The sequence below is a fragment of the Mastigoproctus giganteus genome, chromosome 4 (assembly GCF_048544385.1).
Source record: "Mastigoproctus giganteus isolate SK-2022 chromosome 4, ASM4854438v1, whole genome shotgun sequence".
Taxonomy (NCBI): domain Eukaryota; kingdom Metazoa; phylum Arthropoda; class Arachnida; order Uropygi; family Thelyphonidae; genus Mastigoproctus; species Mastigoproctus giganteus.
Window position 1 is genome coordinate 18831387 of NC_143578.1, and position 144179 is coordinate 18975565.

Here is a 144179-nt window from a genome sequence, read left to right on the forward strand (position 1 = left end):
ACTAAGAAATAGTAATTGATCTTTTTACAGTAGCATAAAATAATTACTGTCATTAACAACCCTACCAACCTTTGTATCATCTGCGAACTTAGACATTAACCCTCACATACCTTCATAAATAACATTAATGCAGAACCAAAAGTGGCACAGCAAAAAACCTTGGCGGACTCGATTGATAATATTAGCATATGAAGAGTAGTGTCCAATGGTAACAACTCGCTGTCTTCTCCCACTCAACTGACCCTTTATTCAGAAGAGGTACTTACCCTTAATGACATAGTGCTGCAATTTGTACAGCAGTCTAATAGGTGCAACTGTATCAAAAGCTTTTCTGAAATCGAACTATATAAGATCCAAATTATTTTTTTTTGTATCCAGTTTTTTGTTACTGCGTCAGAGTATTCAATCAAATTAGTCAGACAAAATTTCCCCATGATTAGCCCACGCTGTGGCTAAAGTACAGTTGCCGGAGTGCAACTGTACTTTATGTCATCTTGTCTTAACCAGTGTCTTAATTATTTTCCGTGGAATATGAGTTAAGGACACTTCCAGGGAAAGAGGTCTCTGTAGTACTCATGTCACTCTTTTGATGCCTACCTCTTTGTGATTTGGGAATATATTGGCACATCTCCGGTCCAATGGGGCTTTCCCTAATTCCAATGTTTATTTCATAATTATGGATAACGGCTTGCCTTCTTTGCTGCCTTCCTTAATATAATTGGTACGCAATACTCAAAATTCCGTGCGCAATTATGTCCGGAATTTTGGGCCACGAGGGATTGTAAATAAATTCACAGGTTTTCCATGTTCTATAATATCGAATCAAATTACTATTTGCTAACTATTACATAAACCAAAAACAGTCATTTTTGATGGATCTGTATAAGCCATTTTATTATCTGTTAAAACACATAATTGGTTAAAATCCTCAGTTTATATAGACCCCTTTATTCTTTCTTCTGATTAATACCAACTTGAAAGCGTATCTCATTTTCATGAAATTTAAATTAAAACGTTACAATTTGAATTACATTATACTGTGGTAATTAAAAATTTCAATACTTCAACTGAAAATTTTAAGTACTATGTTTTACTTTTCAGTTGAGATATTATTTTAAAGCATATGATTTCAAGCAGAAGAGAAATTAATGAAATTATATATCCTGATATTAATAAACCCATTGCTACTTGAAGATGACTTAAATTTAAAGCTTGGAATTTTTCATTTTCCGTCTGAATATTGGTGTTTTTTCTTCTTCCTTTCAGCTGAACTTTAAACTGATTGATCCTTACTATCTGTTGTATCACTCCAGAACCTTGTAGCCTCATTATCCTGGAAATTCAGAAAATATTGGTTTCACAACATGAGAATTTTAAAGCCTATATTATCTTTGTGGCAGTAAACTATCGTGCTTCAAAATTTTTGCTCAATATTGAATAAAATTCACCATTTCTTGGAGAAATAAAATAATAGTGAAAAATTTATTTTGTTCATATTAATTAAGTTATCAATTTCAAAACTAGTGTATACTAAGAAAAGTATTATTCTTACGTAATTGAAAATGTCTCCAAACAAGGATGGGCTTTTGGAATGTAGAAACCCATAGGAATAGTATAAAAGCTGTCTTTCGATAGATAAAAGTCTTCCGGGCCATATTCTTGAACAGAATATTCGAAAAAACGTCTTACCGCAATGTAACAATAATTCTCATTCAAAATTTTTGGAATACAGTCCTTTGGTCTTGGACAATTTAATGACGGATCACGTTCAATTTTACTTCGGATTAATTTGAAAACACTACTTGTAGAACGCTGAAAAAAAAAATAAATTAAACAAATTCAAAGATTCTACCAATATTTCTTGGAGAATAATGGTTACTATTTATTCCAGGCATGCACTACATTTTCAAAATTAATTTGACCATAATAGTGTTTTAATATAGTGACGTATGTGAATATCTCTTATTGTAAAAATATTCGACAGGTGTATTTAGCCAATACAATCTTGCATATTTGCAACCGAAGCTGCAAATATGCAGAATTTGCTTTGTACTAGTTTGATGAGATAAATCATTTTCTTTCTACCAATGTAGTAGATCCAATTTCAGTGATGCCATATACTTTAAGACCTTATTTCTCAAAAAGATGTGTCACAGTAGAGTGCCACAACTTGTTCAAACACTTGTGGAGTCCATGACTAGAATTATACGGTTATATTAAGGATAAATTTTGCTCATGAGGTATTACGTAGGTGTTTCTGGTGCAAATCCAAATCAATGGTATCCTTGATATATTTCAATATATAATAAAACGATTGGATTTATTTATATGATTTTTTTTCTTATTTATTCTTAGGTTTTTTATTCTTTTTATTTTTTTTATTAATTCTACTTGTATGTTACAAAATAATGAGCTCAGAGCAGACTTGACTTACCATGACGGTGTTAAATGAAAAACCATATTGAAAGGTGCCACAGCTCATGTCGTTTTTGCTCAGCGCTCTCTCTAGTTGAGGTATTGTTTCTATGGGTTTCTCCTCGTGCAAAATCGTTAAGAATGACAAAAGACAACCGCTGTATGATGCTGTCATTATAAAAGCAAAAATCAACCAGAATAAGGCAAAAATCTGAAATGCTAGAGAGCCAAAGAATGTCTTCATCCCTGAAAGAGAAAATGACTGTGAAGCAAAAGAACTTAAAATGGAGGATTTGCATTTTGAACGGTTATAAAAGTTCTCGTTTTAGACAAGGCTAATATGAGTCAGCTTATTAACTGAACTGAATATATTTAAGTAATTTTTAATGCAAATAACTTGCATTTCAAATAATTGAACAAGCGTGCAATTTATAATTAAAATAGTATTTCGATTATTTCGTAAGTATTATTAACATTATACAAAATTATTTTGTGTGGATTGGTGTATCCATAAGAAATTTAGGAAAAGTACATGTTTTAGAATCTAGGTTGTTAATTTACCAGATTTGTAGTGTCTTTCCGCATTGTACTTTGATCTACCTTGGCCACAGGTTGGTGTGTTTCACGTGTCCATTAAAATTTCTCCACCCTGTTACGAACCGGAACATTTAACGTCTCTGATTGCTGTCTGTCGTCATGTGCACAGGCCTACATAGCCAAAGTGTTTTGCTAGAGAAACTGGATTTTTTTTTTCGTTCAGCAAAACAGGCAATTCAACCAGAGAACACACACAATTTACAACATAATACATATATGGGTATATGTAAGAAATTGCTGGTGGCCCTAATATAATAGATTGAGATTGAGTTTGTCTTTATGGACAGCAGCGATTATCGACCTGGAGTGGCCTATGTGAGAAATTCAATTTGGGAATGGGCAAGATGAAAAACTTAAATGATTTCAGATGCGGTAGGACAGTCCTCCCCAGAAATGCTATAACGAATATTTCAGACACTGCCACCCTGCTGTGGTTGAAACTTACCACTGTGTCTCGGATGTACCGAGACTGGTCCAATTACCGAATAGGATTTAGCCAATGTGAATGGACATAACTGAATGGGAAAGGGCTTGTAAGGACCCGTCCTTACATTAATTAATATAAATGGTTAAATATTATGAGAATTTAACTGTAATACGAATAGTGGTTTTCTGGTAAAAACAACATCAGTTAAGTAGCACTGGAATTCAAAAATACCTTCCAGTCACTCCTTGTGTAGTTGTAGCTTGTTTGTATGGAAGTTCTTTGACGAGTCAGTGAAAGTAATATACCATGACAAATCCCCCATTAAGACAGAGGCAGATGCACCATAGTAAGGGCCAAGAGTGCTTAAGCTGACCCTCTTAAAAATTTCACGGTGAGACGCTATTAGAGGTGGGCGACGTCACCAGGTGTGCGCGCGTGAGGTCACGGGAGGAGCTGTGACGCTTCTCAGTTGACCTGAACTTCCGCTTCTCTTTCTGGATTGTTCTGGTATGTTCGAGGTCCACGGAAGTTGGGGCACAAAGAATAAAGAAGACCCGCCCACGGAAGAGGAGAGGAGACAAATGAGAACACAGGAAAAAGGATGTGCAGATCTCCTATTGGCCAGGAAGAAAATAGAGGGAATTTTGAGAGGGAGATTCTGAAGAAGTTCGTGGCATTCTGGAAAAGTTTTCGGGAGATTCGGAAGAAGTTTTCGGAGGAGTCGGAAGAAGTTTTCGGAGCGGTCTGGAGGATGATTTGAATGAGTTGGAGAACGATACAAAGCAGAGCGGTAGTCTAATTTGGGTGATAGCTGCAGCCCTGAGGTAGATGGAAGCAGTGATAGAAATTCTGCGTATCCCGACAGCCCGTAGGAATGTTCACCTGTAAACATGGAAGCCGTAGTGAGGAAGAAGGAAGAATCACACCCTGAGAATTATATAGGCAAAGCCAGTCGAATGAGTGGTCGAACCATTGACCTACTCGAAAACCCCTCTATCCACGGAAGAAGAAATGCTGACCGATAAAGAGTATGCGACACTGATTGATTCCAGCCGTACAGTATCTGGTAGGGAAACACCGTAATCACCGAGATCCCCAAATGAGCGCCCCCGCATTCCAGTACCTGAATGACCGATATGAAAGGAAGCCGAGCAGAGAGGGAAGTTCCAGGCCAAACACGTAAGTGCTAGAGAGTTTACCGAAATAGGTGTACTTAATTTATTAAGGAGAGGACTTTAGGAGAAAAATGTGTATATTTAAGTAATGAATATATGAATAAAGGGTAATGTATTTAAGACGGACGCAGCCTATAATTTGAAGTGAAGCTCCTCATATAAATGCTTGCTGGAAGGAGAGGGTATGATAGATAACTGAGAATTGTTTAAAGTTGAGAAGGGTTTTTATAATATATATGAAATTAAAGGTTGAAATTTCAATTTATTATGAGTTGATTTGTGGAGAGTATTTCTAATTTAAGTAGGGGCTAATTAATAAGTGATATATAAAGGTATAGAGGATTAACTGTTCTGAAAGGTAATGTTAAATTGGATTGATTGATATTTCCTGTTGACCTGATTACAGAAAGGGTGTCTAATTGAATAAATGAAATTTTCTTACAAATTGAGACAAACTCTGAATGTTTTTGTGAGCCAGTTCATTGGCAGGTGGTAGTTGGTTTATTATACAGACTGTTCAGAAGAAGAGTGGGAAGAATCTATGTAAAATGTATGACACGAACTATTGAAGTCCCTGTAAAGAACATGAAGAGACACCATGTCATAATGAATAATAATGTGTATTAGAATAGGATATCAGATGATGAAACAATTGAGTTTGAACAAGATATTTACACATATAAAGGTTAATGAATTAACAAGTCACCAGCCAAATATAGTTTGACCAAATACTATTGCTAATTTCTGTATGATATGTTAATAAACATTGTTTTATTTTACATTCATGTGTTGGAGTCTGTCATTCCGAAACTCAGCCAATCCTGTGGAGAAATACTTAAAATAATTAAGGTCCCCTACGAGTCAGGTAATCTTCTGAGAACAAACAAGTCAGATGCTAAGTGGGAGGATTGGACTACGGGGATATACATATAAAAAAGGGGATAAATTATAATAATTAAAATATAAAGAAAATTAGGGCAACCAAGAAAAACAATAATACCCACAACACCCCCACAATAAACAAGAAGTCCGACCCCCACAGGCTGATCTGTGATCGTCTGTTTCCGGTCACAATTCAGTTAATTGTTCTAGATTGAAACTAATTTCAACGTTATTCCCTAAAAACTAGTAATTATTAAAACTTATAGGCGTTAACATACTTAGTCAACGCAATAATCTCGGAAGCTTGTATCAATTGCTAGAATGATTCCACAAAGTTTCTTTATCAATGGGACTGGTAAAATCGCATTGATAAAAATGAACCTTATCGCCATTTTGGCAATAAGATTCATTATGTTTGCTGCCTATTTCATACCTTTTTTTTTAGAAAATACCAAGACTTTCTGTTATACGCCCAAGTATAAGAGGAAGTCACTCAAACTTTAACACTTATATTACCTTTTACGCGAAATCAAATTACTGCAACAAAAACCAATATATCATGTACGGAAATAAGGAGGAAAAATATCTTTATAATTGTCTTTAAAAATTGTCAGATATTTCATAATAACCGCCATGATTACCAAAGAGAGACCACTTACCTTTTAATGTTAGAGTGGAAAGTAGCAGCCAAAATATTTCAAGTAAAGTCTTCTTTTCACCTCTACGAAGGTGAAGTGAAATTGTCAGAATGAAATAGCCCAATAAACTGCTAACTACCAAAGCGGTTAGGAGGAAAGCCCATACCTGGAAACCATTAAACGGTATAATTAGGTCATATTAAAGAATCTTAGTTTTATTCCTATTTTGGCTTTTATTATTTAAGCGGAACAAAGACATTAAGTAATAAAGAAGTCACTGAATTTGTCACCTCCAGTTTTTATCCAGGATGATGGAAACAATTCACACGTTCTGGATTTAAACTGAATTATCACCATTGATGAATAAAGAAGTTTTCATTTAGCGTTAGTCACGATACAAAAGTATAGGAGAGAAGACCATCTTGCAGACAATTCCAGCTCATGTTGCAACATTTTCATTGGAAATTCGCTTTTGTTTTAATTACATTTTAATTAATAAAATTATATTTACGCGTGTCGGGACGTTCCACCATAATTTAAAATTATTCCTGTCCAATGCAATATTGATTGAAAATAAAATAAATCGCAATCTGACAACTACTATTACGATTCTTAAAATTCTATTATTGTCTTAAAATCATAATGTTCATTTCCAATTAAAAATTATTATTATGGGTACAATTATAACTATTATTTCGTATTAAAGACTAACTTAGGACTCACTGTCAAGGAAAAAGGTTGAAAAATTGCATTTGATGAGAGTTTTTTTTTGGAACTTCTGGTCACGAATGCAAGAGAAGTAATGTGAATTGGAAAAACGATCTCAGCTGCCAAACTTCTATCATAGGTTAAAGCCATTGCGAGGATCGAAATATCAGCTTCCTAAAAAATATAGGTAAATTATATTCTTTAATTATAAGATGTAGCTATCAATATTTAGTTAATCAATTATGAAATGTAAAACTATAGCATTTGGTGGGACATTATTTCTGAAATATATTGTAAATATATGATCAGAAGTGTTTATATTTAAATATTAAATATTATTAAGTATATATTTATATCTATTAAGAAATCATGCGTCTGACTACGAAATACCTGCGTCTTACATTTTGTCAAATTGCGGTTTAGCATACATTTTTAATAGGAATAAAACACATGTGTATGGAGGGTTATCAGTAATGAGAATCAAAATTTGTTTATTCATACAGCTGAATCTTCGCTGTTTGTTCGTGTAAGGTAATAATAATACGTACCTGATTATACAACATATTACTGATTCCCACAAAACTGTTATTTTTTATGCCTGCTATAGTTCCCACTGTAGGTTTCAGTATTTTATATCTGTAAAATAAATAATTTTAATAAAAAATAAAAATAATTAAACGTTAAATTATAGAACTAAAAATTATTAAAACTGACTTTCATTAATTGCTTCGAACTGTACTCTCTGAGTATAAATTTATCTTCACTGAACTAAAGAAGCTGTAGTCAGACAGTTTTCTATAATTATTTTATTTTAAGTAAACCGCAAATACCTTCTTTTGCATTGGTACGTTATATTTATTCTCGTTACCTATTAAGTGGACATTATCAAATGATGGTGAAAGACACAAAGTCTTACAAGTTAAATTTAAATATAATTTAAGAAAGAACGCTAGATAGTGATATGGTAAACCACAAAAGAAAACACTTAAAGTCACTAATATTGTTTAAGATAATGGGTCTCGCGCTAATGGAATTAATTTAAGAGAAGGTTAAATTTAATGTACAAGCAAATATACCGTGGAAAGAAAAACATTAGAAACAGATATACGATCAGTGCCCACACCGGAAACAGCAAGCGAAGATAGCAAGACGGAACAGTGGGGGGTCAACTGATAGTATGGCAAGGGACGGTTTGGTCCAGAGATGACAATAGGGGTACCAGCGGGGGCACTCTTGTTTACTGCAAACAGAGCAGGTGTGGTCATTTTATAATAAAGCGAGACGAATCAAGAAAATGGACGCAGATGTTTTCCAGATGGGTACCGAGCTCCAGAAAATCTGGTCATTTCCAGAACATTCGAGAATTCTCTAGAAACGGAAGTTATTTCTACACCGGAAGGAACTCGGCCTTCCTGTCATGTGTCATAGGCAAATGAGAATGGAGGTGATGAAGGTCAGATAGAAATGATTGGTCGAGGAAAGGAGGGGCGTTACTAGGTTATGGGAAATAAAAGGGGAAGAGCGCACGCAAAAAGAGATGTGATAAGATGTTTTAGATATGTGATGAAGTTTTTCGGAGATGAATTTTTGAGATGTGATAAAGTTTTTTTGGAGATAATAAAGTTTTTCGGAAGATGATAAAGTTTTCTTCGAGAGTGATTTTTTGGAAAGATAGGCCCAGGAAACAGTCCCCGGAAGCGATCCACCAGTAGAACCAGTTATGGTGAGTTCACTAAATTCTGATAGTTTTAATGAAGTATAGATGAGTTACAGAAAGGGGAACTTTCTCGAGATGAAAACACAGAAGTCCGAAAGCGTCCACCGAGAGATATATTTGAAAGGAGGGCAGCGAGAAGAACACCGTACCGTCCTGTGGAAATAAAGCGATGGGAAGCGACCCCTACTGAATGATCCGGCACAGCAAAGAAGGATACGAGACCAGGATGATCAGCAAAGCGAAAAGTGTCCCTGGCAGAGTTTAGCATTCCAGATGAACGTTCCCAATCCAATGGAGGACCCGATGCAGAGCAGAAAGTCACAGGCCACACGTGGACGGGTTAGCCTATAGAGCAGGTACAGTTGTATGTTATTTATATAATGTTACTGAAGTAGAGAAATTAGTCGCTATATGCTGAAGTTTACCTGAGGGAATGAAGAAATAAATAATCCCATGTATATTTCATTAACATGTAACTTTAAAGTGCTGGGGAGAGAATAGAATAGAATAGAATAGAATAGAATAGAATAGTTTGTAGAGTGGACTAAATTCCAGAAGAAGAATTGTTTCAACCATGAAGAAGAATGTAGGATTGTGCTAGATAGGTATGAAAAAGGAAGATATAAATAAATAAATAATAAATGTCAATTGTAATTAAGAAAGAGTTAAATTAAACTGATTGTACGAGATGTTAGTGGGCCTATAGTAAGAAGAAGATGATGGATGGGAGAGCCTAATGACCAGGAATGTGATCCATGCCATGTACCTATATATGAAGTGAATAATGTGTAATGATTTGTCTTATCTTTTATTTGTAAGTATGTATAATAAACTGATTGTGTTTTACTTAATGCAAATAGGGTTTGGTCATTTCTGAACACACAGCAAAGCCCAAAGGAGGAGTGATCTAATATAGGAACTCCCGCAGAACCGGAATTCTTCTGTGAGATAACAAGTCAGATGCAAAGTGGGGAATATAAATAACAAATAAATATAAGATAATAAATAAACAAATAAAAAAATATAAATATATATAAGAAAGAAACCCCACCCCCACAATTGGCGACCCAGCCAGGGATAAATAGAGATAGATTGTTTCATTAGACAAACCCCACCCCCACAATTGGCGATACGCCAGCCAGGAAAACTCCTCAACGGGAGGCTGTGTTTAGAAATGACAAAACAAAGATTCATTATAATCAGTTGCTGAAACTGTAAAATTCAGCTGGCGAGCCAGAAAGTGTAAGTTAGAATTATTTATGTATTATTTAGTTGATTATTGTTGAATGGATTATAGATTGAACAGGTAAATAACTGTGGATTTGAATAGGCAAGTATTGATTTAGCATTGAATTGGAAATTATTATTTATGTACCCTTGAATTAATTATTGAGATTTATCAGGTAAACTTCAAGGATAGATAGTTGTGGATGTAAAGAGATAATTATTGATTTTTTTAATTATTAAAATTAAAAATTTTAATTTTTATAATTATTGGTTGTTGAATTTTAGCAAATTGATTATTGACAAGCAGGTAAATGTTAATGGTAGTTCGAATTGGATTATCTAATATAGGTAAGGAATTGTATAACGATTAAGTGGCAGACTTATTGATTAGTTAAAGTTGATAGCTAGAGAGTAATAAATATAAAAATGCCAAAAAAGGGTAGGAGACGCGGTGAGGATTGCGAAAATTTTGGGGGCCACAGTAATGAATATGAAGGCCAAGAAAATCCAGAGGTGAGAATGGTAAGCATGGTAGCCAAGGGGTCAGGGCAAATCAAATATAGTGATTATTTGAAACCATTTAAGGGGGAATCGGGCGAAAGAGTGGAAAAATTCATTAATAAATTAAATCTAATTAAGGATAAAGAAGGGTTAAGCGATCTAGATATCATAACTATAGGGGAATTTAAATTAGAAGGACAGGCATTAGAAAAATACAGGCAGGCCACAGTGGCAGAAGAAGTAGAAACGCTACACAGATTCACTGAAACATTAAGAAAATTATTTGGGAGAAAGAATGACTTGTTAAACAGCGTAGGAAAATTGGGAGGATACACACAGACCACTCGGGAAACAGTAAGCGAATTCCATCAGCGCCTTCTAAATTTAAAACTAAATACAGAAACATCAGAATCGGAGAAACAGGCGTTCGAGAAGATACTAACAGGGCAATTCATCACAGGGCTCCGGCATAATTATAAAAAGGAAGTACTAAGGAGAAAACCCGAAACATTAACAGACGCGTACACCCTCTCCTTAGAAGAAGAAAGACTCGAAAACTTTAGTAGAAATACGGGGGCAAAGGAAATAAACGCAATGACCGACAGAAAACAGCCAGAAACAAGGAAGAAATCAAGGGAGTGGGGAAGTGAAATCGAAGGGCTATCTAAACATTTAAATAGCATCGAAAGGAAGATGGAATGGATGATGGAAAGGCTCTGGTTAAGCAATGATGCTAGGGAAGATCAGCAACAAGCTGAAGTGAAACAAAGATTGGGTAGAGAATTAAATTCACGAACAAACGAGGGGAGAGACAAGGATGGGGGTCGTAAATGGTGTTATAGGTGCCAGAACACCGACCATTGGACCCGCGACTGCAAAGTGAGACGGGATGCTAAAGATAACTGGGAAAGGGGAGAGTATTGGGAACGAGACAGGTACCCACACTTTAAAAACCCCAGAAACATGGACCAGCACAGGGAGGAAAGACATTGCGCTAAACATGGTGAGTACAGGAATGAACGAGAGCGCATTAACAATGCCGTAGTTAAAAGACATAGATCTTTTAGACATGCCTGCTGGGAGAGGCAAGCATTACACTTAAACACAGCCAAAGGAAAAAAGATATCTTTAGGTGCTGTAAATGATAATGGCAGGAGAAACGACCTGTTATATGTAAAGGGCAGCTTAGGTGGGATACCAGGTAAATTTCTTGTGGACACAGGAGCCTCAAGGTCTATTTTAATGTGGGATTACCTCATCAGATATTGCAAAGGGTGTCAAATAAGGGAGATGTAAGATGTTGCCGCGAATTTCTTGTAGAGGGGGTAGGTGCTGAAGAAATTCACACCGATTATATAGTTAGAGACAAGATAAAACTACAGGGATGTGAAAACATGGTGCCCCATTCATATTTAGTGGCAAACAGGGTAAACAGTCGTCGACATGACGCGATACTAGGAACGGACTTACTAAAGAAATTAGGCGCCCAGATAGATCCGGGAAGGTGCAGCATTACCTTCGGTAGTGATACCGCTGTGAGTCCTAAAGCAGATAGAAGGCAAAATGCAGGCGGCAGAGCCAAGTATGAGACAAAAAGAGGGAAATCTTCAAAGGGAAGGAGTGTGAAGGAATCAAAAAGGCGTAAGGCAAACGATATTGATAGCTCAAGAAGAATTAAGGGAATTAAAGAAGAGGAACAAAACTAATAGGACTAATGAGAGAAAGTGCCAAGAAAGTGGAAGGATGTTACACGTGGGAGTCTTGGAAATGAGAGAAAGGGTTAATGTAAATTCTGGAAAGAAAACGTCTCGAAGGGAAAAGAGACATGAAGATAGCAAACCTTCAAATAAAGTGGAAGAAAGTGGCAATGAAGAGAATCGCAATCAATTAAAGGAAACAACAGAGCTCAAAGGAATCGAAGGATTGTGGAAACACAGAACAGAAAATTCCACTAGGGAAAGGGTCCACAAGTTGGAGGAAATAAACAGGATGCAGCAGATGTATTTAGGAGGTTTATTCGATGAAAATATGGGATGGGAGTAGATTTAGTGAGGCCTAATATATTTAGAATGTGTATATGTATATATTTGTATATAGAACACTAAGAGGGTCACATACAGCTATTGGGAGATAAACAGGTAGACATTGGATTAGTATAGTTCTGAAATTTAGCAGTGTGTTAAGTAATTTAAATTTCCAATGAATATAGATACTCTTTAAAAATATTCATTATGGCAGGCTTCATCCGGGTGATTTTGGCATCAGAGGATATTGTAGCATAAGTAGTAGTGTATAAAGGGGATCTGTAAATAGATGTACAGTGGACCAAAATTACGGGAAAGGGTGTATTAGAATAGAAAAATTTACACATGCATAAATTTTTCTGGCAAGGGTTGACGATTGAAAGACACAGTCTTACAAGTTAAATTTAAATATAATTTAAGAAAGAACGCTAGATAGTGATATGGTAAACCACAAAAGAAAACACTTAAAGTCACTAATATTGTTTAAGATAATGGGTCTCGCGCTAATGGAATTAATTTAAGAGGAGGTTAAATTTAATGTACAAGCAAATATACCGTGGAAAGAAAAACATTAGAAACAGATATACGATCAGTGCCCACACCAGAAACAGCAAGCGAAGATAGCAAGACGGAACAGTGGGGGGTCAACTGATAGTATGGCAAGGGACGGTTTGGTCCAGAGATGACAATAGGGGTACCAGCGGGGGCGCTCTTGTTTACTGCAAACAGAGCAGGTGTGGTCATTTTATAATAAAGCGAGACGAATCAAGAAAATGGACGCAGATGTTTTCCAGATGGGTACCGAGCTCCAGAAAATCTGGTCATTTCCAGAACATTCGAGAATTCTCTAGAAACGGAAGTTATTTCTACACCGGAAGGAACTCGGCCTTCCTGTCATGTGTCATAGGCAAATGAGAATGGAGGTGATGAAGGTCAGATAGAAATGATTGGTCGAGGAAAGGAGGGGCGTTACTAAATTTTGGGAAATAAAAGGGGAAGAGCGCGCGCAAAAAGGAAGGGGATAAAAATGTGATAAGATGTTTTAGATATGTGATGAAGTTTTTCGGAGATGAATTTTTGAGATGTGATAAAGTTTTTTTGGAGATAATAAAGTTTTTCGGAAGATGATAAAGTTTTCTTCGAGAGTGATTTTTTGGAAAGATAGGCCCAGGAAACAGTCCCCGGAAGCGATCCACCAGTAGAACCAGTTATGGTGAGTTCACTAAATTCTGATAGTTTTAATGAAGTATAGATGAGTTACAGAAAGGGGAACTTTCTCGAGATGAAAACACAGAAGTCCGAAAGCGTCCACCGAGAGATATATTTGAAAGGAGGGCAGCGAGAAGAACACCGTACCGTCCTGTGGAAATAAAGCGATGGGAAGCGACCCCTACTGAATGATCCGGCACAGCAAAGAAGGATACGAGACCAGGATGATCGGCAAAGCGAAAAGTGTCCCTGGCAGAGTTTAGCATTCCAGATGAACGTTCCCAATCCAATGGAGGACCCGATGCAGAGCAGAAAGTCACAGGCCACACATGGACGGGTTAGCCTATAGAGCAGGTACAGTTGTATGTTATTTATATAATGTTACTGAAGTAGAGAAATTAGTCGCTATATGCTGAAGTTTACCTGAGGGAATGAAGAAATAAATAATCCCATGTATATTTCATTAACATGTAACTTTAAAGTGCTGGGGAGAGAATAGAATAGAATAGAATAGAATAGAATAGAATAGTTTGTAGAGTGGACTAAATTCCAGAAGAAGAATTGTTTCAACCATGAAGAAGAATGTAGGATTGTGCTAGATAGGTATGAAAAAGGAAGATATAAATAAATAAATAATAAATGTCAATTGTAATTAAGAAAGAGTTAAATTAAACTGATTGTACGAGATGTTAGTGGGCCTATAGTAAGAAGAAGATGATGGATGGGAGAGCCTAATGACCAGGAATGTGATCCATGCCATGTACCTATATATGAAGTGAATAATGTGTAATGATTTGTCTTATCTTTTATTTGTAAGTATGTATAATAAACTGATTGTGTTTTACTTAATGCAAATAGGGTTTGGTCATTTCTGAACACACAGCAAAGCCCAAAGGAGGAGTGATCTAATATAGGAACTCCCGCAGAACCGGAATTCTTCTGTGAGATAACAAGTCAGATGCAAAGTGGGGAATATAAATAACAAATAAATATAAGATAATAAATAAACAAATAAAAAAATATAAATATATATAAGAAAGAAACCCCACCCCCACAATTGGCGACCCAGCCAGGGATAAATAGAGATAGATTGTTTCATTAGACAAACCCCACCCCCACAATTGGCGATACGCCAGCCAGGAAAACTCCTCAACGGGAGGCTGTGTTTAGAAATGACAAAACAAAGATTCATTATAATCAGTTGCTGAAACTGTAAAATTCAGCTGGCGAGCCAGAAAGTGTAAGTTAGAATTATTTATGTATTATTTAGTTGATTATTGTTGAATGGATTATAGATTGAACAGGTAAATAACTGTGGATTTGAATAGGCAAGTATTGATTTAGCATTGAATTGGAAATTATTATTTATGTACCCTTGAATTAATTATTGAGATTTATCAGGTAAACTTCAAGGATAGATAGTTGTGGATGTAAAGAGATAATTATTGATTTTTTTAATTATTAAAATTAAAAATTTTAATTTTTATAATTATTGGTTGTTGAATTTTAGCAAATTGATTATTGACAAGCAGGTAAATGTTAATGGTAGTTCGAATTGGATTATCTAATATAGGTAAGGAATTGTATAACGATTAAGTGGCAGACTTATTGATTAGTTAAAGTTGATAGCTAGAGAGTAATAAATATAAAAATGCCAAAAAAGGGTAGGAGACGCGGTGAGGATTGCGAAAATTTTGGGGGCCACAGTAATGAATATGAAGGCCAAGAAAATCCAGAGGTGAGAATGGTAAGCATGGTAGCCAAGGGGTCAGGGCAAATCAAATATAGTGATTATTTGAAACCATTTAAGGGGGAATCGGGCGAAAGAGTGGAAAAATTCATTAATAAATTAAATCTAATTAAGGATAAAGAAGGGTTAAGCGATCTAGATATCATAACTATAGGGGAATTTAAATTAGAAGGACAGGCATTAGAAAAATACAGGCAGGCCACAGTGGCAGAAGAAGTAGAAACGCTACACAGATTCACTGAAACATTAAGAAAATTATTTGGGAGAAAGAATGACTTGTTAAACAGCGTAGGAAAATTGGGAGGATACACACAGACCACTCGGGAAACAGTAAGCGAATTCCATCAGCGCCTTCTAAATTTAAAACTAAATACAGAAACATCAGAATCGGAGAAACAGGCGTTCGAGAAGATACTAACAGGGCAATTCATCACAGGGCTCCGGCATAATTATAAAAAGGAAGTACTAAGGAGAAAACCCGAAACATTAACAGACGCGTACACCCTCTCCTTAGAAGAAGAAAGACTCGAAAACTTTAGTAGAAATACGGGGGCAAAGGAAATAAACGCAATGACCGACAGAAAACAGCCAGAAACAAGGAAGAAATCAAGGGAGTGGGGAAGTGAAATCGAAGGGCTATCTAAACATTTAAATAGCATCGAAAGGAAGATGGAATGGATGATGGAAAGGCTCTGGTTAAGCAATGATGCTAGGGAAGATCAGCAACAAGCTGAAGTGAAACAAAGATTGGGTAGAGAATTAAATTCACGAACAAACGAGGGGAGAGACAAGGATGGGGGTCGTAAATGGTGTTATAGGTGCCAGAACACCGACCATTGGACCCGCGACTGCAAAGTGAGACGGGATGCTAAAGATAACTGGGAAAGGGGAGAGTATTGGGAACGAGACAGGTACCCACACTTTAAAAACCCCAGAAACATGGACCAGCACAGGGAGGAAAGACATTGCGCTAAACATGGTGAGTACAGGAATGAACGAGAGCGCATTAACAATGCCGTAGTTAAAAGACATAGATCTTTTAGACATGCCTGCTGGGAGAGGCAAGCATTACACTTAAACACAGCCAAAGGAAAAAAGATATCTTTAGGTGCTGTAAATGATAATGGCAGGAGAAACGACCTGTTATATGTAAAGGGCAGCTTAGGTGGGATACCAGGTAAATTTCTTGTGGACACAGGAGCCTCAAGGTCTATTTTAATGTGGGATTACCTCATCAGATATTGCAAAGGGTGTCAAATAAGGGAGATGTAAGATGTTGCCGCGAATTTCTTGTAGAGGGGGTAGGTGCTGAAGAAATTCACACCGATTATATAGTTAGAGACAAGATAAAACTACAGGGATGTGAAAACATGGTGCCCCATTCATATTTAGTGGCAAACAGGGTAAACAGTCGTCGACATGACGCGATACTAGGAACGGACTTACTAAAGAAATTAGGCGCCCAGATAGATCCGGGAAGGTGCAGCATTACCTTCGGTAGTGATACCGCTGTGAGTCCTAAAGCAGATAGAAGGCAAAATGCAGGCGGCAGAGCCAAGTATGAGACAAAAAGAGGGAAATCTTCAAAGGGAAGGAGTGTGAAGGAATCAAAAAGGCGTAAGGCAAACGATATTGATAGCTCAAGAAGAATTAAGGGAATTAAAGAAGAGGAACAAAACTAATAGGACTAATGAGAGAAAGTGCCAAGAAAGTGGAAGGATGTTACACGTGGGAGTCTTGGAAATGAGAGAAAGGGTTAATGTAAATTCTGGAAAGAAAACGTCTCGAAGGGAAAAGAGACATGAAGATAGCAAACCTTCAAATAAAGTGGAAGAAAGTGGCAATGAAGAGAATCGCAATCAATTAAAGGAAACAACAGAGCTCAAAGGAATCGAAGGATTGTGGAAACACAGAACAGAAAATTCCACTAGGGAAAGGGTCCACAAGTTGGAGGAAATAAACAGGATGCAGCAGATGTATTTAGGAGGTTTATTCGATGAAAATATGGGATGGGAGTAGATTTAGTGAGGCCTAATATATTTAGAATGTGTATATGTATATATTTGTATATAGAACACTAAGAGGGTCACATACAGCTATTGGGAGATAAACAGGTAGACATTGGATTAGTATAGTTCTGAAATTTAGCAGTGTGTTAAGTAATTTAAATTTCCAATGAATATAGATACTCTTTAAAAATATTCATTATGGCAGGCTTCATCCGGGTGATTTTGGCATCAGAGGATATTGTAGCATAAGTAGTAGTGTATAAAGGGGATCTGTAAATAGATGTACAGTGGACCAAAATTACGGGAAAGGGTGTATTAGAATAGAAAAATTTACACATGCATAAATTTTTCTGGCAAGGGTTGACGATTGAAAGACACAGTCTTACAAGTTAAATTTAAATATAATTTAAGAAAGAACGCTAGATAGTGATATGGTAAACCACAAAAGAAAACACTTAAAGTCACTAATATTGTTTAAGATAATGGGTCTCGCGCTAATGGAATTAATTTAAGAGGAGGTTAAATTTAATGTACAAGCAAATATACCGTGGAAAGAAAAACATTAGAAACAGATATACGATCAGTGCCCACACCGGAAACAGCAAGCGAAGATAGCAAGACGGAACAGTGGGGGGTCAACTGATAGTATGGCAAGGGACGGTTTGGTCCAGAGATGACAATAGGGGTACCAGCGGGGGCGCTCTTGTTTACTGCAAACAGAGCAGGTGTGGTCATTTTATAATAAAGCGAGACGAATCAAGAAAATGGACGCAGATGTTTTCCAGATGGGTACCGAGCTCCAGAAAATCTGGTCATTTCCAGAACATTCGAGAATTCTCTAGAAACGGAAGTTATTTCTACACCGGAAGGAACTCGGCCTTCCTGTCATGTGTCATAGGCAAATGAGAATGGAGGTGATGAAGGTCAGATAGAAATGATTGGTCGAGGAAAGGAGGGGCGTTACTAAATTTTGGGAAATAAAAGGGGAAGAGCGCGCGCAAAAAGGAAGGGGATAAAAATGTGATAAGATGTTTTAGATATGTGATGAAGTTTTTCGGAGATGAATTTTTGAGATGTGATAAAGTTTTTTTGGAGATAATAAAGTTTTTCGGAAGATGATAAAGTTTTCTTCGAGAGTGATTTTTTGGAAAGATAGGCCCAGGAAACAGTCCCCGGAAGCGATCCACCAGTAGAACCAGTTATGGTGAGTTCACTAAATTCTGATAGTTTTAATGAAGTATAGATGAGTTACAGAAAGGGGAACTTTCTCGAGATGAAAACACAGAAGTCCGAAAGCGTCCACCGAGAGATATATTTGAAAGGAGGGCAGCGAGAAGAACACCGTACCGTCCTGTGGAAATAAAGCGATGGGAAGCGACCCCTACTGAATGATCCGGCACAGCAAAGAAGGATACGAGACCAGGATGATCGGCAAAGCGAAAAGTGTCCCTGGCAGAGTTTAGCATTCCAGATGAACGTTCCCAATCCAATGGAGGACCCGATGCAGAGCAGAAAGTCACAGGCCACACGTGGACGGGTTAGCCTATAGAGCAGGTACAGTTGTATGTTATTTATATAATGTTACTGAAGTAGAGAAATTAGTCGCTATATGCTGAAGTTTACCTGAGGGAATGAAGAAATAAATAATCCCATGTATATTTCATTAACATGTAACTTTAAAGTGCTGGGGAGAGAATAGAATAGAATAGAATAGAATAGTTTGTAGAGTGGACTAAATTCCAGAAGAAGAATTGTTTCAACCATGAAGAAGAATGTAGGATTGTGCTAGATAGGTATGAAAAAGGAAGATATAAATAAATAAATAATAAATGTCAATTGTAATTAAGAAAGAGTTAAATTAAACTGATTGTACGAGATGTTAGTGGGCCTATAGTAAGAAGAAGATGATGGATGGGAGAGCCTAATGACCAGGAATGTGATCCATGCCATGTACCTATATATGAAGTGAATAATGTGTAATGATTTGTCTTATCTTTTATTTGTAAGTATGTATAATAAACTGATTGTGTTTTACTTAATGCAAATAGGGTTTGGTCATTTCTGAACACACAGCAAAGCCCAAAGGAGGAGTGATCTAATATAGCAACTCCCGCAGAACCGGAATTCTTCTGTGAGATAACAAGTCAGATGCAAAGTGGGGAATATAAATAACAAATAAATATAAGATAATAAATAAACAAATAAAAAAATATAAATATATATAAGAAAGAAACCCCACCCCCACAATGGAAAATATGCGGTGTCAACCTAAAGTGCTATTTATTCGCAACGTACTTTATTCTGTTTGTTGTACTTTTGGTAGTGACATTTAACGAACTCGTGTTTTTGCAAGCCGGTGTATAAAGAGGTTCTGGTACATAAAAAGCCATCGATATGATTTATTGAGTAATGCCTTTGATTTAGCCATTAGAAAGAGACTTAGAGAGGACATAAGAAATACAAGAAAAGTGGAACAAGGATTAAGAGAAGACAAAGGACTTAATCAGCAGCCATGCGCAATAACACAGAAAGACCAATGATACTGAAACTGAAGAATAGCGATGGTGTACTTATAAACAGCAGAGAAGGCGTAATTCAAATAGCAGAATACTGTTCTCTACTACCATACAGAATTATACAAGGAGGGAAGAAATGATGCCAGCAGTGGGGAAGATGGATCGCAAATTAGTAACACATGCAACAACCCCGATATCCTTCCTAATGAGGAATATGCGTTGAAGAAAATGAAGAATTCAGAAAACCCCGTGGGAAGATGAAGTTACCGTATAGTTTTTAAAATTGGGAGGAAGGGACATGACACAAAACCTGGCAAGGCTCTTCACAAAATGCATTAGAAAAGATGTGACGCCTATGGGGTGGGAATAATACAATCATAGCTTTGCTACATAAGAAAGTAGATAAATCAAAAATTGGAAATTATGGACCAACTAGCTTGTTATCCCGCATCTACAGGTTGTTCACAAGGGTCATTACTAACAGATTAGAAAGAATACTTGATGAGAATCAACCGAAAGAGTAAGCCGGCTTTAGGACAGGATTCTCAACTATGGACCACCTTCACGTAATATCCCAGCTAATTGAGAAAGCGAATGAATAAAAAACAGCATTATGCCTGGACTTTGTGGATTATGAAAAGACATTTGACTCCATACAGCATGAGGCAATGTTTCGGGCACTGGAAGGACAAGGCATAGATACCCCACATATTATGATTTTGAAGAAAATTTATAAATTTACATCCTTTATTAGACTAGACAAAGACAGTAGTAAATTTAAAATCGAGAAAGGAGTTCGACAAGGAGACACAATATCCCCGAAGTTGTTTACTGCTGCCCTGGAAGAAACTTTCCGAAGATTAGACTGATCACAGAAAGAAGTCAATGTGAAACGAGAGTACGTAAACCATTTACAATTTGCAGTTGACATTTTGGTCATAAGCCACGATCCCAAAGAATTAGACGAAAATCTTTGTCTGTTATGCACAGTTAGTAAGGATTTTGGACTAAAGACGAACATGGCTAAAACAGAAATAATGATGAATACGGCTAAAACAGAAGTAATGACGAACAAGTATGCCACAGAAAGGATATAATCATTGAAGGAGAAGTAATTGAAAAGGAGGAGTCATATATTTATCTGCGACAAGTTATCAGCTATAATAATGATAAATGAATGGAAGTCAAGAGAAGAATAAATTTTGGATGGATACATTCAGAAAATATAGTCACATACTGAGCAGCAATATCCCAATTTGTCTGAAACGTAAAATAATGAACAAATTTATACTCCCCATAATGATTTATGGAAGTGAAACTTGAGCACTCGCCAAAAAATAGCAGAGAATGTGAGAACGACACAGTGAAGTATGGAACGAATTATATTGGGAATCAGACTGCTAGATAAGAAGAGAAACACATGGATTAGGCAGCAAACTCAAGTCAACGAAATTCTTGTCAAAACTAAAGAACTAAAATGGTCTTGCGCAGACACATATCTCGAAGATATGATGACAGATTGGCTAAGAAAATAACTGAATGGTACCCGAGAGGAGCGAGAAGAAAACCAGGAAGACGACGACGGAGATGGACAGATGCAATTCATGAATTTGTGGGTAGTAAATGGATGGCCATTGCTCAAAACAGAAGGAACTGGAAAGTTGCTGGAGAGGGCTTCATCCTGCAGTGGATTGAAAATGGCTGATGATGACGATGTCTCTGATTTTGTCTCCTCGACTTTTGAAATATAAAAATATGTTCTTAGAGCTAGGAAATGCTAAAGATGTATTTTGAAGATTGTTAAAACAACTCTTTATACTACTCTTTGATTCCTTTGAATTGAAGACCAGAAGTTTATATTTAGGAAAACCTAAAGCTGTTTGTATTAACAATTTTGGGTAATCTTGTTTTTCACACTTTTCTGCAAGATTTGTTCTTGCTTTATTATTATTATTATTATTATTACTATCGATTTATTTCCTAAGAAATGTCCCTTTTCAGTTATGCAGTTAGAGTACATGAGTTACATACAGAGATAAAACATAAAATACAGACATATGCATTGTATACAGAGCCAGATACAATATACGGCCTTAAACAGCCACTGGTGAAGATACAAAAACATAAAGTTACAACAAATAAAAGTGCATACGGATACATCGGAGCGTGGATAGTGCGGCATCACAGAGAGTCCACCTAGTGCATGACTAAGGCATACATGTCTGCAAGAATGGAAGCTCCGTAGGTTCTGTCCTTGCAAAGTTTCTCAACGTCTATGGCTAATCTATTAAATATTTGGAAGGAGTTATGTGGAAACATGTTGTCCAGGGAGGACATGCTACGCAGCTTCGCTCTGTATGGGGAGGTGTTGGACTGGCATCTTCTCCTGTCGGACGGTCTGAGGATGATATTACTTATATCAGGTGAGCTCAGTTTTCCGGATAGAAGCTGAGAGAGGGTAAGAAGGTTTCTAGAGATGATGTGATACCTCCAAAGAAGCGTATTAAGATTGGTGACCAGAACAGATTTTGAGATTGTAGGTGTTAGCCCGGCAACCCTATTTAGCCATTTCAAGATCCAGAATTGCAGGGAGAGGAACTTGGCTTGGTATGATGAGGGTGCTGAGGACCATATCGTCGAGGCATATAATGGAATTGGGAAAATGCAACGAAGAATGTATTTGATGATAAGGTCCGGGTTATGGAATTTGGAGATCTCTTGTTTTACTGCCCATAAAGCCGAATATGTTTTCGTTCGAGTGGCATTAAAGTGAGGCAAGAAGGTGAAGTCTTTGTCCCAGATGATACCCAGATCCTTATGTTGGCTGACTTTTTTAACTGGAGAGTTGGCTATAATGATATTCAGATCGTTGGTATTTTTCTTCTTGGAGATAGAGAGTTTTGCAGTTTTCTCTTTATTAATGGACAGCCAAATCGCACGAAGGTGGTTTTCCAGTTCATGTAGCTGTCGCTAACAGTAATAGACTGGAGAGACTGGGGGCATTTTGTGATGATGAAGAACTTAATATGATCTGCGTAGGTGGTTAAATTAGTACGGTTTGATAGGAAGGTTTCTAAAGATGCGGTGAAGAGGACGGCAGAGAGAATGCCCCCTTGGGGGAGCCCTCTGGAGCAGAGAATGTTGTGATTATGGTTTTGATTTCTGATCCATAGAGTCCTGGACTGAAGGAGTTTCCTAAGGAGAACTAGGATGTTGCCAGTGATTTTGAAGTAGTTGCACAGTATGGTACATAATGCATGGGTGGTCAGATTATCAAAGGCCGCCTTAATGTCGAGGAACACAATATCCAGTTGCTCTTTGTTGCTTAAGGTACTTTCAATTCTGAACAGTGTGTCCAAGAGGTTGGTGATTGTGGATCGTCCAGGTAGTACACTATGGAGGTATGGAGATTTGCCAGCAAACATGTGATGGGTGAGAGCAGGAAGTATGGCTTTTTCCAAAATTTTGAGGAAAGTGCATCATACGGAAATTGGTCTGTAGTCATTAGGTGATTTTGGGGTAGACTTTTTTGGAACGGGAGAAATATAATATGTGTTCCAGATAGCAGGGTAAACTCCTCATACGAGGACGGAAATTGAATGCATCAAGCAAGAGGTCAATGATATATATAAACTGCATAGTTTAATCATGAAAATAGGGAATCCATCAGGGCCAGTGGTAGACTTGTTGGGAAGACTGTTGATGACCTCGGTAAGGCGTACCTTTGTGATGGCTATTTTATCCAGTGATGTCTGGTTTGCTGGTGGATTAACCCGAATAAAGGGGTTTGGGGCAGATAGGGGCTTACTTTAGGTAAGCATTCAAAGAAGAATTTTAAACGCATTGGAAATGTGGTCTATTTTAATTGATTTCTATTGTGATATTGAGCCATAACTCTGAAAGTGAATATCTTGCTTAGTTAGCTTATAATAGAACTCCGCTAAAATAATATATTCCTTGTCGTTAGTGTTACACTTTGATTATCTCCATTTTCAACATATATTAGTTATGCAATATTTTCTGTATCGTATCGGCTTTTCGAATAAGCAAACAATCTTCGAAACCTCATATTTACCTTCAAAGACTGCGTACTGTGTTATTGTTTTTATTTTTATGAATCGTTAAAGACAAAAATATTTAACATAATCGCTCGAAAATGTTTCGAGCGATTATGATAATTGATGCAATACGTAATTCCTTCTGGTTGTAGGTGCTGCTTACCTGAAGTTTAAGACGTTTGCTAAAGTCATCATCACAATCGCATCTTCTCCTCCAGTTATAATCAACTTCCCATTTTTTTTCCGAAATGTTTCAAACATGTAGGAAATCTTAAACGATATGAAATATGTTGCAATTGATTTTATGATAAAATAATGATATTTAACCAATATTTATAATTCTAACTTAAAAATAGCTATTTTCAAACACGTTTCGGTTTTTGGGTTAATTTCTTACAGCCTAAGAAATTCAAAATAATTATCTTGAATGGAATATTCGTTATACTCACAAGTACCAAAGCAGCATTCAGCTCAACACCGTTTAAATTTTTACAATTGTAGAAGAGCGATGATTTTAATGAACGAAAATCCATTGCAGTGTGAAGTTCTTTGCCAACCTCCATTGTGTTCGATGGGAAACAAGGTCTTCTGAATATCTCGATGGAGTAACTCTTTCTAAATCTGATTGCACTTTTAGGTTGTGATGCCTGAAACATTAAAAGTATAGTCAATTTATCTATATATATGAGCTTTATAATGTACTGTATAATGTAGAATTACACTATATTATTTCAACTCATACAAATTTTGTACTTGAAACAGGAAATCCAAAATGGCGGTATGAAGGAATACAATCGTATTCGATTTTACTCTTTCCTATTTTCTAATTAAAAGAATTATTAAAATTATAGATTGTTTTATTTTCCGTTACGGTGTGCTTTGAATTACTTACATTCCCACCTTCGATCATGCGAGAATTAAACGAAACGAATACAACGTAGTAGATCCCAGGCATACTCTCTGTAAAGCACGTCGGTAACCTGTCAACAAGATCCCTGACGTTCACGAAAACAAACCATCTCACGAAATATTTAATATAAACAGGAACCTAAAAATAAACTATAATGTATAAGAAAGAAACGTATATAAGAAATATTCTATACAACTTATGGGCAAACAAATGCATTACATTTTGTGGCTCTAATTGATTTTTCTCCCGGAAACCTGGATTTTTATTCAAGAAAATAAGACAAAAGAATTCACACAATTACAGACACAATAAACTGCACATAATAGCATATTAACATGAAACCTTACCTTATTTAAAACTTCCACAGCAGTGCTTTCACAATCAGCGAGAAATATTATGAACAATTTATGAATATTGTAAGAATAACGCTTTACAGGATTATAAAAATCATAAATTTCTAAAATCATCTTTAGTCCTCTCTCAATACTAAACAGTGTGTGGGAATATCCTCGCATGGATAACGCTGCAGCTGTACACGACACCATGGCAGGATCTGCAGAAAATGAAATGGCGATTTTTATTACTAGGAACAACAAATAGATTCGAACAGAACAAAACTCCAATATGACTAAATATCGATAACAAATTAACTTTATATTCGAGAACACTGCCATCTAAATCACTTAATCATGCAAAGAGATTAACTCTGAATAGGAAAAACAAGTAAAAATAATTAAACTTTATCATTATTATTATTATATTTCGTCCAGTTGGAAGGGAATTTCCACCCTGAGAAGGGTACTTTGTAACAAGTGCAAAGGGTGGTTATTATATCCGGTTTTACTATTGTTCAAGAAACTCTAATTATCCCCTAGGTGTCCAGAATCACGGCTTTCTAGAATTCAATGTAGGCGTTCTACTGCTATTTTATAGAGGCTATTGAGCATCATGCTGATGGTGGACATGGTGGTCCAGATGATCACGGCTTCAACCACTGCTTTGCTTTTAGCAAGCGGGTGGTTAGTTGCTGGAAAAAGCTTCCATTTGTCGTTGGGGAAGTTGACAACTTAAATAAATTCACGGCAGAACAAGACAAAAGTTTGGAGCGAAATGATGGGTGGAATGGAAAACTTTTTTTTTTGGTTGAGTCTGTATAAGCTTGCTTTCTTGAATCATATGCCTTTACTAATATTAGTTACTTGTTCTACTTGCCACATTCTCTGAATTCTTGTCTTAAGTCTGTGCAGTTCCTGATCTTTACCTCTGTTTCTGTTTTCTGGAGGTTGCTGGTGTTGGGCAATTGTGTCTATCAGGTGTTTAGCTCTTTCCTTCTTGTCGATGTGGGTTATGTCTGTTCTGTTGTGAGGAATTGTCTTGTTCATTATTATGGCTGGTTTCCAGGACAGTTTTTGTGAGGGGTCTTCGGTAAGGCCTGGGTTCACAATTGTAATACGGTACACATTCTTCGATTTATTATTATTGTTCTTAACTGTTGATGTTTTATTGATGCTGACTAATAATTGCTCATTCTTTATATGTGGTAAAGAAATATTTTTAAAAATCGATTTTATTCGTAAATGATTCTTAACATGTTCGTTGGTAAAATTTAACAATGAGTTATGAATTGATAATGATATTTTATGTTCCAATTCATTTCATGATATTTTATTATATATTCAGTTTTCTTTGCTTATAGTTGTATGAATTTACGACATCATGTATAAAATTCTGACTTTCTATTTTTAGGAATATGTTTTGTTGTAAATAATCATACAGATATTTCAAACAGAAAAGTATTATTTATGAATTTTAAGGAACAGTACTTGCCTGATTCTTCAGCGTAGACAATAACTATATAACTTCCAACAGATAAATCTCTATGATAGAGATCTTCTAGAAGCTTTGGTACAGCTGAACACTTCCACATTTCCAGCGATTCCTTCCCACGTGGATCTGTATAAAATAACATTATTTAACGCAAACTGATCTAAATCAAGTATAATTTTATCTGAAAACAAAAGAGGAAATAGATATGTAAAAAAAAAACTATTAGACTGCTCATTGATCTATTTTTAATTGTTATGTAAAATAATATTTTAAATAGATAAAACATTCTGAAAACGTATCAGGAGAGCGATTAGTCCTTTGAATGCTACTGTCATTGTGATACACTCTATTTCTCTTGGGTTGAAAACTAGTTTCAGTTTCGTTTTGGTGACAGAAAATATCTCATCATTTTTGCCTATTGGTCCCGTGTGGTATTTCTTAAAAAGTCTAGAAACTGAAATTTATCTAACAAGAAACCCTATAATGTGAAACCGGCTTATACCAACAAACCAGCTTTCGGACTTACTGAGTTTCGCTGTAGGTAACAATTCACTTGAACTGAATCTGAGGCCCAGCAGCGTAAAAATATTAAAATCTATAAAGCTTTTTACTTTACAATAATTTTGTTGAACCGAGGAATAGCAACTGACCAATGTGACTTGATAAATCCCACCTTGCCCATGAGCTGCTAAAACTCCCTTAATATCATTAGCACAATCGCCATCTCATGGTTACTCAGCCCCAGTAATTTTAATAATAAATTTAAAACATTTTAAAAGCTTTCTACAGTGACAGTTTTTGTGCTGAACATAAATCATTATTTTACATCTAAAGCCAAGAACATTGGGATGTCAGTGATCAAATATACAAAGTTAACGAAAAATAATATTACCTCTATCAGATAGCATCATTCTAAACTCTTGATGAGTGGAGGAGACAGTGTAACTCTCTCCTCAGATACAAAGGAACTTGGCCACATTGCGATCATTGTAGAAGGTTGATTCACCAAGAACGAGACCTCAGGAATTTAAAGCGAATTTTGCATCAGGATAGAGAGCAAAAAGAATGAAAAAAAAAATCAATTCAGATAATGAAAAACACATTTCTAACCGAACTATGCTGTGGAAGTTGGACATTCTAGGATTTGAAAACACTCTTATTTCTTCTATCTACAAAAAACTGAAAGATGCGATTGTGGACTGGAGCCTTCAACATCAGCTTGTGCTGATGTTGTGCTGATGTCTTTCTGTTTTTTTTGCACTTCATGAAGTCATTTTTCCCAGTCACTCTCATCCACCACTCAAGCAGCTGGACATGACATATGTGACATTTTCTGATGGTAAGGACTGGGTCTGCTTATACCATTAGAACATCGTGTTTCCTCCAAAAAAATATATTTCTATTTCATTGCACCAACTTCACCCTTCATTTCTACCTGGATTGCAAAGGTTTCTTTCAACGCGACAACCCCACTATCCACCGTGCAAAAATTGTGAGGCGCAATCCCAAGATTTTCCAACATCTACCCTGTCCGCCTCATTCCCCAGATCTGAATCTATTGGGAATATCGCAAATATGAAGGAAAGAGATGTTCGCATTCTTAATTCTATAACGACCATAGTACAGCACCTGACGAACATCCTGATGGAAGTATGATGAAATTCGAAGCTAGATCTCTTAGTTTTATAATGGAATTATGTGTGGAGTACCGACAATGTTTCGGCAAAAGGTGGCCCTACTAAAGGACCTTTATTGAAAAAAGGTTTCTAATTTTTTGACCATTAAATATTTATTGTAATGTTATTCTTATTATAAAGAAATTCAAGGTCTGGCAACTTTAGTCTCTTTACCATATTCTTTCTATAACTGTTTTTCAATTAAATACATCAGCACGTATTGATGATAATGACGCTTGTGAATTGCAACGCTTAAGGCATTTTAAAAATAATTTAAGAATATTTACGTGTACCAGACTATAACTAGGGACATCTGAAATATATTTTAATGACAGTAAAAAGAAAGAGTTTTCGTGTCGTGCTAGTAAATTAAAATATGTACTTACCGAGACACTGGTCATCACTCTTTGAACTATGTGTGAGAGAAATGAGGAGTAAACATACAGTTATCACTCTTACTGACATTTCTTAATACCACAGTCTTTCTCTAAAACTATGCGATCGCTGGGCATTTTTTCATATATTCAACTTATATGACCTACAGCTTCGTTCTATGAGATCAGTGTGTGCCCTTTTGCGTACAAGGTCCGCTCCCAAAACGCACAAAATCAGTAGGACACTTTATTTCTAATTATTTCATGACTGCATTGCTCCAGTTTGTTTTTGGTGTGCGTTGCACATTTCGGTTGTTTGTACGTTGCGTTTGGCTGCAATTTTGTTCAGTAGTCTAGTGAATAACAGTCATTAACTGACCAGAATTGTTTGCTCAATTTTATTTACTGACAAAACACACATAACATTATAAAAGAAGTGTACCTGTAACATTTTCGATTGTTTCATTTTATGTTTTCCCTAACAACCAGAACCGCTTCTGAATTCACGGAACAGTTCATATTCACGTGTTTATTTATTGATTTGTTTTGTGCTAGTATTTTTATCACTTTGATAAATATTTCAGAATATTTATTTCTCCATTCGAAAAACAAAAACCAAGGGTCAATCGGAGCAACATTGGCCTCTACAGTCATTTTCTCACATAAGGGAAGAAGTAACTCCAACCAGTATGTCAGATGATACAGGAGATGATACAGGAGACGTATTAAAATTATACAGAATGAATATGTTGTATTCCTGGAATAATGCAGAGAAGAAAATTGTTTCTTATGTACAAGTGATGAAATTGGAGAGAAATAAGGTCTTTTCAGCCTACGACAGAGAGAAAAAAGTAGTGTTATTGTTCAAAGCAGAAATAGGAAGGCAATTATTCCATGACCATGAAATGGAACACTGTTGAATGGTAGGATCGGCGTATCTGATGGATGTATTTAGTGAAAAGGACAGCCAGTTCTGACCAGATAAGAAATGTTATTGCGCCCAATGCAATGGGTTGCTGGAAGATGGTTGCAAATTCTATTCCCACTGAACCTGTTCACATCACTTCTGCTCATTGTCGTCGAGTCGTTTGAAGGCCGAATGGCGTTCTAGACTGAGTAGTGATGGGTGCTCTTTCAGGTGGAAGCCATCGAGTGTGACATTAGTATTAGAGTTAGTTCTGGCAAAAGGTGCCAAAAAGCATGCTAATAAAGCATCAGCCAAAAGAATCTAACAACAAAAAAAAAATCTTTCCCATATCATGATTCATCCAGTCCAATAATTTGACTATTTCTTCCTTTATTTTATTTAAACTACCCAGTTCCACAACAATATATGAAAGTTTGTTCCAAGACTCAACCACCTGTTGACTGATGGTAAATTTCTGCTCATCTATCCTGCAACCGTTCTGCCTCAATTTGAATTTATGTCCCCTAATATGTGTAATCTAAGCAAGAGGAAGAATGGTATTAATACGCTAGGAATAATGCGGTCCAAGCTTTACTTTATTGACAGAATCCAGTATAAATATTCTGGTCCGCTGAAGGGAGATATAAATTTCTTCAATAGGTTTCCTTTTGTTGGTGATTTGTATATAACAGAATGTATGCAGGAAATGATCTATATTTTGTAAATCCTTGTAGTGTTACAAAAGATAGTATTAGATCATTTCCTACAGTGCACCCTGTTGATCTACAAAATTTATCACTAATTGCATTTTATAGAGTATTTTTTAATAGCGTGTCTTCGGCAGGACAACAGTCGTTATTTCTCCTGCTACCACTGAAGAAAATTTGCCCCAGAAATAAACAACAAAAATTACACACTTCACAAGAAAGCTTAACATGCATATTTAGATATTAAAATTAATGAGAAAAGGCAACTCATCAGTTCCACATTTTCCCCATTTATTTTTCCGCAACCCTTCTGAATATAGTGAAATTAGACCGGTATTCCTGGAAAGCTGTAATGCATAATGGTGTAATAGTGCAAAATAGTGTAACAGAAATAACAGTGTAATGCATGTTTTTTTTTTTTTTTTTTTTTTATGTGAACCCCAAACACGAGAGGTGTTAGAACCACAGTACTTAGTACCGTGCTTGGGTTGGAGGTTAAGAAGACGAAAGACGATAATTGTTGATATTGGACTTGAACTTCTGAAGATTGTGATATCCAGGAAATACTTATGAAAGATTGTTCCAGAAAACGGCAGTTGAATGAATAAATGAGGAAGATTAAAAGTTGGTTCTATGGGTTTGAAGTTGGACAGTAAATGGATGTTGGCTGGTGGCGGCACGTGTTTGGACTGTTTTGAAAGGGAGAGCCGGAATTATAGAACCCAGTTCAGAAGAACAGTGTCCATGGAAGTATCTGTAGAAGAGGCATGCATCAGAAACAGTGCGTCTATGAGAAATAGAGAGTGGAGAGACTCTGTTAGAGATGAATCATTAATTAACCTAACTGCCCTCTTCTGAATGGAATCGAGAAGCCTGAGAGACGTTTTGGGGAAACAATCCCAGTTGTGGGAATAATATTCCATTGCAGGGCGGATTTGCGATTTATACAGAGTGAGCAGCTGTTTGGAAGAAACGTAACGCCGAGAGCGAAAGAGAAAACCAAGATTTTTAGATGGGGAGGAGCAATATTTATAATGTGCTTGTACCAAGAGAGATTAGAAGTCAGGGTAATCCCCAAAAGAGATATATCATTTTGCCTAGAAATCGGAGTGTCACTAAAGATAATCATAGGAGCAGAAGAATCTTTTTTCCAAGACTGAGTTTTAGAAGGGTTGAAATCAACTAAGTTGTCTTTGCCCCACTGGAGAATTACCTGAATATCGGCATTTAAGGAATTGGTAGCAGATTTTCGAGAAGTTGAAGCTGATTGAGCAGGACAAGGTTTCTCAAAATGGAAAGTTGAATGCAATGTGCTATCATCGGCAAAACTATGGATAGTATTTCCAGTCAATGGAAGAAGGTCATTGATATCCAAAAGGAAAAGAGTGGGCGAAAGAACTGAACCTTGGGGGACACTGGCATTAGTGGAGAAGTTAGAAGACAGAGAGCCATCTGCCATCACCCTCAGTGAGCAACCAGAGAGAAAACTGATAACCAATTACCAAAAAGAGTTGGCAAACCATAAGATGGAAGCTTGTTTAGAAGACCTTTATGCCAAACACGAACAAAAGCCTTTGAGATGTCAAGAGCAACTACTTGTGCTTCACCGAACCTTTCCATTGAATTAGTCCATAAATGGGTAACATAAGCCAGAATATCACCAGTGGATCGACACTGACGGAATCCATACTGGCGATCGTTGATCAGACGGAAGGTTTCTAGGTAGTTTAAGAGTTGGCGGTTAATTGAATTCTCCATTACTTTAGAAAGAGTAGAAGTAATTGCAATGGGACGATAATTGGATGGGAGGGATTTGTCACCCATTTTAGGAACTGGCTGGATATGAGCAAATTTCCAAGCAGAAGGAAAAGCACCTTTGGAATAAGAAAGTGAAAAAAGGCGACAAAGAATAGGACTAAGTTCAGGAGCACAGGTTTTGAGAACAAGTGGAGAAATACCATCAGGACCTGGAGCTTTCTTAGCATCGAGATTCATCAGAATCCTTCTGATATCCTTTTGACGGAAGACCACAGAGGGCATTGAATGGACAGTGTTGGGAATTGTGGGAGGTGTTTTACCAAGATCATTAATACATGAGCTGGAAGAAAAATGGGATGCTAGCAAGTCAGCTTTATCCTTGGCTGAAGTGACAACAGAACCATCTGGTTTGGACAGAGGTGGGAGCAGAGATGGGCAAAAGTTGCGGCCAATAGCTTTGGCAAGAGACTAGAATGCTCGGCGACCATTAGGGCAAGAAGCAAGTTTTTTACTCTTAGCCTGTTGAAACTCTAGTTTGGACTGATTAATAACTGCTTGCAATTGTTGCGAGCTTTGATGTAGGCAAAAAATGAAACTGAAGAATTAGAAACAAGCCAATATTGATATGCAACATTCTTCTCTTGAACAGCCTTAGAACATTTATTGGAAAACCAAGGTTTAGATAAGGGACGAGATTTTAAAGTGGAGTGTGGGATAAAGGATTCCATTCCTGCAAGAATAATTTCACTGACATGATCTGAGCAAACGTTGACATCAGAACTTTTAAAACAGTAATCCGACCAAGGAAAAGAAGAAAAGAAATTTCGCAGGTCATCCCAATTTGCATTCTTGTAATGCCAAACAACACGAGGTTGGGAATAGCCATGAGATAAAGGTTCCATTGTAGAAGAGACAATCACCAAGTTGTGATCTGAAGTGCCTAAAGGAGCTCTCACTTCGACCGTGTACTTAGAAGGGTTGTTTGTGAGAAAAAGATCAAGCGTATTGTATGATTAGGATTGTCCGGTATTTTAGTAGGTAAATGAACAATCTGTGCAAGGTCATTATTAATTGCAAAAGCCTCAGCATCTCGACCAGCTGGGTCGGTGTGACTAGAAAACGGAAGCCACCTGGAGTTGTGAACATTAAAATCACCAAGGAAAATTACCTCACTGTTAGGAAAGTTGGACTGGGGAAAGTCAAGTTGCGAAGAGAGGAAGTCAAAGAGCTCCAATTGATTAGTGCATTTGGGAGAACGGTAGAGACAACAGATCAATGTGACACAATGAGGTAGAGAGATTTTAAGCCAGAGAAGATCAAAGAGAGGAGATTCCAAATTGCCAAGTCTCTGACAGGGAATATCATAACGGACATATGCACAAGTACCACCTTTGAGGCGGAAGGAATCATACAGCGAATAATTTGGGCATCTGAGATGAACAGTAGTTGAATCAACCGATAACTCAAATTCTGTCAGAAAAAGTACATGGGGTTGTCAGACTGCAAGTGGAAATCGACATCGTTGAGATTAGAATTGAGACCACGTATATTTGTGAAATGAATTAGGAAGTCCTTAGGAGGTTTAGATCTTTTCGCAGATAAGTTTGCTCTATTATTTATGCTCTGTGTAATGCATTACACTGTTATTTCTGTGTGTGTGTGTGTGCAACATTCCAAAGTACAGTATAAAATCGACTGTTCGTTATGACATTCACAATGAATAGGTACCAATTCCAAGAAAATCACAAAACGGAACAGCTCGATGCTGGAAGATTTGAAACCTTCTGTATCTCAGAATATGTTCAAAATATTGACGATAGGAAAAAATCAATTGCAAATTTGGAATCAGTATCTCAAGATACAAGTTATTTATTTTGCTTTAAAATGCAAAAAAAAAACTTTTTTAAAAAGAAGTATGCGGAGTGCCACAAAAATTCAGACAATTAACTAGATTTCGTAAAGTTTGTACATTTTTTTCTAAAATTATGAAATATGACGATTTTATAAAATAATTTAAAGTGATTTCCAGTTCCTTATAATTCTTATATCAAATTCCGAAGTCGATCTATTAAAATCATCTTTTATATGTCTAAGATTGGGGACTTCTTTATTAGGCAGTCGGTTGGATTTAGTGAAAATCCTCTGAACCACTTCACCCATATGAGAGGTATGTTTGCACTTTGGTTGTCTAGGAAAAGCTTTCAGTGTCCTCCAAAAAATCTGATGGTAAAATCCAAGAAGACAAAGAGAGAGAAAAGAGACTGGATTCTTTGAGGAAAATGAACTGTCCTCACAGTTCCTGTGTCTGGACATCTTTGTTTTTCTCTCTCTCTCTTATTTTGCAAGTCCTATAGCAAACATTTCATCTTGTTTTCTGGAAAAATAGAAGAAACCACACCGTTAGAATCTCATGTATGCAAAATATACAAGAATTCTTTTGTGGGAGATCGAATTTTAGCAGTCTGTGAAAATTTAATGATGCAACACATACCTAATATATATTTTACAATTATACTTACTTTTCTGGCGTCCCTTTATCTGATTTATTTTTATTCTGAATTTCTATACTTATTCTCTTTTTTTCTGCTACTGTTATTAGCGTGAAGTAGTGTTTCTCTTGAGAAAAAGAAACATATTAAATTCAATCTTTAAGAAAAATGTTTAAATTACATTTCAGACAAACTTGAAAGAACGTAAATATCATGATTCATAATTAAAATTTAATTGAATAAAAACCTTCTATTCAGAGTGACTTTGAAATTGTTTTAGAAAGTACTTCATTCCTTCAATTCAACCCCTTTTCATTTTGTCCGTTTCCATGAAAGAAAGTGCTTCATTTTCCATTCTAACAACTGACATTATTTTTATATTATTGACGATTCATAGAATATCAATTAATTTTGTAAATGTTAAGTTTCTATTATTTTATTCTTTTTATTCTATTATTTTCTATTAAGTTAAGTTTCTATTATTATAATTCTTTTCTATTTGAATTGTAAGAATTTTATTTTAAATTTTCGTTTTTTAGAATACTAAGTGATTTCAGAATAACTTTCATTTAATCTGAATTCAAAACCTATTAATTTAAAATATTGAAAAAGACATTTTTAATTTCATTTTCAAGTTCATTAATTGATATTTTCTTTACAGTTAGCAGTGACGTTGTACCGGCTGTGCTTTATCTAAAAGGACTTGTTCAATATACCAAGGACGGCGAAGTAAATACATCCTTCAAGAATGCTTATTTGAAAATTCCACTTGATAAATGTCTTCCCAAGTGTATGGGCTTCGTAACTATTGACATTGGAATTCCTCTGAAATAAGCAACAAGTACCATTCCTTTAAGACCTCTGGACAAGAAAGAGAAAAAGAAATTGACCTTTTTAGAAAAAGAAATGGATTTTATTTTAATCGTGTTCAATAAAATTATCTTTTAGGAATCCAGTCTTTTTACTCTCTGTACTACCAGGAATATTATGAAAAATGCGCTGGTGGGTGCGGAGAGGTTTCTAATGGTTAATCAAAGAGAATATCCCTCTGATATGGTTGGTACCTTGCCGTGGTTCAGAGGCTTTTCACTAAAACCAACCGCCATCTATATTCAAATATATCACCAATTATTGTGATATTTGTCATTATTATTTTTTTTTTTTCAAAAATCCTCTCCTCAGTACGTATTTTTCGAATAAAATTCAAATGATATTTATTCTCTGAGAATCAGATAGTGTATGATCCATGTTCTGTCCTTTTTTAATAGAAATATAAGTAGTGATTTTTGTCAATCAAATAAAAGATTTATTTCGGTTCATTATCGAAAATGCCGAAGCTATTCATCGACAACGATATATAAGAATTATCTAAGTAATATTCTCAATGGTTGAGTTTTGGAGTTAATTAATAGCATTTACATTTTTTGAGTTATTCAGTGTCTTAATGCACAAAGCATGGGATAGGCAGTACAAGGTTCAATTTAGTGGTTGCCTTTAAACATACCTATGATGTCGGATACCAAGACAGTTGTGATGGTGTTAAAATGCAGGCTGGATTATAGGAAGGCTACCTAAATTAAAAACTAGTGGGAAACAAATTCTTTTCAAATGATAACTCATAAGTGAAATACATTGGTATTTTACTTGATGATAATTTATCATTTTTTCGGTTAACTTATTTAACCTATGGCAACTGAGATGGGACACTGGAGCTAGGGGAAGGGTGACAAAGTTATTTTTTTCCTGAGGTGACGTTTCTGAGGCACGTTCCAGTGGTTCCCATCTACCGCAACTGGCCCACCTTCCCGTGGTGTGGACGAATATCTGGAAGCAGCCTTTCCAGTGATCGCTGCTTCGAGGTAGCCAAGGGGCCAGCACATTACAACAACACAACATACATGAAATACACAAACATGACACTACTCCAGGTCTGGCCTAGTTTGCAAAGTCTGTTAAAACCTATATTGATACGACCCCAATTTGAACTGACGTTCCAAGAGCCGGCTTAACAATAAGGCATGATCAATCTTTTAATAGACATGAACTGGGCACGGTTTAAGGAAGTTTAAAATGTTTAACGTGTTTTAATGAAGTTTGTCATGTTTAATGTGTTTTAATGAAGTTTATAATAACGGTCACATTTTTTTATTACATTTGAATAGGAATTCGTTTTCAACTATATGGTTTCATTCTCCGGAGGATCAATTTCCGGGTGTTCTCTGCTTGCATTATGATTCGATTTTATCTCACGATATTAGTTATATTTACCACTTCAGAAACGCAAAATGAAAATAATATATCTGTTCAAAGAAAGTAGCTTTTAGTAACTTTCAAAAATATATAATTCAAAAAAAGTTTTTACAATGGATACAAGGGGCAACATACATACACATAGTTTAGTATATTTAGAAACAAACAAGTTATGGCATGAAGATAAACTGTATTATCAATTACAGGGAAAATCCTTACATAATTGGCTTATTAAATCATTAATGTTTACAAGTAAAATAACAGTCAGCAAATGTTTCACAAATCTCCTTAAAAACTTTATCAGGTTCAAAACTACCCCCTTACAGTTGGTACTTGTCTTTATTTTAGCGAAAGGTTGTTCACAAGTGTTGATTTATTTAACACCATTACGCCTTATTTGTTATTTTCAATGATGAAAGATGCTCCTTTCTTACAATAAATATAAAGTATCCTGGACGTTTGGTAATGTTGGGGTAAAAAAACCACTGTAAATACAGTAATCAAAACCAGTTCATAATAACTGGGTATGGCCTGTTTTGCTGAACTTTATCTTAAGCAAATGAAACTGTACAGATCATTTCACTGAACAGTTCCTATTGAAATATCTTGGCTTTACTGCCAAGTGTGGAATATAATGTTTCTCTTAAAACTATTGGACGTACCTTTTAAAGTAACCATTTCTTATAAGAAAAAAATAAATTAACACATCTTCTAACAAAGGAATGGTATTCATTTTCAGATTTTTAATATTTATGCAGAAAAAGACTGTTTCAAACACCACACTGGTATTTAAATTTTAAGATTATGCATATTTTTGTGAAATTCATCATCAGCCATTTACAGTCTACTGCAGGATGAAGGCCTCTCCAGCAACTTTCCAGTTCATTCTGTTTTGAGCACTTGCCATCGATTTACTACCCACAAACTCATGAATTTCGTCTATCCATCTCCGACTTTGTCTTCCAGGTTTTCTTCTAACTCCTCCTGCGTACCATTCTGTTATTTTCTTATCCATCTGTCATCATGTCTTTGAGCTATGTGCCCTGCCCAAGACCATTTTAGTTCTTTGGTTTTGATAAGAATGTCCTTTACTTGAGTTTGCTGGCTAATCCATGTGAGTGCGGAAGTTTCACTTGCATAAGTCATGGTGGGGAGTATAATTTGTGAAATTGCAGTACATTAAAAAGGATGTGTCTTCAATTACATTGTATGCACATAGTCAAGCAAAAAGAAACCAACACAAAACAAACCTCTCAACCAGCTGGTACACAGGCACATTGGACACATAAGACAATTAAAAATCTGATTTACACGGGAACATTATTTGAAGATCACCTTTCAGATGACCTGCCACTCCAGCCTGGTTAAAAGCTTTTATATATAAAGCATTCATTTAAAAAAAAAACTTAACGAAATTCATTCCACAGAGATCACTGCTATCAAAACTGACTACACACAGCTGATGTGCTAGGGTTGCCAGCCAGCCTGATTAATGATTTTTAAATATATTTTCCTTTACTGTTCCAACCTTGAATAAATGACCGTCTGAGAGTGGGCAGTGCCTTAACATTTCTACAATATGTTACGTTGCTGAGACATTGAAAGATATTGGGTCATTGGTTTTCTGAAACTGTATGGTTAATATCAATACAGAAAATCACCGTTCGTGTAGTTTGGGATACTTTTCTCCAAAACTGAGTTCAGAAAATGACGTTCTTAATGCACTCGTTGCTCTGGGGATGGAAAGTAGGGTTTTTTGTCCAGAAAAACATATTTTATGCAGGTATAGCAAACATGGGTATAAATGCAGTTTATACGTGACACTTAAGTGAAAGTATCTGCAGTGTTTAAGGGGTAGACAGGTTTGGAGATAAGAATGATACCGTATTATATTTTTTGAAGAAATACTTTTCTGGGAGAGTTTTCTTGCTTGATGACGTGACTGTCGGGAGAGACTCCATACATAAATATAATTTGGCTTGACTCAGGTAGCTGCAATTCTGGCTAATACCAAGAATCATGATATGTGGAGTCATTAATTGCAATAACTGTTCACGGCTCGTCGTTAATTATCGCGCTTTGGCAGAACACAATTTGATATGGTTCTACGGCCACTGCGTCGGCCCTTTCTGCACTTCATCCCAAACACTGTTTTCAGCACGATAAAGGCCAACCACCCATGTGGCTGTCTTATGTGACTTCAGCGGAAGCGCAGCTGATAATAATCACCGTCTTCCCAACACTGCAACAACTCAGTTCCACTTTATTTACACCACACCGGATCATTTTCGATGTTTCTAAAATAATAGCTGCTTTTAACTCAGCTATTATTTATGCTGCTTTCAGAAATGTTATTTGTTTGTTTTTTTACAAATTTCTTATATTGATGTCATGAGTTGTATTATTCTTTTTGAATGTATCAATTTAGGCGTAATCATCATATGTTGGCAACACTGCCTTCAGTAATTTGTTTCTGGACCTTAAGGGTTATATGCGGCATTTTTCATCAGCCTGAGCACAGTTACTTTTTGAGGTTATGGTGCCAACCATTAGCTGAAAAGTGAGTAAAATGCCTTTTCCGGATTTTTCAAATGCAAGTGTGTGAAAAATCCGAACTGATATTATTTAATTTTTAGAAATTATGTAATCTGCAGCAATGAAAAGGTATTACAGAATTTGCAAAAACAAATTTGTATTTTGCTAATTTTGGACTGAATCTCGGTGACCAAGATAAACAACGAACCTGTTTTGAAGTGCTGAGATTAAGGAAAATTGGTAAAATTATCTTATGGATATAATATAATATAATTTCCCAATCATTACTGATAGTAGTGTAAGTGTAAGTGTAAGTGTTTTTAGGGTCAAGCGGCACCTGGGGTTCCCCCCATTTCCGCGTAGTTTACGTTGTGGTGTATTACAGTACACTGTAAATGCCAGAGATTTAAAAGTGTATGGATCTTGGATCGTGTAATGTCGTGTACCGTTGTTCTTCTGGCCATTTAGCCGCTGGACCCCTGTTGGGATCCAACGTTGCCCCACTTACGCCCCGTGGAGGCAGGCCAGGAACTCCGTAGACTTAGTTTACTCTGGCAGGTCCTGCCGCTTAGTTTCCTGAGATTTCGGCGGCTAGGACCAAAAAAAAAAAAAACTTTGGGTGGCATATTCCAATGGTCATCAAGAAAATAAAATAAAGTGATTTTTATTATTTGCGTTGACGTGGGGATATTATCGCTTTAATTTTTTAGGCCGAATGCTGGGCGTATGGCGGTTTTGATGTATTAATTTTGATGTGTGGGACTTCGCTAGCGTGAAGACAGAGGGGAAGGAGGCAGAAGACTGGGGGGAAAAGGCAGAAGTATGGAGCCAATAGAGAAGGCGGCCCCAGTTTCAGTGGGGCATGCCCATGCCCCACCAGAGAGGAAACAGGGGATGGCGAGAAGGGGGGACCGTGTGGCCGTCCCCTCCTCCCGGGGAGTTAGGAATTATAGGTGAAGAGGGCTAGAGTGCCCTCTTCAGGTCTCCAATATGGCCTTTGTCTCACGTCTGTTTCTCTGCATTGTCACTCATGGGGCAAGCCGCATCCTTGTGTTCCTCTTTCATTGGTTCAGCATCCTTCTCTGATGCATATTCCAATGGTCATCGATCATTGGTTGATATCCCCGTCCTTAGTTTCCCGTATTCCTTGGTGTCCATATTTGGTTTCATTACTCCTGTTGGCCTTGGTGGATGGCTATTTGTAGTTTTCTTCTGGAGAAGACGTCCTGGGCAAAGCGACTAAAGGCCGCAAATTCTTCTGGTGTGTCCAGGAGATGGTGTTCCTGGGTGTTAGGGATGTATTTAATTTTCGTGATCATTTGACATCTGATGTCTTCGTATATTTCACACTGATGCATAACGTGATGCCATGTTTCTAGTTCGCCGCAGAGACAGTATGATTCCTCGATTATGCCCATGGCATTTAATTTGGCCTTGAAAGGCCCGTGGCCGGTGAGTAGAAAAGTAGTGTTAAGGCCTGGGTACAGCCATGCGGGAGCCTTGGGATACAGCTTGGTTACTTGGGGAATAAATTTTTTTGTTACCGCTCCTTTTTCTCCGTCTGTCCATCTTCTCTGCCAAATTTGTACAAGGTGGTCCACTATTTTTTGTTTCTCGTTTTTCCTGTTATTGGTGATATCAATGGTAAGACTGTTGTAGGTGGTTTGGGTTCCTTTGGCTAGTAGATACATAAGTCCGCAGCGGGTTACCTCTAAATCCAAGGGTAGGGTCCCCGCAAGGACCTGTAGGGCACTCGTACTAACCGTGTTACATGCTCTTGTTATTGTTAATAATATGTTGCGTTGGATCGTGCCCAGTATCCTTTTATTCACTGTTTCTGCTTTCTGCTTTCTTGTACCATATGGGAGATCCATATGTTATTATTGGGATGAAGATGGCTTTATAATACAGGGACAGGGTTCTCCTGTTTAGCCCCCAGTCCCTGCGTGTAACTCTGGCAACGAGCGCTGTGTATTTCCGCAGTTTCTCTTTTAGATAGATTAGGTGCGGTTTAAATGATAAGTTCTGATCGATGGTCAGTCCCAGATATTTAATTTGCGTTGACAGTTTGATTGTTTGTCCTGCCAGCTTGATTTGTGGTGGTCTTCTAAGGTTTAACCTCCCTCTCAATAGTACTGAGTTCGTCTTCGTTGGCGAGATTGTTAAGGTGTGTAGTTTTGCCCAGTTCTGCAAGGTTTCAAGGGCTTGGTTTCCAAGCGTTTCAAGGTTCTGTCTGGAATCCGCCGCGACCGTCAGTACGAGGTCGTCTGCGAAGGCCTGGGCCTCCACCTCCCCCAGGTCCATGGTGAGGAACTCGTCAAACACTATATTCCACAGGAGCGGCCCCAGGACAGATCCCTGAGGGCAGCCCCTGCGGACCGGCCAGGTCAACTTCTTGTAGGGCGTTATTACTTGGACGTTTCTGTCCGAGAGATAAGTTTTGATGCTCCTGTACAAATTGCTTGGTGTTCTCGCTGCCCTGAGCCTGCAAAGGACGCTCGGCCACCAGAGGGTGTCGAACGCCCCAGCAAAGTCGACGGCTATGACAAGGAAATATTTCTTGGTACACTGCATCGCTTTGGTGATTAGGCCTTGGACGGCATCTATGGTCGAAGATCCCGATTTGAAGCCGTATTGCTTGGGTGAATTCAGGTTTGCCTCATTATAGTGGTTGTGGATCCTTTTATGTAATAATCTTTCGTAAAGCTTGCTTAGTGTCGACAATAAGGCTATGGGTCTATATGAATTGGGATTTTCCTGGTGTCTGTTTCGATTTTTGAGGATCAGTTTTAGATTGGCCGTCCTCCAGCTGGTGGGGAACTGGCCCTCTTTGATACAGGTGTTGTACAGTCGGAGCAGGAGGTCCGGCATAACCTCCGCTGCTTTCTTGACCATTTCCGGCTCGATGAGATCGGGGCCAGGGCACTTTTTGTTCCTGGTTTATGATACCGCTTCTTGTAGTTCGTTGGCTGTGAAAGGGGGTTCTAGTTGTTGGGTCTCATATTCTTCGTTTGCTTGGCAGATGGCTTTCTGGTCCTCTGTTAGTATGCCTGGTGGGTCTTGGATTAGATTGCTGAGTATATTCTTTATTGAGTCCTGCCATGTTGCAGTGAGTGTTCCTTGCGCCGTCTTTGTTGCGGTCATCACTTCGCCTCTGGGGAGTTTGTTTGTGGTGATTTTATACACCACTCCCCAGGGTTCAGTATTTCCTGTTACTTGGACAAGTCGTTCCCAGGATGTTTTCTTGTTTTTCTTAATAGTTTCTGTATAAAAGTTTCGGATCTGTCTATATTGTTGTCTCAGTTCTGCAACTTCCGCCTGAGGCCATGTTCTTCGTGCCCTTTGATACTGCTTTCTTTTATCCTGTACTTGTCTTCTCATTCTTTTCAGCTCCGGGGTCCACCATGGCATTGCTCCTGTCATCGGAGTTTTCCTTGTCATGGACGCTTCCGCTGCATTGATGATTATGCAGGTTATATCTTGTGCGAACTGGCTGGGGTCCATCCTTTCACCTTCGGTCTCCCGTCTGTCCAAGTCCTCCATGTACTGTCTCCCTTGGGTGGATAGGAAATTGCAGTAGGCGTCCCAATTTGCTTTCCCGATTGCGAATCTGTTTGACAGGTATTTAGTGGCGACTGTTCGAGCCTGATTCCTTTGTATGCTGTAAGTGATGGTTCGGTGGTCAGACGTAGTCCACGCGTTTTGTACAGTCCAGTGGGTTACGTATCATTATATTTTGTACAGTCCAGTGGGTTACGTATCAACTTTCCTATCATTACTGATAGGAAAGTTGGACACTTTCCTTCTTTGTTTTTTCTCAAAACTTTGATAAAAATCCATTTTTTTATTTGAAAATCAAGTTCGATATCGCCGCTTAAAAGCAAAAAAAATGAGAGATTTTCTTTACTTCAATCGCGATTTTTTTGTTGCCTATTGGTTTTTTCGAATTATTTTGGACCAGCTTTCACATTTTGCCACTGAAATGATATATATATAAGCAGTTATTGCTATTTTTAGAAATAAAATCAATGATTACACCTAAAAACAAAATTATTCAAAATATATTTATTAAATTGCTCCATTAAGTATTTTATGTTTAACCAAATTTAATTTAGATATTTATTTTCCACCCACAATGGAAACCTTTTGAAGAAAGCTAGAAAGCCATCAGTTTGCTGGACAAACACAGTAATGAAAAAAAAGTAAAAGTCGTTATTCAGACAACTCTTAATGAGGAATATATCAAATATGAATTTGGTTACTCCTTTAATTCTTCTCTTCCTCGACCGATATCCTTGCCTAGAAGAGTTATCAAACGAAGAAATGATACCAACAAAACTATATCCATCCATCATTTTAGAACAAAACTATATCCATCCATCATCTAAAACATCCATCATTTTAGAAAAACTGCAGAATTTTATATATATATATATATATAATCTTTATTGTGTACAAAATGATGTATACAATGCACTCTTAACAGCAGAAATGCCAAGGACTTCACATTGGCTGGTGGACAAAGGCCTTGAAGACGGTGCCCAATTCGAAATTTGGGTTCATCCCCAGGGCTAACAATATAATAAGTTTCAGTTAAATTATTCACAATATACTCATAAAGAAATTATACCGTATTTTTGACATTATATACAATATTATACATACATCTTTTTAAAATTGATTATATTGCCATAGCACTGTGCAGTTTTCCTGGTTAAGTTTCGGCCATCAAAGCTCTCTCTCTCTCTGCTATTTGCAAAAGGTATTTCCCTTTTGAGGCAGACCAGGTACTCCCTAGTTCTATATTTAATCTGGCAGGCCCTGCCACCTGCTACCAAAACGATTGATTAATGTCCATAATCTGCAAAATTGCATTAACCAAATAAAGAAAAAGAACACTCACAACTCAATTTCTTTGAATTGTGAAGTGGAAATTCTAGTCTTGCTAAACTTTTCCTGCAAAGATGTTTCAAATGTTTTCCAAATAACCTAAAATGTATGAATAATTCTACATTGCTTTTCAGTTGCTTGCAAACACCGAATCAAATTGATTATTGAATAGAATGCTGTATACATCTCATTTCAGCCTTATTATTATCTTCACATTTATTTCCATTAACTGTACCTATTCTTGTATCAATGTAATTTAGGATGATAGCATCCTTTTTCTTTTTTTCCAGGTAAATGATTATGAGAAATACATGGAAACTTGTTAAGCATTTAATTTGGAAAATTACTAAGAAGATAATTTGGAAATTTATTGAGAAGTTAATTTTTAAAATATATAGAATGTCACTCTTGTTTGTGTAATCTTGTATTGCGTGACGATATTACTCCTGAAAATTTACCATTGTAATAAGTTTAGAAATTAAATCAATATATTTAGTTGATTGGATATTAATTATGCATTAAAGAGTAGTTCATAACAAAAATTAATTTACGTGCCGGTAAACCTTCACTTATGGTAACTAAATATTTTGGATTATTCGTACATATACCATGCTAAAAAGAAAATTCGGCAAGTCATGAGATCCAAGTCTGTCCCCAAATAAAGAAATTTAAGTACAGATTTGCAGCTTTTTTGCAATTATCGTAGACCGTTTTGAGCTAAGACGTGAATACAATCATTATACTATTAGTTGTCTGATTGGTGTGAAAAATGACAAGGGGTGAGCATAATAAGGAATTCGAACAAAGGTATTAAGATTAAGACACCGAGTAGTAATGGGATTAAGATATTAAGCACTTTAAGTGCTTAATATCTTAATCTCATTAGTACTGAATTAGTATATTAAATCCCTTTAGTATATTATAGAGTCATGGGATTAGAAGATTATGGACTAATGAGATTAAGAGTAATTGATTGCTCTAAAGGTTACTACAGCTTTTAAATATTATAAGACTTATTTGATAAGTTTTATTATTATGAGTTCATTAATTAAAACATAAAAAAATATATTGAAAAAAAATAACAAATTAATGAAACACATAGATAAAATGAATATAAACAAAATATATAAATCACTAAAATAAATTACTGGAAATACGTATATAATATATAGAATAAAATTATTTTGAAGTGGTTAATTCAATATCCACATATTTTTTCATAATTTTATTTCTCTCTAATTAGAACTTTGTTTTAGTTTTGAAATAGTTTCCAATATTACCGTTGTGGTAGAGTTATAGGTGCATTAGTGATTTATAGTGTATTGTGCATATTGTGTAGGGTTATTATATCTGTATAATAAACATACAGCCATTATGAAACACACAAAATAATAAAAAGACAGAGAGAGAAAATCTTTATTACAAATAATGAATACAATGCACATAAATGTTAGTGAAGTTGCAATTGTACCGTCATGGCAAAAGGCCAAGACCTCACATCAGAATAGATAATTATTTATGTGCTCACTATAAAATTAACAATGAAAACATGTTATTACACTTCCTCACATTATGCACTATTAAATATATTTACAAGCTAAATTTATATTTACAATAAATATAAATTTATTTATTATATATTTACAATAAAAATATACACTGGTGTTCAAAGAACGGGCATCACCCCTTAAAATTGTAATATTGCAATTGTAGAATTGTAACTGATGACGTAATATTGCATCAGCTGATACTTTCAGCTGTATAAGCATGCTCTGCAAGAGCTGCAGTCATTTCTTGCTTGTGTCAGGATGGCGAGTAACGTGCAGTTGTTGCTTCACGTGAGAAAGGACGTTCTTCCCGCCATATTGCTTTTAGAGTGTCTTGTAATCAGTCGACAGTGAGCAGGTTTCTTTCAAACTCAAGAATGCAGGTTCTTCTGATAGGAAAAAAAGGAACCGAACGCAAACGAGTCTCGAGGCCAGAACAGGACTTCACTTTGAAGTGCTTATGTAAATAACTTTGAAGTGCTTATGTAAATAACTTTGAAGTGCTTATGTAAATAAGCACTTCAAAAACATAATGATATTTTATGGTTTTTGAACTGCTTAAAAACCAATAAAGATTCTTCGTCTGAGCTGAAAGGAAAATGGGAATGGTAATCATCACATGAGAGTTAAGAAGTACGGGGAATTTTTCGTATAATGAAAAAAACAAACAAACCATAACTGAAAATCAAGTACATACCTCAATTTTAAAATCCCAGTATAACCTGGAAAATTAGTGCAACTGATAGTCGACGATATTTTGTCACAACCAAACAGAAATCGTTTGCTTGAGACAAAATCGGATTTTATTGACACTCTATACATTCTCCTCACCATTGACACTCTCCTCACCATACAAATTAGTCGTTGTCAGGTTAATCTAGGAAAGGAAATATCTTTGAAAGGTTTTTAATTAATATTTATCACTTATCTGGAAACACATGTAAGTGCTACCACATGATATTACAAATAAGTGGAATGAGCATAAGGTTAGAATAAACGTAAATTAAGCCAGGACCTCGAGATGATGTATATAATATTCAGCAAGCATTTTCATTCAATATTTGTCGCTCTATACATAAATAATTTTTAATTGTATTCACTTACCTGTTGTATAATTAAACAAAAAATTACGCTGAACCCAGTTGTATATTATTCCAGAATATTCCACAAACATCTTTGTCAGAACACGTTAGCCCAGAAGTGAACATATTTTGCTTTTGACTATTAAATAGATTATCAGTTCATGGAAGATAAAGTTAAAAATATACTTTAAAGTTAAATGGATAGTGTTTACATTTTTATGAATTAGTCAGTGTTTTAATGATTTCGCTGTATCGCATTAGCAGGTAATTTCAGCGGCATCGACATTGCCCCCCCCCGTGTGGTTGCTAGATTACACCAAGAGTACATAGGAAAATTATTACAGAAGAGCAATAACAATTCGTAAGAGGGAAACGTGGAAATTATTCGTCCACGAGTCGGCGAATTTGAATCCATGATGATTGTTGTAGAAAATTACAAGCTACACAATTCAGGTGTATTTAATACAGTGCGTACAAGTTCCACAGAAACAATAGGATGGATGCATTCCATTAATTGAAAAACTATTCCCACAAGATGATTCCTTGGAAAATACGTCAAATCAGAATTCGATAAGAACAGAAAATCCTTTACATGTAACTCAGTTAACAGCAGAGCCATTTATACTTAAGAAGTTGTGTTGTAAACTAAATTTTAAAAATGTCCAGGATTTGATAGAGAATGATAGCACAATTTTATAAATTGTTTCCGCAGTTGTTACTATTACTACTAATCAAAGCTAATCAAAAAGCCTGGTAAGCCCATTTCAAATCCTGGATCCTGCCGGCCAATAGCCCTTCTAGCTAACCTTGGAAAAGTTGATGGTTCTGCGCATTATGCAGTTAAGTAGGTATGTGAAACTTCGTAAATTGATTAAAATGGCCGGTTGCACCAATGTAACTTAAATTTGTTCCTTAAGTTGATAATACCGTATCGAAACGGCAAATAGGTTATTGAGTGTTGAGTCAATTTTGATGTGCAGTTTTTTTGTTTAAGTCTAGCTTAAAATTCAAGTTTCATTGGTGCAATTGAGCATAAAAATAATAACTCACCCTGGTAAGCGTGAGGTGTTTCGAAAACAGCTTCAAAAGGGTGAATAATAATAATTGAAATCATATAAGATAAGATTCAATAGCGTCACTAAAGCCTATTTGTTTAAAGTGTAACATGTTTGGATGCTTGAATTTCATTCTGAGCTGCAAATGTAATTTCACTTCTTGCGCTGACAGAGTAGCTGTTTGCCGAATGAAGGAAAACAGGGTTCAATTTCCTGAAATTTCCAGTTCCTTTCATTCGCTTGGGGAAAAAGAACTCCTTAGGGGAGAGCGTTCACCCTTTCTAGTCCGACCCTAGGGGAGAGGTAGAGAGAGAGAGAGGGAAAATAAAATTACCCTTTTGGTGGTGAGATGGCCAGGACGTTGTCAGAGCTCTAACTTCATCAGAGATTCTGAAGTTCTAATAAGTCAGCTTCATCTTAGCATTAGGCTATTAGGCTGCGGCTACCCAGACCAGGCCAGCTCCTCTCTCATCCTATATGTTTTATTTATTTGTTTTTTCCTTTATTTTATTTATTATTATTATTAATTTTTTTTTTTTTGCTTGTGTTGTTGTTCTAGCAATCAATCCTGGATTGGGGCTTCTCTGGGCCGGGATAGTCCTTCTCCTCTTTTCTCCTTCCCTCTCTTCATCTTATACAAGTTTTTCTTTCCTCCTGGGAAACTAGTTCCCCAGGGAGGAGGGCACTGATCACTGCTTCCAGGTAGCCAAAAGGCCAAAACACAGCATCACACTACAGAACAATTGTGGCTCACCTACCCGTTGGTGTAGATGGGCATCGAGCAAGCGTTCGATGTCCATCTACAAGGTAGCCAGAATTGAACTCCGCCTTATTACCGAGTGTAATAAGATAGACTCACAACTGACGTTCAAGTTCCCCACATTAGATACTATCATATGTACATATCTCTATCAATGGGTAGCATTAATCCCTGATTAATGCACTAACTGTGTGTTACTCCACTCAGGGTAGTGGAAAATAAAAAAGACCTGAGGGTAATTATGCAGTGATATAAAGTTCTCAGCAGTGCAATCAGTTTGCGAAGACAGCACATGGGGTCTTGTAAATGATATACAGGAACTTTGCTAGCAGAAAGAAGTAGGTCATTTTATAAGAGCTACTGGAAGAGAACTGAGAAGGGCAACGAGACTGGTGAGGGGAACGATGGGTATGCTTTTACCAAAAAGAGGATTCTGTTCTGAAAATTGCAGCGTCTGGAGGCTAGGCACCTGCGAGTCTATCTGTTTAAATTGTTTAAGCTTTGAATGAATTGCTCAAGTTCAATGCTGATGGAATTCCTCCTCTTGCTGCCCACATAAGGAGACAAATTCAAATTGAGAAGGATGGTTGCGAAAAAGATGCACAGAAATTTGCCTTTAGCCAAAGGTAAGATTGATTGCTGGAACAAACCTGTCAGATGTTGTGGAAGTGGATCGATTGTATAAATTCAAGGAAGAACTAGACAAATTGTTGGATTGGATGGATGGATGAAATGAGAAGTTTTCGGGGTTTCGTTTGGCTGATGCTGCATAACTTTGCTTTCTTGCATCATTTCACTTTACTAATGGACGCAAGCAATATGACATGTAGCATTCTCCTGCTTATACAGGCATTGGCCTTCTCCGAAGTGCTACCACAACCTAGGTAACGCATATTTGTTCATGGTAGACCTCAGCATTCATCGTTTGTCAAAAATAACCCATGGTCCCTTGAATAAACAATAGAAAATGGCAGCAGACCAGTCCAGTAAGTAACTTTCCCCTGACATCCGCATTCCAATTTATGACTTTCAAACTAGTAGACCATGTGCTATGAATCGGCACTCCAAAGCCCATCTTTCCTTTGGTCTGCGGTTCAAGAATGGAAGGCCAGACACCAACCTACCATTCGTCTAATATTATCAAAGGTGATTAGTGCCTTATGGACGGAAAACGCCAGTGTCAATCCCTATCAGACAGCGTCCTGCACACTGTACTGGTGATGGCATGAGTGTTCCAATAGTCTCACTGAAGGTTTCTGTGTTTCATGTGTTTGCTTCGAAAATTCCACCTGCTTTCCGATAGGCTCAATTGCGTGACTCTTCTGTCACATTCCTCCAATTCCGGAAGATTGCCAGATTGTTTCGTGACGGTTTTAATTGCAGTCCGCTTCAGTTTGTCGATCGAATCACGAATAGTCGACTTAAGAATATTTCGTGCTGTGTTAATGTTACACATTAACACAGCACGAATTAATGCTACACATTAACACAGCACGAAATATTCTTATTCCCGATTGCTTATTCGGATCCCCAAAATCACTCCAAACTGGAAGTATGTTAACTTCGTCGATAGCGGCATCATGCATTCACAGTTTTACTACTTTCTCCTCGAATGTCTACTACACTGCTCGAGGAAATTAACAGAACGTTAAGAAAACATGGTGTAACTCGTGCAGCTTGCGATGAAGCGAGACAAAATTTGTTAGATTGGTGTACCATAGAATAACGATGAGATGAAGAGACAGAGAGAAATTTCGGACAGGTATAAGGGACATTTATAGGGGTTGTATAAGAATAATCAAAAAGTTCACATTACAGAAGTCGATACAAGATGCTGTAAAATATGCCACATGACATCAGTATGGCTTATAATCCTCTCCAACGTATATACGTCTATACAGGCCTGACAGCGGTGAACCGTGCGTGATATAAGGGTGTCTATAACGTTCTGTGGCAAGAAATCCCATTCTTCAACAAGCGCAGACCTTAGCTTACAAATTCACCAAAGAGTTACCTGTCTACGTGCAATGTGACGCCCAAGGGCGTTGCACACATGTTCGATTGGATTTAAGTCTAGTTACAGTGGCCCGTCGCCCCTGTAACGATATTATTACGGTGACGACAGCTGGCCACGCCAGTCGTTGGATATCTTCACTTTCGAGATATTCATCCACCACTTGAGACCCTCATGAGTAGCACAGTTGGCAGGATTTCCGGCATCCTCACACCGTATGAAAAAGACCTGAGTTCGAATCCTGTCGATGACGCTAGGAACTTCTATGGGCTCCCACTGAGAAAACCATAAAACTGGAATGAAAGGATACGGTAGCAATCCATGTATTTATAGGAATGAATAATTTGCATAATGTGCGGCTCTGTAAAGTGGTCGACCGATTCCTATTGAATACAGGATGCCTATTATATCAAATATTCGCTTCAGCCGACCCTGTTCACAATAAAATATTCCTGAAAAAACCTTTGTTCTGTTAATTTTGTCGAGCAGTGTTTGGATTTATTATATCATAATCTGATAAACATCAAAAATGTCACCCCTCAAACTAAATTCCAGTCAGATCACAACCCAATATGTTGTGAAATTCCCCTATCGAATAGTGCAGGTGAGCAACGCATCGATGAGCAAACTCGTCAAACTAAGAAGATATACTCTCTTACGTTCATTAGACCTGAGATTATTTTAAAACATCTCAAGACCTACAACTGGAATGCTCTATACAATAAACCGGTGGAAGAAGCTGCCAACTTGATAGAGAAAGAGCTCCTATTTATTGCTGACCTGGGTGCCTCAAAAGAGGTAAGCGTCACGGACAAAACTAAACCGTGGTTCAACGAAAATTTAAAACAGGCGTTTGTGGCCAAGAAAAAGGCTTATAGGAGATGGAAAAAATCAGGATTGAATGAAGACTTCACCGACTACAAGAAAAAAAGAGCCATTTTCTTGAAAAAGAAACGACATTCACGCTATGAAGAGGCTATTAGAAAGCTTCGATATTCGAAAAGAATCGTGAGCAAAAAAGGCCGCTAAATTTGAAATGGAAGAACCCACATTCGGACACTGGGCTAAGGAGTGCTTTGAAAGGATGCCAGTTGAAGTTAAAGCAAAAAATGTCAAAGGATATCAGCTGGAGAATATGGCACAACATATTTTAGTGAGAGGGGGCGTTTGTGAGAATGCTTTATCCACAGTCACGATTTCTAGAGAAGATTTCATCAACGCCATCAATTCCTTGCCTACCAAATCTACGATTGGCCCCGACAGGTTTCCTATCTTTATTTTAAAAATATGCAGTGCCTATATTGTTGATGTGCTGTTGCACATTTTCCAAAACATCCTGAAAGATGGGGTTCTCCCCCAGAGATGGAATCACTACTTTGTGCGGCCGGTGCCAAAAAAGAAGAATCCTAAGGCTTCTTCAGACTTTCGGCCTATATCCATCAGTTGTTCTCTTTTAAAGCTTTTTGAGAAAGCCATCCTCCCTGCTTTAACCCAACAGTGTTTCGCGCACAGGCCATCCCACCTCCATACCGTAGTACCGAGACGATCCACTACTACTAATCTGTTGGAGACTCTCTTCAGAATGCAGCACGCATTAAATGAAAAAGCCGAAATTGACATCATATTCCTTGACATAAAGGCAGCTTTCGATAATGTGTCACTACCTGCACTTGAAAACATATTGAAAGTATATTTCCGCTTTGAGGGCAAACTATTGCAGATCATCAAGACCATTTTGAAGCCAAGGCACCTCATTGTACAACACCAAGAATTCCGTGCAGAATACACCTTCACTTGGGGCATCCCTCAGGGAGGAGTTTTATCAGCTTTGCTGTTTGCTGCCGCCCTAGAGCCTTTCTGGCGCGAAATCGGAATTTTATTTCCTACGCCAATTATATTAAGTATTTTGTTGTCTCTAACGAAGGATCTCAGGTGTCCGACGTCAATTTCCATGCCGACGCTAAGCTGTATGAACTGGAGACATAACTACGCAAAATCGGTTTGTGGCTAAACTCAGACAAGTCAGCACAATTAACAATAACTAATAAGAAGATAAAAAATGAAATCAAATTATCTATTAATGGAGCACAGATTAAGAAAGTCAACTCATACACCGACCTAGGAGTGACGTGGGACGAGGGCCTTACCTTCCAAAGGCACTTTCAGAACACGAGAACAAAAACTCTCGCTGCCATATGGGCTGTAAGACAGGAAATAACTGGGATTCGAAACCAGCAGCTACTGACCCAATATATCCAAAGATGTATCGTTCCTGTATCCTTATATGCTTGGACAATTTGGTCCTCTGCTCCAAATACTTATATCAGGAAATTTCTCAGCCTGGAATACTGGTTGCTCCGGTGGTTAAATAGGATCGCCGGGAAGCCCTTCACAATTTCGAAATCCATACTGTACGCAAACTTGAACACAGCTTCGTGGATTCAGATGATCACAATACGTAACATCTGCACTCTAGCACAACTTCTCACTGGGAGTTTAGATGCCCCTCAAATTGAAAATCTTGTAGTTAGGCCCCGCCCTGGAGCCCGCCTCCACAACCCTCATAGTCTCCGAAGCGCTCTCCACCAAACGGACGGATTAAAGCGGATGTTTCCTGCCAATACTCTGGAGCTGTTTAGAGACCTCAAAATTGACCCGGACAGGTACTGCCACGAGAAAACGTACAGGAAGCTCATTGCAGCGGATCTGTATACGAAACTACCGATATGATGAAGAATGTAATGAAGAAAGACTTCAAGTGCCCTCGAACTCATAAAAAAAAAAAAAAATCTTAAATGAACCATATATTATATTTCCAAAAGATTCTTATAGGACTGAGGGTATTCCTTTTGTTCAGAGAATAAAAATGAGGACCAATTCATAGTGTAAATGACGATGTCATTTTTCTATGTATGTACATTGTTTTGTAATTTTTCTATGTACATATATTGTTTTGTAATTTTTCTGTGAATGCATGATGTCTGTATGTAATTCTTCCTCTATGTGTATATAACTTATGTATTTGCTGATATTTAATCCGATGTTACACTCTAATAAGTGATGTATGTATGCGCCACCCGCCTAGGAAATTTCTGTACAGGGGTGTTTGTTAAATAAACTAATAATAATAATAATAATAATAATAATAATAATAATAATAATAACAATAATAATATTTATTGTTGTGTGTGATACGTGCTGCGTGGATACACAGCGATCAACTGTCAATTGATACGTCTTCGGATTGGAATGGAAGGGCATTGTAATTCGCCATTTCAGCCGTGGTGTTTATATAGAGTACCATGGCAATTCGTGACAAATTGCTTCCTCAATATGAGAAAAGTAGCAAACCCCGTTTGTACACAGAAAGAAGTTTTGCGCGAAATGTACAATCAGTTTTGACATTCTATTTTTAAACGCAGGAGTAGTTCTGCTTGTTTAAAAAAAATAATAATAATAAATAAAGAAAGCAAGACAATCTTGGATGATCACTCAATTTATAATGTGATATATAGTTTAAAGTACGGTAATCAAAATTGGAAAACTGTGACAGACAGCTGACGAAGGTCGATTGCTGAATTACTGGACACGAGTTGTGTAAGAGAGAGAGAGAGAGAGAGAGAGAGAGAGAGAGAGAGAGAGAGAGAGAGAGAGAGAGAGATACAAAGACGTATGCAACGACCATGAGAGGCGAATTGGCGCAATGCAGAGAAGAAATAAATAGAGACAGGCGATTCGGTCATCTAGTGCCTAGCGACAACAAATATACAAAAGAAATTGCATATGAATCTGATAGAAGAAGGCAGGTTGGTATCGAACAACCTTCAGAGAAGAGACCGCAGCCTTAAGAAATGTCAACAATACTATCCACCATTTTCTTATTCCTTATTTCTATTAAATTCGCTAAACGTTCAAAGAGTGGTGACCAGTTTTTCGGTACGTATACTGTTTCTAATTTATGTCTATATCGAAATTTCAATTTAAAATTGAAACAAATGCCTTTCTAATGTCCCTAATCCAAGAAAGAAGAGATAAAAAGTGGTGGCCACACGCAGTTTTCTCTATTGTCTAAAAGAAACTGATTCAACCCTTAAAAACACACATTTGGCTTGAGAGATTATGATTTAATTAACTGTTTGTGCAATATGTGTTCATGATCGATTACTTACTAACAGCACCATGAAATGGCACCTTACCAACTGATCGACAATCATTCGGGTTGGATCTTCTTTCAGTTTACAAGTAGTCTTGCCCTCGTGGGTACCACAGTTGGCAGAATCGCCGTCCTCCCCATAGACATACTTTAATGATGGCAACAATTAGTATGGATCTTTTCCACAATGTGGCTGAGTTAGTCGGTCTCAGACGAGGATAGCATAGTTTTTTTTTTTTTTTCTCCCAGAAACTCGGGTTTTTCATCCAACAAACAGAAACTCTACCTCAGAACATGCAATTTACAGACAATCACATGTAGCAACATGGCCTTAGTTGCTCCTAAAACCCAACAAGAACAGCAATTAGCGTTCATCAAACTAACATCTTGGTCCCTGGACCTACAGTTGGCGTTAGAGAGGTTTTTGTAATATGAGATTTTATTCTACCGCTGTTTTAAAATGAATATCAATAGCATTTTAAGTATTTATATAATTATGAGTGTATTCTTGATTAAAGAAATATATGAAATATTTGTATATGCAACTACTTTGCCAATTTTGTCCGCATAATTTAGAAAGATTGTCCCAGCGTAAATATTTTGTAATGTAACAAATCCAACGCCCTACTAGTTCGCAGGTAGTTATAATCACAAACCTTCAACGCAGTCTGAAACAAACATTTTTTGAAATTTGTCTAGATGTCAGCAACATTTAACGAGTTCCACAAAGTGGCCTATTTAATCGGTCTCAGCTAAGGCGACTGCAGTGTTTTGTTTATTTTATGCTTAAGGTACTTCCCTGATCTCATTATGTACCGCCATGCTTCCACTCACGTAAACCAAACACCATGATCAACCCCTAAGAAATAGGATAGATCGTGGCATTAAAGTTCCCGAACTGGTGCTGTTGAATTCATATTCAATGAGTTTGAAAATAAACAAAAGTGGCCCGTTTTAGCTGAAAATTCGTCCTCACTCACACCGGATGAAAAAGGCCTCAGTTCGAGTCCCGTCTATGTGAGGAATAATCTGGGCATTTTTCACAATGTGACTGACAGAGTTAATCTCAGGCGAAGGTAGTGGTTTTTTTATGTCTGTAAATTTTGCGTGTTCTTTGGTCGATCTGCCTGTTTTTTCTGGACGAAAAATCTAGTTTCTGGGGGGGGGGGGAGAAACCTTGTTATTTACGCCAGAGACCGACTAACTCAGCCATGGAGTGAAAAAGCCCATTAAGGTTCGTCGCGTTATCGACTGGATTCGAACCCGGGCCATTTACAGCTCGGTGGGGGTAGTACGGTGACGATACCACTGCGCTATTGCGCAGACTCTGAGCTAGCATCATTCTATTTATTTACACAGATAATTTTATGTACATTCTAATTATATACAGTATATATGCATTGATTTATATACATGATTATATACAGTTTAATACACATTATCCATTTAATCTCCATTCTATATAATAGTAATCAAGGTACTGTGTGTGCTCTTATATCAGGGTGACTCCTAGGCGTTAGCCCATCTCACCTTTGTGCTCTGTTATGGTGCAGAAACTCTGCATAATGGGCCTGAAAAAGTTTAAGTGCATGTGTCTAAATATCAATGGGTGTTGTATTGTTTGTATCAGGCCACTTTGCCACCAGGGTGCAGCCATCACATGGGCAACCACTGTCTGGTGCCCATCCCCAGCACCGGGCTTATGTCAACTGTCATCCTGCACGGTTGTAATTACCACCGAAAATATCGCACCCACCAGATGTAGTGCAGTCCCGCTCCCAATTCACCATGATCAACCACACCAAAGCTAGGAGGATGTTCTGGCAAAACAATTCTAACAATTATATTAACATGTATACATGATTTCCTGTGGTCTTAGTGTATTGCACCACAGTCCGAATGTTCTCAGTACATTTTCCTATTGTCAAATGAAGTCCCAAGATCAACTGTTCAGTTTAATTTCATTCAAGAAAGAAGTCGGTCCCAGTAGTCGTCTCCGATCTGTGCCAGCATAGTCTTAAAAAATTTTCTTCCGGTGGTTCTTTACTAGTTGTTGAATACTTCTAATTAACATTTTTATCCCGAGAATCCTAAACTAGACTTGTATATCATTTGGAATTCCAATGACAGTCCATTGGTAAGCAACTGTTGTATACTCACTTTCAAAAGTTCATGTTGTGAAAACACCTTCCGTTAAGTTCTTGAAGTTTTCACAAATCTAGATGTCATTTAAGACCACACAAGGTCACTAAGTATAACTGTATACGTTTCAGAAGTTATGCTTGTAAACTACGTTTTCATCCAGTAACTTAACTTTTAATTCCAGGTATCACGACCAATCATCATTCTTTAGAGGATCTTTTTGACACCTGAGGTTCCCCGTATATCCTTCAATTTAAGTTCTATCCAAGCATCCGATCTTCAATTTCTAACCAGCTGAGACTCTAATCAAATATTCTTAGTATATGTTTGATTAATAATTTATCCGATCTGGCACCAAACTATTATATTTAGGCCACGCGAATAATTAAATTCATCTGCCGTGCTATGTTTCTTATGTCTGTAAATTGCGTATGTTCTGTGGTCGATTTGTCTGTTTTCCTGGACGAAAAACCCCAATTTCTGGAGGAAAAACCTTGCTATCTACGCCTGAGACCGACTGACTCAGCTACGGGGTGAAAAAACCCATTAAAGTTCATTGCGTCATCGACGAGATTCGAACCCGGGCCTTTTCCACCGGTGTGGGGAGGATGGTGACGATACCACTGTGCTACCCACGCAGACCGATCTAGCACCAGCAGAATTTCGCTTTCCCAAAATGAAAACTGCTCTCCAAGGAAAGAGATTTCAGGTTGTTAAAGATATAAAGAAAAAATTTAATCGCTAAACAGAATATCATCCATTTGGACGCCTTCACTGACTATTTTCAGAAATGTTTAGAACGATGTAATAATAAAAATATTAGTGTATTCAGCCAGTTGGCAGCTGCTTTGCATGAAAATAAAATTGTTGTTGGGTTCCTTAACTTTATGTTATCTGTATTGCACCACCTCAGTAACATTATTTTCACACCTTGAAGGACTGTCGAAGGTCTTCAAGAGGTGATACTTCTCCAAATGGCTTTAAAATCTATCTCCAAATTTAACGATTTGATTTTAATAATAATTTTTGAAAACCTTTCTCACAAAACTATATACACGAGGTATTTGTTCTGAAAAAGGCCTTGCCTTTTGAATCAATATCACAACTTTCTCCTATTGGAAATGCTTCTGACATCGTTATTAGGGTCAGGTTGTGATGTTGTTCCTATTATAAACATGAATCAGTTATTTATTGATAATATTTCCATATACATTTCAGTGTTTTCGCAACCAACCAAACCAGCCCAACACCTATTGTAGTACAACACGTCAATCAAATTGGACCACTGTCGCGGACTAGACGTTGAATGACTACAGGGTCCTTCTTTTCTACGTGAATAACGCGCACTCAGCATCCCCCACCTCAAGTAGATTACCCGACATAGTGAGGTTTCCCCCAACAAGGTCGAGTGGGCTGCCTTTGACGACTCCGTCAGGCAGGACTTCCCAACCTCCAGTCTGGATCGGTTCGACCAACTCTCGGCACGGTGGATATCATTCAAAAGTCGTTAATTAAAGCATCCTATAAGTCTGCCAAAAAAGGTTTTTCCCACCAAGGATCTGCACCTGGTGGTCTGTGGAACTTAATAAACTGCGGAAAGAAATTCACCAACCCCATAAAATCTACCAACGACATCGGGACTGGCCACCCCCCAGAAGTAGCTTGTCTTCACAGTGCATACATAAATAAAAAGAACGAGTATACAAAAGCCATCTCGAATATAAAAAAGAAACCTGGCCCAACTTTGTTAATGAGTATGGAAACTCGAACCCCTGGGGGAACTGCTATAAAATAGCACCTAACAAAAGATTCACCTCTGATGTCTTCGGGACTCTCCTAAGTAATTCACAGGAAACCTCTTCCTGGCAAGAATCCATTAACACTATATGGATAAACTCTTTCCCAGTGATAACCGCTAGAGGACCTCCCACAACGTGCTACCATCCGAAGAGAAAATGCTCAATATGAACCCCCAGCTTCCACTGAGCCCTTCACACTCCAAGAAGTTAAGCAGTTTTGAAGAAACTAAATGTGAAGAAATGTCCCAGCGTGTACCTCATAGAATACACCTTTATCCTTAGATTATACAAGCTAATGCCAACACAACTCCTACTGCTGTTCAACAAATGTCTGCTTAATAGAGAATTCCCGAAGTACTGGAAGGTGGCATTGCTTCGCCTCATCTAAAGTCGAATAAATCCAGTACAGATCCATTGCATTATTAGCGAATCTGGGTAAAATTCTTGAGCGACTTATGGCATTCAGAATCACTAACCTGATTCTCTCTCAGGACGTAATCTCACCATCACAGTACAGCTTCACCCCACGTTGCCCCACCCCCTATGAGAAGCGATCTGGGGTGAAGTAGAGTGGCCAGAACACACACAAACTTACACTACACACATATCTGACCCTTTACAGTGGTATTCTTCGTCACAGAGATACGAGGCGGAGTTGAACTGACGTTTTAGGAGCCGCCCCTTACAGAAACACAGACACACACACACACATATACATTTCAGTTTCGAAATATGGATGTTACAATTATTCTAAGAAATAAAGTTCATATAAACATGTTTCGAATTCTCAACGGATATGGAAATACAGCTGTTTGAAACCAGCGTCCACAGTTCCCTGAATCAGGTGTGACCAAGAAGCAGTTATAACCTGGCGCTGTTTGATGTTAAAAGTATTGATAAGAACATCGACACACGTGCTCAACATGCCGATATGGTGTTTGTCTACAGTTTTTGTGGGGGAAGTGCTACTGCTGCTTCTAGAGAATACCGTCGACGGTTTCCTGACCGAAGAATACCGGATTCAAGAATGTTTACACCAAACTCCGTGAGATTTGTACAGTTCCCAGCTCTCATATTTCTTCTGAACATGCAAATGAACAAAATTTGGATGAAATATAACACATTCTTCATTCGGTAAAATCCACATGCCACTATAGAAACAAATTTCCAACATCATGTGGTGCCGTATCATTGATAGTCAGTTGATTGGGTCTGTTGTTCTGTTACAAAATCGTCTTACAGGGCCCATTTACCTAGAATTTCTGCAAAATGAACTTTCAGTACTATTGATGGATGTTTCCTTGGCTGGAAACTAGGTACTTTCAGCATAGCTGAGCTCCTGCACATTATACTGGTCTGGTGATACAGTATCTAAATCGAACTTTCACAGAACTATGGATGGATGGGCCACAGTGGTTCCGTTCATTGGCATCCAGAATTCACTCGGTTAGATTTTTGCTCGCTCGAATTTTGGATACTGCTGCCCTCATAAAGGAACGCCAAGACAACCTCAGAAGAACAACACGCTATATTACCACAAGACTTACAAAGTTCATTAATGTTGGCGGTGGGATTTTCGAACATTTATTGTGAACTGTAAAACATTGTCAATTATCTGTGTATTCAAAAAGTCAATAAATACAAAATAAGTCATTTGTCGTCCTTTAATACCTCTCATAACAGGACAAACAGCTGTATCTCCGTATTCATTGAGAATTGAACGCACGTTTATATTTTTTTACTCAGAATAACCGATATCGTAAACCCCCAAAATATTTTCTACTCTTTCTGAATCACCCTGTATATTCCTAAGACGATCATATCAATTATTTTTGCTGAAATTGCCATAGTTATAAGGCCAGCCCTTTATAATCTGGCCCCAATTACCACTTTACCCTTCACCTGCTGATCTTGAATTCTTCTCGAAGCAAAATTCTTCCCCTGTGACACAATGCTGACCCAATTCATCCTTTGGACCTGTTTGGTTTCTTTACTGTATATTGGCTAACTGTACAACAGTTTCTTTCTCAATATTGAAAATTGTAGGAAACCTCCTCTGCTTCTAATGTGACCACGAAATGAAAGAGTACAACCTTTTGTACTTTACCTGAGGGATATCCTCATTTAGTCGGTTGTTGAATTAACGTGCCTGGAAGGATACTTTAGGAAAAGAAGCAGACTAAAACATGGCTACCAAAGAGATGAATTCACTAGCGGAAAAGACAAAAGAAAATGTAAAAAATTGAACTCTATCAAGCATTTATTTCATAATATCGTGCGTGTTTGCCTGCCGTATTTTAGTCTGCTCCTTTTCCTAAACCATCCTTCCATGCACTATTCGTTACCCATCGAATACAAGTAATGAATATTCATCGCTTAAACTAATCAATATTTACGGAAAACTACTTGAAATTCATTACGGCGGAGGAAACACGCAGAAACGAAAAGTGAAATGTCTATAATTAAGTTGATACATTGCACTGAAAATATCGTCAACGAAATAATCCCCTAGCGAGTTGACACACAGCGAGAACTCTCTTTGCAGCAAGAAAACCATGTGGGCATCCCCATAGAGAAGGCAAGCGTATTATCTAAGATGAATATACAAAATATTCAAGGAAATTATTCATAGTAGGTTTATAGAGAAAAGATTTAAATGTCGAGAACTGTAATTAATATTTGCTTCTTCGTTATTCTCTCTTTTACTAAAATCACAAAGACAGATGAACAGTTTCTTGGTAAGTAACCTTTCTAATTTACACTGAAAGGACAGAATTCCTGGGATACCTGGTTCCTGAGCAACGCAATGCTGTCCACCCTCTCGCTGGTGGTCGAACACAATGCTTGGCATTTGTAGAGGTACACTGCATCCACGTAGACGGTAATTCGATTTCAGTATGGATAAAAGACGTGAATTAACCGACTTTGAAAGAGGGGTAATAGTGCGTGTCCGACGCAAAGGTCACTCTCTCGCGGAGGTGATACAGAAATCGAACTCTCCCCGTTCGATAGTATCACGAGTGTATCGAGAATACGCCATTTCCGGAATAATATATCATCGTGGACAGCGTTGTGGGCAGAGAAAGGTGGTGGATGAACGTGTCCATCGGCATCTGCCTCGCATTGTTTCAGCCATCTGGAGACGACAGTGGCGCAAATCATCCCCGACTTCAACGAGGAAAGTGAGAGAAAAGTCTCTGCCAAGACCACAAGGCGATCATTAACCGCATTGGTTATGGGAATCGCCGACCCAAAAGAGTCCCATTGGTAACACCACGACACATGACTCTAGCCTCAACTGGGCGAAAGAACATCGGCACTTGACCTTATCTGATTGGAGACGAGTCTCCTGCTCCGACGAGTCCCGTTTCCAGTTATTTCGGGCTGACTGGATGATGAGTATCTGATGAAAACCTCACGAAGCTCAGGACCCGTCATATCAACAAGGAACTATTCACGCAGTTGGACGGTTGGTAATGGGCGGGACATGTTCAACTGCCGTAGACGCATCTCTGAACGCTGCAGGTTACGTGTCCATCCTTGCAGACCATCTGCATCCCTTCATGATCATTGTGCACCCACAGAGCAATTGACTCCTCCAGAAAAACAATGCGCTTCTCCATGGTTCTCCATCTGCGGGATGCCCTTCGAACATGGTTCGAAGAACATCTCACAAATTTTACCACAATGCAATTCCGTCCCCGTTCACCGGACATGAACCCTGTGGAGCATCTTTTGGATGGATGCCGTGGCAAGTTCCCTTCGAGCTTTGGATCCTCCACCCAGTAATGCGACGGAATTACGAACGGCAGTGCAGCAAGCACGGATGGAAATACCTGTGGAACGCTTTCATGAAATAGTGGACTCAGTGCCTCGCCGTATGACTGCCCTTATCCTGGAGAAAGGTGCGCTTACCCGTTACTAGGTAAGTATCCTATGATATCTGTTCACTCTATGTACAAGCCGGTATTCATCTGAAAAAAAAATGTAATACATCATACAGACTGGATAGAATACACGTTCTTCGCATTAATTAAATTAAAACTAAATTAATATTTAATAATGTCTACCTCAATAAGTAATAATTTATACTACCGACATGTTCTTTTATACAGGACCGTCTGTAAAGGAATCAAAAGAACTTTGGAAGTGTTCAGCTGTCTCAAAGCTTTTAAAAGATATTTACCATGGAAAAGAAGCTGTTGGAAATGATATAGCAATTTTCTATTCCCCAAAAGCAGGTGATAAAAAAATGCCATTTAATTAATTATTTTTTTTAAGTTTTATTCTGGGGCATTATGCTTTTAAAACATAATAAAAGCGTTACAAATTTTAATGGGGAATCTTTATTAAAACTGTAAATTGAAATTGTACGGAGCCGTGGTGGACATTATAAAACTGTTCCAATTTTTAATAGTTTTTTTTTTTTAATATTCAATAAAAAAAATCCATCCCATTCATTTGTTTATCTCTTCTGATAATTTGTCTATTTTCCCCCTAAAATTCAAGTATTCTGACTATAGTAGGCATACAGATGTAGTGGACCAACGTAATATGGGCATCACTCATTGTACACAGGTCATCGTCTGATGTACCCTCCAAACTGCCCACTGCTACTATGCCAAATAGGAGTTTGTTCCAATAATCGACCATCCACTGGATGAAAACCGGAATTCCTTTCTATAAAAACAGTCCAGCAGTCTCTTATTACAGGATCCAATCTCATTAATATTAAACCTTTTCTTAAAGTCCGTTATTTGTCGAGAATTTCGTAAAAATGTACTTTTCAATTTTACAGATCCCGCCATGTTGTCATGTACAGCAGCAGAAATATCCAGGCAGGGATATCCACACATGTTCTTCAAAATGGACAAAGGACTCCAAAAACTTATCGATGTTTATAATCCATTCGCCACTCTCAAGAGATACGCTTTAAATTTACACAAACTTTTGATAATTCATCTTTCAGATATTGAAGATGATACCTTGAAATTTCTAATTAAGGTATGTTTAATTAGATTTCCACAAGACATCACCAAAACCATTCTTGAATATACACTGCTGCCTAGAATTTGGAATCACGATGTATGGCAACAGTTTTTTAAATTAAAAAAAACTATATACACTGTATTTGAAATTTTATAGAAAAAAATATTCAAATGATTAATATTAACAATTCTAGTGATTTCTCATAAAAATATTCTCCTATTATAATTTTATAATAGTGTCTTGACTAACATTATTATAAGCGTCTGCAAGGTTTCCAATATAGTTCGTGAAGATGGGCACTTTGTTTTTATAATTCCATAAAAGACTCCATAAAAGATCTATTGGGTTTAAGTCAGAGGCTATAGACGGCCATACCAGAATTTGCAATGCTTCTCCTGTTGTTTAGTTGCTTGGGTGTCCGTGCACAGCCTAGACTTGTGCCTTCTGATCATTGTCTTGCTGTAACATAATATTACCTCCACAAAGTGGATATTTCATGTTAAATAGTATTTTATAGCTTTCTTTTCTTAAAATTCCTTTATATTCTGACGATGCTACCCACTCCAAAAAGACTAAAGCAACCCTAGATCATGATGGAACCATAATCGTGATTTTGACTGTAGATACTAAACAGTGTGGCACCATTTTTTCTTCAGTTGTTCGTCTCACATAAATCTACACTTAGATCCAAAAGTTTCAAATTTGGATACATCCGTTTACAGTAGGTTTTTCCGAGCTCTTCAATTGTTCAATGTTACTGACTCAGTCCAAGCCAACCGTTTCTTTGGAATTTCAGGGTTTAATAAGGGTTTTCGAAACGGCCACCAGCCATGAAGTCCTGCTTGTTTGAGAGTTCAATACGAACAGAGAAACTCTCGTTTCTGTGTTCCTATTGAACTCTGCTGGGATTTCATTTGTAGTAAGTGGTCAATTGCGTTTAGAAATCAGTGTTATGGTTTTAGTTTGTGATTCCGTTGTTACGTGTAGTCCTGGTTTGCGCTTTAAGCTGCCAGTTTCCGTGAATCATCTAATGGTAGTTTTTACTCATTTAAATGAAACATCTAGTTTTTTGTTTATATTTCTCATGGAATAACTTTCTTACAGCCTTATAATAGCAGTTCTTTTTCTGAACACTCGGTTCATTATCTCTTGCCATATTTGCCACGAAACACACAAAACATACACCAAACATTCTTCCTAAATTACGGGTGTTTGATTTTACAAATACTCTTATTTTCTAGAATATTCTAGAATCCTATACAACATTTTATCACATTCAAGAACCTTCTACAAATTTCTAGAATATCCACGAATATTCTTGAAAGGTGTAAAGTATTTATTCTTAAATATTTCTTTAATATTATTAAGCTTTTTGATTTTAGCATAATAGAAAATATTTTGACAACCATTGATAAAGAAGTCGGTTCTATTTTAATAAAAACTTTGAAAATTAAGAAAAATGAAACGTGATTCTAAACTTTTTAGGCAGGAGTGTATGTTTATCCACCAACTTTGCTTAGAGGTTTGCTTCTGCGTTCGTATATATATCTATGAACGTAGTTCGATGATGAATCGGATTTATGATATTAAACATTATTAAATTATAAAATTAAAAATGAAATAATTGGCATTCTTATGTTTGAATTAATTTAGGTTCCTGTTCCTCTGAAGTATTACATCAAATGGTTCGTTTTCCTGAATACAGAACAAGATGCAGAGACATTAGCGAAACTTATTTCACATAAAATGGCTGGAATTCAATATGTTGCCTTCATTTCTTATGATTTTTCAACGAGTGATAGCCAAAATGTAAGTAATCAAAGAAATTGAAATTAGCTTATTTTGGAAATTATTTATTTGGACCTTGAACTTCGGTTTATTGCTGGCGATGTAGTACTGTTTCCTCTTGGCTGATGGGTTCCTTAGTTTGGGTTAATATTAATGCTAGTGGTTAATATCATTAATTTACTTTGCACTGTGGCTTCCATCGCTGCTGTATGTTTATTTTTTATAGGCTGATGCTAACTAACGGATGGGGCAGGATCCCTATCTGGCAGCTCTTTTTTTTGATTTTCCATGTTCGGTCCTAGTGATACATTCTGTATATTCCTTTTGGTTGTTTACCGTAGAGGTCTCTGGTTAAGTTGCCTGAAGTAGGGGCTCCTTCCCCCCCTCATCCCTCGAGCTGGTCTTTCAAAAAGCGTTGCCTCACACACAGTGATCATGTAACGAAATATCGATAAGTCATTGTGTTTAGAATTCTGATGAATTATATTGAGTGAAAGGGGAAAAGAAAGTGCGATTATTGATTTTTAGGGGGGTGAAAAATTGAGACCTGCTGTAACAAGCAAGTAATGTATGTTTATATAATTTCCTTGATGTTACAGATAAAGACATTTCGAAAGAAAATGAAGTTGTCAGAAAAAAAGGCATCTTAAACAAGACAGTTAAATATACGAACAAAAAGTACATTTGGCACTAAAAGCAAGTCTTCAACAGCTGCAAAAAAGAGACATATTTAAAAATAATTTGTTTAATGTTTCCTTGTTATAATAACTGTTTCAATTTCCTTTCTACAACTGATATGCGATGATATCGCTTTTCTTAAATTCGAAACTAAATTTGCTTTATTCTGTTGCAGGTATTCAAATTTCATAACAGCACGCTTGTTGAAAAGAAAACCAGTGTATCGAAATTCAAGAATTACTCGATTAAGAGTTTTAGAAGACTTTGCTTTCCATCAAATACAAAGGACGTTGATGCAGAATTCTTCACCTCAAACAATTTTCGTTCACTAAAGTCACTGATGATTTACCAATGCAATAACCTGAATGGTGCAGAACTGAATATTGCATGCATGGCGGTGAGTATTGCCTTCCTTCAAATACAAGTAAATTCGGTTGAATTTCAGATATAGCACCGTTATTTTAATGGTGATTTTTAGCCTGTAATAATATTTAAATCCTAAATGGAAACAAAAATTTATATTTTCTCAGATATACCATTCGAAATTCAAATCACTTACATGGATGTTATTTTTGCAACGCTCACTGGCCAAAATATTAGAAAGGTTTTGCCGAATTGGTCCCAACAGCATGTCTCAACAGAAAATGTACGTTGTCACGTCCTGTGATCACCAGTTCCTTGTTATCAGATCAATACTGTATACTTGGTAGCGGAATTAACTGTACAGAGATAAGTACTATTCTTTGTTATCAGATAAATACTGTCACCACTAAAGCTGTTGGAGAGAGATCACACCAGAGTATGGGGATCTTCTGTTGGTATTGACTTGATTAGCTCATACCGTTAGAAGGTCGTGTGAATATCCTTCTGTCCTATCAGACCAACTTCACCCTGCAGTACTTCATTCTTACCGGAATAATGATGAATTCTCAAGATGACAGCGCAACAGTCTACCCTGCAAAAACTGTATCTGAATTGTTCGAGAAATAATCCCAATATTTCCAACATCTACCCCAGCTGCCTAATTATCCAGATATGATTCTGGGACATGTTCCAAAGGCAGTTCTCAATCCACCACAATACAGCATCTGACAAATATGCCAATGGAAAAATGCTCAAATCTGCAGCTACATTCCATGGTACTCGTATTGATGTGTATGTCCGGAGATGTTAAGCATTGTAATTCGGTCAAAAGGTTGTCCAATGATACTGAATAGAGTTTTCTAATTTTTGTTTGACCAGTAAGTGCAGTTTATTTTTATTTTGTAAGATTTTAGTGCATTATAGAAAAAACAAGCATGGCTATTTCATAACCATTATAATAATGTTTAATTAATTACATTACAGTTTTGATGAATTTCTCTTCTTCTTCTTCAATCTTACTCTTGTTATATGTATAATTTGGTACAAACCGATAAACATCCATAAATTACGCAAATATTTAAATTTAATGAATATTTTATATCTTTCAAGTTTCCAAATTTCTTTGAAGTATCTCGGAATCAATATGGTAAACTGACTATAAGCGGAGGGGTAGATGGATTCATTATACAGATGTTAGCAAAATTCTTAAATTTCAGGTAAGGTAATTATTATCATCCTATTTTTGTTATAAATCGGCAATATTTCAAATTAGAGTTTTTAAGTGTGGTTATATTTTGTTTAAAAATAGCCATTTCAAATCATAAAAAAACATAATCAAATACAGTACGAAGTGCGATCAAGAAGTGAGGCATGTGACTTTGTATCTCGAAATTGTTGCACTGTAGGGTGTTGTCCTAATATATCTTCTGATTCATTCAGACGTAGGAACACATGATTCGACCGTTTATCTGAAATCGTTCTATCGCATTTAAAAATGATTAATTTTACGGACTGAAGCCAATATCCACCAAATTTTTCTTCAAATTTGGACAACGTTTCACTGAAGATGTGTTAAAACAGCTTTTGCACACTTCTCATTAGTTGTCAGATAAGTTTAAAGAGGGCTTCTTTTCCGTCAAAGATGTACGTTTAACGGTCCGCGTTTAACTATTCGTAGTCTTCTTGAAGGCCCGAAGGAGCAAGACAATTTCGCTCAAAGGTATAAAGATCGTACTTACCATATTTTTGACTCGCAGGAGTCATTATGAGTTTGTTCAAATTGGTCAAACAGTGACCCAGGAATATCATAAAACAATTTTACAGCGATTGCACGAAGCTATTTGGAGGACACCACTAGAACATTGCTTCAGGAAAAGGTTGTTGCATCATGACAAAGTTTCCACACAACGGTCCTTTCCATTGAAGAATTCCACATGCCAATCGCTCAATCACTGTGGTCTGACACCACCATAGTTATCATATTTAGTCCCCTGTGAGTTTTGTATTGATTCCCAATCTTAAACTATTGGTACTTTTGTACGAATATGAGATGAACTTTTGAATCTTATAATCAGAAAGATAGGTTTATCTTTCTGATTTAGGAAGGCAAAGTGAAAGGCGGTATAAAAATTATCTCAAATGTGTCATTATGCTCTACATATGAAGATTTGCGTATGATTAGTTTTAGACCCGGAAAAAATTAAAAATTATTTATATTTGCAGATATCGGTTACTCAGTTTTCAACTTGACAGAAGGGGAGATATAGAGAACAACAGTTTTATAGGCATTGATGCGATGTTGTTCAATCAGGTATTTTTTTATTTTACCGCAAATTAATTATTTTTTCTATGAAATTTTGTTTTTAATCATATATAAAGAAGTATTACTCATTAATGATTCTTGGGCACATTCTGTATTGAATTCTAGAAATTCTAACTTGTGCTTTTACTTTCCAGGCAGTAGATATTGGGGTTCCATTGGAATTTACTTTTGATAGAAGCCTCGCTGCTGACATGCTTTTTCCCACATATATTAATTCTGTCGTTTTCATGATTCGAAGTTCGGAAAAAGTACTCTCTCCAACCGCAATATTCCATCCTTTTTCATTGATGGTAAGTCAAAATGAACTATCCACTCTAAATAAAATTTGCATATAATAAAAGTCAACTTCAAAAAAGAAAGCTCAGGTTACGCATATAACTAAAACAGAAAACAGGGATATTTTCCAGTCTCTTTACTATTGCTGCTTATTATGCTGGACTTTGGTATTTTATTTGACAAAGAATTTGTCTTCTTATCTGTGCTCTTCACTTGGATTTATTTGCTGGTGTTGATCAGATTCTAATTTCCTGGACTTCTTTCTAATCATGTTATTGATCTTATATCCTGGACTTGTACTCTTTATTTCCTTGGATTCTACATTTGTCAAGGTCTTTTGATCATTTATTGGATTTATGGCCTTGGATTCTGTTCTGGACTCTATTTTTTTGGTGACTTAACATGGATTTTGCACTTGAAATATTTCTCCTTACCTTTCTTTTCTTATTTTTTGGGGTCCCTTATTTCTCTGGGGTTGGATCTTGCTGATATTACGTCAATTAGCATGAAAGCGTGGTCTTTTTGTATGCATTTGGATAATTTTGCATTTTTTTTTCGAAATCATTAAGAGAAGTAGCATGCTGTTTCAGCTGTATGCTCTTGCTCTCTGGTTCACAGCGCATACCCTACATGGACTGAACGTGGTCAAAGCTCTCAATGCATTACTCTGTTAACCTGGACTGCTTCTGAATTTTTTATTGAAATACAAAAAGAATTATTTTTAGATTTCAGTTTAAATACCATTTATTCAATTACCCTGATATTCATTTTTCAGAGACTATAAAACTTTTACGTATATTAATTGTAACCATTTGGGATTTGCAGGTATGGATCTTACTCATATCCTCACTAGCCATTTGTACTTCATTTGCATATTTTCTCTTGAAATTCTCACCCATATTTTCGAACAGCAGACAAATACATTTATGCGATGTTGGGTGGAAGCTGTTTGGAACACTCACTTTAAAAGGTATGCAGTATTCCTGATATTTATAATAATCATTTGGGTTTAATACATGATGAAGATATAAATATATTTTGTAGCTTTTCAAAGCGTGTAATCAACAGGTTGTTCCTTTTTCATGGAACAAAAGCTGATTGTTATAAAATATGTTCAATGTGCTCAGCATCATTGATCATATTTGAACATCTTCACATTGAACCCACCCACGTTTTTTATGTTTCTCAGTTTCTACAGTGACTTTTAATAGGGTTCCACAGGTCCAGAGGAGGAAGAAGGTCTGAGGTGTACGTTGCCCATTCCAGTAGTCCTCAACTTCCAATCAAATGTTGAGAGAACTATACATGTATCTATCTGATGAGCCCTCGGCTGTGATGAGCAAATATTTCTCTTTCTGCAATCATCTGAATTAATTGCCTTGCTCCTTTCTTTGAAAATCCTCATTATGGATATATCAAGATAAACGACTCCTGTCACTCTGTTTTAAAAGAATAAAATCCAATTAGGGTAGTTTTGGACAATTAAGATACGTTTCACCGATTAACCTCGGAAGATAAATTGTAATTTCACTACAAATCATGGTTATTTTCAAACCAAAATTTTCTTGTCTAAGAAAAACTAAGAAAATACACTGGAACACAAGAAGTATTTTAATTATTTATCGGTATGAAGTTGGTATGAATGTTTTAAGTATGTATTAATGTATTAAGAATTTAATACTGCTAAAAATTTGGAATGCCGATAAGATCTTTAAAAAATTCAGCGACAGCTCGAGTAAAATTGGGCAAGATTTCCAGCAAAAAAAGTTCCACGTTCCAACTGTTATGACCACTTTATGGAAAAAGTGCCCTTGACACTTTGATGCTTAACACATGTCACTACCATGTGAACAATGAATGAAATCAATGTATTGGATTCGTCCATAAGCGATACAAATTCCGAGACAGTGTGATCCGTCTTTTTTGGTGGGCGTAAATGGAAAAACAATTACAAATATCGCTCTGTTGATTTATTTAATTATCACTGAATTATGGTAAACTGATTAGTAACTCATTCGACAGTTCTTTGCTTTAATATTTTCTTATTTTATGAATTTTTGGTTCTTTCAGGGACAGGCTCATTCTTTCACTCTGGAGCCACTCAAATTTTTGCCTTGTTCTGGTTCATCTTTGCTTTTGTGATGACTACTTCCTATTGCAGTTGCCTTCTCTCTTTCTTGACAATTTTGAGCAGTGAGAAGTCCATACAAACAATACCTCAGCTATCAAGAGCCCTGAGAAATGAAGAAATAAAGTGTGGAACTCTACTTCTCTCTTCACCATTAGGTGTAATTATGGTAAGTTAATAATTCTAATTCTCTGCGGGTAGACGTCTGCCTTGTCTGGCCCCAGGGCTGGAAATTTCAATGCACAATAGCCTCCTGGGATATCCACTCCTGGAACTTTGGTTCTACAGTAGATTCTCTTTAATTTTTATTATTTTTCCCCTCAGGTTGGATGGCCTGAGGAGACTTTGTACGTCCATAGGTATTACACTGTCTCTCCGATGGACGGGTCACCCAGGGTGGCAATGCACTAGGTAGTTGAACCATGTCAGGCTGCACTTACAATGAACATAGGCATACGCAGAAAATTACATATTTAGACCAGTAGACAGTTTTTCTGTTTCTCATCTCAGAATACCTCAAGGTGGAGTTCGGCTTACGTCTAGGGGGGCCACCCAAAGCGAGAAACATATTTATACACACATGCCACGGATGCGTATGAAGAGAATGGATTTATATGAGAATGTATATAAATAAATCTTGAGAACGTATTTAGAATTGTATGTATAAATAAATGAATCAATCAATGAGTAGATTCTCTTTCTGGAGAATTGAACTGTAAGGCCATCCGTAAGTATATCCTGTAATAAAGACAGATAAATCAAATCAGAGTATGTCTGCCGAAAGTTATGCATATGACTAACCAGTTAGTTTTTAAGGGAACTGAAGGAGGCAAAGTGGCTAATCATGACTAAATACAGTAACGAAATGATGTTGTGTGGGGGGTTATTTTAATGTTATTTATATTCTATTTCTCACTTTCTTATTATATTTTATCTCACAGAAGATATTCCTTATTTATATTTGTTTAGATTTTTCTTAGATGCTCTCACATCTACCATGGCCCCACATTTTTTCCACCTGGCTCCTAAACACTGTATATATCACAGAAGATTCTCAAGTTGTTGTTTGGTTTTTAGGAGCATTAGCAACTAAGGCTATATTGCTCTGGGATATGCGGTGGTCATTCCCTGACCTTTCCGCATCCTCCGTATTTGGTGGTGACGGACTCGAACCCCGGTCTAATCAAGAAGCGTGTGCTACACACTGCTGCCCCTTCCCACCTGGCTACGGAGGCGCCAAGATTCTCAAGATCTTCAGGATAATTTCTTTTGATTCCAATTAATCAGTGATCAGGATTCTCTCGCTAAATTGTGGGAGAGCAAACAGTTAACTAGGCAAGCAAGGTGTGTGTTATTTAGAATAACAGGACTCAAAATGAAAATAAAGCATGAAATTTATTACAGACATAATATACAATGGAATAAGAAAGCATACAGTCCTAATATACAAAGTCGACTCAGAGATACCTTGCATATATTATTCTAATTACAAGTTTTCTCATGTGTATCTCTTTTGTAAATATGTTTTGTTAACCCCTGGCACCACCATGCCGTGACGGGACTAATTGTATGTCTATCATTGCTGCAATTAAAGATTCTATTCTATTCTATTCTATTCTATTCTATAAATATGCTGCATTCTTCATTCAGCTCGGTGTTCTCATCACTCTGTCACAATATACTTGTAGACCATCTTCAGTATCCTAAAGTCCCTACTTGTTATTAATCTCTCAGATAAACCAACAAATCTTCATCAATAAAAACACTATATTCAGAGTTGCTCATATAACTCAATTATCTGTCATTAAGACATATTCAGAATCCCTCTTTATAAACTTTACTACCCTTCTAACAGATTATAGCTATTTGTACATCAATTTCATCTATTACTCATTCCTTTATTTCCCTTGCATTATACATTAACCCTTTTTTAACATAATAAACTCTATTAGTATATCTACCTCAGAGATAATTTATCTTTCATTTACTTTCTAGTGCTATCCCCTTTTCATTAATTACCCTACTATTTCACTAACAGTCCTTCTTGTTAACTTAGAATGTACTTAATATATTGGTTTCCTACTTCAATCCTTTTCGCTTCTTCTCCAGGGAGGTTTCAAGCTTCCATCTTAGGCTCTCCAGACAATCTTCTAATTAACTTCATCTGCTTCACTTAATTTTCCGGAACTCTTGGCTGCATGGGTCTGGCGTCCTTTCTCCTGCTTTGAATACACAACTCCTCCTTTACTGCGGATCATTCAGATGTACCTTTCTCCAAGGGGTCGTTACCTTTCCTGTTTCACCTAACTGTCTTTCATAACCTTTTTGCTTATCATCCTTAGCCTCCCCTTACTTTTCTACTCTTAACGATTTTTCCCCTTACTGTCAAGGGCCCTTTTTGCACTCCCTACATTTCTGCACTGCCCGACTTACTTATCTCACTCTGCATCTCCACGATCACCCCTTCAGCCACACTTCCTATTATTCTTGCCACTTCTGTCTGTCTCCTACACTGACGACCCCAACTTTTTGTCCGTGGCTTGACCCTCCTTCCCCAGGAATTCACTTAATCGTTCCCTCTTTTCTATTCGTTTAAAAAAAAATTACCATTCGGAAAATTATTATTTATTTCACCAGTTCGTTAGACAAATTTCATGAGGCTCTAATATCCTCGGCTTCGTTCTTACCAATGATTCAAACTACATCCAATATTTGATGGTGCAAGAACCAATTGTAGATAGTGACCACAATGCCACAAAAATGTGTTGTTCCTAAAGAGAGTTAAGTGTTCAAAGGGGCAGTTTTGATTTAAAAAGAGAAAACAATAATGGATTGAGATTTCTTGGATTTTATTAACTGGAAAAACAACTATACGCTGTTAGATACGAATTCAAGGATTTATATTCAAGGATTTAGCCAGTAAGGCACAAATTTGTTCCGGTGGAGGAGTTCTACAATAGATGATGCCAAAGAGAATGAGAAGAGAGTTAAATGGTTTAATTTAACAAAAGATAGAGAAATCTTTATTGCAACAGCGAGATAGTGATGTACATAGTAGTGAAGTTGCAACTGCCCATCACAGCGCAATGACCAATAGTATAATGTAAAAAACAAAAAAAAATAAAAAATAAAAGAATACAATAATAACGAAATAAAGTATTAGAAAATTAGAGAAATGAATTGGGTATACTAAACATTAAATGAGTTTACAGAATATTAGTCACAAAATACATAACATAAGAATATACTGTACAACGAATAGCATAATTATATACATAGTAAGAGAATACATTGATCGGGACTCAGGTTATAATATTGGCGGCCTTGACCACCCAAATGGAGTATTCTTTTTCTACAATGTCGATTCTGACTAAACTTGTCGAAATCGACGTCTAGATCTTGGAGGCGCGAGAACATCTTTTGAGGAAGGAACCGGTCTGAAGGGTGAAGGAGTGTTTGAAGATGGAATAGCTGTGGATTTCCTCGCAGATGCGCCACTGGTTCCCTCAATGCACTGTTATCTCAGAAGGAGGGAGAGGAGATGAGACCAGTCATGAGTTTCACTGTGATGACGATTCTTCTTTCATCAGTGAGCCATGTCAGCCTTGGGATGGCGAGTGTGTTGGCCCTACCGGTGCTTCGAGCTGGGGAGGTAGGCTGAGCTTGCGGCAAGACCATTCCAAGAGTCAATACTCGGAGGAGAACACTGGTTTGTTGGTGGAGGTAGATGCGGATGCCCAGATCTCTGCAGCATAGAAAAGAGGGAGGGATAAACAATTGTTGAAATGTATCTGACGATGGTTAATTTGTCTGTCACATATTGAAGATACTGCTTGCATAACCATCTTAGTCTAGCGGCTTTTGCGAGAAACATGTCTACATGTTAACTGAACAGAAGCTTTGGGTCGAATCTGATCCCTAGGTTAGTGTGATTTTGAAAAAGCGGGATAGAGGGCTTCGTTGATGGCTGGATAGATTTTCGTTGGATTTGGTTTAGCGAGAAAACCATGGTTTCTGATTTCTTTGGATTGATGCGTAGACCAAATTGCTTTAGGTAGGCAGCTATTTCTGAGAGAGGGTGGATGTTACTTCTTCCGAGATTTGGCTAGGGTCTTGGTTTGCCTTAATTGGCGTGAGTATTTTTAGGACGTCGGCATATATTAGGGTATTCATCTCTCGGATTACCAGTGGAGCAATGAGGGCGGTGACTCATTGCACTTGCGGAACTCCAACCGAGATTAGTTTGCAGTATTACAGGTTACCTGCAGACAGTTTCACTATACGGTTATGCAGCAGAAATGTCAGGAAAGCTAAGATGTCACCACCTATATGAAAGTGGTTCTCTAGCAGCTTTAGGAAAGATGGGATGTGCAAGGCATCGAATGCAGATTCGATGTCTACATAGGTGGCTGCTAGTTCTTCTTTATTCTTTAGGCTGTGATGATTCTGTTGTAGGTTTCTAGAAAATTGGTCACAGTTGATCTGTGTGAAAGTTCATAGTGAATTTGTTTGGGGTTATTTGGTAGGATCTGCCTGGTGAGCATCAGCAGCAGCAGTATTTTTTCTAACAGCTTCAAAAGGCAGAATGAGTTTGAGATTGGCTTGTGGTGTTTCACATGTGATGGAGTTCCAATTTTTGGCCTTGGCTTGACTAGGTATTCTTTTCACTGGTATGGGAAGCAGCGGTTAAAGAGCACCGAATTAAAAATATATATATATGTAATAGAGCTTGTAGTATGTAAGAACTTAGGCTCTTGAGCATGATTATCAACCGCACTGCAGCTGGACCAAAATGCGCATTTACCAGCGCATGCTGTGATTAGAGAGACCGTCTTAAAGAAGTATCCGAATTTGCTGGTGTTTCAGATTGAATATAATGATCTGTTGGAAACAGTTAACAAAGGTCCTCATCAGGCGATTTCTGACAGAACACTACAAAAAATAATTGTTAACATCTGAATTACGGCGATTCATAAATGATCAATGATAACATGTATGTATAATAAAAGCCAAAGTAATATAGGCCAAAAGGCCATAAAAACTGGACTGCTGATGGTTGGAAAGAGGTGATGTGGTGTGAAAAATCTAAATTTTGCTTAAATTCGAATGACGCCGGCACCAATTTTACAGGGAAAGCAATGAGGCATTTCACCACGTGTATTGATGGTGAGTCAATGATGCCCTTTAATTATTATTATTATTATTATTGCTCTTATATTATTTATTCCTGATTAGGATATTCCACTCCGTGACGGGTATTGCTACCAAGTACAAAGGGTAGTTGTAATGTCTGGTGTTATTGTTGGTCGAGGAAATCTCTGACTATCCTACAGGTGTTCAGGATTGCGACTTTCTGGAGTTCCTTGTAGGTGTTCTCTGGGAGACCTATTGCTGCTAGGCTGCTGTGTACAGTCTTTGGCACCATACCGGTGGTTGACACGATGATCAGGATGGTCGATACTTCTTTCATATGCCACATCTCCTTGACCTCATGTCTCAGGTTCGTGTACTTCCTAATTTTTCCTCATGGGTTTTCTGGACATTGCTAGTGTTGGGCACCGCTTTGTCAATTACGTAGGTATCCTTCTGCATCTTGTCCACAAGGGTTATGTGGTTTTATCCGTTATTATGGCGCAGTCTCAGTACAGCTTGTGGGTTCGGGTCTCTAGTACTGCCAGGGGTTCGTACTTGTAGTGTGGTACACTTTCTTTTGTCAACTAGTATTTCCTCTGGTATTATTATTATTAGCTATATGGTGCAAGGAGGCCTGAGGCTTATGGTGCATCAGCCAAAAAAAATTTCAGAATTACCTTCAGAGAGAGAGGGTCGGAAGTAGAAGGGAATCACCATGAAAGAGAAGAATGATGATATCCAGTTAAGGATCCTGGTTGTGCCAAGCCCATACTCACCAGATGTGAGCCCCTGGGGTTCACTATTATGAAGCCGAGCTCCTACTTGAAATAATATTGATGAATCAAACTGAATACAGAAATATTCTGAATAATCCGGTTATGACTTTTCCTGAACGTTTGAAGACCATTCATGATTTTAATACTCCTCTATACCAAAATTACAACTTTCACAGAGACTCTACTGTTTAAAACTGGAATGAAGTACACGAAGGAATTATAAAGCACTTAAATTAGCCAGCCCGTCGCCAGATTTAAATCTTGTTAGAATACGACAGCAAGAAAAACCTGAATGAAATGCAGACTCAGTTGTTTTCAGAATGGCGTAATATTGAAAAATTACTGTTAAGCATCTAATTCGTATAAATGAATTTTTCATTTATATTTGGCTGTGTCAGTGTATTGTTGAAAGTTATAAAATTATTTTTAAAAATATACAGTGTAAGGATTAGTTCTGAATTCGCGTAAAGTGGATTTTTTGCTTTTGCAAGGCATTTCCAACTTATTGCATTGATTGGAAATTTCTTGATTCACGTTCCGTGAATAACTTGAAAGGATTCAGTTATTTTAAACGGTTTTGCTATTTATTTAAAATGCATGATAAAATTCCTCATATTAAATAAGTTATGTACTTTCTTGGGTAGAATAAGATTAACAAAAAGTGTCTATAATCATCTTCAGCCATTGTCGATCCACTGCAGGATGAAGGCCTTCTCAACACGTTTCTAGGAACTGCAGTCTTTTGATTTCTGTTGCCATTATATACCAGCAAATTTCATCGATCCATCTCATCTTTGGTCATTTGGAGTCAAGCGGTATCCTACGTTTGGTCCATCAGTTCATTGTGTATGTTTCGCAACCATATGTTAGAACTTGAAGGATACATTGACCAAACCTTTCGTTTGAGACAGAGTACAACCTTCTTTTGAAGACTATATTCAGCTTTTCTAATGTTTGCCATCCCAATTTAATATAGTGTTCAATTTCCATCATGATAATAAATAAATATTATTTTATTGCAAATACAGCAAGCCCATCACAGCGCATGGCTACGAGCAGATAATAATACAAAGGAAAAGAATTTGCAGAACAGGACATTTGGCTTTCATTTGCAGTTATTGGGTTGGCGGCAGGCTGCTGTTTTTATTTCTCTTCATTTTATCGGATATCTGACTCCTGTAGGCTTCAGAGTTGCGGGGCCTCCATAGCCAGGAGCAGCAGTGTGTAGCACACGCTTCTTGATTAGACCGGGGTTCGAGCCCGTGACCACCAAATACGGAGGATGCGGAAAGGTCAGGGAATGACCACCGCATATCCCCGGAGCAATAGGACCTTAGCTGCTAATGCTCCCTAAAACCAAATAAATAGCTTCTGAGTTGAGTAACCTGTTGTAATCGACGTTGTCATGATTTTTGAGGTGAAGGGATGCATTGTGCATTGGGGAACATTATGTCCATTTCTTTGAGCCTCGAGAGGTTGGATTTGAGTTGCTGGTTTCTTGAATTTTCCCTGTTGGGAGCAGCTATTATACTGGCTACGTTTGGTGAATCGCATGCAGAAAAAACTTTGCAAGAAGCATGACTGCAGACTCGTTGATCATCTGCTGTAGATGCTTTGTTTTTAGGTTTTCAAAAAGCTGTTGCCTGGATATTGTACGGGGAAATCAAAGTTTACTATTGAGCCATCTAAGAATCCAATATTCTAGGGCAAGGAATTTCTTGATGGTTACTTGAGGAGCACCAAACCAAATTTCGGAAGCATAGGACAGAATGGGAAAGATGCATCTCTGAACAAGCTTAATGACTGTTTTTCTGTCTTCAATCGATGCGGTTTCTTATTTGATTAGTCATTTTGCTTTTTGAAATTTTTTTGAGCAACATATAAATAGTGGACTGTTTCCCCCTGTTCAAATTTCTTGTCAAATACCTTTCCACTTTTTTTAGGTCTTGTCCATCGGCAATGATATTTTTTGATTTTGTATATTTGTTAAACTGAACCAGCGCTTTCTTGATATTCATCTTCAAACCGAACGTTTTTCTCTCCTGCTACAGTTCTTCTATGTTGCTACAATTCTTCCGGATCAGTGGCATAGAGAATGATATCATTTTCAAATTCTAAAGATTCAAGTAATCTACATTTATCTTGAGTCCTTTATTATCACAATTTATTTAGCTTGCAAAAATTTCTTCTAAACAGAAAATTGTTTTAGGGAAATTGTGCCTCCTTGGCTGATGCCTTTTTCTATTTTGATTTCTGAAATTTATCATTGTTGACCAGAACTGATGCTGTCTCCTTTTTGGGACCAAGTCGAGTGCTTTTTCATAGTCGCTGAAAGTTATATCTAATGGTAAGTTTTATGCATTCTGCCGTTCTCTAATTTGCTCACGGTTTTTGTGTGATTCATTGAATAAAACCTGTTTGGTTGTGCCGCATCAAGTATTGTGCGGGACAGCCACATCTCCAATAAACAGAATGGCAAGTCATTGTCGTTTAAATGATTCAATGAGACGGTGGATCATTGGACGACGTTTAACCGAAAGGTCGCAATGACAGGTAGAACGTTGGATTAATGTGTCACGCGGTGTCGTCTCGGTACATTATGGAAGCAGGTTAAAGAGGAAAGAACCATTACAAAATGAACTGGCCAGGGAAGCACGAGGGCTACGCCAACCAGAATGCCGAGAAGAACTTTTAGCAGCCATTCTTCCCTCCCTCCCTCCACAAACAACAAGAATATTGAGTTTCTCAATCTCTGATGTGGGTTGCATGATTAGATCGCAGAACATCTAAGGTATTTCTTCCAACAAAAGGCAAATGGAACATAGAATACACGACATTTACAGACATGGTGTACTGTTCCATCATATTCTTCGTTGCTTTGACCCTTAACATATGCTAACGTTCTCTAAATAAGTAGATGAATCCCAGTTATCAAAAATCGGTTCGGATACTTTGAAATATATAAATAAATGAGTTAACCTTTTTGCTACATTTACACTACCACTAAATTACGATTTTCATAAAAATATATTGTGATTTTTTTGTGTTTGTATTAATTCCATTCTTGTTTTTACTTTATAATAGGGTTCCACAAGTGGCGTGCTTTACGAAGTTCGGAAACAAATCGAGCGTGATCCTTCTCTCGCTTTGTTACCCGAGGAGATTTTACCAAACATTCTGGAAAAAAATAACTGCGTAATTTACCACGATTTGTTGTTAAAAGTATTTTCTTGTACTTATGGCGTTGATAAGTTTATCATATCAAAAGATGGTTTCTATACAAATAATGGAGGATATTTTCTCCCTAAAGTTCATCCATGTCTCGAGAAATTCTCAGTCATGTAAGAAAATTATTTTTCATTAATACAATTAAGTTAATCTCTCTAATTTTGTAGAAACTTTAATAAAAGATGTTACCCGAAATTTGAGAACTGTTCGTGCCACTGGGTGTAAGGTATGAGTTGCTAATTCTAAACCAACTCAGTGTAAGTTTCCAGAACAGTAAACTTATCAGTAAAAGTACTAGAGTTAGATAAAGTGCACAATGGTGTTTTAAGAGTACACATTTTGTTTGATTATGTCGTAATGCCAAAATTCATGATAATTTTATTTTTTCGATTTTTTTTCTTTAATTTCAGGTTAATGAGATTTAATGAACTCGGAATAACAAAGGAATTAAAAGAAATTATGTTATTCAACGTGGAGTTAAAAGCAGAAATTGCCAATAACCAGTCTGAAAGTCAAACGCTTCAACCCTTAAATCTTGGTCACTTGAAAATGTTAAAGGCATTACTGTTAACTGGATACGCCATTTCCTTCCTTACACTTGTCTTGGAAATTATACACTTCAAAGGAAAACGTTTTATACCAGTACGATGGCAGACACCTACACGAAACCATGACCGTCTCCAAAGAATGGAACGCATTGGTAATATTCAGGCATAAAAGGATTCTTAATTTGTATTCCATTAATCAAATTCTGATAAAAGATTTTATCAATGTGACTACATCATTTCATGGTATTTGAATTAGATTCTTATTTGATAAGCAATTCACTTCTGCTAACCTTTGTAATTTCTTGCTGATAATAAAAGAATATCTGTTTTTCATTCTGTTTCTTTTGAAAACGAATATACTTGAAGCGATGGACATCAGTTTATAAGCGGATCGTAATAATATTCTGTTAAATGGGACTAGAACAATTACATAATTATCGAATATTATCATGTACATATTGGGAGGTAATAGTCTAACTGTATAAAGCAAAGTGTGTTAGTTGTCTGAAGGCACCACGGGTTCCCTCCATCTCCACGTTGTGTACTCTGTGAAGGCCAGAGATTTAAAACAGATTTGCAGAGTGGATTCAGTGTCGTTCCATTTAAACTCGCGAAGGGAGAATGGATTTTACTGCAAATGTGTGAAACGAGCCCATCAGGGTTTGCTTACATCCTTTAAAATTTCTCCTCCACTTTCCTCTTAGTTATAACCAAATCATTTAGTTCCCTCTTAGTGTTTGATACACCTCTGGCCTCCACTTTCCTAAAGAATTCCTCATTTGTGAATGTAGATGCAAAATACTCAATCATTTGACTAACCTGATTCATCCCCTTTCTTCTGGAATTTATATAAGCAAAGGTGCGCTTTTCCATCTTTTTTAAAGTAAAAACATTGTCAACATAAGAGGTGTGTACAGTAGATGATTGAATAATCGATTAAAGTAGATCACAGACCACTTTCCTCCTGAAACAGAGCCTATTCTAATTAAGCATCTGCATCACCATATTTTCAAAATTGCTCTTTCTGAATTGTAGACAGATGTAATGCTCAAACTAATTCATCTTGTGAGAGTTAACTCAGCCTGACATCTTAGGCTGAGTTAACTCCCAAATACCTTGTACTGCCCTTCTAGAAATGATTCCATTGCTCGAAACTCCAAAAAGCTGACACGATTTTCTCTCCTAACACATTCAACAGTTTTGCCATGCCTGCGCATATATGTATCAAAGTTCAAGCCGAATAACATACAGAATCGTAATCTTGATGATGGTTTACCATTCCATTTGAAATACTAGAATTAGTCCGTTATGAAAGGACACACGTGAAATGACATAAATTGTAGTTTAGGTCTTTATATAACCTTCAGAATTTACTTGTTGCTTAGACCAAATTTATATCTAACGACATCCCTGGAGTGATATATATGGCAACGATGGAAAGAGATTCGCTATTGAATTTGCACAAAGATCCACAAATGTCTCCAATTTCATCTGATATCGCTGCTATCATGTTGTGCAAAGATTGGGGTTTACTGACGATAGTTGAACCTTCACTTGATATATCGCAACAACCCCACTACGAAATCCGACCTTTTAAATAAAGTCACGCATTGGAATGGTTTAAGTAATACATGTTCATCATTATTCAACCACGTTTCACTTAATATTGTAGGCGTACAGTTTTTTCTGTACTATATATATATAATTATTTAATTAATTTATATATATATATTTTATACTACCTACTGTTAATTTATTTAGGTAACAATATGTTGCCCTCGAGTCTCTGACTGCGTATACAAGTCCAGGGAATTTGTGTTAGCTAGAATAGAGTGAGACAAACACACATAGCTAATTGCAACATGTTTATTATAAGGGTTCAAACTTATGTACATACATTATTGTAATTAAACATAAGGATTAATTTCACAACTAATTGTCGAGTACAAATACACTCCTCAGGGATGCATGCACAGTTACCAAAGTATATTAAATCTCATTTACTCAAGAAGTAATTACAGTTCTCAATAGTTTTAAAGAAATCAGTTGGCTGTTCTACTTCCATCTTACAGGTTATCAAATCATTCTCAGACAGAAATACACAGTGCCTTATTTTGACATTGTCTTTAGTTACAACGTTATATAATTTCTCTCCCGAACCGTATCTTGAACTAGGTATAATAATGATAAAGTATTCACAGTTAATTATCCTCTTCTTCAGGTTGGGTCAGCTCCTTAGTTTTAGGACGACTTTCAATTATGGCTTTGATTTTCGGGATTCCTTTGTTCTGTACTTCCTCACAACAACTCAGCTCCTAATTTCTCCCGCCATTATTTTATAATAATCCCCGATTAATTCCTTCGTCCTTGACCTTTACGGTTTCTCTGTATACTCTTCCTGGCCTGGTCCTTTTCGAAGAATTCTGACCTGACCTTCTTTCTGTAGGATGAAGTTCACCCTCCTTCTGAGAAATTTGCCTTTGACTTAAGCACTTTCCTAACGATTAATACCTGATCCTATTTTAATCATTCGTTGGCATGTTTAGTTAAATGTTTACTGAATCAATCTAATTTGTCAGAATATATTCCAATGTTAAATGTATATATATATATATATATTTTTTTTTTGTTACTAGTAAGCCAAAGCTTACAATATCAATATTTTGGATTGCTGAAGATTGTGTCCGTTTCGATACCTCGAACATGGGCCCTTAAACTTTGTACGTTCATTGACGATATATATATACACTTTGTATGAAATCTTGCAGTTCATCCGGTAGAGACGGTAGCTTCTTATATTTAAAGCGATCTAGTTCAGCACGAAGTTCAATATTACTAGTAGCTTTGCTGGGGTGAAATGTGAAATCGTCGAGGGGATTTGTAATATATAAACCTTGCAATGGGGTCACTCGAGATAACGCAACGTATACAAGTTGCTGTCGATGATTTTTCTCATATTCCTTGAGATTTATGTATAAGCAAAGCACAAAATAAAGCAAATTGTGCACGTCTACATGTTAATTTCCCTTGTTCATCAATGGAATCGTAGTTGATCGTTTTATAATAGGTACGGTTTGACTAGGTAAAAGTTCATCTTTCCGATATTGTTTATAACGAGATTGAAGGTTATGTCCTATTTTTTACTCAGGGAATTTCATCTATACTCTTTTAACTGTTTCGTCGTCTTCAAATTCGAAATATACTAAAGTACCAATTGCTCTCCGTTGTTTATTACGGTCAGCCAGAAGGTTATTTCATTTGCCAAGTAATCGGCGGAATTAGAAGGGGAAATGGCGTTTCTTTTAATAAACAAATTTCTATAATTTTCAGCACTAATTACACTCCACGAATGATATAAGTTTTCAAGATTTTTCACAATAAAGCAAAAATCGTAGTCAATAGAAGAATTTAACAATCGGTGGTTTCTTCATTCTCTATTGAATCGTGTCATTAGGCCAGTCAAAAAAATAGGGTTGAAACAAAGTGAAGGAAATATTTATTTAATAAATATTTAAAAATTTCCTTAGTTCCTAAGACTATTAAAAACTAATTAAAGGTAGCGCAGACTTGTTTCGCATTCTCTCTGATGAAATATATTGTTTTCAAACTGCGTTTCTGAAATTGTAAAAATATTTACGCAAAAATAGTAATAATAAATAACCAATAACGTAATATAAAACCAACTTAAGCAGAGACTATTTAGAAATTGGTACCCTCTGGTAGTTGAAATCATGTAGCTGAAAATGAGACCATAAGTAAATCTAATAGCAATAAAGGTTGACACTTTTGATCTTCATCTCACTAGCTCATCTAAAATGTAAATGATGCTTAGTTAACTTCAAAACACAGTCGTGGAGAATATCGCATAAAAAGATCTTTAAAGTTTGCCAATAAGAATAGCCTACAAATCTCTGATAATGAACCGACAAAAACCCTTTTATTTGATTGATCAAATAAACCGGAATGACTGAATCACTACTTCTTATATTTCTATAACAACATAGAAAAAACATTTGAATTTTATCAGAAAATGTTATCTCGTGAAAGAATTTTGGAAAAAATTATAACAAGTAATACAGCAACTGCTAATATATTTGAATGTAGATGGCGGTTGGTTTTAGTGAAAAGCCTCTGAACCACGACAAGGTACCAACCATATCAGAGGAGTATTCTCTTTGATTATCCAGGAGAAACCTCTCTGCATCCACGAGCATATTTTCATAGTACTCCTGGAAGCAGATAGTAAAGCGACTGGATTCCTAAAGGAAAATTAATATTTCTGTGACGATGATCACACATTCAGGGGAAATCTTCAATTACTGATTATCACAAGGACAAGAATTTAAGTAAAACTTGTGGAGGTATTGGTATATACAAGTGAACTGCATTCATACTTTTTTCATTGTCATTTTGTTTGCTGTCTGCATCCATTTCATCAGCATGTGGAGGTATTGGTATATACAAGGGAACTGCATTCACACTGATTTCATTGTCATTTTGTTTGCTGTCTGCATCCATTTCATTATCAGGAGTTGCGCTAAAGTCTACACAGAGGAGTTCCAAAGTAGACATCGATAATTATAGCACAGATCCCTTTCTTTTGATTTCAAATCTTCCTTTCTTCTTCTTCTTGTCCGAAGGGCTTAAGGATTGTTGCTGCTTTCAGTGGAAGTTTCTTTTCCTGAATGGTTATCACGAATTTGAATAAATTGCCTCTTGAATTCCGGCCATTGCCCTGTAAAACGTTATTTTTTTTTAAATTAATTAAATTTTTCAGAAATGAATTTAACTCTTAAATGTAGTAATCGATTTAAGTATTCAATAATTTATTTTGGAAAAAAATTGCACAAATAATTAATATAATTTATATTTATTATTTGTGCAAATAATGAATCACACTATCCAGTGTGAGAATTTGATCTGTATAGTAGATATTTTATTATAATGTTCAAAAATGCCCTTTATTTTAAAGTGGCTTTTCTGAAAATTATTAGACAATAAATGACTTCTGTAATTCAATTTTTGAAAATCACGCGAAATTTACAGTTACATTAATTTAATAGTGTGATTATTAATTTTCTTCGTGATCATACAAACTGTTGATAATACTGAATATTTCGTGGACAATAAAAGGAAAACATTCTACCCAAAGTGAGTTTGATATTAGAATTAAGTAAGCGATTTATAAAATGCAATATCCTTACCTCAAATACTCCAATAAGCGGAAGTGTATTCTCACCTAATTTTAAGAACAACCCCATAAGATTGGGATGACATTTATTAAGTGAAATTTTCAAATAAGCATTCTTGAGGGATGTATTTACTTCGCCGTCCCTGGTATATTGAACAGCTCCTTTTCGATAAAACACAGCCAGTACAACGTTAGCGGTATCTGTAAAGAAAATATAAATTAATGAATGGCCTATTTCCTTCTCTTCTTTCCAAGTTTAATAAATACAAGTGGTTCAGGAAATGCAAAATTTCTTTTCCGGAATTATTAATTTAAATGAAATATAAAAATCCATATAGCTAAAATATCAAAGAATTATTGAAAACCATGCAATATAGACATACTGACTTACCCGTTCTATTCCAAAGATCTGAAAACATCATCGATCTGATTAAAGTTAAAGCAAAGTGATTTCTGAGTTACTGACCAATTTATATACATACCATATGGCATTTAACTAGAAAAGAAGGACCTTCATTGGATGAAATGACAATGAAGTTCATTTGATGTTACACTATCCAATGGTCTTTGATTCCTGGTATCAATGCTATGTGACATCAGATTATTAAAATAGTGTGAGGTTCAGGGTACACTTCCTGTTTCCACTGAGGGATATTATGTATAATCTGAGGTTCAGGGTACACTTTATTCTTTCCCTAGTGACACGACAAATGAAGACTCTATCATAATATCTTTGTTTCCACCCCTTCAGATATAAATTGCCCATCGTATGCATATTAAATTTATCTTCCATGAACTGAAAATCTATTTTCTAACTTTATTATATTAACTGGTATTCTTAGAAAACATATCTATGAATGGTAGATTCATAAAAATATGGTATGGGTGATACATACCATATTTAATGCCCTCTTCAGTATTCCCACGGGCATTATGCAATCACATGCAGCCATTTGAATTATGAGGTGTCTTGCCCCACGCGCTGCTAGATGGGCTACTGCATATATATGCATTTTAAGAAAAATGTGAATAGGGGCAGTGGTAAGCCTTTACCTCAGACACCACAAACTTTAACGCAGGCTTGTATAAAAGGATACTTTTAATATGAATATAACTTGAATGTAATATCAAAATATTATTTTTGGAAAACTGAAAGGGAGAAAATAGCTGAAAACGAAGTGTAGAAAGCGAAAAGATATAAAGAAAAGAAAAGAGTATTTATAATACTGAATTGAAATGTAAATATAATTTTAAATAATTCCCGTATGAAGCAATAAAGAAGATTCTATGAATAGAGTTAAAAGTATTAACAAAGAAACAGTTTCTAAAATAACAAGCAGAAGATGGAATATAAAAATGAAGTTAAGAAATTTATGGAATAAAAAAACGATTTAGATCGTTCAAACAGAAGTCATGTAATGTTTTTTCTCTCAAAGTACTGGAAATACCACCATAAAAATTACAAATGTATCAATAAAAAATTTAAATATATTACACCCAAAGTTTTATATGATATATGATATGTGATATATGGAGATATATTTTGATACTGAAGTTAATACGGATACTATTTTTTTATCAATTTAATACAGAAGTGGTGTGTGGAGTTTTCAATAATTATTCAATTTTTAATAATTACTAAAATAAGTAATTTTGAATAATTACTTCTTAGGTTGGCTCGTTTGACAATCTGCGTACAAATAATATTTTTGTACCCTTTAATGGAAATATTATAATTCCATGTATTAAGATAAATGATATTAAAATTAAATTGGTTTCTTTTATCAAACAATTCCATTCTGTCAAAGTACAAAATTTTTAATTAAATTTAATAACAACAAAAACTTGCTCCTCAACGCTACAAATTAAACTTATAAGAAATTGTTATCAGTTGTACAGATTGCAGTGATCGACATGTTCTTCCTCTAAATTTGCTAGTTGTAATACTGTTGGTCCCTATTCCTCGTTGGGCCATTTTTGAGACGATCATTTATGTTACAAATGTAATCTTGAATGCAGTTAGTGAGTATCGAGAGCCGGACTACGGTGGGTCATTTGGGGCTCATCCCCAGCATTTTAATGGCGCAACTGACCAGTTATAGTTATGTATTTTAGAATTACTTCATTTTGTTATTTAATTACAGTCGGGCTTCTGTTTAACGAATTTGTTTAGAGCGAATGTTTCCGTTGAATGAAGAAAATTCCCATACAAAGAACAGATTACGAGAGACAACTTTGTACGCATTGTTCTTACCTCAGGCCTTCAGGTAATTAGAAAGCGAGAATAGAGGATGAAAGGGATTACTGTTCCACAATGTTAGTGGTGTCTGTAAAACCTATCAGTCGCATACCGAGAATTCCAGCTAGTCAATATGCTTCTCATAGCCATCAGAGGAATAAACACAGCAAACTACATGACATTCTAAGATATTTATGATACTGCAACATTTTCAATTTTATTCCATTTAAAATGGAAAGATAAACTATGTTCAAACGGATTATCTTATGTTGTTGCTGAGATTTGGAAAACACATTAGTTCCCTTAAGTGTAGAGGAATCTTGAAAACTTCAACTTTAAGACTGGATCCAATTCCAACACTTGTGAACATAACCATCCTGCTAGTCTGCACGTGTAGCACAGTGTTATCGTGACTGTCTCCACACACCGTGTGGAAAAGGCCCGAGTGCCAATCCCGTCGGTGACGCAAGGAACTTTAATGGGCCATTTTCACTCCTTAGCTCAATTTGGCGGTCTCCGGAGCAGACAGCAACTCCAGAAACTAGGATTTTTTTCGTCCAGCAAAACAGGCAAATCCACCATACGCAATTTACAGACAAAATACATTCATGTATACTGGTATATATTAGAAATAATGGGTGGCCCTAATATAATAATTTGCTTTTTTGATTTGATAACCATCCTGCTTACCGAAGTAGTGGAAGTCGTGAAATATGTTGCTAATATGAAAGTGAAAGCCTCTAGCTGTGGATGTAAACCAATAGAACTTTAAGTAGAACCGGCACCAGAGCTTCCAAATTCCATAAAAGCTCGTATGCCAGTTGAAGAGATTGCGAAGAGGACAATTCGTAATCAAAGTTCGAAGAGGTTCCCCCACAAACCTCATAGTTTGAACAAATTTGGTTTTTCTTGACGATTGGTGTTCTACTGGTGCTACATTCTTCCGCCGATTTCTCCTTTGTGACAATAGGCTATCACGTTCTAAAGGCACCCACAATATGAGATAAAATTAAAACGATGCCTTTTACACTACATACATGTAGTTCAAATTTATGGGTTAACTATGGTGTATTTACACCGATATTATATAGTTAATTACTTAAACCCATAAGGAATTATGTATATTTCGTTTTCAAATACAGTTTTAATTAATGAATTCACAATAACCAGTTTTTCAAATAGCCCTTCTGGTATATTCTTTATACCAGACGATTAATCTTAATCATTTAGTTCATACTTTTCTAATTCCATGGGTCCTTAATCGCTTATTTCCGCTAGTACTTAATCTTTTAATCGCATTAGTCCTTAATCGCATAATATTAATAGTCTCGGATCAATTTCATTGATTGAACTGTAGTGCCACTGCTCACACAACCAGTAATGTAATGGCTGCATTCACCTCTCAGCACGAAAACAAGAACAATTTTAACAACGTTCCAAATCGGAACCCAAATTTATTTATTTGGGGACAGATAAGAAACTTTGTTACAAATCATACGTATCTAATGTCATGACTTCACTTGTTTTCTTCTATTTGAATCGCGTATGTAAGGAAAATCCAAAATAATTAATGTTACTTTAGAACGTTTAGTGGCACATTAATTTTTGATATTAACAACTAAATGAACAATACAGAATTAATTTATTCACAAAATATTTTGACCTTATCACAAGGACAAAAAAGAGACATTTAAATAAATCAAAACATCAGATTTTACTGGAAATTTGTACAGTGTGTTACTGCTCTTAAAACGACTGGTAAAAGGCGATCCCATTCATCATATTCCTGGCATAACATTTTAGTTTATGTTACCTTACGTAATACATGCGTCGCTTCTTCTATAAAATCAAAAAAGACGAATCAAGATAAGCTAACTTAGCTTCATCTGGTGCCACCTCCAGTCGCATCTTCTGGATAAGGGATCAAATGAGAAACTATAATTTGGAAAAATTCCCACCTTCACATTGGTTGTTAGTTCTTTATTCATCAGCAAGAGTAGAATCGTGAACATTCAGAGCCTTGCAGACAAAAAGAGCAGAAATTTTAGAAACCTGTGGGAAGTATATCATTGCATCCTCCACTAACGCACGTGCAATCAAAATAACCCACTAGATCAACACATGCAGCGGGCATAATCCTTCTTAAAAAATCCATCCCACTGGAAACATCAGAAACGGACAACATGGGAGCAGGAAACATATCCCTTTTCTTCTATAATCAAATGAAACAGTCACCAGGTTTTAACATCGGTATTTTCTTGCTAAGAAAAAAAAATTAAATATATCGCATGTGCAATTATGTAAATTTTTCTATCAAATGCACTAGGAAGGAAAATGGAATTGTTTCACTGAATAATTATAGATTAAATAATCGACCAATTTTATTGCAGTTTCACTCTTGAGTTGAACTCTTCGGAAATCAAATACGAAACAGTTTTTACTAATTTCCTTATACCTTGAATGTCATTATTATTTCAATACTGATTTGCCAGTCTAAATTTCCCATTTTGTTAAACCATGCTTGTCCCACACAAAAGCTGCAACCAATTATTGGTGCCTTTAGCAAGATCTTTATTGAAGCATTGTTAATGGATTCTCATCGTATGCAACCACCATATTTAGAAAAAATTCTAAATGGAGTTTTTACACTTTTCACCTACTAATAACCACATTTGTATATTTCTTCTGTGTTTGTCAACTTCATCTAGTTTAAGAGCAGAATGGATTCATTTCGATTTTTTTTGCTCAAGAGCTAACAATTTGCAGTTATTTATTTTTTTCCTTGACAACCTTTAAGGACCATTTTATTGCAGTGTAGTGTGATGGTCGTATCAGACTCCCTTTTCACTATAATTTCTTATCACTTGGTGATCTTTAACTTGAAAAACGCTAGTCGCTCGCGGAATGCCAGGAAGAGTTGGTCCCAAGTGAACAACAAAACAAAGACACTATTAGAGGTATAAAGAATAAAAGGTAATCGGGAACCATGAGTCACCAGGATTAAATATTTCCTAGTACCGCCTATCAGGTACCACATCTGAAATCCACAGTAGATGTAGATGGAGAATATATATTTTTATTAATACTAACAACAGATGTATATGTTACGAAAAACTCTGTATATTAATGAAAATTATAATAAGAGAATGTGAGAAAACAAAAGGAAATATTTCTTTTTTAACAAATAAATACTAACAGTATATTTTTTTTGTAAACACCAAACAGGAGAGGTATCAGAACCTTTCGTCTTTGGGCTGGAGGTGAGACAAAAGAAGATATTTGTTGACATTGGACTTAGTATTAGTATTAGTATTAGTAACGGCCGTATGGTGCAAGAAAGCCTATGGCTTATGCTGCACCAGCCAAAAAAAAAAAAAAAAAAAAAAAAAAAATGTGAGAAAACAAAAGGAAATATTTCTTTTTTAACAAATAAATACTAACAGTATATTTTTTTTGTAAACACCAAACAGGAGAGGTATCAGAACCTTTCGTCTTTGGGCTGGAGGTGAGACTTGAACTTCTGTAGACTGTAATTTTCAGGAAATACGTATGAAGCAAGGTTGTTCCAGAAAACGGCAGTTGAATGAATAAACGAGGAAGATGAAAAGTAGATGGATGTTGACGGCACGTCTTCGGACTGTTTTGAAAGAGAGAGCGGGAATTATAGAAGCCAATTCAGAAGACCAGTGCCCATGGAAGTATTGATAGAAGAGGCACGCATCAGAAACAATAACTCTATGAGACAGAGAGTGGAGAGACTCTGTTAGAGATGAATCATTAATTAAATTAACTGCCCTCTTCTGAATGGAAACAAGAAGCCTGAGAGAGGATTTGGGGCACCACCCCACATGTCGGAACAATATTCCATGGCAGGGCGGATTTGCAATTTATTCAGAGTGAGCAGCTGTTTGGAAGAAAAGTAACGCCGAGAGCGAGGAAGAAAACCAAGTTTTTAGATGCAGAGGAAGCAGTATTTTTAGTGTTGTTGTTATTTGGTTTTTAGAAGCATTAGCAAATAAAGCCATATTGCTCCGATTTGTAATGTGCCTGTGCCAAGAGAGATTAGAAGTCAGGGTAATCCCCAAAAGAGATATATCATTTTTCTTAGAAATCAGTGTCATTAAAAGACTGAGTTTTAGAAGGATTGAAATCAACTGAGTTGTCTTTTCCCCACTGGAGAATTACCTGAAGATCGGAATTGGTAGCAGATTTTCGAGAAGTTGAATCTGATTGAGCAGGGCAAGGTTTGTCAAATGGAAAGTGCATCGGCAAAACTATGGTTAAGATTTCCAGTCAATGAAAGAAGATCATTAATATACAAGAGGAAAAGAGTGGGGGAAAGAACTGAACCTTGGGGGACCCCGCCATTAGTGGAGAAGTTAGAAGACAGAGAGCCATCTTCCATCACCCTTAGTGAGCGATCAGAGAGAAAACTGGATAACCAATTATAAAAACATTTGTCAAACCATAAGATGGAAGCTTGTTTAGAAGACTTTCATGCCAAACACGATCGAAAGCCTTTGAGATATCAAAAGCAACTTCTTCTGGTTTACCGAACCTTTCCATTGAATTAGTTCATAAACGGGTAACATAAGCCAGAATATCACCTGTGGATCGAAACTGGCGGAATCCACACTGGGGATCCTTGACTAGACGAAGGTTTCTAGGTAGTTCAAGTACACAATCTGTTGACAAAATCAGATTACTTACAATAATCACAGTTGAATATCAAAATTACAGATTAAAATTTTGTAGAAAATCACAAAAATATAATCAAACGATTATAATTTGTATGCGTTTTTACAAATCAAATTTGAAAGATTATTTAAATATATATTAAGATTATTATAATACTTAAACGTTTTAAAGTATTATAATAATCTTAATAAAAATAAAATGAGAATTTTTTTTCTGTTACCGCCCAAGGATATGCAGAATAAGTTAAAAAAAAAAAAAAAGATTATCGGACGTAGGAATTGTTGGATACAGTTGATTTCCTTCGAAGAATCCAGTCTCCTTCTTCTCTTTGTCTTCCTGGATGTGACCATCATATTCCTGGGACAGTGAAATGTTTTTCTTGGAAAACCAGAGACAAATGCCAAATATTAGTTGTATTGAAACATTTTGGAGAAAAACAGATTGAGAAAATGTGGAGCTCACGAGTCTATTTTCTCATTAATTGTAAAATCAAAATATGTATGTTTCACTTTTTTGGTTGAAGTCTGTAATTTAATTTGGTTTGCGGATACATTTTCCTAAGGATACTAAAGCAACGAATATGAAAAATATTAATTCATATTAATGATAAATAAAAAAAATTACAATATGTGTTTCAACATTGAAAAATGCAATTAGTGGTAACTTCCGTAGGTCATTTGAGTTTACCACAGCAAATAATCTAATACTATCTTTTTGTAAAACATGGATTATATTCTGTTAAATATAAGTCTTCCTCCTAAATGAAACTTCTTGGATAAGTGAACATCTCCATCCAGCAGACCAGAATCTTTAAAATGGATTATATCAATATTTCAATCAAGTAAAGCTTGGAATTTAATTTCCAGGTTGCTGAACCAACTACCCTATTTGTTTTCCTTTCTACTCTATTTTACGTCTGTCCCTAAATCAGGATCGTCCGCCTGTTTCCAACCAGACGGGCTCCTTTGCTTCAGCCCCCCCCCCCCTTTCATACCACTCCTCTGTACTTCCAAATTTCTGTTTAAATAAAATTATTTTTTATTTTCATTTAATTTGTTTTTTTGTAGTCTCGCCCTGCAGGACTAGGTTACCCAAGGTTCGCCCCTCCATTTTTCTCCTACAGTCCAGACCAGCTTCCCGGAGGCAGTGATAGAAACTGGGAGTGTTGGTGGCCTTCCCCAGGCTAAGTGTTCAGAAGTACAACAACCCTCACAAAATAAACACCCTGCCCTGATACCGTGTAACAACGCACAGTTAGAAAAACCTCGAGTGTTGCCAGACAAAAAACACACTGTCATTATGTTATAAAGAATTCTAGAGATAGCAGTCATAATTTCAAATTACAGGTGTTCAAGTTTAGATTACATTGTATTAAGTTTACTTTTAACCAGAAAGCCGTTGATTTCTAGAAAACGTTACCGTTGTTTATGAAGATGTGTACTTGGGAAAGAATTTTGGAAGAAACTATAACAAGTATCACAGCAATTGCCGATATATTTGAAGGAAGATGGCGGTTGGTTTTAGTTAAAAGCCTCTGAACCACGACAAGGTACCAACCATATCAGAGGACTATTCTCTTTGGTTTTCCAGGAGAAACCTCTCTGCATCCACGAGCATATATTTCATAGTACTCCTGGAAGGCAGAGAGTAAAGCGACTGGACGGCTAAAAGAAAATTAATGTAGCAAATATCAATATTTCTGTGACGATGATCACGCATTCAGTTTCAATTACTGATTATCAGAAGGAAAAGAATTTTAAGAAAGCTTTTGGAGGTATTGGTATATACACGGGAACTGCATTCTTTGTCATTTTGTTTGCTGTCTGCATCCATTTCATCATCAGGAGTTGTGCTGAAGTCTACACTGGAATACCCAAAGGACTTCAAAGGAATGGTCTTGTTGGTGATTTCAGTGGAATTACAATGTCTGAATGATTATCACGAATGGGAATACTCTGCCTCTTGAATTACTATCCATTACCCTATAAAACGTTAAATTTTTAAAATTAATAATATTCAGGAATGTATTTCACTCTTAAATATAATAATGAATTTTAATTGAGGAAAGACAGTTGTTGAATAGATGTGCGGACCGTTTTCGAAAACTAAATTATTTTGAAAAAATGTGCACGACAAAAGAATATAATGAAACTACACAGTGTGAGAATTTGATCTATACAGAAGAAACTTATATATAATATTCTAAAATGTTCATCATTTAAAGTGTCTTTTCTGAAAATTATTAGACAATAAATGATTTCCCTAATTCAATCCAATTTTTCAGAACCATGCGAAAATAACCGTTACATTAATTTAATAGTTTGATGAAACACTTGCCTACTCAACGTTCCTCGTAATCAAATGTTCACACAAACTGTTGATAATACTTAATATTTCGGGGACAAAAAAAGCAAAACATGCTTCTGAAAGTGATGTTGATATTAGAGTGTAGTAAGCGATTTATATAATGTAATATCCTTATCTGAAAGGCTCCATCCAGCAAAAGGGTATACTAATCCTAAGAATAAGTTTCGAATGATATTTATCAAGTGATATTTTCAAATAACCGATCTTGAAGGATGTATTTACTTGTCCGCCCATGGTATTTTGAACAGCTCCTTTCCGATAAAACATAGCCGCTACAACGTTAGCGTTATCTGTAAAGAAAATATAAATTATTGGCCTGTTTCCTTTAAATAAAATTCATTAATTTAAAATAGTAATGAATTATTGAAAATCATGGAATATAGACATATTGACTTACCCATTGTATCCAAAAGATCTGAAGACATCATCGATCTGATCAAAGTGAAATTAAAGCAAAGTGATTTTTGAGTTTCAACTGACCAGTTTATATAGGTTTCAATCGAAAAGAACGTACCAGTTCATTGGATATTGCATTATCCAATGGACTTTGATTCCTGGCATCAATCTGTATATGACGTCAGATTAGTAAAGTAGTATGAGGTTTAGAGTACACTTCCTGTTTCCACTGACGGACATCATTTATAATCTGGGGTTCAGGTTACACTTTATTATTTTCCCTAGAGATGCAACAAACAAAGATTATCATAATAGCTGCGTTTACTTTCCACCCATTCTGATATATATTGCCTACCGTATGCATTTTAAATTTATCTTCCATGAATCGAACATTTATTTAACAACCAGCAGCAAAATATGCTAATTTCTCACAGTATATATTTAGGCAACTGCCTCCAACTCTTCAACAAACACAATCAGATTTTTTTTTTCAATATACTATATAAAAATTAAGTAGTTTGTGTTGTTTATGTAGAAAATACTTTTGCTATAAAGTAATATGGGTTTATATTATTATGCCATTTTTAATAGCTATCAAAACGGCTTTATGAAGGTTTATAGCTAATTAAAAAATGAAAAGCAAATGTTTAAAAGGTTTATAGCTATAACATAATCTGGATATCCGTTATCAATCAACTTAGATCTAAATTCAATAAGCGTATCTATTATATTATAGTCATTGTAACATATTTTACTCAGTCTAATGAACAGAAACTATGATATTTTTGTGTATTCGTTTAGAGATTTTAGAATACCAGTGTGTAAGTTTTATTGTTTTAAATCCAAATTCTTTACGTTTATCGTATACCTTAGTATACAATGTATTATCATCTATGAAGCTTTTTTGTACTATTTTTATTAGTAGGAGTAGTATGATGTTATTAGTATGATAAATAAACCTAACTTTTATTATAAGTTAGGTTTATTTATCACTATTAAATTATCGATATATCTGTAAAGTATTCAGTTAGTATTAAAGTTTTGTTCAAAATTTGCAGATAGAGGTTGGCTACAAGGCAACAACTACAACCTCCCATTGACATACCTATATATTGTTTGTATGTACTACTTCCGTTAAAAATGTAACTGTTGAATATACATAAATTTATTGGCCCTTCCCAGTAATTCTGTTGGCAAGGAAATATATTTTTATATTCTTTGTAATAATTATTAAACGCTGTTCTTAACTGTTGTGTGAAATACTGGTAAATAGATTTTTAAAGTAGAAAGTATTTATATGTTCTATTGTATTGTTATTAGTATTTCAATATTCTAATATTGGATTATTATTGAGAATTATTCTAGTCGTACCTATATTGCTTAATATAATGTTTAGTAAGATTCTAGTTTTTATGTGGAAGCTGGAATAACTATTCCTACAAGAAGTAATGAATCTAAATCCTATAGGAGATTTATGGAATTTAGGAGAACTTAGGAGAACACTCCCTTTAAAAGGTATGCAGTATTTCCTGATATTCATAATAGTCATTTGGTTGAAATATGGTTTTCCAAAAATTTAACCAAGAGGATATTCCGTTTGCGAACAGAAGCCGACTGTAAAAAAATATGTTAAATGTGCGCAGGCACCATTAAACATATTTGAGCATCTTAACATCGAACACACATATTTGTTAATTTTTTTTGGTTTCTATAATAACTTTTAAAGGGTTACTCAGGTAAAAGTCTAGAGGAGGAAAGTCTGAGGTTTACGGTGACCATTCCAACTTTCAGTCCAATTTGAAGAAATCGTACATGCATCCATTTTCTGAATACTTTGCTGTAACGAGCAAATATTCTTCTTTCTGCAATCATTTGGGAACTTGCCTTGCTCGTTGTTTGCAAAATCTTCATTATGGATAAATGGAGATAGACGTCTTCTGTCACTATGTTTTATAAGAATAAAATCTAATCTGGATTGTCTTCGATCATTAAAATATGATTTACCGATTAATCTCGGAACACAAATGGTACCTTCAGTAGAAATCATGGTTAGGCTGAAATCAAAATTTTCTTCGGTAAAAGAAAAATTAAAAAAACACACTCGAACAAAAGAAATATTTAATTATTTATTTGTGTGAGGTGGACAAAGTATTGCAATTAGATTCAAATTATATTGAACAAAAGTTCCAACTGTAATGAGCACTTTGTGAAAAAAGTGGCCATGACGCTTATCACGTGCACAACCAAAGAAATAATTGTATTGGACTCTTCTATAAATATTATAAATTCGGAAACAGTGTGTTGAGTCTTTCTTGATCGGCATAAATGAAAAAACTTCCTCCCTTGATTTATTTATAACTGAGTTATGGTAAATTGGTGAGGGACTCATTCGACAGTTTTTTGCTTTCAAATTTTCCTATTTTACCATAAGAAAATTTGAAAGTATTAGCCTGTCCCTTAAAGGAGTAAAAATTGCTCCTTTCAGGGAGGGGCTCATACTTTCACTCCGGAGGTCCTCAAATGTTTCTCTTGTTCTAGTTCATCTTTGCTTTTCTGTTGACTGCTTCCTATTGCAGTTGCCTTCTCCCTTTCTTGACAGTTTTGAGCAATGAGAAGACCATACAAACAATGCCTCAACTATCAAGGGCCCAGAGAAATGAAGAAATAAAATGTGGAATTCTAATTGGTTCTGCACCATCAGTTACAGTTATGGTAAGTTAATAATTATAATTCTATTCTGGGTAGTGACCTCCATTGTCTGACCCCAGGGATGGATATTTCAATGCAGAATGCCCTGCTGGAACATTGGTTCTAAAGGCCTCTCTTATTGAATTATAAGGCAAAGAGGTGAAATCAAACTAGAGTATTTCTGCAGAACATGGAGCAGATAACAAACCGGTTATCAGTTTTTAAGGGAACTAATGGATGTAAAGTGATCATTATGGCTACGAATGACTAAGCATTGTAACGAACTCGTGTCACATCGGAAAAAATGTTTTGTATCTGCAATTCAGCCCCGGCATGATAAGAACGAAAATATGATGAAAGCTTTATGGAATAAGTGTAAACTTCAGAGATTCTGTAAGGCATTGGGTGGGAGAATTTAAGTCTTCCTGCTTATGAAAAAGCAATACATGTTCATAAATTTCTTCAACTTCATCATTACTATGATGATATTTGTAGAAGGGCAAACTTGAATAATTTCAAGAGAATAGCTATTCTTTAGTTCAATCAACAGCAAGCATCTCTTTCGGTAATGCTTTCTACTTTTATGATTGAATCGGTTGGTCTTGTGTTGATCAGGAACCCAATTCCATCGCATCGTACATTATTTCATCCTTCGTAGTGCAGCAATTGTCCATCTTATGGTTTGACCAAATCTTCAAATTTTCATTGAAATTGACATAAATTGACGTTGTCAGGAGCGGGAGTCCAGTAATACAAGCTCTTTGAGTAGACCCAGTTTGAAGTCGCTGACTGCTAAATTCGGTGGATCTGCCAACTCGCATTAGATCAGGGTAGCAGATGATTGTGTGCCTTCGTGGGTAGCACATATGTTAAATCGCCGTCTTTCTCACACTGGGCTGAAAAGACCTGATATCGAGTCATGTCGATGATGCGAGGAATTCATATGGGTCTTTTTCACAACGTGGCTGAATTAGTCAGTCTCAGGCAAGGATAACGTTTTTTTTTCTAGAAACTCGGATTGTTTGCAGGCCTTAATCTCTGATGCTCCTAAACCCCTATTTCAACAAAAACAGATTTTGGTCCTTTTCCTTCAAACTTTCCCTCACATTTGTTGAGGAGATCTCCATCCTACAGCAAACGACTGCAGATTTATTATTGCTTATATCATGACTCGTATCTTGTATAGACACACTCATGAACTTAAACATTATGGTTTGGCTCTGTAAGATATCAATTTTACAAGTCTAATAAAAATAATTTTCTTTGGAATTAATTATACAAAGCAGACAAGGTTAGGCAAAGAGCTTGAGCATCTAAAAACTCCCTGCAGATGTTCATTTGATGTAGAGCGCTAACTCTTAATAGGAGCCGATCCGAGGAAAACGGATAGATTGAGGAGTAACAGTGGGAGACCAACCCCTTTACTTGTAGACTTAATGGCTCTATATTCGGGTAATGGTCAATAGGATAAGTTGGAGAAAAAATAAATACCACCGTCCTCGAATTGTTCCTTAAAAACGGTAAGAAAAGTGTTACTGTGAAGGTAAATGCTGAGGATGGTTAAGAAATAACCGGCAAGGGAAAACATCTCTGCCGGTAAAATTTCTGTACTTCAAGGGAGAAAAGAGGCCGTATCACTGGCAATGGCAGGTTAGCTTAAGCTTAGGAGAGGAATAAAGAAACAGATCCTGAAATGCGTTTCAAAAGTGATTGGCGGTTGGTTCTGGCAAAACGCTGAACCAAAAGTATTTTAAAAAACCTTGTTATCCACGCCTGATGCCGATTAACTCAGCCACGGAGTGAAAACAGCCCACTGAAGCATGACTAATGCATCGCATGCTCGCAAGTATGGGCTTAATGAGGTTCAACGATTTTTTTCAATATGGGGATATTGCTTAATTAAATTATAAGGGTTATATTGGCCAAATGTACCTAAGTGCTCTAAGCAGCAGCAGCAGCAACGAATAGTTTTGCATTATATAAAACAAAAACAGATGGAATATGTGAAGAATATACAAGGTGCCAAAACTGGTAATGGATAGAAAGAAAGAGAAATATTAAAAGTAGTTGATAAGAAAAGAATGTGAAAAAACCTAAACGCTATTTGAATTATAAGAAATTAAAGGCTCAATTAAAATACTAATTAAAAGGAATGAAGCTATAAAGAAAAACTAAATAATTAAATTATGTATGGAAATAGCAAGTATAACAAACAGAAATGGAAAAAAATGTGGAATTACCACCATAAGAAGGACAACTGTACCGATACCAAATTGAAATGTATTACATCCAAATTTTTGTGTGATATATCGAGAAATATTTTATTTATAAAGTTAATAGGGATACTATTTTTTATGAATTTTATGCAGAAGTGGTGTATGCAGTTTTTAATAATTTTTATTACTTCTTACGTTGGCTCGTTTGACGATCTGTGTACAAATAATATTTTTGTGCCCTTTAATGGAAATATTAGAATTCCATGTATTAAGATAACTGATATTAAAATTAAATTGGTTTCTTTTATCAAACAATTCCATAGTATCAGAATGAGGCTCCTTTTGTTTTTGTTTTTTTATTTTTCTCTTTATGTATCTAATTTTTGTTTACAAAGTTAGCTCTAATTGTCCAACCTATGCTTCCTTCAAATTCGACTTTGTGTGCGCAGATTAATTTATTTAATTTTATTACTATTTCATCTCTCATTTAATTAGCTTAATCGTGTCGCAGGCACAGCGTTGGGACTATTTTTATGGAATAATTTTCTGCTTCTACACGTCTTTTTAATAATCAATTTTTTACTCCATTACAGTTTCCTCTTTCCCCTTTTTCTTCTTAACCATAGGTAGGCATAGAAACTCAGTTTATATAACCAGTGAATGTATATAAGACATGAATGGATTGAGTAAGCTCAATGCACATGGAACCTTCCTCTTGCTCATACATTACACATGAGGAGGCATATATCCAGATTAATAAAGGATGGTTTCGGATTAGATGTGAGAAAATTTGCCTTCAGCCAGCACTTGATCAATCTTCAAAATGCTACAGTAGATGGGGGTAGTTTAAATACTGTAAGTTTAATTTTGATTAAGGATTTCTTCTGTCAAAGGACAAAAATTTTAATTAAATTTAATAACAACAAAAAATTCCTTCTCAACTCTACAAATTGAACTTATACGAAACTGTTATGAGTTGTACAAATTGAAGTGATCGACTTGTTCTTCCTCTAAATTTGTTAATTGCAATACTGTTTGTCTCTTTTCCTCGTTGGGCCATTTTTGAGACGATCATTTATGTTACAAATGTAATCCTGAATGCAATTATTGAGTATCCAGAGCCAGACTACGGTGGGTCGATTGGGGCCCATACCCAGCATTTTAATGGCGCGACCGACCAGTTATAGTTATGTATTTTAGAATTACTACATTTTTTTCTTTAATTAAAGTCAGCGACTTTGTGTGTAGCGAATCTTTCCGTTGAATTAAGAAAATTTCCATTCAAAGAACATATGACGAGAGACAAATTTGTACACATTGTTCTTACCCCTGGCCTTTAGGTAATTAGAAAGTGAGAATAGAGGGTGAATGGGATTACTGTTCCACAATTTTAGTGGTGTCTGTAAAACCTATCAGTCGCATACCGAGAATACCAGCTAGTCAATATGATCTTCATAGCAATCAGAGGATTAAACACAGCAAACTACATGACATTCTAAGATATTTATGTTACTCCAACCTGTTTAACTTTATTCCATTTAATATGGAAATTATTATTAAGTCGAACATAGGGGAAGATAAGCAATGTTCAAACGGATTTTCTTATGTAGTTGCTAAGATTTGCAAAACACATTCGTTGCCGTTGCTCGAAATATGTTCCCTTAAGTGTAGAGGAAGTTTGAAGACTTCAAAATTAAAACTGGATCCTATTCCAACACTTGTGAACATAACCATCCTGCTAGTCTGCACGTGTAGCACAGTGGTATCGTCACTGTCCTCCCCACACCGTGTGAAAAAGGCCCGGATTTGAATCCCGTCGGGAACGCGAGGAACTTTAATGGGCCATTTGCACTTCGTGGCTTAGTTTGTCGGTCTCCGGCGTAGACAGCAACTCCATAAACTGGGATTTTTTCGTCCAGCAAAACAGGCAAATCACCTTACGCAATTTACAGACAAAATACATATATGTATATATATTAGAAATAATGGGGAAACAAAAGAGACATTTAAATAAATGAAAGCATCAGATTTTACAGGCAATTTGTACAGTGTGTTACTTCTCTTAAAACGTCTGGTAAAAGGCGGTCACCTTCATCACATATTCCTGGCATAAAATTTGAGTTGATCTTGAGTTATGTAATACATCCGTTGCTTCTGCTACTAATTTCCTTATACCTTGGATGCCATTATTATTTCAATACTAAATTTCCAGTCTGAATTTCCCATTTTCTTAAACGATGCTTGTCCTACACAAAAGCTGTGACCAATTATTATTGATGCATTTAGCCAGATCTTTATTGAAGCGTTGTTAATGGATTCTCGTTGTACCAATTTTGGAGAAAATTCTAAATGGAGTTTCCAAACTTTTCACCTATTAATAACCACACTTGTATGTTTCTTCTGTGTTTGTCAAATCGATTTCGTTTTAGAGCAGAATGGATTAATTTCGATGTTTTTTGCTCAAGAACTAACGATTTGCAGTTATTTATTTGTTTTTTTCCATGACATTCCTCCTTTGCCAATCATTCTACATTCCTTGTTAAAATTATGTCACATCTCATTAGGTTTTCTCAATTAGAAGTATATAACACTAAACAGGCCCACGAACGCATAACTTCTGTCTCTGTTTGTCCGGGAAAAACATCGTTATTATGTTGGATGTAATTTTTGAACGTTTCCATTCTTCTTCAATCACGGCTGTTAACTCGCTAGTGAAAAAATAATTGAGAAATCCCTGTATCTAATTTTGTTGAAACATTCTCGGGCTATTGAACTTATACTTGTGGAAGAATCTAGATTTCAAAATTTTATTACTATTCGATAGCCCACAAAATCATATGGCTTCCTTGCACAACATTATGGCGAAAACCACTGCTTTATTTTTCCAACTGTGTTCCATATACCTAATTACGTGTTGCTTTCCGTTGTTTATTACGGTCAGCCAGAATTATTTCATCTAGCCAAATCATCGACGGAATTAGAACCCGGGCCTTTTCCACCCAATGTGGGAGGACGCAATTAGATTCCACTTTGCTACTGAAATGGCGTTTCTTTTGATAACAAATTTCTATAATATTCAGCACTAATTACACTCCACGAATTAAATAAGTTTTCACGTTTTTTTACAAGAAAACAAAAATCGTAGTCAATACAAGAATTTAACAATCGGTGGTTTCTTCATTCTCTATTGAATCGTATCATTAGCCCAGTCAAGAAAAATAGGGTTGAAACAAAGTGAAGGCAAAATTTATTTAATAAATATTTAAAAAGGTTACGTAGTTCCTAAGACTATTAAAAACTAATTAAACGTAGCGCAGACTTGTTTCGCATTTTCTCTAATGAAATATATTGTTTTCAAACTGCGCTTCTGAAATTGTAAAAATATTTACGCAAAAAATAATAATAATAAATAACCAATAACGTAAGATAAAAGCAACTTAAGCGGAGACTATTCAGAAATTGGTACCCTCTGGTAGATGAAATCATGTAGCTGAAAATGAATAATAAAGGTTGACACTTTTGATGTTCATCTCACTAGCTCATCTAAAATGTAAATGCTTCTTATTTAACTTCAAAACACAATCGTGGAGAATATCACATAAAAATAACTTTGAAGTTTCCCAATAAGAATAGCTTAAAAATTTCTGATAATTAACCGACAAAAACACTTTTACTTCTTTGACCAAATACACCGGAATGACTGAATCGTACTTCTTATATTTCTATAATAACATAGAAAAAACATTTGAATTTTATCAGAAAATGTTTAATCGTGAAAGAATGTTAGAAAAAATTCTCTCACGAGATCTTTCAATAACAAGTATCACAGCAATTGCTAATATATTTTAATGCAGATGGCGGTTGATTTTAGTGAAAAGCCTCTGAACCACGACAAGGTACCAACCATATCAGAGGAGTATTCTCTTTGATTATCCAGGAGAAACCTCTCTGCATCCACGAGCTTATTTTCATAGTACTCCTGGAAGCAGATAGTAAAGTGACTGGATTCCTAAAGGAAAATTAATATTTCTGTGACGATGATCTCACATTCAGGGGAAATCTTCAATTACTGATTATCACAAGGACAAGAATTTGTGGAGGTATTGGTATATACAAGGGAACTGCATTCACACTGATTTCATTGTCATTTTGTTTGCTGTCTGGATCCATTTCATCTGCATTTGGAGGTATTGGTATATACAAGGGAACTGCATTCACACTGATTTCATTGTCATTTTGTTTGCTGTCTGCGTCCATTTCATCTGCATTTGGAGGTATTGGTATATACAAGGGAACTGCATTCACACTGATTTTATTGTCATTTTGTTTGCTGTCTGCATCCATTTCATTATCAGGACTTGCGCTAAAGTGTACACAGAGGACTTCCAAAGTAGACATCGATAATTATAGCACAGATCCCTTTCTTTTGATTTCAAATCTTCCTTTCTTCTTCTTCTTCTTGTCCGAAGAGCTTAAGGATGGTTCCTGCTTTCAGTCGAAGTTTCTTTTCCTGAGTGGTTATCACGAATTTGAATAAATTGCCTCTTGAATTCCGGCCATTGCCCTGTAAAACGTTATTTTTCTTAAAATTAATTAAAATTTATAGAAATGAATTTAACTCTTAAATGTAATAATCGATTTAAGTATTCAATAATTTATTTCGGAAAAAAATTGCACAAATAACTGATATAATTTATATTCATTATTTGTGCAAATAATGAATCACAATATCCAGTGTGAGATTTGATCTATACAATAGATATTTTATTATAATGTTCAAAATTGCTCTTCATTTTTAAGAGACTTTTCGGAAAATTATTAGACCATGCGAAATTTACCGTTACATTAGTTTAATAGTATTATTAGTTTCTTCGAGATCACACAAACTGTTGATAATACTCAATATTTCGGGGACAATAAAAGGAAAACACGCTACCCAAAGTGAGTTTGATATTAGAATTTAGTAAGAGATTTATAAAATGCAATATCCTTACCTCAAATATTCCATTAAGCGGAAGTGTATTCTTACCTAATTGTAAGAACAAGCCCATAAGATTGGGATGACATTTATTAAGTGAAATTTTCAAATAAGCATTCTTGAAGGATGTATTTACTTCGCCGTCCCTGGTATATTGAACAGCTCCTTTTCGATAAAACACAGCCAGTACAACGTTAGCGTTATCTGTAAAGAAAATATAAATTAATGAATGGCCGATTTCCTTCTCTTCTTTCCAAGTTTAATAAATACAAGTGGTTCAGGAAATGCAAAATTTCTTTTCCGGAATTATTAATTTTAATGAAAAATAAAAATCCATATAGCTAAAATATCAAAGAATTATTGAAAACCATGGAATATAGATATACTGACTTACCCGTTCTATTCCAATGATCTGAAGACATCATCGATCTGTTTAAAGTTAAAGCAAAGTGATTTCTGAGTTACTGACCAATTTATATACGTACCATATGGCATTTCATTAGAAAAGGAGGGTCTTCATTGGATGAAAGGACAATGAAGTTCATTGGATATTACACTATCCAATGGTCTTTGATTCGTGGCATCGATCGCTATGTGACGTTAGATTATTAAAGTAGTCTAGGTTCAGGGTACACTTCCTGTTTCCACTGAGGGATATTATGTATCATCTGGGGTTCAGGGTACGCTTTATTATTTTTCCTAGGGACACGAAAAATGAAGACTGTATCATAATATATTTGTTTCCCCCACTTCAGATATAAATTGCCCATCGTATGCATATTAAATTTATCTTCCATGAACTGAAAATCTATTTTCTAACTTTACTATATTAACTGATATTCTTAGAAAATATATCTATGAATGGTAGATCCGTAAAAATATGGTATGGGTGATACATATAATTGGTACTCATGATTGGTATGTAGAAAATTATGCCCTCTTCAGTATTCCCACGGGGATTATGCAATCACATGCAGCTATTTGAATTATAAGGTGCCTTGCCGCACGCGCTGCTAGATGGGCTATGCATATATATGCATTTTAAGAAAAATGTGAATAGGGGCAGTGGTAAGATTTTACCTCAGACGCCAAAAACTTTAACGCAGGCCTGTATAAAAGGATAATTTTAATATGAATATAAGTTGAATGTAATATCAAAATATTATTTTTGGAAAACTGAAAGGGAGAAAATTGCTGAAAACGAAGTGTAGAAAGCGAAAAGATATTAGAATTTCATGTATTAAGATAAATGATATTAAAATTAAATTGGTTCCTTTTATCAAACAATTCCATTCTGTCAAAGTACAAAATTTTTAATTAAATTTCATAACAACAAAAGACTGCTTCTCAACGCTACAAAATGAACTTATAAGAAATTGTTATGAGTTGTACAAATCGAAGTGATCGACATGTTCTTCCTCTAAATTTGTTAATTGTAATACTGTTGGTCTCTTTTCCTCATTGGGCCATTTTTGAGACGATCATTTATGTTACAAATGTAATCCTGAATGCAATTAGTGAGTATCCATAACCAGACTACGGTGCGTCGATTGGGGCCCATCCCCAGCATTTTAATGTCGCAACCGAACAGTTATAGTTATGTATTTTAGAATTACTTCATTTTTTTATTTAATTACAGTCGGGCTTCTGTTTAACGCATTTGTTTATGGCGAATGCTTTTGAATGTTTCCGTTGAATGAAGAAAATTTCCATACAAAGAACAGATTACGAGAGACAACTTTGTACGCATTGTTCTTTCCTCAGGCCTTCAGGTAATTAGAAAGCGAGAATAGAGGTGAAAGGGATTACTGTTCCACATTGTTAGTGGTGTCTGTAAAACCTATCAGTCGCAGAACATACCGAGAATTCCAGCTAGTCAATATGCTTTTCATAGGCATCAGAGGATTAAACACAGCAAACTACATGACATTCTAATATATTTCTGTTACTCCATCCTTTTTAATTTTATTCCATTTAATATGGAAATTATTAAGTCGAACATAGGGAAAGATAAACTATGTTCAAACGGATTTTCTGTCCTTCCCACACCGTGTGGAAAAGGCCCGGTATCGAATCCCGTCGGTGACGCGAAAAACTTTAATGGGCCATTTTCACTCCGTGGCTGAGTTCAGTTTGTAGGTCGCCGCGTAGACAGCAACTCGGGTTTTTTTTCGTCCAGCAAAACAGGCAAATCGACCATGCGCAATTTACAGACAAAATACATACATGTATATGGGTATATATTAGAAATAATAGGTATAGGTGGGCCGCCTAATATCATAATTTGCTTTTTCGATTTGATAAACATTCTGCTTACCGAAGAAGTGGACGTCGTGAAATATGCTAATATGAAAGCGTCTAGTTGTGGCTGTAACCCTCTAGGAATTTAAGTAGAACCGGTATAAGAGTTTCCAAATTCCATAAAAGCTCGTTCCGAAGAGGTTCCCCCTCAAACCTCATAGTTTCAACAATTTGTTTTTTTTTTTTTTTGATGATTGGTGTTCTACTGGTGCTCCCCTCTTCCGTTGATTTCTCCTTTGTGACAATAGGCTATCGCGTTGTAAAGGCACCAACAATTTTAGATACAACTAAAACGATGCCTTTTACACTACATACGTAGTTCAAATTTATGGGTTAACTATGGTGTATTTAAACCGATATTATATAGTTAATTACCTAAACCCATAAGGAATTATGATGTACATTTCGTTTTCTAATACAGTTGTAATTAATGAATTCACAATAACGAGTTTTTCAAATAGCCCTTCTGGTGTAATCTTTATACACACGATTAATCTTAATCATTTAGCTCATACTCTTCTAATTCCATAGGTCCTTCATCGCTTATTCCATTATTCCTTAATCGCTGATTTCCGTTAGTGCTTAATCTCTTAATCGCATTAGTCCTTAATCGCTTAATATTAATAGTCTCGGATCAAATTGATTGATTGAACTGTAGTGCCACTGCTCACACAACCAGTAATGTAATTTCGTTCTCAGCCCGAAAACTACAACAATTTTAACAACGTTCCAAAGGGGAACGTTGTTAAAAAGGTTACAAAGTGTTGTTAAAACAACACTTTGTAACCTTTTAAAAACAAACGTGAAAAAATCAACTTAAAATTCTTAATTTTAAGCATTTTCCGTGTACTATAAGATAAATTTGAACCTGAACAGCTCATTCAAATCATAAAAAGCATCCCCAAATAGCGTAAAACTCCAACAAATACAGTCAAACCTCGGAAATTCTAAGAACAATTATGTAAAAAATCTTAATAACATGTTTTTCAACATTTATTTAAGATTGAGACCCACACAAGAGGATCACGGTGTCACAGCAGATTAAAGCCTTATGATTCAAAAATATATAGAGCGTCATCACCAACTCAAGGGGATTAATAATGATTATAACGTTCTTGGGTTTTTTTCTCAGAAATCCAATAAGCTTACACATTAACATGAAAAAACAACGGAAACTGTGTACAAGTAATTAATGGACCCTTTAAAATTAGAGAAAATGATCAGAAAGAGAGAAAATGATCGGCTTTTTCCCCCATGTACCCAAGGGATGTGTTTGTGAGATTTTTAATTAAAATTTGCTTACACATCACAACATTTTTGTGTTGTCAAAACATGAAATTCATTCATCACAGTACAAAATCAGGGTGGAAACACACAAAACACTGTCAAGAGACAGAAATATAAGAAAATTAAGTAAAAATATCTTAAATAATGCAGCTTCAACATTTATTCAACTCAGACCCCAGCCACAATTTCACAGGTTCTTAATAACCGCCCTCAAAACGATTATGCTGTTAAGACACGCGTAAGATTAAAAATATATTAACCGTTATCATTGAAATAATCACATTTTAGATCTTTTGTGTTTCCTGGAATTCCATCATCACTCAAAATTTCAGAAATTACACATTTCGAATCAAGGGAACATATTAGAATTAGTGAAAAATAATAGGGTTTTTTCAAATAAAAAAGCGTTTTTTTCTTATTTACAATCAAAAGTTGAAAATTTGCATGTGTACGACATATAGACAAAAAACTTTGCTGGTTTTTACCTAGCAAAACAGTAAAAAGATGATATTTTTAATAATAAAAAAAACTTTTTAAAGTGCTCTGAACAGTTGAAAATGTTAACAATTTTTGGATCTGTTGTTGCAGCAGAAACATGAAAATACACACACCACACTGTAAAATTAACAATGACAACAGAAACTATACTTTTATGAATCTATCGGCATAACAACTGATGAATTTTCATATGCACACACTCATACAAAAGATGAGCAAAGGTAATTTGAGACAAAATCTTGATTTAACACAAAAACAACATAATTGATGAGGACAAAACACCACACATGTGTTCATACAATTCTAAACTACCATATGTGAAGTGCATGTTACAATAAGAAAAATCAGCAGTGAGTTACAATAGGAAAACTCACCACAATTTTCCAGAAACATAAGTAATTTTGAATCTCAAAGCAAACAAGAGTTCTGAAACCATGGGAGTAGCAGTAATAATCACCGCTGTTACAATCATATCCTTATTGATGTATCAACAGATACCGTGTTTATTATATAATTCATCATTTACCAATGTAACGGAAACATTCGAAGGAAACATTCAAAGCAAACACTTGAAAATTTAAGATAATTTTAACTGGAAGCGTATACATTTGAATCGACACACTTTTAATTTCATTATTTCGACTGAAAATAGCCCATTTCTGACGAAGGAAATTAGGCTAACACACACTGTGCATGCTATTTTCACATTCACTTTGAACCAAAATAAACCTGAAAAATAAAAAAAAACAGCTGCAGATCACATATCTTCAAACACCTTCAAGGACTTTGGCAGCATTCATGGGAAACCACGCCCAAAGGAGAAATTACCAGAAAATTCCTCCCATCCATTGACATGACTTTCCCAAAGTGTCCTTCCTGGTTTTCACCTGGTCTGCAAGTTACATTCCTGATCACAGGGCATTGGGCCCTTTCAACAGAAATTAACAGCAATGGGAATTGAAAGCAAGCCATTCTGCCACTGTGGCGAAGAGGAGTCATGGGGACATCTCATGTATGAGTGCCCTGCTTACGATGATTGTAGGCTCAAATTTTTACTGAAATCCAGAACCCTCGTAACCATGAAACATACCTACTTCAGAATGAAACAACATAGAAAGCCTTAACGAGTTACGCACAAGCTGTCTTTACCATCAGACGGGCAAAGTTTTCTGAACTTAGAGCTGCTCAGAACAACGACCCTCAAGTGCAAACACAAACTGGGGTCGGATAGCATTTTCCCAACTGATAAAAGAGTAAGACTGAAGATTAAAATACTATGCTGGCATCATCATAGTTGGCACTCCTTGAAAAGCTGACTCCCAGAGAGTGCTTAGCCTTTGGCACTCGCACAGTGGCGCCTGCCCCTGTGACTTTTGATCCCTCTACCCATCCCCTATTTCTCCTTACTCGGGTGGACTGCTTTCTCTGTCTGTCCACTTTAACTTTTTTCCTCACATTAAGACCTCCCTTCCTCCTGTTCCCCAGGCCTTCTCTCTTCTCTTTCTCTCTCATTTGGGGCCCTGCGACCAAATGCCAGGACACCCAACAGAACCTAACGCATTATGTCATATACAACAGACAACACTTTTCTGGCATTTACAGTAGTTCTGTATTTCTTCACAACGTACATATGGCACAGATGTGAGAAATGACATGTGGACATGTGTTTTTCTAATGGGCGGCACCTAGAACTCAGTTCATCTCCGCCTCGTATCTCTGTGAAGAACAGTACCACTCTAGAAGGGCCAGAAATAAGTAGTGTATGTTTGTGTGTATTATGTGTGTGTTCTGTTGTTGTGTCTGACCACTTGGCTACCCAGAATCATCAGTCACCTGGACAGATGCTTCTGGGTACTCGTCCACACCACGGGAAGGTGGGCCAGTCTCAATGGAGCTCGCACTGTCTCAATTCGAGACTCGGACCCACCTGATGTTGGCAAAAGATGGGCCAGATTCCTCTGGGGCCCACTCCAGAGGAAAAAAAAAATGTGAGAAATGACAGGTGGCGCCTGACCCTAACACTATGTGGACATGTGTTTATGTAAGGGGCGGCTCCTAGAACGTCAGTTCAACTCCGCCTCGTATCTCTGTGAAGAACAGTATCACTACAAATGGGCCAGATATGTTAGTGACGTAGGTTTGTTTGTATTATGTGTGTGTGTGTGTGTTCTGTTGTTCTGTTCTGACCGCTTGGCTACCCAGAAGTATCAGACACCTGGACAGATGATTCTGGGTACTCGTCCACACCACGGGAAGGTGGGCCAGTTTCAGTAGATGGGAACACCTATGGTCTCAGAGTATGAGACAAAAAAAAAAAAAAAAATTTTCCTTCTCTGGGGCCCATTCCAGAGGGGAAAAAAAAAAAAAAACCCCGAAAGGAAGAGAAAGAAAAGAATGAAAATAATTAACTAAGATAACAAAAAAAAAAAATGAATAAATAAAAAAAAAATTATATACATATACATATATATACTAAGTATATATATATATATATATATATATATATATATATATATATATACAGAAAATTGGTTTTTAGCATACATATATATATCAAAAAGTGAAAAGGGAAAAATCAAAGGGGGGGGGGAAGAGAGAGAGAGAGAGATATCAAGAAAAGAGTAGATCTTCCAGTTGTGCAACTAGTAAGAAGGGCAGCATCAAAACAGTTCGGTGCCTCCAGCCAGATGGATTTGATCAACCTCATATTAATGGAATCATACTTTTCCTTAGTTCAAACACTTCTTTAGCAATTACCTGGAGCATCTGAAACTTACTACAGACTCTTAAAATTATAGCTTCTTCTCCTGGAGCTATACTCTGAAGAATTTCACGTATCGCTGTCCTGGCATTGTCATATATTGGACAATCATATAGTATGTGCCCTCAGCCTTCCCTGGCCCCGCAAAAACAAAGGTCCGTGTTACTTAGTCCTAACGCATATAATTTCTCATTCATTGATCCCTGCTCTGTTAAGAAAACTGAGGACAGTAAACTAGGTGTAAACCAATTACGAACCTTTTTATCATTCAGAAAAGTCACGTTCGGGATAAACAAGTTGGTCACTCTCCCAGTAGTTATGGTATCCCATCTTGTCTGCCATAAATTGATTATTTCATTCATACATCTTTTCTTTTCGCCTCTGCAGTCAGAGCGAATATTTATCTCTATACCAAAAAGTTCTGTAGGAATTTCCCTCTTAATACGTAGCAAAAACCACGATACAACAAATGTAGATCCAAGGGTAGCGCTCCGGCCAACACCTGCAGCGCGGCAGTGGACACCGTTCTGCACACTCTTAGAATACCAAGAAGCATGATACGTTGTATGGAATTTAGTTTAGCCCGAAACGTAGCTATTTTAACTGTATGGAAGCGGGCTCCTGCAGCGTACGTAGTTATAGGAAGGAATACTGCCTTGTAATACAGAAACAGTGTTTTATGTGATAGGCCCCAGTCAGACTTTGAAATTCTAATCAGAGCACCAGAAAATTTCCTGATTTGATTGCTTAAATATAATAAGTGCTGGTGAAATGATAACTTACTGTCCACAATAATTCCCAGGTATTTGGTATCAAGAACCATAGGTAACCGTACACCATTCAACTTGATCTGAGGAGGTCGATTTATATCTAAAGCTGTTTTAAATAACATCATTTTAGTTTTGCAAGGCCTAATAGCAAGCTTAAAGCTTTGAGCCTAAGAACTTAAGTCTCTCAGCACACTACTAGCTCTCTGTTCTAAGAGTGAGCGACATCGTCCTGCAATTATAATTGCCAGATCATCTGCAAATGCCAGCACCTTACAATCGCATCATCTGGATAAGGGATCAAATGCTGATGGAGAAACTATAAATTGGAAAAATTCCCACCTTCACATTGGTTGTTAGTTCTTTGTTCATCAGCAAGAGTAGAATCGTGAACATTCAGAGCCTTGCAGACAAAAAGAGCAGAAATTTTAAAAACAGAAATTTTAATTAAGAAATTAAAAACACCTGTGGGAAGTATATCATTGCATCCTCGTCTGAAACCTCCACTAACGTACGTGCAATCAAAATAACCCACTAGATCAACACATGCAGCGGGCATAATCCTTCTTAAAAAATCCATCCCACTGGAAATATCAGAAACGGACAACATGGTAGAAGGAAACATATCCCTTTTATTGTATAATCAAATGAAACAGTCACAAGGTTTTAACATCGGTATTTTCTTGCTAAGAAAAAAAAATTAAATATATCGCATGTGCAATTATTTAAATTATTCTGTCAAATTCACTAGGAAGGAAAATGGAATTGTTTCACTAAATAATTATGGATTAAATAATCGACCAATTTTATTGCAGTTTCACTCTTAGTTGAACTCTTCGGTAATCAAATAAAAAACAGTTTTTACTAATTTCCTTATACCTTGGATGTCATTATTATTTTAATACTGATTTGCCACTCTAAATTTCCCATTTTCTTAAACCATGCTTGTCCCACACAAAAGCTGCAACCAATTATTGATGCATTTAGCCAGATCTTTATTGAAGCATTGTTAATGGATTCTCATGGTATGCAACCACCATATTTAGAAAAAATTCTAAATGGAGTTTTTACACTTTTCACCTACTAATAACCACACTTTGTATATTTCTTCTGTGTTTGTCAACTTGATTTCGTTTTAGAGCAGAATGGATTCATTTCGATATTTTTTGCTCAAGAGCTAACAATTTGCAGTTATTTATTTTTTTCATGACAACCTTTAAGGACCATTTTATTGAAGTGTAGTGTGATGGTCGTATCAGACTCCCTTTTCTAATATGATTTGTAATGTGAGCTTAGAGAGATTAGAAGTCAGGGTAATCCCCAAAAGAGATATATCATTTTTCTTAGAATTGCTTATTTCTTGGTAATCTTTAACCTGAAAAAGGCTAGACGCTCGCGGAATGCCAGAAAGAGTTGGTCCCAAGTGAAAAACAAAGCAAAGACACTATTAGAGGTATAAAGAATAAAAGGTAATCGGGAACCATGAGTCACCAGGATTAAATATTTCCTAGTACCGCCTCTCAGGTACCACATCTGAAATTCCACAGTAGATGTAGATGGAGAATATATATTTTTATTAATACTAACAGCAGATGTATATGTTACGAAAAACTCTGTATATTAATGAAAATTATAATAAGAGAATGTGAGAAAACAAAAGGAAATATTTCTTTTTAACACAAATACTAACAGTATATTTTTTTATGTAAACACCAAACAAGAGAGGTATTAGAACCTCTCGTCTTTGGGTTGGAGGTGAGACAAAAGAAGATATTTGTTGACATTGGACTTGAACTTCTGTAGACTGTAATTTTCAGGAAATACGTTATGAAGGAAAGTTGTTCCAGAAAACGGCAGTTGAATGAATAAACGAGGAAGATGAAAAGTAGATGGATGTTGGCGGCACGTCTTCGGACTGTTTTGAAAGAGAGAGCGGGAATTATAGAAGCCAATTCAGAAGAACAGTGCCCATGGAAGTATCGATAGAAGAGGCACGTATCAGAAACAATACGTCTATGGGACAGAGAGTGGACAGACTCTGTTAGAGATGAATCAATAATTAACCTAATTGACCTCTTCTGAATGGAATCTAGAAGCCTGAGAGAGGATTTGGGGCACCACCCCAGATGTGGGAACAATATTCCATGGCAGGGCGGATTTGCAATTTATTCGGAGTGAGCAGCTGTTTGGAAGAAAAGTAACGTCGAGAGCGAAAGGGAAAACCAAGTTTTTTAGATGCAGAGGAAGCAGTATTTGTAATGTTGTTGTTATTTGGTTTTTAGAAGCATTAGCAAATAAAGCCATATTGCTCCGAGCTTAGAGGTCAGGGTAATCCACAAAAGAGATATATCATTTTTCTTAGAAATCAGTGTCATTAAAGATAAGCATTGGAGCAGAAGAATCCTTTTACGAGATATAAGCCAAGACTGAGTTTTAGAAGGATTGAAATCAACTAAGTTGTCTTTGCCCCACTGGAGAATTACCTGAAGATCGGCATTTAAGGAATTGATTGAGCAGCGCAAGGTTTGTCAAAATGGAAAGTGGAATGCAAAGTGCTATCATCGGCAAAACTATGGATAGGATTTTCAGTCAATGAAAGAAGATCATTAATATACAAGAGGAAAAGAGTGGGGGAAAGAACTGAACCTTGGGGGACCCCGCCATTAGTGGAGATGTTAGAAGACAGAGAGCCATCTTCCATCACCCTTTGTGAGCGATCAGAGAGAAAACTGGATATCCAATTATAAAAACATTTGGCAAACCATAAGATGGAAGCTTGTTTAGAAGACTTTCATGCCAAACACGATCGAAAGCCTTTGAGATGTCAAAAGCAACTTCTTGTGTTTTACCGAACCTTTCCATTGAATTAGTTCATAAACGGGTAACATAAGCCAGAATATCACCTGTGGATCGAAACTGGCGGAATCCACACTGGGGATCGTTGATCAGACGGAAGGTTTCTTGGTAGTTCAAGTACACAGTCTGTTCACAAAATCACATTACTTACAATAATCACAGTTGAATATCAAAATTACAGATTAAAATTTTGTAGAAAATCACAAAAATATAATCAAACGATTATAATTTGTATGGGTTTTTACAAATTTGAAAGATTATTTAAATATATTACGATTATTATAATACTTAAACGTTTTCAAGTATTATAATAATCTTAATAAATATAAAATGAGAATTTTTTTTTCTGTTACCGCCCCAAGGATATCCAGAATAAGTTAAAAAAAAAAAAAAAAGATTATCGGACTTAGGAATTGTTGGATACAGTTGATTTCCTTCGAAGAATCCAGTCTCCTTCTTCTCTTTGTCTTCCTTTATGTGACCATCATATTCCTGGGACAGTGAAATGTTTTTCTTGGAAAACCAGAGACAAATGCCACATATTAGCTGTATTGAAACATTTTGGAGAAAAACAGATTGAGAAAATGTGGAGCCCACGAGTCTATTTTCTCATTAATTGTAGAATCAAAATATGTAGGTTTCACTTTTTTGGTTGAAGTCTGTAATTTTTACTTTGTTTTGGCGATAAATTTTCCTCAGTATACTAAAGCAACCAATCTGAAAAATATTAATTCATATTAATGATAAATAAAAAAATTACAATATGTGTTTCGACATTGAAAAATGCAATTAGTGGTAACTTCCGTAGGTCATTTGAGTTTACCACAGCAAATAATCTAATACTATCTTTTTGTAAAACAAGGATTATATTCTGTTAAATATAAGTCTTCCTCCTAATTGAAACTTCTTGGATAAGTTAACATCTCCATCAAGCAGACCAGAATCTTTAAAATGGATTATATCAATATTTCAATCAAGTAAAGCTTGTAATTTAATTTCCAGGTTGCTGAACCAACTACCCTATTTGTTTTCCTTTCTATTCTATTTTACTTCTGTCCCTGAATCACGATCAGCTTCCTGTTTCAAACCAGACGGGCTCCTTTGCTTCAGCCCCCCTTTCATACCACTTCTCTGTACTTCCAAATTTCTGTTTAAATAAAATTATTTTTTATTTTCATATAATTTGTTTTTTGTCGTCTCGCCCTGGAGGACTAGGTTACCCAAGGTTCGCCCCTCCACACCTATTTTCTCCTACAGTCCAGACCAGCTTCCCGGAGACAGTGATAGAAACTGGGAGTGTTGGTGGCCTTCCCCAGGCTAAGTGTTCTGAAGTACAACAACCCTCACAAAATAAACACCCTGCCCTGATACCGTGTAACAAGGCACAGTTAGAAAAACCGCGAGTGTTGCCAGACAAAAAACACACTGTCACTATGTTATAAAGAATTCTAGAGATAGCAGTCATAATTTCAAATTACAGGTGTTCAAGTTTAGATTAGATTGTATTAAGTTTACTTTTAACCAGAAAGCCGTTGATTTCTAGAAAACGTTACCGTTGTTTATGAAGATGTGTACTTGGGAAAGAATTTTGGAAGAAACTATAACAAGTAATACAGCAATTGCCGATATATTTGAAGGAAGATGGCGGTTGGTTTTAGTTAAAAGCCTCTGAACCACGACAAGGTACCAACCATATCAGAGGACTATTCTCTTTGGTTTTCCAGGAGAAACCTCTCTGCATCCACGAGCATATATTCCGTAGTACTCCTGGAAGGCAGAGAGTAAAGCGACTGGACGGCTAAAAGAAAATTAATGTAGCAGATATCAATATTTCTGTGACGATGATCACGCATTCAGGTTCAATTACTGATTATCACAAGGAAAAGAATTTTAGGAAAGCTTTTGGAGGTATTGGTATATACACGGGAACTGCATTCTTTGTCATTTTGTTTGCTGTCTGCATCCATTTCATCATCAGGAGTTGTGCTGAAGTCTACACTGGGATACCCAAAGGACTTCAAAGGAATGGTCTTGTTGGTGATTTCAGTGGAATTACAATGTCTGAATGATTATCACGAATGGGAATACTCTGCCTCTTGAATTGCTATCCATTACCCTATAAAACGTTAAATTTTTAAAATTAATAATATTCAGAAATGTATTTCACTCTTAAATATAATAATGAATTTTATTGAGGAAAGACAGTTGTTGAATAGATGTGCGGACCGTTTTCGAAAACTAATTTTGAAAAAATGTGCACGACAAAAGAATATAATGAAACTACTCAGTGTGAGAATTTTATCTATACAGAAGATAACATATATAATATTCTAAAATGTTCATCATTTAAAGTGTCTTTTATGAAAATTATTAGATAATAAATGATTTCCCTAATTCAATCCAATTTTTCAGAACCATGCGAAAATAAACGTTACATTAATTTAATAGTTTGATGAAACACTTGCCTACTCAACTTTCCTCGTAATCAAATGTTCACACAAACTGTTGATAATACTTAATATTTCGGGGACAATAAAAGCAAAACATGCTTCCGAAAGTGATGTTGATATTAGAGTGTAGTAAGCGATTTATATAATATAATATCCTTACCCGAAAGGCTCCATCCAGCAAAAGGGTATACTAATCCTAAGAATAAATTTCGAATGATATTTATCAAGTGATATTTTCAAATAACCGATCTTGAAGGATGTATTTACTTGTCCGCCCATGGCATTTTGAACAGCTCCTTTCCGATAAAACATAGCCGCTACAAAGTTAGCGTTATCTGTAAAGAAAATATAAATTATTGGCCTGTTTCCTTTAAATAAAATTCATTAATTTAAAATAGTAATGAATTATTGAAAATCATGGAATATAGACATATTGACTTACCCATTGTATCCAAAAGATCTGAAGACATCATCGATCTGATCAAAGTGAAATTAAAGCAAAGTGATTTTTGAGTTTCAACTGACCAGTTTATATAGGTTTCAATCGAAAAGAACGTACCAGTTCATTGGATATTGCATTATCCAATGGACTTTGATTCCTGGCATCAATCTGTATATGACGTCAGATTAGTAAAGTAGTATGAGGTTTAGAGTACACTTCCTGTTTCCACTGACGGACATCATTTATAATCTGGGGTTCAGGGTACACTTTATTATTTTCCCTACAGATGCAACAAACAAAGATTATCATATAGCTTCGTTTACTTTCCACCCATTCTGATATATATTGCCTAACGTATGCATTTTAAATTTATCTTCCATGAATCGAACATTTATTTAACAACCAGCAGCAAAATATGCTAATTTCTCACAGTATATACAAAGGGTACTAGGAAAGTTTTGCAATACAGCTTTGTTTATTTAATTTTTTCAAAGTAATTTCCTCTACATTCAATACACCTCTCCATCCTCCGAAACCAATCTTTAAACCAGTTCTGCCAAGTTTCACTAGGGAGTAAAGCACACTCGTTGTCCCAAGCCCGTAGAAGGTCCTCATCACTGGAAAACTGCCTCCCTTTTAGCTTCATTTTCACATGCGGGAACAGTGCAAAGTCGCAGGGAGCAAGGTCTGAACTGTAGGGAGGGTGCTCGAGAAGTTTCAGTCCTGTCGTGGTCAAATATTCGGTGCAGGCTTTGGCGCGGTGAGCTGGAGCATTTTCGTGATGGAGGTACCAGGTGTCCATTCTTGACTTTGGCCGCAGATTCTTCATAGATCCAATGACTTTAGGCAGGCATTGTTCAGTATACCACTTAGCTGTGACTGTCTTCTGCGTGTCCAAAACGACACGTTCCACAATTCCACGCGATTTGAAAAATACAGCTATCATTTTCTTCTTTACAGATTGGGATTTTCTGACAATTACGGGTGTGTCGTCATCATCAAAGACCCAAACTTTGTTTTGAGCCTTGGTTGGCAGATCGTAATAGTACAGCCAAGTCTCGTCACCTGTCACGATGTTGTTCACATACCGAGATTGTCCCTTATCAAACTTTTTTAACATCTCCCGGCACCAAGTCACACGTCGTGTCATCTGCTCTTCAGTCAGTTGATGCGGCACCCAGAGAGAACAAAGTTTCTTCACGTGCAAATGATCTTGCAGAATCGAACGAATTGCTGGTGCATTTAGGCCCAAAGTATCCTCTATCTGTTGGTAGGTCACTCGCCTGTTTTCGTCAAGCATTTTCCTCACAGCAGTAACGTTTTCCTCCGTAACTGACGTTCGTGGCCTTCCCGGCCTCTCAGAATCCTCCACAGTGAAATTTCCCCTTTGGAATTCTCTATACCACCTGAATATCGTTGTACGATGTGGACAATCATCATCTAGTGCAAGAGTCATTTCTTCTAAGCACTGGTCTATGGTTAAACCACGCACGAAATTATACCGCAAAACTGTCCTTATCTCATTTCGTGACCACGATGCCATCGCAAGCACTTTGCACTCTCACTACTAATGAATAACTGAGCCCATCGACTTGGCGCGGCGGCTACTATGCACGTATGAGCATGTCTCAACATGCAGCAACAAGCAGCTTCCTGTGATTCATTGTTGCGTCATATTGCAAAACTTTCCTAGTACCCTTTGTATTTAGGCAACTGCCTCCAACTCTTCAACAAACACAATCAGATTTTTGTTTTCAATATACTGTATAAAAATTAAGTAGTTTGTGTTGTTTATGTAGAAAATACTTTTGCTATAAAGTAATATGGGTTTATATTATTATGCCATTTTTAATAGCTATCAAAACGGCTTTATGAAGGTTTATAGCTAATTAAAAAATGAAAAGCAAATGTTTAAAAGGTTTATAGCTATAAAATAATCTGGATATCCGTTATCAATCAACTTAGATCTAAATTCAATAAGCGTATCTATTATATTATAGTCATTGTTACATATTTTGCTCAGTCTAATGAACAGAAACTATGATATTTTTGTGTATTCGTTTAGAGATTTTAGAATACCAGTATGTAAGTTTTATTGTTTTAAATCCAAATTCTTTACGTTTATGGTATACCTTAGTATACAATGTATTATCATCTATGAAGCTTTTTTGTACTATTTTTATTAGTACACTCTAAGTCTGGAGGGTAATAGTTAATGGCTTCTGTAAGAAAGTTAGGTTTATTTATCACTATTAAATTATCGATATATTTGTAAAGTATTCAGTTAGTATTAAAGTTTTGTTCAAAATTATGCAGATAGAGGTTGGCTGCAAGGCAACAACTACAACCTCCCATTGCCATACCTATATGTTGTTTGTATGTACTACTTCCGTTAAAAATGTAACTGTTGAATATACATAAATTTATTGGCCCTTCCCAGTAATTCTGTTGGCAAGGAAATATATTTTTATATTCTTTGTAATAATTATTAAACACTGCTCTTAACTGTTGTGTGAAATACTGGTAAATAGATTTTTAAAGTAGAAAATATTTATATGTTCTATTGTATTGTTATTAGTATTTCAATATTCTAATATTGGATTATTATTGAGAATTATTCTAGTCGTACTTATATTGCTTAATATAATGTTTAGTAAGATTCTAGTTTTTATGTGGAAGCTGGAATAACTATTCCTACAAGAAGTAATGAATCTAAATCCTTTAGGAGATTTATGGAATTTAGGAGAACTTAGTTTGGATTTATTCCTTTTATTTTTTTATGGCTAGTATTTTCCTTATAATAGTAATTAGTTACTAATAATATACTGTATATATAAATATTCTATATATACACTATATATTAGAAGTGATCCGATGATTTCCTGATTATATTTAAATTATAGAATTTTTTCTCGCATAAGAAATGATTTAATTCGTTTTGTTTTTTAATTATTCTGTCAATGTATTACTCTGTTAACCCGGAGTGCATTTGAATTATTATAGAAACATGGAAAGGTTATTTTTTAGATTGATTAGCATTTATTAAAGTACCCTGTTATTTATTATTCGGAGACTATAATATGTAACCATTCGGGATTTGCAGGTATGAATCTTACTCCTATCCTCGCTGGTCTTTTGTAGTTTCGTTGCATATTTTCTCATGAAAATCTCACCCATGTTTTTGAACAGTGTAAAAATACATTTAGGCGATGTTCTCTGGATGCTGTTTGGAACACTCCCTTTAAAAGGTATGCAGTATTTCCTGATATTCATAATAGTTATTTGGTTTAAATATGGTTTTCCAAAAATTTAACCAAGAGGATATTCCGTTTTCGAACAGAAGCCGACTGTAAAAAAATATGTTAAATGTGCGCGGGCACCATTAAACATATTTGAGCATCTTAACATCGAACACACATATTTGTTAATTTTTTTGGTTTCTATAATAACTTTTAAAGGGTTACTCAGGTAAAAGTCTAGAGGAGGAAAGTCTGAGGTTTACGGTGACCATTCCAACTTTCAGTCCAATTTGAAGAAATCGTACATGCATCCATTTTCTGAATACTCTGCTGTAACGAGCAAATATTCTTCTTTCTGCAATCATTTGGGAACTTGCCTTGCTCGTTGTTTGCAAAATCTTCATTATGGATAAATGGAGATAGACGTCTTCTGTCACTATGTTTTATAAGAATAAAATCTAATCTGGATTGTCTTCGATCATTAAAATATGATTTACCGATTAATCTCGGAACAAAAATAGTACCTTCAGTAGAAATCATGGTTAGGCTGAAATCAAAATTTTCTTCGGTAAAAGAAAAATTAAAAAAACACACTCGAACAAAAGAAATATTTAATTATTTATTTGTGTGAGGTGGACAAAGTATTGCAATTAGATTCAAATTATATTGAACAAAAGTTCCAACTGTAATGAGCACTTTGTGAAAAAAGTGGCCATGACGCTTATCACGTGCACAACGAAAGAAATAATTGTATTGGACTCTTCTATAAACATTATAAATTCGGAAACAGTGTGTTGAGCCTTTCTTGATCGGCATAAATGAAAAAACTTCCTCCCTTGATTTATTTATAACTGAGTTATGATAAATTGATGAGGGACTCATTCGACAGTTTTTTGCTTTCAAATTTTCCTTTTTTACCATAAGAAAATTTGAAAGTATGAGCCTTTCCCTTAAAGGAGTAAAAATTGCTCCTTTCAGGGAGAGGCTCATACTTTCATTCCGGAGGTCCTCAAATGTTTCTCTTGTTCTGGTTCATCTTTGCTTTTGTGTTGACTGCTTCCTATTGCAGTTGCCTTCTCCCTTTTTTGACAGTTTTGAGCAATGAGAAGACCATACAAACAATGCCTCAACTATCAAGGGCCCAGAGAAATGAAGAAATAAAATGTGGAATTCTAATTGGTTCTGCACCATCAGTTACAGTTATGGTAAGTTAATAATTATAATTCTATTCTGGGTGGTGATCTCCATTGTCTGACCCCAGGGATGGATATTTCAATGCAGAATGCCCTGCTGGAACATTGGTTCTAAAGGCCTCTCTTATTGAATTATAAGGCAAACTGGATTTATATTCCGTAATAAAGAGGTGAAATCAAACTAGAGTATTGCTGCAGAACATGGAGCAGATAACAAACCGGTTATCAGTTTTTAAGGGAACTAATGGATGTAAAGTGATCATTATGGCTACGAATGACTAAACATTGTAACGAACTCGTGTCACATCGGAAAAAAATGTTTTGTGTCTGCAATTCAGCCCCGGCACGATAAGAACGAAAATATGATGAAAGCTTTATGGAATAAGTGTAAACTTCAGGGATTCTGTAAGGCATTGGGTGGGAGAATTTTAGTCTTCCTGCTTATGAAAAAGCAATACGTGTTCATAAATTTCTTCAACTTCATCATTACTATGATGATATTTGTAGAAGGGCAAACTTGAATAATTTCAAGAGAATAGCTATTCTTTAGTTCAATCAACAGCAAACAACTCTTTCGGTAATGCTTTCTACTTTTATGATTGAATCGGTTGGTCTTGTGTTGATCAGGAACCCAATTCCATCGCATCGTACATTATTTCATCCTTCGTAGTGCAGCAACTGTCCATCTTATGGTTTCACCAAATCTTCAAATTTTCTTTGAAATTGACATAAATTAACGTTGTCAAGAGCGGGAGTCCAGTAATACAAGGTCTTTGAGTAGACCCAGTTTGAAGTCGCTGACTGCTAAATTCGGTGGATCTGCCAACTCGCATTAGAACAGGGTAGCAGATGATTGTGTGCCTTCGTGGGTAGCACATATGTTAAATCGCCGTCTTTCTCACACCGGGCTGAAAAGACCGGATATCGAGTACTGTCGATGATGCGAGGAATTCATATGGGTCTTTTTCACAACGTGGCTGAATTAGTCGGTCTCAGGCAAGGATAACGTTTTTTTTTCTAGAAACTCGGCTTGTTTGCAGGCCTTAATCGCTGATGCTCCTAAACCCCTATTTCAACAACAACAGATTTTGGTCCTTTTCATTCAAACTTTCCCTCACATTTGTTGAGGAGATCTCCATCCTACAGCAAACGACTGCAGATTTATTCTTGCTTATATCATGACTCGTATCTTGTATAGACACACTCATGAACTTAAACATTATGGTTTGGCTCTGTAAGATATCAATCTTACAAGTCTAATAAAAATAATTTTCTTTGGAATTAATTATACAAAGCAGACAAGGTTAGGCAAAGAGCTTTAGCATCTAAAAACTCCCTGCAAATGTTCATTTGATGTAGAGCGCTAACTCTCAATAGGAGCCGATCCGAGGAAAACGGATAGATTGAGGAGTAACAGTGGGAGACCAACCCCTTTACTTGTAGACTTAATGGCTCTATATTCGGGTAATGGTCAATAGGATAAGTTGGAGAAAAAATAAATACCACCGTCCTCGAATTGTTCCTTAAAAACTGTAAGAAAAGAGTGTTACTGTGAAGGTAAATGCTGAGATGGTTAAGAAATAACCGGCAAGGGAAAACATCTCTGCCGCTAATATTTCTGTACTTCAAGGGAAAAAAGAGACTGTATCACTGGCAATGGCAGATTAGCTTAAGCTTAGGAGAGGAATAAAGAAACAGATCCTGAAATGCGTTTCAAAAGTGATTGGCGGTTGGTTCTGGCAAAACGCTGAACCAAAAGTATTTTAAAAAACCTTGTTATCCACGCCTGATGACGATTAACTCAGCCACGGAGTGAAAACAGCCCACTGAAGCATGACTAATGCATCGCACGCTCGCAAGTATGGGCTTAATGAGGTTCAACGATTTTTTTCAATATGGGGATATTGCTTAATTAAATTATAAAGGTTATATGGGCAAATGTACCTAAGTGCTCTAAGCAGCAGCAGCAGCGAATAGTTTTGCATCATATAAAACAAAAACAGATGGAATATGTGAAGAATATACAAGGTGCCAAAACTGGTAATGGATAGAAAGAAAGAGAAATATTGAAAGTAGTTGATAAGAAAAGAATGTGAATAAACCTAAACGCTATTTGAATTATAAGAAATTAAAGGCTGAATTAAAATACTAATTAAAAGGAATGAAGCTATAAAGAAAAACTAAATAATTAAATTATGTATGGGAATAGCAAGCATAACAAACAGAAATGGAAAAAAAATGTGGAATTACCACCATAAAAAGGACAACTGTACCGATACCAAATTGAAATGTATTACGTCCAAATTTTTGTGTGATATATCGAGAAATATTTTAATACTAAAGTTAATAGGGATACTATTTTTTATGAATTTTATGCAGAAGTGGTGTATGCAGTTTTTAATAATTTTTATTACTTCTTACGTTGGCTCGTTTGACGATCTGTGTACAAATAATATTATTGTGCCCTTTAATGGAAATATTAGAATTCCATGTATTAAGATAACTGATATTAAAATTAAATTGGTTTCTTTTATCAAACAATTCCATAGTATCAGAATGAGGCTCCTTTTGTTTTTGTTTTTTTTATTTTTCTCTTTATGTATCTAATTTTTGCTTACAAAGTGAGCTCTAATTGTCCAACCTATGCTTCCTTCAAATTCGACTTTGTGTGCGCAGATTAATTTATTTAATTTTATTACTATTTCATCTCTCATTTAATTAGCTTAATCGTGTCGCAAGCACAGCGTTGAGACTATTTTTATGGAATAATTTTCTGCTTCTACACGTCTTTTTAATAATCAATTTTTTTACTCCATTACAGTTTCCTCTTTCCCCTTTTTCTTCTTAACTATAGGTAGGCATAGAAACTCAGTTTACTGATTTATAACCAGTGAATGTATATAAGCCATGAATGGATTGAGTAAGCTCAATGCACATGGAATCTTCCTCTTGCTCATACATTACACATGAGGAGGCATATATCCAGATTAAGAAAGGATGGTTTCAGATTAGATGTGAGAAAATTTGCCTTCAGCCAGCACGTGATCAATCTTCAAAATGCTACAGTAGATGGGGGTAGTTTAAATACTGTAAATTTAATTTTGAATAAGGATTTCTTCTGTCAAAGGACAAAAATTTTAATTAAATTTAATAACAACAAAAAATTCCTTCTCCACTCTACAAATTGAACTTATACGAAACTATTATGAGTTGTACAAATTGAAGTGATCGACTTGTTCTTCCTCTAAATTTGTTAATTGTAATACTGTTTGTCTCTTTTCCTCGTTGGGCCATTTTTGAGATGATCATTTATGTTACAAATGTAATCCTGAATGCAATTATTGAGTATCCAGAGCCAGACTACGGTGGGTCGATTGGGGCCCATACCCAGCATTTTAATGGCGCGACCGACCAGTTATAGTTATGTATTTTAGAATTACTACATTTTTTTCTTTAATTAAAGTCAGCCTTCTGTTTAGCGACTTTGTTTGTAGCGAATCTTTCCGTTGAATGAAGAAAATTTCCATTCAAAGAACATATTACGAGAGACAAATTTGTACACATTGTTCTTATCCCTGGCCTTTAGGTAATTAGAAAGTGAGAATAGAGGGTGAATGGGATTACTCTTCCACAATTTTAGTGGTGTCTGTAAAACCTATCAGTCGCATACCGAGAATTCCAGCTAGACAATATGATCTTCATAGCAATCAGAGGATTAAATACAGCAAACTACATGACATTCTAAGATATTTATGTTACTCCAATCTGTTTAACTTTATTCCATTTCATATGGAAATTATTAAGTCGAACATAGGGGAAGATAAGCAATGTTCAATCGGATTTTCTTATGTAGTTGCTAAGATTTGCAAAACACATTCGTTGCCGTTGCTCGAAATATGTTCCCTTAAGTGTAGAGGAAGTTTGAAGACTTCAAAATTAAAACTGGATCCTATTCCAACACTTGTGAACATAACCATCCTGCTAGTCTGCACGTGTAGCACAGTGGTATCGTCACTGTCCTCCCCACACCGTGTGAAAAAGGCCCGGATTTGAATCCCGTCGGGAACGCGAGGAACTTTAATGGGCCATTTGCACTCCGTGGCTAAGTTTGTCGGTCTCCGGCGTAGACAGCAACTCCATAAACTGGGATTTTTTCGTCCAGCAAAACACCTTACGCAATTTACAGACAAAATACATATATGTATATATATTAGAAATAATGGGGAAACAAAAGAGACATTTAAATAAATGAAAGCATCAGATTTTACAGGCAATTTGTACAGTGTGTTACTGCCCTTAAAACGTTTGCTAAAAGGCGGTCACCTTCATCACATATTCCTGGCATAAAATTTTAGTTGATCTTGAGTTATGTAATACATGCTTTGCTTCTTCTACTAATTTCCTTATACCTTGGATGCCATTATTATTTCAATACTAAATTGCCAGTCTGAATTTCCCATTTTCTTAAACGATGCTTGTCCTACACAAAAGCTGCGACCAATTATTATTGATGCATTTAGCCAGATCTTTATTGAAGCGTTGTTAATGGATTCTCGTGGTACCAATTTTGGAGAAAATTCTAAATGGAGTTTCCAAACTTTTCACCTATTAATAACCACACTTGTATGTTTCTTCTGTTTTTGTCCACTTGATTTCGTTTTAGAGCAGAATTGATTAATTTCGATTTTTTTTGTTCTTTTTTTTGCTCAAGAACTAACGATTTGCAGTTATTTATTTGTTTTTTTCCATGACATTCCTCCTTTGCCAATCATTCTACATTCCTTGTTAAAATTATATCACATCTCATTAGGTTTTCTCAATTAGAAGTATATAACACTAAACAGGCCCACGAACGCATACCTTCTGTCTCTGTTTGTCCGGGGAAAACATCGTTATTATGTTGGATGTAATTTTTGAACGTTTCCATTCTTCTTCAATCACGGCTGTTGACTCGCTAGTGAAAAAATAATTGAGAAATCCCTGTATCTAATTTTGTTGAAACATTCTCGGGCTATTGAACTTATACTTGTGGAAGAATCTAGATTTCAAAATTTTATTACTATTCGATAGCCCACAAAATCATAAGGCTTCCTTGCACAACATTATGGCGAAAACCACTGCTTTATTTTTCCAACTGTGTTCCATGTACCTAATTACGTGTTGCTTTCCGTTGTTTATTACGGTCAGCCAGAATTATTTCATCTAGCCAAATCATCGACGGAATTAGAACCCGGGCCTTTTCCACCCAATGTGGGAGGACGCAATTAGATTCCACTTTGCTACTGAAATGGCATTTCTTTTGATAACAAATTTCTATAATATTCAGCACTAATTACACTCCACGAATTAAATACGTTTTCACGTTTTTTTACAAGAAAACAAAAATCGTAGTCAATACAAGAATTTAACAATCGGTGGTTTCTTCATTCTCTATTGAATCGTATCATTAGCCCAGTCAAGAAAAATAGGGTTGAAACAAAGTGAAGGCAAAATTTATTTAATAAATATTTAAAAAGGTTACGTAGTTCCTAAGACTATTAAAAACTAATTAAACGTAGCGCAGACTTGTTTCGCATTTTCTCTAATGAAATATATTGTTTTCAAACTGCGCTTCTGAAATTGTAAAAATATTTACGCAAAAAATAATAATAATAAATAACCAATAACGTAAGATAAAAGCAACTTAAGCGGAGACTATTCAGAAATTGGTACCCTCTGGTAGATGAAATCATGTAGCTGAAAATGAATAATAAAGGTTGACACTTTTGATGTTCATCTCACTAGCTCATCTAAAATGTAAATGCTTCTTATTTAACTTCAAAACACAATCGTGGAGAATATCACATAAAAATAACTTTGAAGTTTCCCAATAAGAATAGCTTAAAAATTTCTGATAATTAACCGACAAAAACACTTTTACTTCTTTGACCAAATACACCGGAATGACTGAATCGTACTTCTTATATTTCTATAATAACATAGAAAAAACATTTGAATTTTATCAGAAAATGTTTAATCGTGAAAGAATGTTAGAAAAAATTCTCTCACGAGATCTTTCAATAACAAGTATCACAGCAATTGCTAATATATTTTAATGCAGATGGCGGTTGATTTTAGTGAAAAGCCTCTGAACCACGACAAGGTACCAACCATATCAGAGGAGTATTCTCTTTGATTATCCAGGAGAAACCTCTCTGCATCCACGAGCTTATTTTCATAGTACTCCTGGAAGCAGATAGTAAAGTGACTGGATTCCTAAAGGAAAATTAATATTTCTGTGACGATGATCTCACATTCAGGGGAAATCTTCAATTACTGATTATCACAAGGACAAGAATTTGTGGAGGTATTGGTATATACAAGGGAACTGCATTCACACTGATTTCATTGTCATTTTGTTTGCTGTCTGGATCCATTTCATCTGCATTTGGAGGTATTGGTATATACAAGGGAACTGCATTCACACTGATTTCATTGTCATTTTGTTTGCTGTCTGCGTCCATTTCATCTGCATTTGGAGGTATTGGTATATACAAGGGAACTGCATTCACACTGATTTTATTGTCATTTTGTTTGCTGTCTGCATCCATTTCATTATCAGGACTTGCGCTAAAGTGTACACAGAGGACTTCCAAAGTAGACATCGATAATTATAGCACAGATCCCTTTCTTTTGATTTCAAATCTTCCTTTCTTCTTCTTCTTCTTGTCCGAAGAGCTTAAGGATGGTTCCTGCTTTCAGTCGAAGTTTCTTTTCCTGAGTGGTTATCACGAATTTGAATAAATTGCCTCTTGAATTCCGGCCATTGCCCTGTAAAACGTTATTTTTCTTAAAATTAATTAAAATTTTCAGAAATGAATTTAACTCTTAAATGTAATAATCGATTTAAGTATTCAATAATTTATTTCGGAAAAAAATTGCACAAATAACTGATATAATTTATATTCATTATTTGTGCAAATAATGAATCACAATATCCAGTGTGAGATTTGATCTATACAATAGATATTTTATTATAATGTTCAAAATTGCTCTTCATTTTTAAGAGACTTTTCGGAAAATTATTAGACCATGCGAAATTTACCGTTACATTAGTTTAATAGTTTAATAGTATTATTAGTTTCTTCGAGATCACACAAACTGTTGATAATACTCAATATTTCGGGGACAATAAAAGGAAAACACGCTACCCAAAGTGAGTTTGATATTAGAATTTAGTAAGAGATTTATAAAATGCAATATCCTTACCTCAAATATTCCATTAAGCGGAAGTGTATTCTTACCTAATTGTAAGAACAAGCCCATAAGATTGGGATGACATTTATTAAGTGAAATTTTCAAATAAGCATTCTTGAAGGATGTATTTACTTCGCCGTCCCTGGTATATTGAACAGCTCCTTTTCGATAAAACACAGCCAGTACAACGTTAGCGTTATCTGTAAAGAAAATATAAATTAATGAATGGCCGATTTCCTTCTCTTCTTTCCAAGTTTAATAAATACAAGTGGTTCAGGAAATGCAAAATTTCTTTTCCGGAATTATTAATTTTAATGAAAAATAAAAATCCATATAGCTAAAATATCAAAGAATTATTGAAAACCATGGAATATAGATATACTGACTTACCCGTTCTATTCCAATGATCTGAAGACATCATCGATCTGTTTAAAGTTAAAGCAAAGTGATTTCTGAGTTACTGACCAATTTATATGCGTACCATATGGCATTTCATTAGAAAAGGAGGGTCTTCATTGGATGAAAGGACAATGAAGTTCATTGGATATTACACTATCCAATGGTCTTTGATTCGTGGCATCGATCGCTATGTGACGTTAGATTATTAAAGTAGTCTAGGTTCAGGGTACACTTCCTGTTTCCACTGAGGGATATTATGTATCATCTGGGGTTCAGGGTACGCTTTATTATTTTTCCTAGGGACACGAAAAATGAAGACTGTATCATAATATATTTGTTTCCCCCACTTCAGATATAAATTGCCCATCGTATGCATATTAAATTTATCTTCCATGAACTGAAAATCTATTTTCTAACTTTACTATATTAACTGATATTCTTAGAAAATATATCTATGAATGGTAGATCCGTAAAAATATGGTATGGGTGATACATATAATTGGTACTCATGATTGGTATGTAGAAAATTATGCCCTCTTCAGTATTCCCACGGGGATTATGCAATCACATGCAGCTATTTGAATTATAAGGTGCCTTGCCGCACGCGCTGCTAGATGGGCTATGCATATATATGCATTTTAAGAAAAATGTGAATAGGGGCAGTGGTAAGATTTTACCTCAGACGCCAAAAACTTTAACGCAGGCCTGTATAAAAGGATAATTTTAATATGAATATAAGTTGAATGTAATATCAAAATATTATTTTTGGAAAACTGAAAGGGAGAAAATTGCTGAAAACGAAGTGTAGAAAGCGAAAAGATATTAGAATTTCATGTATTAAGATAAATGATATTAAAATTAAATTGGTTCCTTTTATCAAACAATTCCATTCTGTCAAAGTACAAAATTTTTAATTAAATTTCATAACAACAAAAGACTGCTTCTCAACGCTACAAATTGAACTTATAAGAAATTGTTATGAGTTGTACAAATCGAAGTGATCGACATGTTCTTCCTCTAAATTTGTTAATTGTAATACTGTTGGTCTCTTTTCCTCATTGGGCCATTTTTGAGACGATCATTTATGTTACAAATGTAATCCTGAATGCAATTAGTGAGTATCCATAACCAGACTACGGTGCGTCGATTGGGGCCCATCCCCAGCATTTTAATGTCGCAACCGAACAGTTATAGTTATGTATTTTAGAATTACTTCATTTTTTTTATTTAATTACAGTCGGGCTTCTGTTTAACGCATTTGTTTATGGCGAATGCTTTTGAATGTTTCCGTTGAATGAAGAAAATTTCCATACAAAGAACAGATTACGAGAGACAACTTTGTACGCATTGTTCTTTCCTCAGGCCTTCAGGTAATTAGAAAGCGAGAATAGAGGTGAAAGGGATTACTGTTCCACAATGTTAGTGGTGTCTGTAAAACCTATCAGTCGCAGAACATACCGAGAATTCCAGCTAGTCAATATGCTTTTCATAGGATCAGAGGAATAAACACAGCAAACTACATGACATTCTAAGATACTCCATCCTTTTTAATTTTATTCCATTTAATATGGAAATTATTAAGTCGAACATAGGGAAAGATAAACTATGTTCAAACGGATTTTCTGTCCTTCCCACACCCTGTGGAAAAGGCCAGGTATCGAATCCCGTCGGTGACGCGAAAAACTTTAATGGGCCATTTTCACTCCGTGGCTGAGTTCAGTTTGTAGGTCGCCGCGTAGACAGCAACTCGGGTTTTTTTTCGTCCAGCAAAACAGGCAAATCGACCATGCGCAATTTACAGACAAAATACATACATGTATATGGGTATATATTAGAAATAATAGGTATAGGTGGGCCGCCTAATATCATAATTTGCTTTTTCGATTTGATAAACATTCTGCTTACCGAAGAAGTGGACGTCGTGAAATATGCTAATATGAAAGCGTCTAGTTGTGGCTGTAACCCTCTAGGAATTTAAGTAGAACCGGTATAAGAGTTTCCAAATTCCATAAAAGCTCGTTCCGAAGAGGTTCCCCCTCAAACCTCATAGTTTCAACAATTTGTTTTTTTTTTTTTTTGATGATTGGTGTTCTACTGGTGCTCCCCTCTTCCGTTGATTTCTCCTTTGTGACAATAGGCTATCGCGTTGTAAAGGCACCAACAATTTTAGATACAATTAAAACGATGCCTTTTACACTACATACGTAGTTCAAATTTATGGGTTAACTATGGTGTATTTAAACCGATATTATATAGTTAATTACCTAAATCCATAAGGAATTATGATGTACATTTCGTTTTCTAATACAGTTGTAATTAATGAATTCACAATAACGAGTTTTTCAAATAGCCCTTCTGGTGTAATCTTTATACACACGATTAATCTTAATCATTTAGCTCATACTCTTCTAATTCCATAGGTCCTTCATCGCTTATTCCATTATTCCTTAATCGCTGATTTCCGTTAGTGCTTAATCTCTTAATCGCATTAGTCCTTAATCGCTTAATATTAATAGTCTCGGATCAAATTGATTGATTGAACTGTAGTGCCACTGCTCACACAACCAGTAATGTAATTTCGTTCTCAGCCCGAAAACTACAACAATTTTAACAACGTTCCAAAGGGGAACGTTGTTAAAAAGGTTACAAAGTGTTGTTAAAACAACACTTTGTAACCTTTTAAAAACAAACGTGAAAAAATCAACTTAAAATTCTTAATTTTAAGCATTTTCCGTGTACTATAAGATAAATTTGAACCTGAACAGCTCATTCAAATCATAAAAAGCATCCCCAAATAGCGTAAAACTCCAACAAATACAGTCAAACCTCGGAAATTCTAAGAACAATTATGTAAAAAATCTTAATAACATGTTTTTCAACATTTATTTAAGATTGAGACCCACACAAGAGGATCACGGTGTCACAGCAGATTAAAGCCTTATGATTCAAAAATATATAGAGCGTCATCACCAACTCAAGGGGATTAATAATGATTATAACGTTCTTGGGTTTTTTTCTCAGAAATCCAATAAGCTTACACATTAACATGAAAAAACAACGGAAACTGTGTACAAGTAATTAATGGACCCTTTAAAATTAGAGAAAATGATCAGAAAGAGAGAAAATGATCGGCTTTTTCCCCCATGTACCCAAGGGATGTGTTTGTGAGATTTTTAATTAAAATTTGCTTACACATCACAACATTTTTGTGTTGTCAAAACATGAAATTCATTCATCACAGTACAAAATCAGGGTGGAAACACACAAAACACTGTCAAGAGACAGAAATATAAGAAAATTAAGTAAAAATATCTTAAATAATGCAGCTTCAACATTTATTCAACTCAGACCCCAGCCACAATTTCACAGGTTCTTAATAACCGCCCTCAAAACGATTATGCTGTTAAGACACGCGTAAGATTAAAAATATATTAACCGTTATCATTGAAATAATCACATTTTAGATCTTTTGTGTTTCCTGGAATTCCATCATCACTCAAAATTTCAGAAATTACACATTTCGAATCAAGGGAACATATTAGAATTAGTGAAAAATAATAGGGTTTTTTCAAATAAAAAAGCGTTTTTTTCTTATTTACAATCAAAAGTTGAAAATTTGCATGAGTACGACATATAGACAAAAAACGTTGCTGGTTTTTACCTAGCAAAACAGTAAAAAGATGATATTTTTAATAATAAAAAAACTTTTGAAAGTACTCTGAACAGTTGAAAATGTTAACAATTTTTGGATCTGTTGTTGCAGCAGAAACATGAAAATACACACACCACACTGTAAAATTAACAATGACAACAGAAACTATACTTTTATGAATCTATCGGCATAACAACTGAGGAATTTTCATATGCACACACTCATACAAAAGATGAGCAAAGGTAATTTGAGACAAAAATCTTGATTTAACACAAAAACAACATAATTGATGAGGACAAAACACCACACATGTGTTCATACAATTCTAAACTACCATATGTGAAGTGCATGTTACAATAAGAAAAATCAGCAGTGAGTTACAATAGGAAAACTCGCCACAATTTTCCAGAAACATAAGTAATTTTGAATCTCAAAGCAAACAAGAGTTCTGAAACCATGGGAGTAGCAGTAATAATCACCGCTGTTACAATCATATCCTTATTGATGTATCAACAGATACCGTGTTTATTATATAATTCATCATTTACCAATGTAACGGAAACATTCGAAGGAAACATTCAAAGCAAACACTTGAAAATTTAAGATAATTTTAACTGGAAGCGTATACATTTGAATCGACACACTTTTAATTTCATTATTTCGACTGAAAATAGCCCATTTCTGACGAAGGAAATTAGGCTAACACACACTGTGCATGCTATTTTCACATTCACATTGAACCAAAATAAACCTGAAAAATAAAAAAAACAGCTGCAGATCACATATCTTCAAACACCTTCAAGGACTTTGGCAGCATTCATGGGAAACCACACCCAAAGGAGAAATTACCAGAAGATTCCTCCCATCCATTGACATGACTTTCCCAAAGTGTCCTTCCTGGTTTTCACCTGGTCTGCAAGTTACATTCCTGATCACAGGGCATTGGGCCCTTTCAACAGAAATTAACAGCAATGGGAATTGAAAGCAAGCCATTCTGCCACTGTGGCGAAGAGGAGTCATGGGGGCATCTCATGTATGAGTGCCCTGCTTACGATGATTGTAGGCTCAAATTTTTACTGAAATCCAGAACCCTCGTAACCATGAAACATACCTACTTCAGAATGAAACAACATAGAAAGCCTTAACGAGTTACTCACAAGCTGTCTTTACCATCAGACGGGCAAAGTTTGCTGAACTTAGAGCTGCTCAGAACAACGACCCTCAAGTGCAAACACAAACTGGGGTCGGATAGCATTTTCCCAACTGATAAAAGAATAAGACTGAAGATTAAAATACTATGCTGGCATCATCATAGTTGGCACTCCTTGAAAAGCTGACTCGCAGAGAGTGCTTGGCCTTTGCCACTCGCACAGTGGCGCCTGCCCCTGTGACTTTTTATCCCTCTACCCATCCCCTATTTCTCCTTACTCGGGTGGACTGCCTTCTCTATCTGTCCACTTTAACTTTTTTCCTCACATTAAGACCTCCCTTCCTCCTGTTCCCCAAGCCTTCTCTCTTCTCTCTCTCTCTCTCTCTTTTTTTTTTTTTTAAATTGGTCTTCGTCATGGACGCTTAGGCGACCCTGGCGGAGACCAGCCAGAGAATAAAGGGCAGTCTGGCTATCTCCTAGTGGTGTGTGCTGGCAATGTGAGGTCCCACTAGGGGCCCTGCGACCAAATGCCAGGACACCCAACAGAACCTAACGCATTATGTCATGTACAACAGACAACACTTTTCTGGCATTTACAGTAGTTCTGTATTTCTTCACAACGTACATATGGCGCAGATGTGAGAAATGACATGTGGACATGTGTTTTTGTAATGGGCGGTACCTAGAACGTCAGTTCATCTCCGCCTCGTATCTCTGTGAAGAACAGTACCACTCTAGAAGGGCCAGAAATAAGTAGTGTATGTTTGTGTGTATTATGTGTGTGTTCTGTTGTTGTGTCTGACCACTTGGCTACCCAGAAGTATCAGTCACCTGGACAGATGATTCTGGGTACTCGTCCACACCACGGGAAGGTGGGCCAGTTCCAGTAGATGGGAACACCTATGGTCTCAGAGTATGAGACAAAAAAAAAAAAAAAAAAAAAAAAATTTTTCCTTCTCTGGGGCCCATTCCAGAGGGAAAAAAAAAAAAAAAAAAAAAACCCGAAAGGAAGAGAAAGAAAAGAATGAAAATAATTAACTAAGATAACAAAAAAAAAAAATAAATAAAAAATAATAATAATAAAAAAATAAAAACAATTATATATATATGCATATATATATAATTCTGACCACTTGGTATATATATATATACAGAAAATTGGTTTTTAGCATATATAGGCAAACATACACACAAATATATATATATCAAAAAGTGAAAAGGGACCAAGGGGGGGGGAAAGAGAGAGAGATAAAGAAAAGAGTAGATCTTCCAGTTGTGCAACTAGTAAGAACGGCAGCATCAAACCAGTTCGGTGCCTCCAGCCAGATGGATTTGATCAACCTCGTATCACTGGAATCATACTTTTCCTTAGTTCAAACACTTCTTTAGCAAATACCTGGAGCATCTGAAACTTACTACAGACTCTTAAAAATATAGCTTCTTCTCCTGGAGCTATACTCTCAAGAATTTCACGTATCGCTGTCCTGGCATTGTCATATATTGGACAATCATATAGTATGTGCCCCCAGCCTTCCCTGGCCCCTCAAAAACAAAGGTCCGTGTTACTTAGTCCTAATGCGTATAATTTCTCATTCATTGGTCCCTGCTCTGTTAACAAAAATGACGACTGTAAACTAGGAGTAAACCAATTACGAACTTTTTTATCATTGAGAAAAGTAACGTTCGGGATAAACAAGTTGGACACTCTTCCAGTAGGTACGGTATCCCATCTTGTCTGCCATAAATTGATTATTTCATTCATACATCTTTTCTTTTCGCCTCTGCAGTCAGAGCGAATATTGATCTCTATACCAAAAAGTTCTTTAGGAATTTCCCTCTTAATACGTAGCAAAAACCACGATACAACAAATGTAGATCCAAGGGTAGCGCTCGGGCCAACACCTGCAGCGCGGCAGTGGACACCGTTCTGCACACTCTTAGAATACCAAGAAGCATGATGCGTGTTATGGAATTTAGTTTAGCCCGAAACGTAGCTATTTATATCTATGGAACCAGGCTCCTGCAGCGTACGTAGTTATAGGAAGGAATACTGCCTTGTAATACAGAAACAGTGTTTTATGTGATAGGCCCCAGTCAGACTTTGAAATTCTAATCATAGCACCAGAAAATTTCCTGATTTTATTGCTTAAATATAATGAGTGCTGGTGAAATGATAACTTGCTGTCCACAATAATTCCCAGGTATTTGGTATCAAGAACCATAGGTAACTGTACACCATTCAACTTGATCTGAGGAGGTCGATTTATATCTAAAGCTGTTTTAAATAACATCATATTAGTTTTGCAAGGCCTAATAGCAAGCTTAAAGCTTTGAGCCCAAGAACTTAAGTCTCTCAGCACACTACTAGCTCTCTGTTCTAAGAGTGAGCGAGATTGTCCTGCAATTATAATTGTGAGATCGTCTGCAAATGCCAGCACCGTACAATTAGGGAATGTGCGAACCAACCAATTCTGCAAAACTAGGTTCCAAATAAGAGGTCCCAAGACGGAGCCTTGAGGACACCCTCTCACAACCTGTTTTCGTAGCTCAAAGTGCTTGGACTTCACTAGCACATATCTGTTGGAAAAGTAACTCTTGAAAAGCATATATAATTCCTTGGAACAATCAGCGTTTCTTAAGTGAGCCATCGCTGCCTCCCACCAAACAGTATCAAATGCCCCTTCGAAATCCACGTACATTGCTAATTCATATTTGGATGTAGAATTCTCAATATGCGTTCGAAATGCCACTAGACAATCTTCACAGGATTTCCCAGGAGTGAACCCATATTGCTGAGGCGATATCATATCCTGCTGCACTAGCAGGTCGGTTACCCGAAATGCCATTAACCTTTCAAGGATTTTACCAAGGTTTGCCAAAAGAGCGATAGGGCGATATGATTTAGGTTCAGTTAGTGGCTTCCCAGATTTTCTCACTAACTTCAATAATGCAATGTTCCACTGCGTTGGAAACAGCCCTTCTCTTAGACATTTGTTAAACATTAATAAAAGGATATTAGGTAACGACTTATAGAACCTCGTTATAAATATATTCTCGACTAAATCAATTCCAGATTAAGCTTCTTCAAAACTCATGTAAGTTCTTCCATCGTAAACTCCACAGTATGTTCTCTAGCTTCATAGAGTCGATTATGTCTACGTATGCCAGTTCGATACTCAGTATCTTCCTGAGGATCGTCAGTTGGAAATAACTTACTTAAAATTATATCAACGGAGTCCTTCCAACCAATAGTCTCACTGATATCAGTGGTTACAGTATTAAACACTTCCCCATGCCTGAATTTGTCACGTGACAGTTTATAGAGTAAACCCCACTGGTTAGAATTTCCCGATTCTTTCACAAAAAGTGTCCATGTCGCCCGTTTCTGAGCAGCTATCTTCCTACTGTAGTTGTTTTTTAAGGACAAATACTCATCGTGCAGCCTTGCAACCTCGGAGGGGGACCAATGTCTGTGGCGTTGATACTGTCTTCTAGCCCTGTTTACTGTTCGCCTTAATACTGTTAACTCTGAAGTCCACCAAGGACAGGATTTCGATCTAGCAACTTTCTTCTTACCAGCCTTGTACGCTGCTCTTATAATTGAATCCTGTGACGTTGCCTTATCACAGAGAAGTCCATAAGAATTGATGATTCGAACGCAGACCAATGAATTGTTTTCAGTGAGAACCGAACCAACCCAGGCACTCGATGTTGACTAACTGAAGTTGTAACAGTTTTTACATAAAAGGAGATAACTCTATGGTCACTAGATGTCCAGTCAGAGATGACTCGCCAATCATAGATGTAGTGTCGTAGGCCAGACGTTACTATAGTTACATCAATGTTGGACTGCCCCATATGTCCACAGAATGTGGCCGGCTGATTGGATCTATTCATCACATATAAATTGTGATTAAATATAAATTCTTCAAGCAGACGACCTCTCCCATCTGTTGTAGAACTATGCCATAGACTTGATTTAGCATTTGCATCAGTAGTGATTATTACGTGATTAGGCTTCAACATAAATAGTGCATGTTCCAGATAATCCAAAGAGCTATTAAAATCCATTCATGGAGGACAATATAATGAAATAAGATAAAATTGCAATGTTTTTGTTGCAATCATCACGCATGTGGCACATTGATTACACAACCTGTGTATCACCACAACATCTAAATCGTTATTGCTTACCACGATTCCTGATTTGGGCTCTTCTTCTACAGGCTGCACAACCCTTGCACTCAGAGGATATCCCAGTATCTTATAGCTTGGTTCCGATTGAATCCTGGCCCTAACGCTATGCACACTATGTTGACAGAAGGTCAAAATGGGATGCGTTCCATCCGGCTCCATATCTTTATTATGTCTCCGCGAGTCGCAGACGTAATCCGGTTGGTTGGCTTCCCTTTTTGGGATCTAAGGGAAAAGACTTCAGTTACAGTTTCTGCATGCAGGTGTTCACATTCACGATTGTATTGGTAAGTTTGATCGGTATTTGATATGGCTGTCATATCTGTAGATCGATATTCTCTAATGGCATCGTGGGAACTCTATTCGCTTTGCCTGCAGTTTTCCTATTGCGTTTCTTGCAGGCATGGACAGGAGCTCCGTCCCTGAAGAAATAGTTTATGACCGTTTTAATTTTATTGTCGAGTGTGCTGTCTTGGGAGAAGAGAAATACAGCTGATTAAACGCTCGAGGTTTGGTTTTTGGGACAGGGTCATTAAGAAGAAGTTCATTTCTTCGGATTTCATCTCTTTAGCTGAGCTCCGAGACTTCTGAAGTGTCTGCTGCGTTTCTTCGATAATGGCTCTCAGTTTGCTGGCTGCTGCTACAGGCAATAATGAGAATCCTCAAAGAAATGCGTCTAAAAGTAATACGATAATTTTATTGGGCTCTATCTTGCAGTTGAGTGATAAAATTCCAGAACTAGCTGAAGAACTGCTTATTTTGGAGTGAAACTCGGTAACCAAGATAAACATGGGCTACACATTGTTTATCACTTTTGCTTGGTTAATGAAGAAAGTTATTTTGCAAAGAGTAAGAAAGGCATTTTGTATCCTAATGTTCCATCTGCCATCAGACGAGTTCCACCTGGAGATAACCCGTCGAGTCCATGCCCTACACTTATATTGGAGAATATAGCAACAGAGAGTGCTGAAAGTGAATTTTCTGAAGATGACACTGAAGTGTACACGCCTGGAAACATTGAGTCCACCCTGCAACTGTTTTCAAAGCATGAACTCAATGATCTGGTGAGAAATTTCAATTTACCAAAGTAATCTACAGAGCTCCTTGGTTCTAGAATTAAGTTAAAAAAATTTTCCAGTGAGATGTTTTTCTCATGGTATACACACACACACACACACACACACACACACACAGAACGAGGGCTTGTCCCCTTCCTTTCTGAGGACGATTCTATGGATTTTTGCAGTAATATAAATGACGTAATAAGCTATTTAGGAATTAGCAATCCTACACGGTGGAGACTATTTAGTGACTCATCAATTGTCTCGTGTGTTGCTCCACAATGGAAATAAATATGGGTCAATTCCGGTAACTCAATCTCTGCATTTGAAAGAAACTTTTCAGAACTTCAAGTTGTTGACAAATAGTAAGCACAAAGAACATAGTTGGTTGGTCTATGCTCACTTTGAAGTGATAGGCACGCTATTTGGACAGCAATCTGGCAACACAAAATTGCCTTCCTTTTTGTGTGAGTGGGACGGTCGGACAAGGAGTAAGCACTGAGATGCCATGGTCTGGCCAAAGCGGGGCAGTTTGTTGCCTGGATCCAAGACTGGTTGACCCTAAAACTGTTTTCCTTCCACTCTTGCAAAACAAATTGGATTTGATGAAACAGTTTGTGAAAGCTTTACCTCAGGAAGGATCCTACTTGAACTCAACAACCGTTGTACTAAATTCCCCATAAATCACCCAATAGAAGCAAAAACAAGGTATATTTTTGTTGGATCTGCAATTCGCAAAATGAATTATTGAGGAAACTATGAATAACAGAACATGGATTAGCTTTAGGTCTGTAGTTGAGAACTTCTTAGGGAAACTCATGTTGCAGCCCAACTTCAAAACTCTGGACTGCAACATGAGTGTCCAGGTACATTTTTTTACACTCCCACATCGACTACTTCGGAAATATAGGAAGTGTTGTTGAAGAACAGGGTGAGGAGTTTCACCAAGACATTGAAGACATGCAGATGAAGTAAAAGGGAGGTGGAATGCCAACGTGATGGCTGACTATTGCTGGATACTGAAAAGTAAATGTTCGTTTATAATACTTAGATTCTAAATGCTAGGTACCTAATAAAGTGGCTGTTCAGTGTATTTACCTTGAAAGAAATGAATCACTGCGACTATGTCGGTCTAACAGTAAGAAATGTTTCTAATTTCTTCTGCTGGAAATGATGTCAAGAATAAACAGTTGGTTTCCTTTGTTCTAATGATAAACGTAACAATATAACGCTCGTAACTCAGCAGTCATTTTTGCTGGAATAAATCCTGTCATTGTTACAACTCAATGGATGGGTAGCTATAAATACGGAGCTTCCCTCTAGAAATTTGAGATGGATTTGAAGAGCCATTTGAAATGGAGGGACATTTCCATTTCCGTATGTTAGGATTTAAAAAAAAGAAGAAGTTGTTTTTAAGACAACTTGCCTAACATATCTATGATTCGCACAGATCAAACAGCTTCGGAATGGTGAGTGCTGGGTTGGACAGAAATGGTGCGGTTTTTATTTTTTTTTGCCATGTACATTTAAATTCGAGATAGGATTTGCAGGAAATTCAGTTGTGGGTGGCACGTCGGAATGAAATGCAACCAGGACGTATTCGTAAGCGGTCTAGCAGAATCGAGTTTGCACTAGAGGCGAGGTGAGGTGGGCCATTATTGTTGCAGGATCCCGAAATATTTCTCTGTTAACTGCAGACAGAAATGCTAGACGTAAATCCTGTTGGAGCTGGTGACCAGGACTGCTAGATGCGAACCAAATGTTTAGCTTGAAGTCGAATGTAAACGTTGAGAAGAAGAAGAAGGGTATATACACCAGTTATTCACGTGTTCACGCGCCCTGTTTATCATAAACGCGCGGCAAAAGATGTGCAAATCCTCCAAGACACTGGAGGACTGGAGATCTTGCTTATGTTAGTGATTGAACAGGGCGAAGAAGTACCCTATTATAGTCTGTTCCGTTCAAGTATGCTGGCTTAAGTCTGTGAATCCTACATTTTAAGTATATTCAATAATTTTTCATATTCGGGCTACTGTAGTCGAATTCTTAAAATATTACTGAACATAATGTTAGATTTAAAGAATAAGTGAGTTTAAATAAGGGGGTCCAAACTTGTAACCCCGATACGTCGATTCGTGGCGAGGCGAGGCTGAGGTATCTCCCCCATATGTCAAAAAAAATGGCAAAATCGCAACGATCCATGGAAGTTGCTGTGCGAATCGTTGGGTGGATTGGATGGGTTTCAATTTGAAGGCGATTTCCTCAATGGAAGTCACCTTGAAAAAGACAGCTAGCAGATCGGATTTGAACCGCGCAGGCAAGGAGATTGAATAAGAAATTGAGCGATTACTCAAAGTACATTTCGTGTATTTGCGCGATTTGTTCATTAATAATTGCTCTATTAAATCATAGATTTCACAGACAAGGGATGGGGGGGAGGGGATTCAAAATGAATGTGATTTTTAGTGGAAGACATACGAGAGCTGATTAGAAAATATCGTGATTGAATTTGTGAGGCTCCTGGTTTCCTGATAATTTTTGACTTATCTAATTTTTGAAGATTGATTTACTGACTTGTCTTACACTCAGTGACAACAGTTTATGACCACCTCATCCTTAATGGACTGTGTCGCATAGCTCGCCTTATAAAAACTCAAAACAACTTCGTACTCTATAGCAGTGGTAATTTGCATCTGGTCCACTCTGGTCCAGAGTGCTGGTTGGACACTGGAGGACTGGAAACGAGTGTGCTGGTCGGACACTGGAGGACTGGAAACGAGTGTGTGCTGGTCGGATAAATCGAAATAGCTGGTGCAACAAGAGTCCATGGGCCCATTTCTCACGGTACCCGCTATCCAGGCAGATGGCGACGGTTGCTGAATACGGGGCGTGGTCTACTGGAAGTTCTTATGAGGACCATGTGCACCCTCTGCCATGTTGCATTTTTCTTCGGATAGAAACG